Source organism: Nipponia nippon, unplaced genomic scaffold, assembly GCF_047370975.1.
Source record: "Nipponia nippon isolate SJK-2023a ecotype South Korea unplaced genomic scaffold, ASM4737097v1 scaffold_20, whole genome shotgun sequence".
Classification (NCBI taxonomy): domain Eukaryota; kingdom Metazoa; phylum Chordata; class Aves; order Pelecaniformes; family Threskiornithidae; genus Nipponia; species Nipponia nippon.
Genome location: NW_028262337.1, coordinates 1,147,174 through 1,288,179, shown reverse-complemented (window position 1 = coordinate 1,288,179; position 141,006 = coordinate 1,147,174). Strand labels below are relative to the sequence as shown.

General features: G+C 45.2%; 9 protein-coding genes across 17 annotated transcripts in view; 2 read left to right on the top strand and 7 right to left on the bottom strand.

Annotated features, from left to right (window-relative positions):
• Positions 1–787: 787 nt before the first annotated feature.
• LOC148055560 (E3 ubiquitin-protein ligase Topors-like) lies at positions 788–1,811 on the bottom strand. Its single transcript, XM_087759914.1, has one exon. The coding sequence runs from the start codon at positions 1,809–1,811 to the stop codon at positions 864–866; it is 948 nt and encodes a 315-aa protein (XP_087616040.1). The 3' UTR covers positions 788–863.
• Positions 1,812–7,617: 5,806 nt separating this feature from the next.
• Positions 7,618–8,641, bottom strand: LOC148055559 (E3 ubiquitin-protein ligase Topors-like). The gene has a single exon (XM_087759913.1). It carries the CDS (start codon positions 8,639–8,641, stop codon positions 7,694–7,696), a length of 948 nt encoding a protein of 315 aa, XP_087616039.1. The 3' UTR covers positions 7,618–7,693.
• A 5,806-nt stretch (positions 8,642–14,447) lies between these two features.
• On the bottom strand, positions 14,448–15,471 carry LOC148055558 (E3 ubiquitin-protein ligase Topors-like). The gene has a single exon (XM_087759915.1). It carries the CDS (start codon positions 15,469–15,471, stop codon positions 14,524–14,526), a length of 948 nt encoding a protein of 315 aa, XP_087616041.1. The 3' UTR covers positions 14,448–14,523.
• A 5,825-nt stretch (positions 15,472–21,296) lies between these two features.
• Positions 21,297–22,298, bottom strand: LOC148055557 (E3 ubiquitin-protein ligase Topors-like). Its single transcript, XM_087759698.1, has one exon. It carries the CDS (start codon positions 22,296–22,298, stop codon positions 21,351–21,353), a length of 948 nt encoding a protein of 315 aa, XP_087615824.1. The 3' UTR covers positions 21,297–21,350.
• Positions 22,299–28,123: 5,825 nt separating this feature from the next.
• Positions 28,124–29,125, bottom strand: LOC148055556 (E3 ubiquitin-protein ligase Topors-like). Its single transcript, XM_087759917.1, has one exon. It carries the CDS (start codon positions 29,123–29,125, stop codon positions 28,178–28,180), a length of 948 nt encoding a protein of 315 aa, XP_087616043.1. The 3' UTR covers positions 28,124–28,177.
• Positions 29,126–34,954: 5,829 nt separating this feature from the next.
• On the bottom strand, positions 34,955–35,956 carry LOC148055555 (E3 ubiquitin-protein ligase Topors-like). The gene has a single exon (XM_087759630.1). The coding sequence runs from the start codon at positions 35,954–35,956 to the stop codon at positions 35,009–35,011; it is 948 nt and encodes a 315-aa protein (XP_087615756.1). The 3' UTR covers positions 34,955–35,008.
• Positions 35,957–49,016: 13,060 nt separating this feature from the next.
• On the top strand, positions 49,017–74,460 carry PRKAA1 (protein kinase AMP-activated catalytic subunit alpha 1). 6 transcript variants are annotated; one of them, XR_015705234.1, is made up of 10 exons: positions 49,017–49,211; positions 55,555–55,696; positions 58,736–58,829; positions 60,506–60,650; positions 62,482–62,569; positions 63,469–63,693; positions 68,067–68,553; positions 68,935–69,061; positions 70,618–70,711; positions 71,394–71,528. XR_015705234.1 is itself a non-coding variant. In XM_087759736.1 (9 exons), the coding sequence occupies exons 1-9, from the start codon at positions 49,082–49,084 to the stop codon at positions 71,636–71,638; spliced, it is 1,683 nt and encodes a 560-aa protein (XP_087615862.1). In that variant the 5' UTR covers positions 49,019–49,081; the 3' UTR covers positions 71,639–74,460. The 6 variants fall into 6 exon arrangements, 5 of the variants coding, with proteins under 5 accessions (XP_087615862.1, XP_087615863.1, XP_087615864.1 ...); XM_087759736.1 differs by lacking the exon at positions 70,618–70,711 and having other exon boundaries at positions 49,019–49,211; positions 71,394–74,460; XM_087759737.1 differs by lacking the exons at positions 55,555–55,696; positions 70,618–70,711 and having other exon boundaries at positions 49,075–49,211; positions 71,394–74,460.
• Positions 74,461–75,287: 827 nt separating this feature from the next.
• Positions 75,288–124,585, top strand: TTC33 (tetratricopeptide repeat domain 33). Of its 3 annotated transcripts, XM_087759663.1 has the most exons (6): positions 75,387–75,734; positions 76,033–76,261; positions 102,595–102,676; positions 112,512–112,643; positions 121,746–121,997; positions 122,684–124,585. In XM_087759663.1, the coding sequence occupies exons 1-6, from the start codon at positions 75,680–75,682 to the stop codon at positions 122,705–122,707; spliced, it is 774 nt and encodes a 257-aa protein (XP_087615789.1). In that variant the 5' UTR covers positions 75,387–75,679; the 3' UTR covers positions 122,708–124,585. The 3 variants fall into 3 exon arrangements, with proteins under 3 accessions (XP_087615788.1, XP_087615789.1, XP_087615787.1); XM_087759662.1 differs by lacking the exon at positions 75,387–75,734 and adding an exon at positions 75,288–75,380 and having other exon boundaries at positions 121,746–124,585; XM_087759661.1 differs by having other exon boundaries at positions 121,746–124,585.
• Positions 124,586–129,649: 5,064 nt separating this feature from the next.
• The window catches only part of PTGER4 (prostaglandin E receptor 4), an 11,706-nt gene continuing 349 nt past the window's right edge, over positions 129,650–141,006 (bottom strand). Inside the window, exons 2-3 of one of the 2 annotated variants that reach the window (XM_087759869.1) lie at positions 139,991–140,837; positions 129,650–131,783 (exon numbers count right to left, since the gene is read on the bottom strand). In XM_087759869.1, coding sequence (XP_087615995.1) covers positions 131,190–131,783; positions 139,991–140,837 — 1,441 coding nt within the window. In that variant the 3' untranslated portion in view covers positions 129,650–131,189. Of the gene's footprint in view, positions 131,784–139,990 lie in introns of both variants that reach the window. The other variant, XM_087759868.1, reaches the window with a different exon arrangement.

Sequence of the window (141,006 nt, the reverse complement as noted above, 5' to 3'; positions counted from 1 at the left end):
TGAATTTGGGTTCTTTGTTTGGACAAGTGTGACGTTGGTTGCCTCAGCTCTTGTAGGTCGAACAATGCCTCTCCCCTCACACCAGCTCTGTTTTTTTTCTTTCTCTGAGCAACCTGATGTAGTTGAAGATGCCCCTGCTCATTGCAGGGGGGTTGGACAAGATGACCTTTAATGGTCATCTAATTTCTATGGGCTGACAGGCGTTAGGAATCCCTTGCTCTGTCCCTGAACCACAACGCTGGCTCTCTGTGCGCTGCAGAGGGCATCCACGCCGGGGCTCCACACAGACCTCCCTGAAGCACTTGTAACAGCCTCGGATCACACCAGGGCGGGGGTGTTCCCGCAGAACAAGAGCTCCGCTTAAACCAGAGCACCTCTGAGGCAACGGCTGGTGCAAGCTATTGCCACCCTTTGGCAGGGGAACCGAAGCAGAGAGGGCCTGAGCCTCGTCCCGTCTCCTGCCCCCGTTCCTCTGCCCTGCGGAGTAACAGGACCCACAGTGGGTGCACCCCGTCCCTTGAGTCCCGTAGCCCAGGAACATGGCACTGCCGGTGCTAGTACCGGACTGCAGGCTCCGTTCCCAGCTTGCAAGGCTTCGGGGTGGAGGAGGTAGGAGGGCTGAGTGGACCCATGAGGAAACGGTGGGCGAAGCACCAGGAAAGGGGAGAAAGCAGCACGGGTCGGGTAGCAACGCCACCTGCACAGTTAGTAATACTGAGACTCTTCCTGCAGTTTTCATGCCTTTATTTTCTTTTATTTCTTCATAATTCGGTGTAGGGGTCCGGGATCTCTTGGGGACCGGCCTGAGCCCCAGCTGCGGGCTCGGCCGTGGTTTGGCCAGCCCCTGAGGCAGCCTCCCAGTGTCACCGATGGTGGGGTGGCTTCTTGCGGGGCTGGGAGGGGTCCTCAGGGCGGCCGGCCCTCCTCTTGGGGGCTCGCCGGGCGCCCCCAGGGGAGCGTTGGCTGCCCCGGCTGGGAGTGGAGGGCCCGGGCACAGCCTCCTCTGGGTCCTCCCGCGGCACCTCTCGCTCCCCGTGGGTGGGAACGGGGGCACTGGGGGGGCTGCCGGGACCCCCCCGAAGGGCTGGGCTGGGGGCAGGAGACCCCCCTCGGGAGGCAGCGGGGCCGGCAGCAGCCTCGCGGCTGCCCTCCCGCCCCGCGGCAGCACGGGCGTCCTCGAGGCCCATCCGACGTCGGGCCTCCCCGCTGCACTGGCGCACGACGGTGTCAATGAGCTGGTGGACAAAGCTCCTCGTGCGCCTGCCCAGGGAGGCCCGCAGCAGCTGGATCAGAGCCTCCCCATCCAGGCCAAAGTAGTGCAGGCTGGATATGAGGAGGCTCTGCGCTGCTGCTGCTTCCTGGGCATCCTCAAAGAGCTGCCCCAGCTCCTGATGCAGCCAGGGCAGCACGGGGCGGAGGACAGCGGGGTAGAGGCGGAAGATGGACGCCCAGACGCAGGCATAGAAGCCGCCCACTGGAGCCATGGGCAGCGGCCCCGCGCCTGGGGGCCGGGCCGCTGCAGGCTGACGGAGGCTGTGGGCGGCTGGCTGTGCGGGAGCTCCTCCTCTCAGGTGGCCGACGACGGATGGTGCCGCAGGTGGTGGGATGACGTGCTCCTCAAAGTCGTCGTCCTCCCGCACCGAGTGCAAGATGGAGCTCACCCTCCTTTTGCAGAGGGGGCACTCGGGCTTGCTCTCAGCCCACCGCAGGATGCAAGGGTAACAGAACTGGTGGAGGCATGGCATCACGTAGCTGGCCTCCTCCCAGCTGTCCAGGCATATTGGACAGCGGTTCTCCAGCTCCGTGGCCATGCTCTCCACGTGCTGCGGTGGGCTGGGGGAGCTGGGGGTGTCGAGCCGCTCCCTCTGACGCTAGAAAAGGAGGAGAGGCCCCGGTCATTCGCTGGTCCAGGGAGGGGTGGAAGAAGTGCCCAGGCCCCTCAAGAAGGAAACCCTCCCAGCTCCCCAGGGTGAGGTTTCCCTGCACAGCTCACCTCTGCTGCTGCGAGCGCACCTCCTGGGTGCCCCGGCTGCCTGAACCAGGCAGGGCCGGGCAAAATCCTTCAATGGCTCTGGGGTCGGGCACTGAGAGTTGCAGTGAAGAACTCCCCGAGCACGACCTCAGCACCAGCAACAGCCTCGCTCAACACTCCAACCTCACGTACTCGCTCAGCTGGAGTGCGGGCACGAGCCAGCTGCGTGAGACTCGCCGCCCAGATATAAGCAGCGAGGGACGCGTGGTCACAATCCATCGCTCGAGGACATCATAGTGCATCGCCTGGAGACGTCGTATTCCATCCCTCGGCGATATCAGAACCCATCCCTCGCTGATGTCACTGTCCATCACGCGGGGAGATGAAAACGGGCCGTCCTCGCCTGCGGTGCTTGCGCACACGTCCGGCGTTACTGCAGTGCCACTGTCCGCTCCGTCTCCCCACCGCTTGTCTTGTGGCCAGCATCGGTGTTTCACGCCAGCCACCGAGGCCTCGGCCACGTCTTCCCAGAGCCCCGTCAGGTCGCTCTGGCCGCAGCTGTCTCCAGGCACAGGCGGCCAGAGGGTCCACTCGATAACACCTCGTGCCTCCCTTGGAGGCTGCAGGACAAAGTCCCACGGGCTCTCCCCACACCCCAGCACTGCTGGCCAGCCCTCTGGGCTCCCCTGCTTCCTCCTGCGGGGGTCACAGGCGGCACTTGGCTCGCTCTCAGAGATCTTGTCCTACCCGGAGGGGAATGAAAGGCGATGGCTGCCTCCAGCCCCAAGCCCTGGGCGTCCATTTGCCGAAGGTGGCTGCAGCGCACACAGCCCGTGGAGACCCCACAGGACGCGGTCACTTCTCCACAAGGGTTTTTTCTGCAGTTCCTGACGCCCCTTGGGCCGGGCTGGGGCTGGATGGGGCCCAGCCTCCCCCGCTCAGAGTCTGCAGGGCGATGGGGGGACACAGCACCAAACAGACCCGGCGTCTCTGCCTGCCGTGAGCCATCAGAGCAGGCTTTGGGAAGAAGGTGGAGCCTTTTCCCTGTCAAAGCTCAGCTTGGTCTGGGGGCTCGTGGGCGGCAACCGCTGGCAGTGCCGCCTTGGGACAGGAAAGAAGATGGCCGCCTCGCCCAGCTCCTCAGGTGGGGCTCGCCAGCCGGATGGGCAGGCGGCAGCCATGCCAGAACCATCCCTCCTCCCCACCCACAGCCGCTGCACCCAGGGCCTGGCCAGCCCTTTCCCTGGGGGCTCTCGGGGCCGGCACAAGCCCCACCGCGGCTGCTGCCATTCGGCGCGGCTACAGGGTGGTCTCCCCACCCGCGGCCGTCAGTGGCACCCAGACATTTCATGTCTCTCAAGGTCCTGCCATGCCTGGACAGGACCCAGCCAGGGCGGTGCCCTGAGAGGGACCCGCCTGTTCCCCGCTAGGCCGCGTCCTGCTCTCTCCCGATCACAGCGTGGCCCAGCGGGACATGGTGGGGGATGCGGCCGTGCCATCCTCCTGAACGCTTCTTTGGTGCACTTTGGGAGAGCGCTTGATCAAATGCAGGGCTTGGTGTCCCCACAGCCTGCAACAGGTGCTTCTCGAGCCTCGGGAGGCCCTGGGCCTGCAACGACAGACAGCATCAGCAGGCCCTTGTCCCTCCTCTCTTTTTCATGCTAGCCCTTCCTCCTGCTCTCTGCCGCTCTGCCCAGAGCCCGTCTGTGAGGGAGGTCTCTTCCTGGGAGAGTGGGGGAAAGCGGGCAGCCACGGATGGCCTGGCTCCGTCATCTCTGTCCTCTCCCATGCAGCAGCGACCGAGAGCCACGAGCTGCCGCTGCCCCGGAGAGAAAGCGAGGGCCTTGTGACTCTCGTTGGGTGCTCTGTGCCTCAGGTGCCCCCAGGTCTTGAGGTTAGCCATGGGAAGGAGCACGCAAAAGACACGGGCAGGACCCGAACTGCCTATGGCACCAGTGAATGCACCTGGAGAGACATTTACGTGGTGAAGGCTGAGCTGTGGAGACTCTTGGAGGCCGGCAACCAACCTGGCAGTGCTCTTTCCGGTGCCTGCCTCCCTGTCCTGCTCTCCAGTGCTCTGCCCACGGATGGAGATCTTTTCATTCTGGGAGGGTGGGGGTCGGCAGACAGCCTTGCAGGACGGTGCCTGTAGCTCTGGGAAAAAACCAAAGCAAGGCCAAAGCTCTGAGCAGGGAGAAAGTCAAATCACTGGAGGAGCTTCTGGGCCTGTGCGGCCTCCCCGCAGCCTGCTTTCATCTCCCCAGATGTGCGCTTTGCAGGCAAAGGAGGGGTTGATAGTCCTCAGCCAGCACTGGGGCTCTTCTCTCCTGGAGGCGTGTGCGAGGCGGGCTGGAGAAGGGGGTGCCACGGAGCCTGGAGACGGTGCGCTGCGAGCCCTGAGGAGCATCCACCAAGGTGATCTGCAGGGAGATGACAACAGAAGGCACCCTGTTAGCACCCCTGTTTAAGCAGGGCCCAGGCAGTCAGCCACACAGCTGATCCACAGCGCAAAGTCACTCATTCAAATCCCATCAGGAGAAGTCAGGCAAATCTCTGGACCAGTCTGGTGCTGCCAAGCGTATCTAGTGGGTAATCTGGGCAAGTGCAAATGAGCGGCTTTGAAACTCAAAAGGGACTTTGTGCTTTTGCACCTTTCTGGGTAAGAAAGAAAAGAGTCTTCTAATGTTTACAATGAAGTTTCTTACCTGGTAACTCCAGCGAAAGAGGGCTAAGAGCTGCTGGGGTTCATGGCCCCAGGTAAAAAGGTCATCAGCTTTCCCATCTTGCCAGTAATCTGCAGGAGCTGCACTGCCCTCTAACCGCTTAATTAACAAAAGAAACCCCGCACTTCAGTATCCCTGAAGAGGTACTGCCAGATGCCATTGCAGGTGGCTAATAGCAGTAGGCACTTTAGCAAAGCCTGTTAAGAATTGCTTCTGTCTTGTTCATTAATGTGTAACTTCATTTTGAACTTGGTCAAGAGATGATTTTCACTGTTTGTACTTGCAATAGCATGACGGTAGGCCCTAATGCCCAGCATGTGTCTTGTGGTTCTCAGTCACGCTAGTCCAAGAAAACGGTAACGCGTTGCAGGAACTGACCTGCATTAAGCTAACTGAAGAACAGACAAATGAGCAATAACGGGTCACACACACATGTACACCGTCATATTACAGAAGCGCTGGGCGACTAGCACAACGGAGCTGGAATCGCACGGTGCTTTATTAACGTCTCTGTCTTGCGCTCTTTTACGGGCTGTCTTGCTCCCGTTCCTCAGGAAAAGGCGGCTGCGAATGACTCCTTGGCAGGGTGTCGTGAGAAGCTGTGAAGAACACGGGACCCTTGCTTTCATGCCAAGGCAGTGCTGAATGCACTGTGAGTTCTCCTTTACTGTTTGGCTTTAAAGGCAGTCTTCCTGAGCTGTCCTGTTACGTACTTTTAGGTCCCTGCATTGCTCTTTGCATAACGATTTGTGTGGCGCTGGTATTAAACACCTGGCTGTGGTGGGTTGACCTTGGCTGGATGCCAGGTGCCCACATCCATCCGCTCCATCACTCCCCCTCCTCAGCTGGACAAGGGAGAGAAAAGAGACCGAAAGGCTCGTGGGTCGAGATAAGGAGAGGGAGATCACTCACCAGTTACCGTCATGAGCAAAACCAGACTCGACTCGGGGAAATCGGTTTAATTCATTGCCATTAAAATCAGAGCAGGGTAATGAGAAATAAAGCCAAATCTTAAAACACCTTCCCCCGACCCCTTGCTTCTTCCCAGGCTCAACTTCACTTCCGATTTCTCGACCTCCTCCCGTCGAGCGGTGCTGGGGGACTGGGCCTTTGCCAGTGGCGGGTCCGTCTTGGAGCCGGCTGGCATTGGCTCCGTCGGACACAGGGGAAGCTTCTAGCAGCCTCTCACAGAAGCCACTCCTGTAATCCCCCTGCTACCAAAGCCCTGCCACGCCAACCCAATAGGCTGGCAGAAAACTTGAGCAGCAAAGTCAGGTATAAAACTCTACACGTTGAAGCAATTCTACAACATCTCAGGGGGACAAAATGGTGTGCTGGACTAGTTCTGTTGCTCAATAGGGTCAGTAAACTCTGCGGTAGAGAGCTCTTGATGCGCGTGGACATGCCCATCCCTTTCCCTGGCCCTCAACATGATTACGGATATCCTGTCACCTCCGGCAGAGTCCTGAGCCATCTTTGTATCACTGTTCCAGCGGAGACAGCACAGGAATGGAAAAAGGACTGTGGATTGAATTGGCCGGGGAAATAAGCCATCGTGCTCTCATCGTCCCGCTAGTGCCTCCGAGCCTGGTGCTGCACCAAGGCAGTCTCCCTTAGGCGGAGCTTGGGAAGGGAGAAAAGCGAGAGCAGAACTGTCTTTCTCTCTGTTCGTGATCTGGAGAGACACAGGCGAGCGAAAAGACCCTAGGTCAAGACCCTAAAGCTTAGGAAAGCAAACTTTCAGTGGTTGAAGGAACTGGTGGACGGGACCCGCTGGGAAACTGCCCTCTGGGATAAAGGCGCAGAAAAGAGCTGGCAGCTATTTAAAGCTATTTTTCCTTAAAGCACCAGAACTCTCGATTTCCACGTGCAAGGAACTGGGCAAGGAAGGCAGGAGACCAGCATGGCTGAGCAAGGACCTCCTGGTCAAACTGAAACACAAGCAGAAAGTGCACAGGCAGCGGAAGCGCGGACACGCGTCCCGGGAAGAACACAGGGACGCTGCCTGGGAGTGTAGGGATGGGGTCAGGAAAGCTAGGGCACAGCTGGAGCTGAATTCGGTAAGGGATGGGAAGGGTAATAGAGAGAGCCTCCCACTTTGATTTTAGGAGTAGTGAAAGACGGCCTGGGGCACTGAATTTGGGTTCTTTGTTTGGACAAGTGTGACGTTGGTTGCCTCAGCTCTTGTAGGTTGAACAATGCCTCTCCCCTCACACCAGCTCTGCTTTTTTTCTTTCTCTGAGCAACCTGATGTAGTTGAAGATGCCCCTGCTCATTGCAGGGGGGTTGGACAAGATGACCTTTAATGGTCATCTAATTTCTATGGGCTGACAGGCGTTAGGAATCCCTTGCTCTGTCCCTGAACCACAACGCTGGCTCTCTGTGCGCTGCAGAGGGCATCCACGCCGGGGCTCCACACAGACCTCCCTGAAGCACTTGTAACAGCCTCGGATCACACCAGGGCGGGGGTGTTCCCGCAGAACAAGAGCTCCGCTTAAACCAGAGCACCTCTGAGGCAACGGCTGGTGCAAGCTATTGCCACCCTTTGGCAGGGGAACCGAAGCAGAGAGGGCCTGAGCCTCGTCCCGTCTCCTGCCCCCGTTCCTCTGCCCTGCGGAGTAACAGGACCCACAGTGGGTGCACCCCGTCCCTTGAGTCCCGTAGCCCAGGAACATGGCACTGCCGGTGCTAGTACCGGACTGCAGGCTCCGTTCCCAGCTTGCAAGGCTTCGGGGTGGAGGAGGTAGGAGGGCTGAGTGGACCCATGAGGAAACGGTGGGCGAAGCACCAGGAAAGGGGGAGAAAGCAGCACGGGTCGGGTAGCAACGCCACCTGCACAGTTAGTAATACTGAGACTCTTCCTGCAGTTTTCATGCCTTTATTTTCTTTTATTTCTTCATAATTCGGTGTAGGGGTCCGGGATCTCTTGGGGACCGGCCTGAGCCCCAGCTGCGGGCTCGGCCGTGGTTTGGCCAGCCCCTGAGGCAGCCTCCCAGTGTCACCGATGGTGGGGTGGCTTCTTGCGGGGCTGGGAGGGGTCCTCAGGGCGGCCGGCCCTCCTCTTGGGGGCTCGCCGGGCGCCCCCAGGGGAGCGTTGGCTGCCCCGGCTGGGAGTGGAGGGCCCGGGCACAGCCTCCTCTGGGTCCTCCCGCGGCACCTCTCGCTCCCCGTGGGTGGGAACGGGGGCACTGGGGGGGCTGCCGGGACCCCCCCGAAGGGCTGGGCTGGGGGCAGGAGACCCCCCTCGGGAGGCAGCGGGGCCGGCAGCAGCCTCGCGGCTGCCCTCCCGCCCCGCGGCAGCACGGGCGTCCTCGAGGCCCATCCGACGTCGGGCCTCCCCGCTGCACTGGCGCACGACGGTGTCAATGAGCTGGTGGACAAAGCTCCTCGTGCGCCTGCCCAGGGAGGCCCGCAGCAGCTGGATCAGAGCCTCCCCATCCAGGCCAAAGTAGTGCAGGCTGGATATGAGGAGGCTCTGCGCTGCTGCTGCTTCCTGGGCATCCTCAAAGAGCTGCCCCAGCTCCTGATGCAGCCAGGGCAGCACGGGGCGGAGGACAGCGGGGTAGAGGCGGAAGATGGACGCCCAGACGCAGGCATAGAAGCCGCCCACTGGAGCCATGGGCAGCGGCCCCGCGCCTGGGGGCCGGGCCGCTGAAGGCTGACGGAGGCTGTGGGCGGCTGGCTGTGCGGGAGCTCCTCCTCTCAGGTGGCCGACGACGGATGGTGCCGCAGGTGGTGGGATGACGTGCTCCTCAAAGTCGTCGTCCTCCCGCACCGAGTGCAAGATGGAGCTCACCCTCCTTTTGCAGAGGGGGCACTCGGGCTTGCTCTCAGCCCACCGCAGGATGCAAGGGTAACAGAACTGGTGGAGGCATGGCATCACGTAGCTGGCCTCCTCCCAGCTGTCCAGGCATATTGGACAGCGGTTCTCCAGCTCCGTGGCCATGCTCTCCACGTGCTGCGGTGGGCTGGGGGGAGCTGGGGGTGTCGAGCCGCTCCCTCTGACGCTAGAAAAGGAGGAGAGGCCCCGGTCATTCGCTGGTCCAGGGAGGGGTGGAAGAAGTGCCCAGGCCCCTCAAGAAGGAAACCCTCCCAGCTCCCCAGGGTGAGGTTTCCCTGCACAGCTCACCTCTGCTGCTGCGAGCGCACCTCCTGGGTGCCCCGGCTGCCTGAACCAGGCAGGGCCGGGCAAAATCCTTCAATGGCTCTGGGGTCGGGCACTGAGAGTTGCAGTGAAGAACTCCCCGAGCACGACCTCAGCACCAGCAACAGCCTCGCTCAACACTCCAACCTCACGTACTCGCTCAGCTGGAGTGCGGGCACGAGCCAGCTGCGTGAGACTCGCCGCCCAGATATAAGCAGCGAGGGACGCGTGGTCACAATCCATCGCTCGAGGACATCATAGTGCATCGCCTGGAGACGTCGTATTCCATCCCTCGGCGATATCAGAACCCATCCCTCGCTGATGTCACTGTCCATCACGCGGGGAGATGAAAACGGGCCGTCCTCGCCTGCGGTGCTTGCGCACACGTCCGGCGTTACTGCAGTGCCACTGTCCGCTCCGTCTCCCCACCGCTTGTCTTGTGGCCAGCATCGGTGTTTCACGCCAGCCACCGAGGCCTCGGCCACGTCTTCCCAGAGCCCCGTCAGGTCGCTCTGGCCGCAGCTGTCTCCAGGCACAGGCGGCCAGAGGGTCCACTCGATAACACCTCGTGCCTCCCTTGGAGGCTGCAGGACAAAGTCCCACGGGCTCTCCCCACACCCCAGCACTGCTGGCCAGCCCTCTGGGCTCCCCTGCTTCCTCCTGCGGGGGTCACAGGCGGCACTTGGCTCGCTCTCAGAGATCTTGTCCTACCCGGAGGGGAATGAAAGGCGATGGCTGCCTCCAGCCCCAAGCCCTGGGCGTCCATTTGCCGAAGGTGGCTGCAGCGCACACAGCCCGTGGAGACCCCACAGGACGCGGTCACTTCTCCACAAGGGTTTTTTCTGCAGTTCCTGACGCCCCTTGGGCCGGGCTGGGGCTGGATGGGGCCCAGCCTCCCCCGCTCAGAGTCTGCAGGGCGATGGGGGGACACAGCACCAAACAGACCCGGCGTCTCTGCCTGCCGTGAGCCATCAGAGCAGGCTTTGGGAAGAAGGTGGAGCCTTTTCCCTGTCAAAGCTCAGCTTGGTCTGGGGGCTCGTGGGCGGCAACCGCTGGCAGTGCCGCCTTGGGACAGGAAAGAAGATGGCCGCCTCGCCCAGCTCCTCAGGTGGGGCTCGCCAGCCGGATGGGCAGGCGGCAGCCATGCCAGAACCATCCCTCCTCCCCACCCACAGCCGCTGCACCCAGGGCCTGGCCAGCCCTTTCCCTGGGGGCTCTCGGGGCCGGCACAAGCCCCACCGCGGCTGCTGCCATTCGGCGCGGCTACAGGGTGGTCTCCCCACCCGCGGCCGTCAGTGGCACCCAGACATTTCATGTCTCTCAAGGTCCTGCCATGCCTGGACAGGACCCAGCCAGGGCGGTGCCCTGAGAGGGACCCGCCTGTTCCCCGCTAGGCCGCGTCCTGCTCTCTCCCGATCACAGCGTGGCCCAGCGGGACATGGTGGGGGATGCGGCCGTGCCATCCTCCTGAACGCTTCTTTGGTGCACTTTGGGAGAGCGCTTGATCAAATGCAGGGCTTGGTGTCCCCACAGCCTGCAACAGGTGCTTCTCGAGCCTCGGGAGGCCCTGGGCCTGCAACGACAGACAGCATCGGCAGGCCCTTGTCCCTCCTCTCTTTTTCATGCTAGCCCTTCCTCCTGCTCTCTGCCGCTCTGCCCAGAGCCCGTCTGTGAGGGAGGTCTCTTCCTGGGAGAGTGGGGGAAAGCGGGCAGCCACGGATGGCCTGGCTCCGTCATCTCTGTCCTCTCCCATGCAGCAGCGACCGAGAGCCACGAGCTGCCGCTGCCCCGGAGAGAAAGCGAGGGCCTTGTGACTCTCGTTGGGTGCTCTGTGCCCCAGGTGCCCCCAGGTCTTGAGGTTAGCCATGGGAAGGAGCACGCAAAAGACACGGGCAGGACCCGAACTGCCTATGGCACCAGTGAATGCACCTGGAGAGACATTTACGTGGTGAAGGCTGAGCTGTGGAGACTCTTGGAGGCCGGCAACCAACCTGGCAGTGCTCTTTCCGGTGCCTGCCTCCCTGTCCTGCTCTCCAGTGCTCTGCCCACGGATGGAGATCTTTTCATTCTGGGAGGGTGGGGGTCGGCAGACAGCCTTGCAGGACGGTGCCTGTAGCTCTGGGAAAAAACCAAAGCAAGGCCAAAGCTCTGAGCAGGGAGAAAGTCAAATCACTGGAGGAGCTTCTGGGCCTGTGCGGCCTCCCCGCAGCCTGCTTTCATCTCCCCAGATGTGCGCTTTGCAGGCAAAGGAGGGGTTGATAGTCCTCAGCCAGCACTGGGGCTCTTCTCTCCTGGAGGCGTGTGCGAGGCGGGCTGGAGAAGGGGGTGCCACGGAGCCTGGAGACGGTGCGCTGCGAGCCCTGAGGAGCATCCACCAAGGTGATCTGCAGGGAGATGACAACAGAAGGCACCCTGTTAGCACCCCTGTTTAAGCAGGGCCCAGGCAGTCAGCCACACAGCTGATCCACAGCGCAAAGTCACTCATTCAAATCCCATCAGGAGAAGTCAGGCAAATCTCTGGACCAGTCTGGTGCTGCCAAGCGTATCTAGTGGGTAATCTGGGCAAGTGCAAATGAGCGGCTTTGAAACTCAAAAGGGACTTTGTGCTTTTGCACCTTTCTGGGTAAGAAAGAAAAGAGTCTTCTAATGTTTACAATGAAGTTTCTTACCTGGTAACTCCAGCGAAAGAGGGCTAAGAGCTGCTGGGGTTCATGGCCCCAGGTAAAAGGTCATCAGCTTTCCCATCTTGCCAATAATCTGCAGGAGCTGCACTGCCCTCTAACCGCTTAATTAACAAAAGAAACCCCGCACTTCAGTATCCCTGAAGAGGTACTGCCAGATGCCATTGCAGGTGGCTAATAGCAGTAGGCACTTTAGCAAAGCCTGTTAAGAATTGCTTCTGTCTTGTTCATTAATGTGTAACTTCATTTTGAACTTGGTCAAGAGATGATTTTCACTGTTTGTACTTGCAATAACATGACGGTAGGCCCTAATGCCCAGCATGTGTCTTGTGGTTCTCAGTCACGCTAGTCCAAGAAAACGGTAACGCGTTGCAGGAACTGACCTGCATTAAGCTAACTGAAGAACAGACAAATGAGCAATAACGGGTCACACACACATGTACACCGTCATATTACAGAAGCGCTGGGCGACTAGCACAACGGAGCTGGAATCGCACGGTGCTTTATTAACGTCTCTGTCTTGCGCTCTTTTACGGGCTGTCTTGCTCCCGTTCCTCAGGAAAAGGCGGCTGCGAATGACTCCTTGGCAGGGTGTCGTGAGAAGCTGTGAAGAACACGGGACCCTTGCTTTCATGCCAAGGCAGTGCTGAATGCACTGTGAGTTCTCCTTTACTGTTTGGCTTTAAAGGCAGTCTTCCTGAGCTGTCCTGTTACGTACTTTTAGGTCCCTGCATTGCTCTTTGCATAACGATTTGTGTGGCGCTGGTATTAAACACCTGGCTGTGGTGGGTTGACCTTGGCTGGATGCCAGGTGCCCACATCCATCCGCTCCATCACTCCCCCTCCTCAGCTGGACAAGGGAGAGAAAAGAGACCGAAAGGCTCGTGGGTCGAGATAAGGAGAGGGAGATCACTCACCAGTTACCGTCATGAGCAAAACCAGACTCGACTCGGGGAAATCGGTTTAATTCATTGCCATTAAAATCAGAGCAGGGTAATGAGAAATAAAGCCAAATCTTAAAACACCTTCCCCCGACCCCTTGCTTCTTCCCAGGCTCAACTTCACTTCCGATTTCTCGACCTCCTCCCGTCGAGCGGTGCTGGGGGACTGGGCCTTTGCCAGTGGCGGGTCCGTCTTGGAGCCGGCTGGCATTGGCTCCGTCGGACACAGGGGAAGCTTCTAGCAGCCTCTCACAGAAGCCACTCCTGTAATCCCCCTGCTACCAAAGCCCTGCCACGCCAACCCAATAGGCTGGCAGAAAACTTGAGCAGCAAAGTCAGGTATAAAACTCTACACGTTGAAGCAATTCTACAACATCTCAGGGGGACAAAATGGTGTGCTGGACTAGTTCTGTTGCTCAATAGGGTCAGTAAACTCTGCGGTAGAGAGCTCTTGATGCGCGTGGACATGCCCATCCCTTTCCCTGGCCCTCAACATGATTACGGATATCCTGTCACCTCCGGCAGAGTCCTGAGCCATCTTTGTATCACTGTTCCAGCGGAGACAGCACAGGAATGGAAAAAGGACTGTGGATTGAATTGGCCGGGGAAATAAGCCATCGTGCTCTCATCGTCCCGCTAGTGCCTCCGAGCCTGGTGCTGCACCAAGGCAGTCTCCCTTAGGCGGAGCTTGGGAAGGGAGAAAAGCGAGAGCAGAACTGTCTTTCTCTCTGTTCGTGATCTGGAGAGACACAGGCGAGCGAAAAGACCCTAGGTCAAGACCCTAAAGCTTAGGAAAGCAAACTTTCAGTGGTTGAAGGAACTGGTGGACGGGACCCGCTGGGAAACTGCCCTCTGGGATAAAGGCGCAGAAAAGAGCTGGCAGCTATTTAAAGCTATTTTTCCTTAAAGCACCAGAACTCTCGATTTCCACGTGCAAGGAACTGGGCAAGGAAGGCAGGAGACCAGCATGGCTGAGCAAGGACCTCCTGGTCAAACTGAAACACAAGCAGAAAGTGCACAGGCAGCGGAAGCGCGGACACGCGTCCCGGGAAGAACACAGGGACGCTGCCTGGGAGTGTAGGGATGGGGTCAGGAAAGCTAGGGCACAGCTGGAGCTGAATTCGGTAAGGGATGGGAAGGGTAATAGAGAGAGCCTCCCACTTTGATTTTAGGAGTAGTGAAAGACGGCCTGGGGCACTGAATTTGGGTTCTTTGTTTGGACAAGTGTGACGTTGGTTGCCTCAGCTCTTGTAGGTCGAACAATGCCTCTCCCCTCACACCAGCTCTGTTTTTTTTCTTTCTCTGAGCAACCTGATGTAGTTGAAGATGCCCCTGCTCATTGCAGGGGGGTTGGACAAGATGACCTTTAATGGTCATCTAATTTCTATGGGCTGACAGGCGTTAGGAATCCCTTGCTCTGTCCCTGAACCACAACGCTGGCTCTCTGTGCGCTGCAGAGGGCATCCACGCCGGGGCTCCACACAGACCTCCCTGAAGCACTTGTAACAGCCTCGGATCACACCAGGGCGGGGGTGTTCCCGCAGAACAAGAGCTCCGCTTAAACCAGAGCACCTCTGAGGCAACGGCTGGTGCAAGCTATTGCCACCCTTTGGCAGGGGAACCGAAGCAGAGAGGGCCTGAGCCTCGTCCCGTCTCCTGCCCCCGTTCCTCTGCCCTGCGGAGTAACAGGACCCACAGTGGGTGCACCCCGTCCCTTGAGTCCCGTAGCCCAGGAACATGGCACTGCCGGTGCTAGTACCGGACTGCAGGCTCCGTTCCCAGCTTGCAAGGCTTCGGGGTGGAGGAGGTAGGAGGGCTGAGTGGACCCATGAGGAAACGGTGGGCGAAGCACCAGGAAAGGGGGAGAAAGCAGCACGGGTCGGGTAGCAACGCCACCTGCACAGTTAGTAATACTGAGACTCTTCCTGCAGTTTTCATGCCTTTATTTTCTTTTATTTCTTCATAATTCGGTGTAGGGGTCCGGGATCTCTTGGGGACCGGCCTGAGCCCCAGCTGCGGGCTCGGCCGTGGTTTGGCCAGCCCCTGAGGCAGCCTCCCAGTGTCACCGATGGTGGGGTGGCTTCTTGCGGGGCTGGGAGGGGTCCTCAGGGCGGCCGGCCCTCCTCTTGGGGGCTCGCCGGGCGCCCCCAGGGGAGCGTTGGCTGCCCCGGCTGGGAGTGGAGGGCCCGGGCACAGCCTCCTCTGGGTCCTCCCGCGGCACCTCTCGCTCCCCGTGGGTGGGAACGGGGGCACTGGGGGGGCTGCCGGGACCCCCCCGAAGGGCTGGGCTGGGGGCAGGAGACCCCCCTCGGGAGGCAGCGGGGCCGGCAGCAGCCTCGCGGCTGCCCTCCCGCCCCGCGGCAGCACGGGCGTCCTCGAGGCCCATCCGACGTCGGGCCTCCCCGCTGCACTGGCGCACGACGGTGTCAATGAGCTGGTGGACAAAGCTCCTCGTGCGCCTGCCCAGGGAGGCCCGCAGCAGCTGGATCAGAGCCTCCCCATCCAGGCCAAAGTAGTGCAGGCTGGATATGAGGAGGCTCTGCGCTGCTGCTGCTTCCTGGGCATCCTCAAAGAGCTGCCCCAGCTCCTGATGCAGCCAGGGCAGCACGGGGCGGAGGACAGCGGGGTAGAGGCGGAAGATGGACGCCCAGACGCAGGCATAGAAGCCGCCCACTGGAGCCATGGGCAGCGGCCCCGCGCCTGGGGGCCGGGCCGCTGCAGGCTGACGGAGGCTGTGGGCGGCTGGCTGTGCGGGAGCTCCTCCTCTCAGGTGGCCGACGACGGATGGTGCCGCAGGTGGTGGGATGACGTGCTCCTCAAAGTCGTCGTCCTCCCGCACCGAGTGCAAGATGGAGCTCACCCTCCTTTTGCAGAGGGGGCACTCGGGCTTGCTCTCAGCCCACCGCAGGATGCAAGGGTAACAGAACTGGTGGAGGCATGGCATCACGTAGCTGGCCTCCTCCCAGCTGTCCAGGCATATTGGACAGCGGTTCTCCAGCTCCGTGGCCATGCTCTCCACGTGCTGCGGTGGGCTGGGGGAGCTGGGGGTGTCGAGCCGCTCCCTCTGACGCTAGAAAAGGAGGAGAGGCCCCGGTCATTCGCTGGTCCAGGGAGGGGTGGAAGAAGTGCCCAGGCCCCTCAAGAAGGAAACCCTCCCAGCTCCCCAGGGTGAGGTTTCCCTGCACAGCTCACCTCTGCTGCTGCGAGCGCACCTCCTGGGTGCCCCGGCTGCCTGAACCAGGCAGGGCCGGGCAAAATCCTTCAATGGCTCTGGGGTCGGGCACTGAGAGTTGCAGTGAAGAACTCCCCGAGCACGACCTCAGCACCAGCAACAGCCTCGCTCAACACTCCAACCTCACGTACTCGCTCAGCTGGAGTGCGGGCACGAGCCAGCTGCGTGAGACTCGCCGCCCAGATATAAGCAGCGAGGGACGCGTGGTCACAATCCATCGCTCGAGGACATCATAGTGCATCGCCTGGAGACGTCGTATTCCATCCCTCGGCGATATCAGAACCCATCCCTCGCTGATGTCACTGTCCATCACGCGGGGAGATGAAAACGGGCCGTCCTCGCCTGCGGTGCTTGCGCACACGTCCGGCGTTACTGCAGTGCCACTGTCCGCTCCGTCTCCCCACCGCTTGTCTTGTGGCCAGCATCGGTGTTTCACGCCAGCCACCGAGGCCTCGGCCACGTCTTCCCAGAGCCCCGTCAGGTCGCTCTGGCCGCAGCTGTCTCCAGGCACAGGCGGCCAGAGGGTCCACTCGATAACACCTCGTGCCTCCCTTGGAGGCTGCAGGACAAAGTCCCACGGGCTCTCCCCACACCCCAGCACTGCTGGCCAGCCCTCTGGGCTCCCCTGCTTCCTCCTGCGGGGGTCACAGGCGGCACTTGGCTCGCTCTCAGAGATCTTGTCCTACCCGGAGGGGAATGAAAGGCGATGGCTGCCTCCAGCCCCAAGCCCTGGGCGTCCATTTGCCGAAGGTGGCTGCAGCGCACACAGCCCGTGGAGACCCCACAGGACGCGGTCACTTCTCCACAAGGGTTTTTTCTGCAGTTCCTGACGCCCCTTGGGCCGGGCTGGGGCTGGATGGGGCCCAGCCTCCCCCGCTCAGAGTCTGCAGGGCGATGGGGGGACACAGCACCAAACAGACCCGGCGTCTCTGCCTGCCGTGAGCCATCAGAGCAGGCTTTGGGAAGAAGGTGGAGCCTTTTCCCTGTCAAAGCTCAGCTTGGTCTGGGGGCTCGTGGGCGGCAACCGCTGGCAGTGCCGCCTTGGGACAGGAAAGAAGATGGCCGCCTCGCCCAGCTCCTCAGGTGGGGCTCGCCAGCCGGATGGGCAGGCGGCAGCCATGCCAGAACCATCCCTCCTCCCCACCCACAGCCGCTGCACCCAGGGCCTGGCCAGCCCTTTCCCTGGGGGCTCTCGGGGCCGGCACAAGCCCCACCGCGGCTGCTGCCATTCGGCGCGGCTACAGGGTGGTCTCCCCACCCGCGGCCGTCAGTGGCACCCAGACATTTCATGTCTCTCAAGGTCCTGCCATGCCTGGACAGGACCCAGCCAGGGCGGTGCCCTGAGAGGGACCTGCCTGTTCCCCGCTAGGCCGCGTCCTGCTCTCTCCCGATCACAGCGTGGCCCAGCGGGACATGGTGGGGGATGCGGCCGTGCCATCCTCCTGAACGCTTCTTTGGTGCACTTTGGGAGAGCGCTTGATCAAATGCAGGGCTTGGTGTCCCCACAGCCTGCAACAGGTGCTTCTCGAGCCTCGGGAGGCCCTGGGCCTGCAACGACAGACAGCATCGGCAGGCCCTTGTCCCTCCTCTCTTTTTCATGCTAGCCCTTCCTCCTGCTCTCTGCCGCTCTGCCCAGAGCCCGTCTGTGAGGGAGGTCTCTTCCTGGGAGAGTGGGGGAAAGCGGGCAGCCACGGATGGCCTGGCTCCGTCATCTCTGTCCTCTCCCATGCAGCAGCGACCGAGAGCCACGAGCTGCCGCTGCCCCGGAGAGAAAGCGAGGGCCTTGTGACTCTCGTTGGGTGCTCTGTGCCCCAGGTGCCCCCAGGTCTTGAGGTTAGCCATGGGAAGGAGCACGCAAAAGACACGGGCAGGACCCGAACTGCCTATGGCACCAGTGAATGCACCTGGAGAGACATTTACGTGGTGAAGGCTGAGCTGTGGAGACTCTTGGAGGCCGGCAACCAACCTGGCAGTGCTCTTTCCGGTGCCTGCCTCCCTGTCCTGCTCTCCAGTGCTCTGCCCACGGATGGAGATCTTTTCATTCTGGGAGGGTGGGGGTCGGCAGACAGCCTTGCAGGACGGTGCCTGTAGCTCTGGGAAAAAACCAAAGCAAGGCCAAAGCTCTGAGCAGGGAGAAAGTCAAATCACTGGAGGAGCTTCTGGGCCTGTGCGGCCTCCCCGCAGCCTGCTTTCATCTCCCCAGATGTGCGCTTTGCAGGCAAAGGAGGGGTTGATAGTCCTCAGCCAGCACTGGGGCTCTTCTCTCCTGGAGGCGTGTGCGAGGCGGGCTGGAGAAGGGGGTGCCACGGAGCCTGGAGACGGTGCGCTGCGAGCCCTGAGGAGCATCCACCAAGGTGATCTGCAGGGAGATGACAACAGAAGGCACCCTGTTAGCACCCCTGTTTAAGCAGGGCCCAGGCAGTCAGCCACACAGCTGATCCACAGCGCAAAGTCACTCATTCAAATCCCATCAGGAGAAGTCAGGCAAATCTCTGGACCAGTCTGGTGCTGCCAAGCGTATCTAGTGGGTAATCTGGGCAAGTGCAAATGAGCGGCTTTGAAACTCAAAAGGGACTTTGTGCTTTTGCACCTTTCTGGGTAAGAAAGAAAAGAGTCTTCTAATGTTTACAATGAAGTTTCTTACCTGGTAACTCCAGCGAAAGAGGGCTAAGAGCTGCTGGGGTTCATGGCCCCAGGTAAAAAGGTCATCAGCTTTCCCATCTTGCCAGTAATCTGCAGGAGCTGCACTGCCCTCTAACCGCTTAATTAACAAAAGAAACCCCGCACTTCAGTATCCCTGAAGAGGTACTGCCAGATGCCATTGCAGGTGGCTAATAGCAGTAGGCACTTTAGCAAAGCCTGTTAAGAATTGCTTCTGTCTTGTTCATTAATGTGTAACTTCATTTTGAACTTGGTCAAGAGATGATTTTCACTGTTTGTACTTGCAATAACATGACGGTAGGCCCTAATGCCCAGCATGTGTCTTGTGGTTCTCAGTCACGCTAGTCCAAGAAAACGGTAACGCGTTGCAGGAACTGACCTGCATTAAGCTAACTGAAGAACAGACAAATGAGCAATAACGGGTCACACACACATGTACACCGTCATATTACAGAAGCGCTGGGCGACTAGCACAACGGAGCTGGAATCGCACGGTGCTTTATTAACGTCTCTGTCTTGCGCTCTTTTACGGGCTGTCTTGCTCCCGTTCCTCAGGAAAAGGCGGCTGCGAATGACTCCTTGGCAGGGTGTCGTGAGAAGCTGTGAAGAACACGGGACCCTTGCTTTCATGCCAAGGCAGTGCTGAATGCACTGTGAGTTCTCCTTTACTGTTTGGCTTTAAAGGCAGTCTTCCTGAGCTGTCCTGTTACGTACTTTTAGGTCCCTGCATTGCTCTTTGCATAACGATTTGTGTGGCGCTGGTATTAAACACCTGGCTGTGGTGGGTTGACCTTGGCTGGATGCCAGGTGCCCACATCCATCCGCTCCATCACTCCCCCTCCTCAGCTGGACAAGGGAGAGAAAAGAGACCGAAAGGCTCGTGGGTCGAGATAAGGAGAGGGAGATCACTCACCAGTTACCGTCATGAGCAAAACCAGACTCGACTCGGGGAAATCGGTTTAATTCATTGCCATTAAAATCAGAGCAGGGTAATGAGAAATAAAGCCAAATCTTAAAACACCTTCCCCCGACCCCTTGCTTCTTCCCAGGCTCAACTTCACTTCCGATTTCTCGACCTCCTCCCGTCGAGCGGTGCTGGGGGACTGGGCCTTTGCCAGTGGCGGGTCCGTCTTGGAGCCGGCTGGCATTGGCTCCGTCGGACACAGGGGAAGCTTCTAGCAGCCTCTCACAGAAGCCACTCCTGTAATCCCCCTGCTACCAAAGCCCTGCCACGCCAACCCAATAGGCTGGCAGAAAACTTGAGCAGCAAAGTCAGGTATAAAACTCTACACGTTGAAGCAATTCTACAACATCTCAGGGGGACAAAATGGTGTGCTGGACTAGTTCTGTTGCTCAATAGGGTCAGTAAACTCTGCGGTAGAGAGCTCTTGATGCGCGTGGACATGCCCATCCCTTTCCCTGGCCCTCAACATGATTACGGATATCCTGTCACCTCCGGCAGAGTCCTGAGCCATCTTTGTATCACTGTTCCAGCGGAGACAGCACAGGAATGGAAAAAGGACTGTGGATTGAATTGGCCGGGGAAATAAGCCATCGTGCTCTCATCGTCCCGCTAGTGCCTCCGAGCCTGGTGCTGCACCAAGGCAGTCTCCCTTAGGCGGAGCTTGGGAAGGGAGAAAAGCGAGAGCAGAACTGTCTTTCTCTCTGTTCGTGATCTGGAGAGACACAGGCGAGCGAAAAGACCCTAGGTCAAGACCCTAAAGCTTAGGAAAGCAAACTTTCAGTGGTTGAAGGAACTGGTGGACGGGACCCGCTGGGAAACTGCCCTCTGGGATAAAGGCGCAGAAAAGAGCTGGCAGCTATTTAAAGCTATTTTTCCTTAAAGCACCAGAACTCTCGATTTCCACGTGCAAGGAACTGGGCAAGGAAGGCAGGAGACCAGCATGGCTGAGCAAGGACCTCCTGGTCAAACTGAAACACAAGCAGAAAGTGCACAGGCAGCGGAAGCGCGGACACGCGTCCCGGGAAGAACACAGGGACGCTGCCTGGGAGTGTAGGGATGGGGTCAGGAAAGCTAGGGCACAGCTGGAGCTGAATTCGGTAAGGGATGGGAAGGGTAATAGAGAGAGCCTCCCACTTTGATTTTAGGAGTAGTGAAAGACGGCCTGGGGCACTGAATTTGGGTTCTTTGTTTGGACAAGTGTGACGTTGGTTGCCTCAGCTCTTGTAGGTCGAACAATGCCTCTCCCCTCACACCAGCTCTGTTTTTTTCTTTCTCTGAGCAACCTGATGTAGTTGAAGATGCCCCTGCTCATTGCAGGGGTTGGACAAGATGACCTTTAATGGTCATCTAATTTCTATGGGCTGACAGGCGTTAGGAATCCCTTGCTCTGTCCCTGAACCACAACGCTGGCTCTCTGTGCGCTGCAGAGGGCATCCACGCCGGGGCTCCACACAGACCTCCCTGAAGCACTTGTAACAGCCTCGGATCACACCAGGGCGGGGGTGTTCCCGCAGAACAAGAGCTCCGCTTAAACCAGAGCACCTCTGAGGCAACGGCTGGTGCAAGCTATTGCCACCCTTTGGCAGGGGAACCGAAGCAGAGAGGGCCTGAGCCTCGTCCCGTCTCCTGCCCCCGTTCCTCTGCCCTGCGGAGTAACAGGACCCACAGTGGGTGCACCCCGTCCCTTGAGTCCCGTAGCCCAGGAACATGGCACTGCCGGTGCTAGTACCGGACTGCAGGCTCCGTTCCCAGCTTGCAAGGCTTCGGGGTGGAGGAGGTAGGAGGGCTGAGTGGACCCATGAGGAAACGGTGGGCGAAGCACCAGGAAAGGGGGAGAAAGCAGCACGGGTCGGGTAGCAACGCCACCTGCACAGTTAGTAATACTGAGACTTTTCCTGCAGTTTTCATGCCTTTATTTTCTTTTATTTCTTCATAATTCGGTGTAGGGGTCCGGGATCTCTTGGGGACCGGCCTGAGCCCCAGCTGCGGGCTCGGCCGTGGTTTGGCCAGCCCCTGAGGCAGCCTCCCAGTGTCACCGATGGTGGGGTGGCTTCTTGCGGGGCTGGGAGGGGTCCTCAGGGCGGCCGGCCCTCCTCTTGGGGGCTCGCCGGGCGCCCCCAGGGGAGCGTTGGCTGCCCCGGCTGGGAGTGGAGGGCCCGGGCACAGCCTCCTCTGGGTCCTCCCGCAGCACCTCTCGCTCCCCGTGGGTGGGAACGGGGGCACTGGGGGGGCTGCCGGGACCCCCCCGAAGGGCTGGGCTGGGGGCAGGAGACCCCCCTCGGGAGGCAGCGGGGCCGGCAGCAGCCTCGCGGCTGCCCTCCCGCCCCGCGGCAGCACGGGTGTCCTCGAGGCCCATCCGACGTCGGGCCTCCCCGCTGCACTGGCGCACGACGGTGTCAATGAGCTGGTGGACAAAGCTCCTCGTGCGCCTGCCCAGGGAGGCCCGCAGCAGCTGGATCAGAGCCTCCCCATCCAGGCCAAAGTAGTGCAGGCTGGATATGAGGAGGCTCTGCGCTGCTGCTGCTTCCTGGGCATCCTCAAAGAGCTGCCCCAGCTCCTGATGCAGCCAGGGCAGCACGGGGCGGAGGACAGCGGGGTAGAGGCGGAAGATGGACGCCCAGACGCAGGCATAGAAGCCGCCCACTGGAGCCATGGGCAGCGGCCCCGCGCCTGGGGGCCGGGCCGCTGCAGGCTGACGGAGGCTGTGGGCGGCTGGCTGTGCGGGAGCTCCTCCTCTCAGGTGGCCGACGACGGATGGTGCCGCAGGTGGTGGGATGACGTGCTCCTCAAAGTCGTCGTCCTCCCGCACCGAGTGCAAGATGGAGCTCACCCTCCTTTTGCAGAGGGGGCACTCGGGCTTGCTCTCAGCCCACCGCAGGATGCAAGGGTAACAGAACTGGTGGAGGCATGGCATCACGTAGCTGGCCTCCTCCCAGCTGTCCAGGCATATTGGACAGCGGTTCTCCAGCTCCGTGGCCATGCTCTCCACGTGCTGCGGTGGGCTGGGGGAGCTGGGGGTGTCGAGCCGCTCCCTCTGACGCTAGAAAAGGAGGAGAGGCCCCGGTCATTCGCTGGTCCAGGGAGGGGTGGAAGAAGTGCCCAGGCCCCTCAAGAAGGAAACCCTCCCAGCTCCCCAGGGTGAGGTTTCCCTGCACAGCTCACCTCTGCTGCTGCGAGCGCACCTCCTGGGTGCCCCGGCTGCCTGAACCAGGCAGGGCCGGGCAAAATCCTTCAATGGCTCTGGGGTCGGGCACTGAGAGTTGCAGTGAAGAACTCCCCGAGCACGACCTCAGCACCAGCAACAGCCTCGCTCAACACTCCAACCTCACGTACTCGCTCAGCTGGAGTGCGGGCACGAGCCAGCTGCGTGAGACTCGCCGCCCAGATATAAGCAGCGAGGGACGCGTGGTCACAATCCATCGCTCGAGGACATCATAGTGCATCGCCTGGAGACGTCGTATTCCATCCCTCGGCGATATCAGAACCCATCCCTCGCTGATGTCACTGTCCATCACGCGGGGAGATGAAAACGGGCCGTCCTCGCCTGCGGTGCTTGCGCACACGTCCGGCGTTACTGCAGTGCCACTGTCCGCTCCGTCTCCCCACCGCTTGTCTTGTGGCCAGCATCGGTGTTTCACGCCAGCCACCGAGGCCTCGGCCACGTCTTCCCAGAGCCCCGTCAGGTCGCTCTGGCCGCAGCTGTCTCCAGGCACAGGCGGCCAGAGGGTCCACTCGATAACACCTCGTGCCTCCCTTGGAGGCTGCAGGACAAAGTCCCACGGGCTCTCCCCACACCCCAGCACTGCTGGCCAGCCCTCTGGGCTCCCCTGCTTCCTCCTGCGGGGGTCACAGGCGGCACTTGGCTCGCTCTCAGAGATCTTGTCCTACCCGGAGGGGAATGAAAGGCGATGGCTGCCTCCAGCCCCAAGCCCTGGGCGTCCATTTGCCGAAGGTGGCTGCAGCGCACACAGCCCGTGGAGACCCCACAGGACGCGGTCACTTCTCCACAAGGGTTTTTTCTGCAGTTCCTGACGCCCCTTGGGCCGGGCTGGGGCTGGATGGGGCCCAGCCTCCCCCGCTCAGAGTCTGCAGGGCGATGGGGGGACACAGCACCAAACAGACCCGGCGTCTCTGCCTGCCGTGAGCCATCAGAGCAGGCTTTGGGAAGAAGGTGGAGCCTTTTCCCTGTCAAAGCTCAGCTTGGTCTGGGGGCTCGTGGGCGGCAACCGCTGGCAGTGCCGCCTTGGGACAGGAAAGAAGATGGCCGCCTCGCCCAGCTCCTCAGGTGGGGCTCGCCAGCCGGATGGGCAGGCGGCAGCCATGCCAGAACCATCCCTCCTCCCCACCCACAGCCGCTGCACCCAGGGCCTGGCCAGCCCTTTCCCTGGGGGCTCTCGGGGCCGGCACAAGCCCCACCGCGGCTGCTGCCATTCGGCGCGGCTACAGGGTGGTCTCCCCACCCGCGGCCGTCAGTGGCACCCAGACATTTCATGTCTCTCAAGTTCCTGCCATGCCTGGACAGGACCCAGCCAGGGCGGTGCCCTGAGAGGGACCCGCCTGTTCCCCGCTAGGCCGCGTCCTGCTCTCTCCCGATCACAGCGTGGCCCAGCGGGACATGGTGGGGGATGCGGCCGTGCCATCCTCCTGAACGCTTCTTTGGTGCACTTTGGGAGAGCGCTTGATCAAATGCAGGGCTTGGTGTCCCCACAGCCTGCAACAGGTGCTTCTCGAGCCTCGGGAGGCCCTGGGCCTGCAACGACAGACAGCATCGGCAGGCCCTTGTCCCTCCTCTCTTTTTCATGCTAGCCCTTCCTCCTGCTCTCTGCCGCTCTGCCCAGAGCCCGTCTGTGAGGGAGGTCTCTTCCTGGGAGAGTGGGGGAAAGCGGGCAGCCACGGATGGCCTGGCTCCGTCATCTCTGTCCTCTCCCATGCAGCAGCGACCGAGAGCCACGAGCTGCCGCTGCCCCGGAGAGAAAGCGAGGGCCTTGTGACTCTCGTTGGGTGCTCTGTGCCCCAGGTGCCCCCAGGTCTTGAGGTTAGCCATGGGAAGGAGCACGCAAAAGACACGGGCAGGACCCGAACTGCCTATGGCACCAGGGAATGCACCTGGAGAGACATTTACGTGGTGAAGGCTGAGCTGTGGAGACTCTTGGAGGCCGGCAACCAACCTGGCAGTGCTCTTTCCGGTGCCTGCCTCCCTGTCCTGCTCTCCAGTGCTCTGCCCACGGATGGAGATCTTTTCATTCTGGGAGGGTGGGGGTCGGCAGACAGCCTTGCAGGACGGTGCCTGTAGCTCTGGGAAAAAACCAAAGCAAGGCCAAAGCTCTGAGCAGGGAGAAAGTCAAATCACTGGAGGAGCTTCTGGGCCTGTGCGGCCTCCCCGCAGCCTGCTTTCATCTCCCCAGATGTGCGCTTTGCAGGCAAAGGAGGGGTTGATAGTCCTCAGCCAGCACTGGGGCTCTTCTCTCCTGGAGGCGTGTGCGAGGCGGGCTGGAGAAGGGGGTGCCACGGAGCCTGGAGACGGTGCGCTGCGAGCCCTGAGGAGCATCCACCAAGGTGATCTGCAGGGAGATGACAACAGAAGGCACCCTGTTAGCACCCCTGTTTAAGCAGGGCCCAGGCAGTCAGCCACACAGCTGATCCACAGCGCAAAGTCACTCATTCAAATCCCATCAGGAGAAGTCAGGCAAATCTCTGGACCAGTCTGGTGCTGCCAAGCGTATCTAGTGGGTAATCTGGGCAAGTGCAAATGAGCGGCTTTGAAACTCAAAAGGGACTTTGTGCTTTTGCACCTTTCTGGGTAAGAAAGAAAAGAGTCTTCTAATGTTTACAATGAAGTTTCTTACCTGGTAACTCCAGCGAAAGAGGGCTAAGAGCTGCTGGGGTTCATGGCCCCAGGTAAAAGGTCATCAGCTTTCCCATCTTGCCAATAATCTGCAGGAGCTGCACTGCCCTCTAACCGCTTAATTAACAAAAGAAACCCCGCACTTCAGTATCCCTGAAGAGGTACTGCCAGATGCCATTGCAGGTGGCTAATAGCAGTAGGCATTTTAGCAAAGCCTGTTAAGAATTGCTTCTGTCTTGTTCATTAATGTGTAACTTCATTTTGAACTTGGTCAAGAGATGATTTTCACTGTTTGTACTTGCAATAACATGACGGTAGGCCCTAATGCCCAGCATGTGTCTTGTGGTTCTCAGTCACGCTAGTCCAAGAAAACGGTAACGCGTTGCAGGAACTGACCTGCATTAAGCTAACTGAAGAACAGACAAATGAGCAATAACGGGTCACACACACATGTACACCGTCATATTACAGAAGCGCTGGGCGACTAGCACAACGGAGCTGGAATCGCACGGTGCTTTATTAACGTCTCTGTCTTGCGCTCTTTTACGGGCTGTCTTGCTCCCGTTCCTCAGGAAAAGGCGGCTGCGAATGACTCCTTGGCAGGGTGTCGTGAGAAGCTGTGAAGAACACGGGACCCTTGCTTTCATGCCAAGGCAGTGCTGAATGCACTGTGAGTTCTCCTTTACTGTTTGGCTTTAAAGGCAGTCTTCCTGAGCTGTCCTGTTACGTACTTTTAGGTCCCTGCATTGCTCTTTGCATAACGATTTGTGTGGCGCTGGTATTAAACACCTGGCTGTGGTGGGTTGACCTTGGCTGGATGCCAGGTGCCCACATCCATCCGCTCCATCACTCCCCCTCCTCAGCTGGACAAGGGAGAGAAAAGAGACCGAAAGGCTCGTGGGTCGAGATAAGGAGAGGGAGATCACTCACCAGTTACCGTCATGAGCAAAACCAGACTCGACTCGGGGAAATCGGTTTAATTCATTGCCATTAAAATCAGAGCAGGGTAATGAGAAATAAAGCCAGATCTTAAAACACCTTCCCCCGACCCCTTGCTTCTTCCCAGGCTCAACTTCACTTCCGATTTCTCGACCTCCTCCCGTCGAGCGGTGCTGGGGGACTGGGCCTTTGCCAGTGGCGGGTCCGTCTTGGAGCCGGCTGGCATTGGCTCCGTCGGACACAGGGGAAGCTTCTAGCAGCCTCTCACAGAAGCCACTCCTGTAATCCCCCTGCTACCAAAGCCCTGCCACGCCAACCCAATAGGCTGGCAGAAAACTTGAGCAGCAAAGTCAGGTATAAAACTCTACACGTTGAAGCAATTCTACAACATCTCAGGGGGACAAAATGGTGTGCTGGACTAGTTCTGTTGCTCAATAGGGTCAGTAAACTCTGCGGTAGAGAGCTCTTGATGCGCGTGGACATGCCCATCCCTTTCCCTGGCCCTCAACATGATTACGGATATCCTGTCACCTCCGGCAGAGTCCTGAGCCATCTTTGTATCACTGTTCCAGCGGAGACAGCACAGGAATGGAAAAAGGACTGTGGATTGAATTGGCCGGGGAAATAAGCCATCGTGCTCTCATCGTCCCGCTAGTGCCTCCGAGCCTGGTGCTGCACCAAGGCAGTCTCCCTTAGGCGGAGCTTGGGAAGGGAGAAAAGCGAGAGCAGAACTGTCTTTCTCTCTGTTCGTGATCTGGAGAGACACAGGCGAGCGAAAAGACCCTAGGTCAAGACCCTAAAGCTTAGGAAAGCAAACTTTCAGTGGTTGAAGGAACTGGTGGACGGGACCCGCTGGGAAACTGCCCTCTGGGATAAAGGCGCAGAAAAGAGCTGGCAGCTATTTAAAGCTATTTTTCCTTAAAGCACCAGAACTCTCGATTTCCACGTGCAAGGAACTGGGCAAGGAAGGCAGGAGACCAGCATGGCTGAGCAAGGACCTCCTGGTCAAACTGAAACACAAGCAGAAAGTGCACAGGCAGCGGAAGCGCGGACACGCGTCCCGGGAAGAACACAGGGACGCTGCCTGGGAGTGTAGGGATGGGGTCAGGAAAGCTAGGGCACAGCTGGAGCTGAATTCGGTAAGGGATGGGAAGGGTAATAGAGAGAGCCTCCCACTTTGATTTTAGGAGTAGTGAAAGACGGCCTGGGGCACTGAATTTGGGTTCTTTGTTTGGACAAGTGTGACGTTGGTTGCCTCAGCTCTTGTAGGTCGAACAATGCCTCTCCCCTCACACCAGCTCTGTTTTTTTTCTTTCTCTGAGCAACCTGATGTAGTTGAAGATGCCCCTGCTCATTGCAGGGGTTGGACAAGATGACCTTTAATGGTCATCTAATTTCTATGGGCTGACAGGCGTTAGGAATCCCTTGCTCTGTCCCTGAACCACAACGCTGGCTCTCTGTGCGCTGCAGAGGGCATCCACGCCGGGGCTCCACACAGACCTCCCTGAAGCACTTGTAACAGCCTCGGATCACACCAGGGCGGGGGTGTTCCCGCAGAACAAGAGCTCCGCTTAAACCAGAGCACCTCTGAGGCAACGGCTGGTGCAAGCTATTGCCACCCTTTGGCAGGGGAACCGAAGCAGAGAGGGCCTGAGCCTCGTCCCGTCTCCTGCCCCCGTTCCTCTGCCCTGCGGAGTAACAGGACCCACAGTGGGTGCACCCCGTCCCTTGAGTCCCGTAGCCCAGGAACATGGCACTGCCGGTGCTAGTACCGGACTGCAGGCTCCGTTCCCAGCTTGCAAGGCTTCGGGGTGGAGGAGGTAGGAGGGCTGAGTGGACCCATGAGGAAACGGTGGGCGAAGCACCAGGAAAGGGGGAGAAAGCAGCACGGGTCGGGTAGCAACGCCACCTGCACAGTTAGTAATACTGAGACTTTTCCTGCAGTTTTCATGCCTTTATTTTCTTTTATTTCTTCATAATTCGGTGTAGGGGTCCGGGATCTCTTGGGGACCGGCCTGAGCCCCAGCTGCGGGCTCGGCCGTGGTTTGGCCAGCCCCTGAGGCAGCCTCCCAGTGTCACCGATGGTGGGGTGGCTTCTTGCGGGGCTGGGAGGGGTCCTCAGGGCGGCCGGCCCTCCTCTTGGGGGCTCGCCGGGCGCCCCCAGGGGAGCGTTGGCTGCCCCGGCTGGGAGTGGAGGGCCCGGGCACAGCCTCCTCTGGGTCCTCCCGCAGCACCTCTCGCTCCCCGTGGGTGGGAACGGGGGCACTGGGGGGGCTGCCGGGACCCCCCCGAAGGGCTGGGCTGGGGGCAGGAGACCCCCCTCGGGAGGCAGCGGGGCCGGCAGCAGCCTCGCGGCTGCCCTCCCGCCCCGCGGCAGCACGGGCGTCCTCGAGGCCCATCCGACGTCGGGCCTCCCCGCTGCACTGGCGCACGATGGTGTCAATGAGCTGGTGGACAAAGCTCCTCGTGCGCCTGCCCAGGGAGGCCCGCAGCAGCTGGATCAGAGCCTCCCCATCCAGGCCAAAGTAGTGCAGGCTGGATATGAGGAGGCTCTGCGCTGCTGCTGCTTCCTGGGCATCCTCAAAGAGCTGCCCCAGCTCCTGATGCAGCCAGGGCAGCACGGGGCGGAGGACAGCGGGGTAGAGGCGGAAGATGGACGCCCAGACGCAGGCATAGAAGCCGCCCACTGGAGCCATGGGCAGCGGCCCCGCGCCTGGGGGCCGGGCCGCTGCAGGCTGACGGAGGCTGTGGGCGGCTGGCTGTGCGGGAGCTCCTCCTCTCAGGTGGCCGACGACGGATGGTGCCGCAGGTGGTGGGATGACGTGCTCCTCAAAGTCGTCGTCCTCCCGCACCGAGTGCAAGATGGAGCTCACCCTCCTTTTGCAGAGGGGGCACTCGGGCTTGCTCTCAGCCCACCGCAGGATGCAAGGGTAACAGAACTGGTGGAGGCATGGCATCACGTAGCTGGCCTCCTCCCAGCTGTCCAGGCATATTGGACAGCGGTTCTCCAGCTCCGTGGCCATGCTCTCCACGTGCTGCGGTGGGCTGGGGGGAGCTGGGGGTGTCGAGCCGCTCCCTCTGACGCTAGAAAAGGAGGAGAGGCCCCGGTCATTCGCTGGTCCAGGGAGGGGTGGAAGAAGTGCCCAGGCCCCTCAAGAAGGAAACCCTCCCAGCTCCCCAGGGTGAGGTTTCCCTGCACAGCTCACCTCTGCTGCTGCGAGCGCACCTCCTGGGTGCCCCGGCTGCCTGAACCAGGCAGGGCCGGGCAAAATCCTTCAATGGCTCTGGGGTCGGGCACTGAGAGTTGCAGTGAAGAACTCCCCGAGCACGACCTCAGCACCAGCAACAGCCTCGCTCAACACTCCAACCTCACGTACTCGCTCAGCTGGAGTGCGGGCACGAGCCAGCTGCGTGAGACTCGCCGCCCAGATATAAGCAGCGAGGGACGCGTGGTCACAATCCATCGCTCGAGGACATCATAGTGCATCGCCTGGAGACGTCGTATTCCATCCCTCGGCGATATCAGAACCCATCCCTCGCTGATGTCACTGTCCATCACGCGGGGAGATGAAAACGGGCCGTCCTCGCCTGCGGTGCTTGCGCACACGTCCGGCGTTACTGCAGTGCCACTGTCCGCTCCGTCTCCCCACCGCTTGTCTTGTGGCCAGCATCGGTGTTTCACGCCAGCCACCGAGGCCTCGGCCACGTCTTCCCAGAGCCCCGTCAGGTCGCTCTGGCCGCAGCTGTCTCCAGGCACAGGCGGCCAGAGGGTCCACTCGATAACACCTCGTGCCTCCCTTGGAGGCTGCAGGACAAAGTCCCACGGGCTCTCCCCACACCCCAGCACTGCTGGCCAGCCCTCTGGGCTCCCCTGCTTCCTCCTGCGGGGGTCACAGGCGGCACTTGGCTCGCTCTCAGAGATCTTGTCCTACCCGGAGGGGAATGAAAGGCGATGGCTGCCTCCAGCCCCAAGCCCTGGGCGTCCATTTGCCGAAGGTGGCTGCAGCGCACACAGCCCGTGGAGACCCCACAGGACGCGGTCACTTCTCCACAAGGGTTTTTTCTGCAGTTCCTGACGCCCCTTGGGCCGGGCTGGGGCTGGATGGGGCCCAGCCTCCCCCGCTCAGAGTCTGCAGGGCGATGGGGGGACACAGCACCAAACAGACCCGGCGTCTCTGCCTGCCGTGAGCCATCAGAGCAGGCTTTGGGAAGAAGGTGGAGCCTTTTCCCTGTCAAAGCTCAGCTTGGTCTGGGGGCTCGTGGGCGGCAACCGCTGGCAGTGCCGCCTTGGGACAGGAAAGAAGATGGCCGCCTCGCCCAGCTCCTCAGGTGGGGCTCGCCAGCCGGATGGGCAGGCGGCAGCCATGCCAGAACCATCCCTCCTCCCCACCCACAGCCGCTGCACCCAGGGCCTGGCCAGCCCTTTCCCTGGGGGCTCTCGGGGCCGGCACAAGCCCCACCGCGGCTGCTGCCATTCGGCGCGGCTACAGGGTGGTCTCCCCACCCGCGGCCGTCAGTGGCACCCAGACATTTCATGTCTCTCAAGTTCCTGCCATGCCTGGACAGGACCCAGCCAGGGCGGTGCCCTGAGAGGGACCCGACTGTTCCCCGCTAGGCCGCGTCCTGCTCTCTCCCGATCACAGCGTGGCCCAGCGGGACATGGTGGGGGATGCGGCCGTGCCATCCTCCTGAACGCTTCTTTGGTGCACTTTGGGAGAGCGCTTGATCAAATGCAGGGCTTGGTGTCCCCACAGCCTGCAACAGGTGCTTCTCGAGCCTCGGGAGGCCCTGGGCCTGCAACGACAGACAGCATCGGCAGGCCCTTGTCCCTCCTCTCTTTTTCATGCTAGCCCTTCCTCCTGCTCTCTGCCGCTCTGCCCAGAGCCCGTCTGTGAGGGAGGTCTCTTCCTGGGAGAGTGGGGGAAAGCGGGCAGCCACGGATGGCCTGGCTCCGTCATCTCTGTCCTCTCCCATGCAGCAGCGACCGAGAGCCACGAGCTGCCGCTGCCCCGGAGAGAAAGCGAGGGCCTTGTGACTCTCGTTGGGTGCTCTGTGCCCCAGGTGCCCCCAGGTCTTGAGGTTAGCCATGGGAAGGAGCACGCAAAAGACACGGGCAGGACCCGAACTGCCTATGGCACCAGTGAATGCACCTGGAGAGACATTTACGTGGTGAAGGCTGAGCTGTGGAGACTCTTGGAGGCCGGCAACCAACCTGGCAGTGCTCTTTCCGGTGCCTGCCTCCCTGTCCTGCTCTCCAGTGCTCTGCCCACGGATGGAGATCTTTTCATTCTGGGAGGGTGGGGGTCGGCAGACAGCCTTGCAGGACGGTGCCTGTAGCTCTGGGAAAAAACCAAAGCAAGGCCAAAGCTCTGAGCAGGGAGAAAGTCAAATCACTGGAGGAGCTTCTGGGCCTGTGCGGCCTCCCCGCAGCCTGCTTTCATCTCCCCAGATGTGCGCTTTGCAGGCAAAGGAGGGGTTGATAGTCCTCAGCCAGCACTGGGGCTCTTCTCTCCTGGAGGCGTGTGCGAGGCGGGCTGGAGAAGGGGGTGCCACGGAGCCTGGAGACGGTGCGCTGCGAGCCCTGAGGAGCATCCACCAAGGTGATCTGCAGGGAGATGACAACAGAAGGCACCCTGTTAGCACCCCTGTTTAAGCAGGGCCCAGGCAGTCAGCCACACAGCTGATCCACAGCGCAAAGTCACTCATTCAAATCCCATCAGGAGAAGTCAGGCAAATCTCTGGACCAGTCTGGTGCTGCCAAGCGTATCTAGTGGGTAATCTGGGCAAGTGCAAATGAGCGGCTTTGAAACTCAAAAGGGACTTTGTGCTTTTGCACCTTTCTGGGTAAGAAAGAAAAGAGTCTTCTAATGTTTACAATGAAGTTTCTTACCTGGTAACTCCAGCGAAAGAGGGCTAAGAGCTGCTGGGGTTCATGGCCCCAGGTAAAAAGGTCATCAGCTTTCCCATCTTGCCAGTAATCTGCAGGAGCTGCACTGCCCTCTAACCGCTTAATTAACAAAAGAAACCCCGCACTTCAGTATCCCTGAAGAGGTACTGCCAGATGCCATTGCAGGTGGCTAATAGCAGTAGGCACTTTAGCAAAGCCTGTTAAGAATTGCTTCTGTCTTGTTCATTAATGTGTAACTTCATTTTGAACTTGGTCAAGAGATGATTTTCACTGTTTGTACTTGCAATAACATGACGGTAGGCCCTAATGCCCAGCATGTGTCTTGTGGTTCTCAGTCACGCTAGTCCAAGAAAACGGTAACGCGTTGCAGGAACTGACCTGCATTAAGCTAACTGAAGAACAGACAAATGAGCAATAACGGGTCACACACACATGTACACCGTCATATTACAGAAGCGCTGGGCGACTAGCACAACGGAGCTGGAATCGCACGGTGCTTTATTAACGTCTCTGTCTTGCGCTCTTTTACGGGCTGTCTTGCTCCCGTTCCTCAGGAAAAGGCGGCTGCGAATGACTCCTTGGCAGGGTGTCGTGAGAAGCTGTGAAGAACACGGGACCCTTGCTTTCATGCCAAGGCAGTGCTGAATGCACTGTGAGTTCTCCTTTACTGTTTGGCTTTAAAGGCAGTCTTCCTGAGCTGTCCTGTTACGTACTTTTAGGTCCCTGCATTGCTCTTTGCATAACGATTTGTGTGGCGCTGGTATTAAACACCTGGCTGTGGTGGGTTGACCTTGGCTGGATGCCAGGTGCCCACATCCATCCGCTCCATCACTCCCCCTCCTCAGCTGGACAAGGGAGAGAAAAGAGACCGAAAGGCTCGTGGGTCGAGATAAGGAGAGGGAGATCACTCACCAGTTACCGTCATGAGCAAAACCAGACTCGACTCGGGGAAATCGGTTTAATTCATTGCCATTAAAATCAGAGCAGGGTAATGAGAAATAAAGCCAGATCTTAAAACACCTTCCCCCGACCCCTTGCTTCTTCCCAGGCTCAACTTCACTTCCGATTTCTCGACCTCCTCCCGTCGAGCGGTGCTGGGGGACTGGGCCTTTGCCAGTGGCGGGTCCGTCTTGGAGCCGGCTGGCATTGGCTCCGTCGGACACAGGGGAAGCTTCTAGCAGCCTCTCACAGAAGCCACTCCTGTAATCCCCCTGCTACCAAAGCCCTGCCACGCCAACCCAATAGGCTGGCAGAAAACTTGAGCAGCAAAGTCAGGTATAAAACTCTACACGTTGAAGCAATTCTACAACATCTCAGGGGGACAAAATGGTGTGCTGGACTAGTTCTGTTGCTCAATAGGGTCAGTAAACTCTGCGGTAGAGAGCTCTTGATGCGCGTGGACATGCCCATCCCTTTCCCTGGCCCTCAACATGATTACGGATATCCTGTCACCTCCGGCAGAGTCCTGAGCCATCTTTGTATCACTGTTCCAGCGGAGACAGCACAGGAATGGAAAAAGGACTGTGGATTGAATTGGCCGGGGAAATAAGCCATCGTGCTCTCATCGTCCCGCTAGTGCCTCCGAGCCTGGTGCTGCACCAAGGCAGTCTCCCTTAGGCGGAGCTTGGGAAGGGAGAAAAGCGAGAGCAGAACTGTCTTTCTCTCTGTTCGTGATCTGGAGAGACACAGGCGAGCGAAAAGACCCTAGGTCAAGACCCTAAAGCTTAGGAAAGCAAACTTTCAGTGGTTGAAGGAACTGGTGGACGGGACCCGCTGGGAAACTGCCCTCTGGGATAAAGGCGCAGAAAAGAGCTGGCAGCTATTTAAAGCTATTTTTCCTTAAAGCACCAGAACTCTCGATTTCCACGTGCAAGGAACTGGGCAAGGAAGGCAGGAGACCAGCATGGCTGAGCAAGGACCTCCTGGTCAAACTGAAACACAAGCAGAAAGTGCACAGGCAGCGGAAGCGCGGACACGCGTCCCGGGAAGAACACAGGGACGCTGCCTGGGAGTGTAGGGATGGGGTCAGGAAAGCTAGGGCACAGCTGGAGCTGAATTCGGTAAGGGATGGGAAGGGTAATAGAGAGAGCCTCCCACTTTGATTTTAGGAGTAGTGAAAGACGGCCTGGGGCACTGAATTTGGGTTCTTTGTTTGGACAAGTGTGACGTTGGTTGCCTCAGCTCTTGTAGGTCGAACAATGCTTCTCCCCTCACACCAGCTCTGTTTTTTTTCTTTCTCTGAGCAACCTGATGTAGTTGAAGATGCCCCTGCTCATTGCAGGGGGGTTGGACAAGATGACCTTTAATGGTCATCTAATTTCTATGGGCTGACAGGCGTTAGGAATCCCTTGCTCTGTCCCTGAACCACAACGCTGGCTCTCTGTGCGCTGCAGAGGGCATCCACGCCGGGGCTCCACACAGACCTCCCTGAAGCACTTGTAACAGCCTCGGATCACACCAGGGCGGGGGTGTTCCCGCAGAACAAGAGCTCCGCTTAAACCAGAGCACCTCTGAGGCAACGGCTGGTGCAAGCTATTGCCACCCTTTGGCAGGGGAACCGAAGCAGAGAGGGCCTGAGCCTCGTCCCGTCTCCTGCCCCCGTTCCTCTGCCCTGCGGAGTAACAGGACCCACAGTGGGTGCACCCCGTCCCTTGAGTCCCGTAGCCCAGGAACATGGCACTGCCGGTGCTAGTACCGGACTGCAGGCTCCGTTCCCAGCTTGCAAGGCTTCGGGGTGGAGGAGGTAGGAGGGCTGAGTGGACCCATGAGGAAACGGTGGGCGAAGCACCAGGAAAGGGGGAGAAAGCAGCACGGGTCGGGTAGCAACGCCACCTGCACAGTTAGTAATACTGAGACTTTTCCTGCAGTTTTCATGCCTTTATTTTCTTTTATTTCTTCATAATTCGGTGTAGGGGTCCGGGATCTCTTGGGGACCGGCCTGAGCCCCAGCTGCGGGCTCGGCCGTGGTTTGGCCAGCCCCTGAGGCAGCCTCCCAGTGTCACCGATGGTGGGGTGGCTTCTTGCGGGGCTGGGAGGGGTCCTCAGGGCGGCCGGCCCTCCTCTTGGGGGCTCGCCGGGCGCCCCCAGGGGAGCGTTGGCTGCCCCGGCTGGGAGTGGAGGGCCCGGGCACAGCCTCCTCTGGGTCCTCCCGCGGCACCTCTCGCTCCCCGTGGGTGGGAACGGGGGCACTGGGGGGGCTGCCGGGACCCCCCCGAAGGGCTGGGCTGGGGGCAGGAGACCCCCCTCGGGAGGCAGCGGGGCCGGCAGCAGCCTCGCGGCTGCCCTCCCGCCCCGCGGCAGCACGGGCGTCCTCGAGGCCCATCCGACGTCGGGCCTCCCCGCCGCACTGGCGCACGATGGTGTCAATGAGCTGGTGGACAAAGCTCCTCGTGCGCCTGCCCAGGGAGGCCCGCAGCAGCTGGATCAGAGCCTCCCCATCCAGGCCAAAGTAGTGCAGGCTGGATATGAGGAGGCTCTGCGCTGCTGCTGCTTCCTGGGCATCCTCAAAGAGCTGCCCCAGCTCCTGATGCAGCCAGGGCAGCACGGGGCGGAGGACAGCGGGGTAGAGGCGGAAGATGGACGCCCAGACGCAGGCATAGAAGCCGCCCACTGGAGCCATGGGCAGCGGCCCCGCGCCTGGGGGCCGGGCCGCTGAAGGCTGACGGAGGCTGTGGGCGGCTGGCTGTGCGGGAGCTCCTCCTCTCAGGTGGCCGACGACGGATGGTGCCGCAGGTGGTGGGATGACGTGCTCCTCAAAGTCGTCGTCCTCCCGCACCGAGTGCAAGATGGAGCTCACCCTCCTTTTGCAGAGGGGGCACTCGGGCTTGCTCTCAGCCCACCGCAGGATGCAAGGGTAACAGAACTGGTGGAGGCATGGCATCACGTAGCTGGCCTCCTCCCAGCTGTCCAGGCATATTGGACAGCGGTTCTCCAGCTCCGTGGCCATGCTCTCCACGTGCTGCGGTGGGCTGGGGGGAGCTGGGGGTGTCGAGCCGCTCCCTCTGACGCTAGAAAAGGAGGAGAGGCCCCGGTCATTCGCTGGTCCAGGGAGGGGTGGAAGAAGTGCCCAGGCCCCTCAAGAAGGAAACCCTCCCAGCTCCCCAGGGTGAGGTTTCCCTGCACAGCTCACCTCTGCTGCTGCGAGCGCACCTCCTGGGTGCCCCGGCTGCCTGAACCAGGCAGGGCCGGGCAAAATCCTTCAATGGCTCTGGGGTCGGGCACTGAGAGTTGCAGTGAAGAACTCCCCGAGCACGACCTCAGCACCAGCAACAGCCTCGCTCAACACTCCAACCTCACGTACTCGCTCAGCTGGAGTGCGGGCACGAGCCAGCTGCGTGAGACTCGCCGCCCAGATATAAGCAGCGAGGGACGCGTGGTCACAATCCATCGCTCGAGGACATCATAGTGCATCGCCTGGAGACGTCGTATTCCATCCCTCGGCGATATCAGAACCCACCCCTCGCTGATGTCACTGTCCATCACGCGGGGAGATGAAAACGGGCCGTCCTCGCCTGCGGTGCTTGCGCACACGTCCGGCGTTACTGCAGTGCCACTGTCCGCTCCGTCTCCCCACCGCTTGTCTTGTGGCCAGCATCGGTGTTTCACGCCAGCCACCGAGGCCTCGGCCACGTCTTCCCAGAGCCCCGTCAGGTCGCTCTGGCCGCAGCTGTCTCCAGGCACAGGCGGCCAGAGGGTCCACTCGATAACACCTCGTGCCTCCCTTGGAGGCTGCAGGACAAAGTCCCACGGGCTCTCCCCACACCCCAGCACTGCTGGCCAGCCCTCTGGGCTCCCCTGCTTCCTCCTGCGGGGGTCACAGGCGGCACTTGGCTCGCTCTCAGAGATCTTGTCCTACCCGGAGGGGAATGAAAGGCGATGGCTGCCTCCAGCCCCAAGCCCTGGGCGTCCATTTGCCGAAGGTGGCTGCAGCGCACACAGCCCGTGGAGACCCCACAGGACGCGGTCACTTCTCCACAAGGGTTTTTTCTGCAGTTCCTGACGCCCCTTGGGCCGGGCTGGGGCTGGATGGGGCCCAGCCTCCCCCGCTCAGAGTCTGCAGGGCGATGGGGGGACACAGCACCAAACAGACCCGGCGTCTCTGCCTGCCGTGAGCCATCAGAGCAGGCTTTGGGAAGAAGGTGGAGCCTTTTCCCTGTCAAAGCTCAGCTTGGTCTGGGGGCTCGTGGGCGGCAACCGCTGGCAGTGCCGCCTTGGGACAGGAAAGAAGATGGCCGCCTCGCCCAGCTCCTCAGGTGGGGCTCGCCAGCCGGATGGGCAGGCGGCAGCCATGCCAGAACCATCCCTCCTCCCCACCCACAGCCGCTGCACCCAGGGCCTGGCCAGCCCTTTCCCTGGGGGCTCTCGGGGCCGGCACAAGCCCCACCGCGGCTGCTGCCATTCGGCGCGGCTACAGGGTGGTCTCCCCACCCGCGGCCGTCAGTGGCACCCAGACATTTCATGTCTCTCAAGGTCCTGCCATGCCTGGACAGGACCCAGCCAGGGCGGTGCCCTGAGAGGGACCCGCCTGTTCCCCGCTAGGCCGCGTCCTGCTCTCTCCCGATCACAGCGTGGCCCAGCGGGACATGGTGGGGGATGCGGCCGTGCCATCCTCCTGAACGCTTCTTTGGTGCACTTTGGGAGAGCGCTTGATCAAATGCAGGGCTTGGTGTCCCCACAGCCTGCAACAGGTGCTTCTCGAGCCTCGGGAGGCCCTGGGCCTGCAACGACAGACAGCATCGGCAGGCCCTTGTCCCTCCTCTCTTTTTCATGCTAGCCCTTCCTCCTGCTCTCTGCCGCTCTGCCCAGAGCCCGTCTGTGAGGGAGGTCTCTTCCTGGGAGAGTGGGGGAAAGCGGGCAGCCACGGATGGCCTGGCTCCGTCATCTCTGTCCTCTCCCATGCAGCAGCGACCGAGAGCCACGAGCTGCCGCTGCCCCGGAGAGAAAGCCAGGGCCTTGTGACTCTCGTTGGGTGCTCTGTGCCCCAGGTGCCCCCAGGTCTTGAGGTTAGCCATGGGAAGGAGCACGCAAAAGACACGGGCAGGACCCGAACTGCCTATGGCACCAGGGAATGCACCTGGAGAGACATTTACGTGGTGAAGGCTGAGCTGTGGAGACTCTTGGAGGCCGGCAACCAACCTGGCAGTGCTCTTTCCGGTGCCTGCCTCCCTGTCCTGCTCTCCAGTGCTCTGCCCACGGATGGAGATCTTTTCATTCTGGGAGGGTGGGGGTCGGCAGACAGCCTTGCAGGACGGTGCCTGTAGCTCTGGGAAAAAACCAAAGCAAGGCCAAAGCTCTGAGCAGGGAGAAAGTCAAATCACTGGAGGAGCTTCTGGGCCTGTGCGGCCTCCCCGCAGCCTGCTTTCATCTCCCCAGATGTGCGCTTTGCAGGCAAAGGAGGGGTTGATAGTCCTCAGCCAGCACTGGGGCTCTTCTCTCCTGGAGGCGTGTGCGAGGCGGGCTGGAGAAGGGGGTGCCACGGAGCCTGGAGACGGTGCGCTGCGAGCCCTGAGGAGCATCCACCAAGGTGATCTGCAGGGAGATGACAACAGAAGGCACCCTGTTAGCATGCCTTTCATGGTGTGTAGGAGTTTGTGTGTATTTTTAAAAATGTACATCAAAACTGTATGCAATAGTACTGAAAGCTTCTACAGTGCTCTGTTATTTTCGTCTTTATTCAATGGCGTGGTTGTTCACATTATACCTGTCAGTACTGTTGAGAGATGATACAGTGCCCATTGTGCGACACATTGGCCCTGTTTTGAGCAGGAGGTTGTACCAGATGACCTCCAAAGGTTCCTTCCCACCTATATCATTTTATGATAATAATGATTGAGATTAATGATTGAGGTTGCTCTTCTTTTAATATCTGCTGAAATCAGATCTGGAAAGGAGGGGAAGCCCTTGCTTAAATCAACAAAGAATTTTTCCTTTTTTTCAGAAGTGTTTGTAAGGACTGAAGTCTTCATCATACTTATGCCTATTTTTAAATATTTTGTCTGTATTTGAAAAATGTAATAAGCAGTTTAGAAAAATATTTTAAATGCATGTTAAACTTATTAAATATTTTTTATATATATGGAAATATTTTTCGTTCATGGTATCTTACAGTGTTTTACAGCATGGCAGCTTCTGCTTTATCATTTTAATTTCTCATTTTATTAAAAGGACTTCCAGTAATTTCTACTAAGTTCCAGAGTAATTCTGTTATTTTCTGATTCCTTGTTCCACTCGTTTTTGGATGTTTTTAATGGAGCATTCTTGATTAATATTTGATATTTTATCAAATGCTGAATGTAAGAAGAGTTAGAGTTACAGCCTGACCATGAGTGGGGAGAGCTTTGGAGGCTGTGGCTGCAGTAGATGGTCTGAGGAGTGCCAGGGGGGGATTTTTTTTCTAAATAGATTTTGCTGATTTTTCTATGTATCCTTTGAAAAATTACGGTAGTCTTATATTTGAAGTCGCCTTATATTTGGGGCAGTATGGTAGTTCTGGCTAAATCCATGAGAACGGCCAGAGTCTATAAGGAAGAACCACAATGAGGTGGAGAAGAAAGCATTCAAAATTTGTTTTGGCAGAAATTGGTTAATTAAGTGTGTTTCACATTACACAAGACCTTAGCCTACCCATCTCACTATCTTTGTTAAATATGTGGCTTCCCAGGAGTAAATCTGGATGAAATGTCGTAGTAGTGTTTAACTTATTTTTTCAAAGGGAAAACACAAAAATCGTACAATTGAGTATATTAGACCAAAGAAATATATACGTTTGCATTTTCCCATGAAATTCTCTCTTCCAGAAAGAAGAAAACTTATGGATAGAGTTGTTGGTTTTAGGTCCCATATTGAGGGAAATGGCAGTATTTTATTTATGTTATGCCCCATCACTCCGAAGACTGGAACACAGATTCCAACAGCAAAGCTGGGTGTGATATATTAATCACAGTGTTTTAGGAATATTGATGTATCAGGAACAACAAGTCAAGACCCTCTTCAGTGTCTCAAACAGATGACCTGGGACAAATACCCCACACATTCTTCCTATCTTTAGCAGCTGTTCCTAGACCTAGGTTAGGTAACATCTTTTCAGGTATTAGTCAGATGATTGAAATAAATTTTTTGAGGTTCATGGCAGTATTTTCTGACTGTAGAAGAATCTTTCCTGGAGGAAAAGTATGATTCTGGGAAGCCAAATGGGCTAAAAATGTATATGGAAGACCTCAGAGATACAGGAGAATGGGCTCAGAGACATGCTAATTTTCTTCTCACCAGTATACTGCATAGCCTACCTTTAGCACACAGTAGACTTAAGTAGGTTCAAGGTCGATTCCTCTTCCCAAATACAGGAATAAATTAATGAAAATATAGAAGTAATTTACATTTAAAGGAAGTTAATGGTACAAGGGGAACTTAACAGCAATTTTCTGTCTCAAAATACAATTCTAGAGATAATTTACAAAAATAATTTAGCCGACTCTAAGTTAATTTTTTGTTCTTAAATTCTATCTGTTAAAAATAGAGCCACACTCAGTGTGTATAAATAAACTAGAAAAATCAGTTTTAAAGTAGTCTATGGGCTTTTCAAGGTGGAGAATGTAATGAAGAGGTTATCAGAAACTATGTCGTCATAAAAGACTCAAGGAGTAATTCCTCTGGTCTGTCTTGTTCCTATAACTGCCGAGAGGCCAAAGAGCTGTCCTTTATGTCAGCCATAGATTTTTGTGCTATAAAGGAAAGTCTTGGGCTGTCAAATTTTCAATTTCCAAGTCTGTGGCAGTCACGTGTTTTCTTCCTCTACACTCTTCATCTAATGGACAACTTTGGGCTGAGCATAGCATGTGAACACACGCATTACATTACTCTGAGTTGCACTATGGGTCAAAAAAGGCTCAATCTTTGAATATGATTCTTAAAAGCAAAAGATGAGGAAGGAAGCAGTGCTACTGATTAGTATTGTAAAGCTTCTATCATTACCTTTTACAGTGAGTAGAAGTTCAAGTAGCTGTGTAGATTCATACGTATTGTATGTATGCATCAAGTATCAATCCATTGTTATCTTACTATAAGGTTGACCAAAGTCTTGGCCTGGATATGCTTGATTTAACTCAGCTTGGGAGACTTTACATATTTTAAGTTCTATGTTTTGTTTTGCTTTTTTTTAATCAACTTAATGCTCAAGGTATTACAAAGAACTTTGAGTAAAACTGAATGCAATGATATAAGCATAGAAGTCCATATATAAATGAACAAACTATTCTGGTAATACTCACTCTTAGCTGCAAATGCAGAGGTAATGAATGGCTGCTATAGTCTATTTCCCATCTGCTTTTACCAGTCTGTTTCTTTTTAATTTTCCAAAATGCTCTGGTATCTAAGAGCTTATTTAGCAAGTTTTTACTTTGGTAATTAATGAAACACTATCATTTTCTAGTATACATCTCTGGGGCTTTTTGAATTGTCATTGTGTTGCCAAGCTTAGGACAACAGCTTGAGTTAAAGCCAAAGATAGCTTTGAATCATTTGGTATCAAGGTACTAATGAGCTCTGCAGACATTTCAAATACAATTTTTCCCTCTTCAGCCAAGTGTGGCTTAATCCACTCTGTTTTTACCATAGGCAGTATGATGTCCAATATATGTTTCTCCTTACTCTGCAAAGAAGGTTTTCAAAAGGTTAAAGTAATGCTTTTTGCAACACAGAAGAGACTTTGCCAATTCCCCTTTTCCTGATGTTAGATTACTATCCATTTCCACCCCGAAATTTGACGGCCTGACAATAAATATTTTTTCCTCAAAATCTCAGATCATGAACTATACTAGTTTGTATATTCTGTTTTGTGCATGTGTTTCCTACCCTTAAAAATTATTTATGAATGGAAGTAAAAAAGCTATTTCTACAGGGTTTATACTCGAGGATTATTTTTCAAAATTCTAGCTGCAACAATGCGAACAAATTACATTCAGATTCCAAGGAAAGAAATTAAGGATTTAATACTGTAGTAAAAGCATTCCAGTAATTACAAATGAATATATCAGGAATTCATTCATCTTGACTGATGTGCTAAGTGAAAGCATGTAGGACGTTAAAAGGATCTTGTATAAATCTTGATAGTATTTCCTGCTTCTTCTTAGAAAATGTGTACATGTTCTGCTATTGATTTGTTTGCAGCCACAAGTAAAATTTCTGGATAGTAAAATCAGTGTGTTCAGTGTGCCCTTTGTAGCCCATTCATTTTCTTTGGTTACAGGTTGTCTTCTCTAAGATGTCACTCAAACTCATGCTATGGCTTTATTTGCCATAGTGTGGCAGTGCTATGGCATTCATCATGGCAGTCACTCCAAGGGTGATGAAATTTGGGATTCAAATTTTCTCTTGGGGAACTCTCTAGGTTTTGCTTCAGATCAAACCTGTCGTCTTAGTATAAACACGTAATTCCACAAAGCACCTACATCTGCTAAAAATACCATGTTGAAGCAAACGACAACAAATCCTCTGATATACAGTGAAGAGGATAGCTGTCCCTTGGGTATTTCCCCAACCATGTTTCCTTTGGTATTGTCATTTGAAGGGTTAAATGTAGCAGAGAAGTTTCTTTCATGCCTTCCCTATCAGCCAAGGTGTCCATCCAAAATGACAAATGCTTTGTTAAAAGGATTGCATGTACAAGTCACTATCTTCAGGGTACTGAAAATTCTTCTTAAGTGCCTCCATATATCATGAAATATTGGTGTTTTTTAATAAACTACCTGTCTTGAATAAAAGGAATCCCCACCCAAGGAAAAATGACCTTACATCATGATTATTTTGTGTTACAGACATCACTCATATGTTCTTCCATAGAGACAAGGTTCATGTCTTCGAATTCAAGATGAGATTTTTTCTGTAGTTCTGGTTGCTATTGTCAGTGATAATCCCACTGATAACAGAATAGCGTACCCTTTCTTTGGGTGGGGAAACATATTTGTGTTTCACTAGAAATGTTTGTTTACCATAAGCACAAGAAACTAAACCAAAAAATCTCAAAAGGGAAGTTTACATGTATTTTTTATAGGACCGGATCTGTAATAAAATCAATGAAATCCAGTGTTTAAACTTTATAGAAATAATTTAATGACCAGCTGCAGCACTAAACACCCTTCCATTTTGATTGGGTTTTAACTCCTCCATCTAGTGATTAATTGCTCCATGAAAGACAAACACATTACATTATACTTTAAGTATAACATCCTGTTTTAAAGATTCCACTAGTGCAGTTTAAATGGTTTTCAACCTGTTCAGACTTTAAAAGGATACTTCAAAGATCCTCCGTTTATCATTACTTCTTGCATATATTCAGGAGCAAGACAATTACTGGCAAGTATTTCCTTTCTCATATTCAGCTTTGGCCTTGCTTGCATTTATACTCCTTTTAAATAAACAGTAATGTAATACTGTGGTGTCACAACTTGTTTTCATTGGAAACACCACGGAAAGTACAGGATTAAGATTGTCTTTTATTTAAATTTGGGGAAAAATTAGAACTTTATTAAAAAGTTCCATAGCTCGTTCCTATGCAGGATGCAGGATGGATTTTATGCATTATTATTAAAGCCATACTCATTGCAGATAACAGAACAGCCTCTAAGACAGTGATTTTAAAAATATTTTAGATATAAACTAGATTTTATCTGATGACTGACAAGTGATATAATTACATTAAACACCTCCATTTCATCCACTCCTCTTCTTACACAATTAGGCTTCCTGTCTTGAGGAAGGCTGAAAAAGAGACTGTGTGTGTCACCAGCATCAAGAAACCTGTGCCACAGTGCAGGATGTATCTATATGAGAAGTATGAACTTAATTTGTTTTTTTAATTCCATTTTATTTCAGTTCGTGTTGCAACCTCCATTTGAGAGTGTTACCTTGAGTTTCATTACAGAATCACAGAAGGGTTGAGGTTGGAAGGGAACTCTGATGAGCCCATCCAGAGAAACAATAGATTCCTGAATGGGAACAGGGGCAGAGGCAAGTGCAGGACCATTTCTTACTTTGAGTCATCTGTGGCTCTGAACACCATTGACAAAATGTGTCCATGGTAAATGCACATTCCTTTGCTAAGCTGGTAGTCTTTGTTCGCTTGCCATATTTTCCCACAGCCAGTGGAGAGCCCAAAGTGAGTGGCACGCGACAGAAATGGACTCAGAAAAATGCGGTACTAACATCAAGATCCAGAGCAGCTGGATGACAGCATCCTACTGGAAGGGAAAAGTGCCAACTGTAAGATCTCTAACAAAATCGCTCTACTCATTTCATGGTCTGAAAGGAAAGACTTGGTGGACCTAATTTAAATTGCAACTAAATGAAATCAAGCATGTTAAGGCTTGTGTAGTGTATAGTAAAGGTAATGTAAATGAAAATCAGATTCTTTATGCCTTGATGTACTAGGTTTTTAGAGACAGAAATGTAATATTAGGTTGAATAATTTTTATCATTGGACTTCAACGGTTATCATTGGACTTCAACAGTTGTATGGAGGTTCTAGTACTTCTCAAGGGAATAGCTGCCAGATATTTAGCTACTTCTTAAAAGTACAAATTCCTTGTTGTTAACAACTGTTCATTGGTTACAGTTACAAGTGCTATATTATTTGGGATTTTTGAAATAGAGGTGATAAGGACAGATTTTATTTCAAACTTTTTCTTTCCATTACTATATGATAGTCTGTAGGTATCTTTATTTATGCTTCTCTATTTTCCATAGTGATCAAAGCAGTTAAGCCAATCTAAAACTGTGTATGTCCAATCTCAACATGTTATGAACTTTATCATCTGAATCCATGTAGTTAAAGATCAGCAAGACAGTGGCACTCCATGTGTTGCTTCATTCTCGCACTGCCTTAATTAGCGCTTGGTGTTCTAGGTATGAAACAGTATGTCTGTGCAGATTGTATACCATTCAGAAAACAATTCACTGAGTTTTGATATACATTTGTATTACTACTTGCACAAATAGAATCATAGAATCGTTCAGGTTGCAAAAGACCTTTAAGATCATCAAGTCCAACCATTAACCCAGCACTGCCAGGTCCACCACTAAACCCTGTCCCTAAGCACCACATCTACATGGCTTTTAAATACCGCCAGGACAAGGAGGTATGCATACCTGCATGACCCTGCATACGCTGCTTTTCCTACAATGTTACAGATTAGCCTTTCCACAAATATATAGGTAGGATCTTATACAAAATTTAGGCATCTAGACACTTCAGATAAGTGCTGAAATTCTTAGGACATTAGACACAGTCTCTAACTTGGAGCCAGTACCCCTTGCCAAGTACTCTTACAGAGATACTTCAACTTTACCCTCCTTCTGTACTGGACTTAACCCAGCCAGCCGACAACAGCCTGGAGGAAAGCAACAGCAATCACTGACCCGTTGCTGGGGCCGGATCTCGCCTGAGTATTAGATCACCTTGTTTCGTAAATACAAGCATTTTACAAGAAGATGAAGGGAGAAAAAGAAAAGGGGGGAAAAAAAGGCAAACCTCAAACCTGGGTTCCCATCTGACTGCAGTAATGTACTTTCCCAAAAGACTGATAACTGAACAAAAAAATATTAGCCGCCTCAGCCTGTATGTTGTTTTTACTAACAATAAGCACCAACATGGGAAAAAGCCCTTGCAGCCTTTTGCATGCCTTGTCACATTTGTTACGGACTAGGGCCTATAAAGGTCTGACCTCTCTTTAGAATTCAAAACGTAGTTGATAACTGGAGTCCTGTCATCTGCTCAGGTACACTTAAAGGAACCTTTTTCAGCTATTTTATTGAATAGGTGCATTCTTACTATATACTCCCCACATATCGTAGAAATACTGGTAGACTATTTCAGGCTTTTTGCTGGCTCAAGTAGCTGCAGGTGGTCCCAGCTATCACTTGGTTCAAACACATCCTACTGAGCAGCATTAAACTCTTGGAACTGAACTTTTGGTTTTATTTACATGCTTGGTTTTGTATTTCTGTGACTTCTGCCAACTGTTCTTGTTTCTCTCTTTTGTGGTTTCTTCTATGGCACCACTGAAGGCTTCTCAGACGTGACTCTACTAACCAACCTTCTAGAGAAAACATTTCCAATAAAACAATGTCTGGCCCTCATGCTGATTATTTTTCTGCTGTGAGATATAGGAGGCAGAGCGTTGGCGGATAAAATATGCCACAAAGTAAAAAGTTGGTGAGTTTATGTTTGTCAATGCCAAATACTTTTTAATGTTAGCATTTTTAAAGCTAAGGCCTCATCTTATTTTAGAACTGAAATACAAGTCATTTAAAAGCCATGTTTGTGGAAGCTAATAGCTCTGAACTTGTTATGTTTTTCCTTAAAAATAGGGGAGGCCATTCGTATTTAAGCAGAACTGCAGGAAATCACATGGATACAGACAGGTACTAAGCCTGATGCTCGCTCGTCTCCCCTCCATGCTCTTTCTGTACATATGCTGGAGCTCTGCTAGGAACCGATGGGTCCGGCAGCAGAAGACAGGAAGCTCTCTTACAAAGAAACTGCCAGATTTCTGTACTCTCTATTCTTCTCCTCCAATTACAAGACCAAAAAAAATTGCACAACAACATGATTCACAAGCCTACTGATGCTGAGCATGAACTGTCATTCAAATTAGAATTTCTGCAGCAATACTTCTCTTTAGGTGATGTCCAGAAAGAGCATGATGAGCATAACTGAATTCAGGAGTCAGGAGGTGAAAAATCTGGCACCTTTACACATTAATGCAGGCTTACTGAGGAACATTACCACCTGCTTTTCCTGCATTATATACTATCTTTTAACGTTAATTTCTTAGGTTTATATTAAAGCTTTATATTGGTCAATTAGCGCAGGCTGAAAGCTTCTCACATTTTCTACTCAAAGATGATCCTCTTGAAAATGTTTGAAATTAAAATTCTAAGTTACTCGAATAAAAATTACATATTAGTTTTATATTTCTTGTTTTGACTGTTTTACCATTTTTAAATGTTATTTTTATCTCATGTCATGCAAATTTTAACAGGGTAAATATTATAAGTACTCCCTACATTGCTTACCAGCCTATGTTTTGGCACTGGCTGAAATTACTTGGTTTTATCCAATTTTTTAACAAAAGGATTCTTTATATTTCCTATGAAATCTTTCAGAATTTTTCTTCCATAGTAATGAACTTTATTTTAAGTTTTAATTTTTTACCCCATTAGGATAGAGGGATGTTTTAAAATATACAGGTTTCCCATGGACCAGAATTTCTATTTTCCAACTGTCTGTTAATGACTGTAAGATAAGTAATATTGAATGCTCTCTGAATCAGATTTAGGACTGTTAACAGAAAAAATTGTTTAACTTCCTGATGTCTGCACATTTAAAAATCTTTATATTCTTTCTATAATATATTTATCTATTTGCAAACACATTCAGGGGCTGTGCTTAGGGTAGGCAAGGGAAAGCATTTTAGCTGCTATCATTCACTTAGTCTGGAGAACTGGGTAAAGGAGCTGAAGGGACGGGAGTTGCCCATAACCTTCCTCGTCAGTCGATGGTCTCTCCATGCAAAAATACCCATCCAATTGTCACTCCTTCTCCAGGTTCATCTGTTTCTTTGAAGGCAGAGTTGAAAAGTGATTAAAAAATAATCCAGTTATAGTCAACAATAAAAGAATATAGTCCTTGGTATGTAGCAAACACACAATGCATGAATGGAAGGAAGGTTACTGGCCTAAATGCAACGTGAATGACTGGGTTGGCAAGACAAACTGGACGACAGGTTATCTGGTCAAGGTAGTAGGAGTTAAGAGGGTCCTACTTCTCTTCTTATTCCCGCAACAGGGTCTGGATTTGGACCAGGGAAGAGAAAGGGAGAAGGGGGAGGAGAACTAATAGATTTAATTTACAAGGTTGATTGGAACTAGATTTGAGAGGCCTATTTTTTGACGGTGGCTATGTTTTCTGTCACATGATCCCAACATGCATTTTTTAGTAGAATGGGTCTTCTGGCAGCTTACACTTGGGAATTACTGTTCTGAAGGATCAGACTGGTGTTTGCTTATGTCAGAGACAGGGAGGGAGGTGGAAACACGGATACATCAGCTTGCTTCATCTTGAACCGTCACAGACCTTTCCGCACCGCTGAGCATGGGTGGTTTGGAAACCCGGTATGGTCCCTTTGCCTGGACACCAGGCCTCACGGGGCATGGCAAGCTGGGTTTGCTGGCCGTCGGCCCCCTCGGCACGGCTGGCAGAGCCAAGAGTATCAGCAACTGCATCTTGAATGGACCCTGAAGCTGTGGCACACAACACACGGCGTCAGTAGCGCCTGAAGCCCTGCCTGCCTGCGGCCCTCAGCGGCCGCCCCAGCCAGAGCCGCGGCGGGCTCTCCACAGGCCGCCTCCAGCACCCCGCGGCGGCGGCACGGCGGCCTCATGGCGACAGCGCGGTTTCTCCGTTACAAGTACGCGTACGCTCCCGGCATGGCCCCGCTTCGGCGCCAGGAGGGACAACTCGCGCCGTGGGGAGCGCTCAGCCCCAGCTTCCCGCGGGGACAGCCGGCAACACGGGGGAGCCCCAGCTTGCAGGCAGTGTCTCTCCGGACCCGGTGCCGGTGCCGGTGCCGCCGCCGCCGCCGGCCGACCCTCGCACGGCGCCAGCGCGGAGGGGAACCGCCCGCCCCTCTGAAGCCCTCACTGCGCCCGCCTTCCCCCGCGGCCCCCAAACCCGGGTGAATCCCCTCTGCTCCTCGGGGGCGGGTGGGAAGGTGTGTGTGTGTGTGCAAACACGGGGCCCCGTCCCGGCCCCTCACTCCGCCCCGCAGGCTTCGGAGGCGGCTTCTCGCACCCTGGCACCTCGCCCCGCCGGCCGGGCACGCCGACTGGAGCCGCGACCCCCGGGGCGCCGCTGGGCCGACCCGGCCCTCCCCCCCCGAACCGCAATGGTTTGTCCCCGGGTCGGGCCGTAAGGCGGCAAGTGCGGCGTTCACTTCCGGGTTTCGGTGCGGGCGGGCGCTGTGTGGTTGCTCCTCCCCCGCCGCCGCTCCGGCCCGGCCCGGCGCGGGCGGGCACTATGCGCAGGCTCGGCCCTTGGCTCAAGATGGCGGCGGCGGATAAACAGAAGCACGAGCACGGGCGGGTGAAGATCGGGCACTACATCCTGGGCGACACGCTCGGCGTCGGCACCTTCGGCAAAGTCAAGGGTGAGCGGCGGGGAGCGCGGCCGCCGCCTGCCCCGCCGAGCGGCGCGGCCCGGCCGGGCTGCGGGAACCGGGGCGGGGGGGGGGGCGGGCAGCGCGCCGGGCGGAGCGGCGGGGTCTCTCCTGCCGCCGCCTGCGGTCACCTCACGGCGGCCGGTCCGCTGGGGCCGGGCGGGGGGGGCGTGGGGGGGCCCGGGCCGCCGCCGCCGCCCCAGCCCGTGGTTGCCGCCGCTCCGCCTCCCGCCAAGAGCGCTGCGGCGGGCTGAGCTTCGCCGGGGGCGACGCTGGGAAAGCTGAGCTGCTGGGCGCTGCCCGGCCATTCCCGCCGGGCCGGGTGAGTCACAGGGCTGCGGCGGGGCTGGCGGCGCGGCCCGACGGGGGCGGAGGGAGAGGGGCCGCGGGGAGCGGCTGCAGGCCGGCCGGGGCCGCCGCCGGAGGGAGTTTTGCGGGCCCTTAGCGGGAGGCTCGGCCGCCGCCGCGCTGCCCGCGGGGTGGGCGCCGCGGCCGAGCGTGGCGGTGCGGAAGCGGGCTCGGGAAGCGGAACGGTGTGCGGGACCGGCCGGGGCGGGACTCGCCGTCCCGCAGCGGGAAGTAGCGGCCGGGGGAGAAACTGCGTTCTCTTCTGTGTTGGCGGAAATAATTGCTGGAAGCTAATGATGCTGCATTTATTCCAAATAGCACCGGGTGTGTACTGAAAGCAGGGAGTCTTAATTCTTGAGCTGCCTGCCCTTGCATTTCGCCGCACAAGTACTAACACTTGATGTCTTCGTAAGGAAGGCAAGGTTTCTCGGTCTACAAAGAGAGAAGTAAGCATAAAAAAATGAGTGTGGGGTTATTGGATGAATTGGCAACACAAATGGCACACTGATCTGGAAAGACTTGTGCTAAATCTAGTTGACCAGTGGTTATCAAAGTTTTTTTTCAGCTTAGACTTTAAAAACTTTTCCCAGTAGGGGTGCAGATGCCATACTGTAAATCTGAAGCCTAGTAGAAATAAAATAGAAGTTAAACTTGCCCTTGATGCCGTCCACCACAGGTGGAAAAACTGTGCATTAGCTTACACTGTTCCTGCTGTGCTGTTTGTGAGAATAGTTCAAATATTGGGGGAGCGAAATTGAAAACATCCTTTCACAAATGATTTAGACTAGACTCAGGTTGTATTCTTCATAAGGTTTTTTTATGGTTAACCTAATGGATTGCTCATGATTATAACCCGTAAAAAAAACCACAGGTTATCCTGTTGTAGGGAATGTGCTAGCTGACTTTTAACGTGATACCTTTTTTCAGTGTTGCCAGTTTTAATATTGCTTTATTTCCATAATATCCCTCTGTCTGCCTTATTTGATTGATGTTAGGTGGTTGTTTTTGGCTGCTTTGTAACTATTGGTTGTGTGAAGTGTACACACGTGAATGTATGAACACATTTTTTGTTAAGGATAGGGAGAAATCACCTTGTGGTGAAATGCAGCATCATTCTGCATACTGAATACCTTCCTTAAAGGGCTTGGGAATTTATTTAGGATCTGGAAGCAAGTGTTAGTGTTCATGGACTAATGCTCTGTTTCTATATACAAGTTCTTTTAAGTTTTTTTTATCCCTAGGTGATCTACTGTGTTAGTTTTGTCTTGCTTCAGCTATACTTAATAAAGGACATATTTTATCTGTGATACGCTGTTTTTTCCTCCTGAGCACACATTTTCTTCATTTAATACCAGATCTGTGATTGTTTTCCTGTAATCCTCATTTTTCTTCTCTGGCAACTCTGATATGGTTTCATCAGTTGACAATAAAGTGGAAAACTGTAAGAAATGTGTTCATTTTTTTAATTCAGTTAGGGTTTTCCTTGAGCTCACGTGATGTAGGTGGTCAAGCATATGGCATTTTGAAAGTGGATCTTCAATTTTCAGTGGTGGCAGCCCAGAAAGATAGAACTGGAAAACCAGTGCTTTACTTAATAATTGTTAAAGGTTTCCTGCTGTCAAGGTAGCTGCCAGATGAATTCACCCTGCTGCTTACCCCTTTACCCTCACAGATAACTGTTACTGATATGATGTTTTTCCAGTTTAACTGTTCTTCTGGCTGTACTAGCCTGAATTAACTACTGACTGACTCAATTCACTTGACTCTGCCTCAGATGGACAATCATGGAGGAGACGGCTGTTTCTAACCAATATCTAGGCAAAGCTAAAAAGCCGCAGAAGTGAAAAGCTGTGGGGTAGAAGAGAGTACACCTAAATCAATTATGTGAGACACATTCCTATTTAAACTTTACCAGGATTCAGTTTAAAACGTCTATCCCTATTTTCATCAGTTATTTTATTTTTTTCCCTGCTGAAACCTAATGCAAATTTTTATTTCCAGATATTTTTGGAGATAAAGTTAGCTTTCATCAAAGGAAGAGTAATCAGGCTTCCAATGATTTGTACTGAGAAAATGAGGGATACTACTTAAGGTTGTAAATATTCAATAATTGTTCCAGTTTGTAGAACTAAGTTAAAAAACCCTGGTCTATGTAGGTTGCAAAACTGATGTAAATAGGTCTTCTTAGTCAAGGCAATGATAAGAGACCTGGAAATGGGCAGCGATGATCAGTTTGGTATCTAATGTTGTGCAGCAGTATGCCTTTGCACGGCATTAAATCAAGGGGTTTTTTTATGTTACTGAAAACATTTATTTAGCTCATACTTTTGAAGACTACTTTCTTCTGAGCCTCAGGCTGGCTTTTTGGCCTACTGCAGGAATGTTTCATTAAATACAACATCTGCTTGATCAGCTTTTTTTCTACAAACTTCATGACTGGTACCTGTAATTCATAAGAATGTTGTATTTACTCTGGATGGCCTCGTAGTTTTCTCTTCCAATTGAAGACCTGCTGAACTGAGTTTAGAGACTGTTGCTCCTGCCCTTCAGCAGTTAAAAGAAGTCACTGCTGCTTTGAGACTCTGTCACTGTCCAGGAAATCTTGGTGCTGTGCATAGCCATAGTGAAGCTTGAAGGCAATTGGTATCATCATCATCATTATTATTGGTATTATCATTATTATTATTTAGGACAAGAGGAAATGGCCTCAGGCTGTGCCAGGGGAGGTTTAGGTTGGATATTAGGAAAAACTTCTTCACTGAAAGGGTAGTCAGGCATTGGACCAGGCTGCCCAGGGAAGTGGTTGAGTCTCCATCCCTAGAGATATTTAAAGAACGGATAGATGTGGTGCTTAGGGACATGGTTTAGTGGTGGACTTGGCAGTGATAGGTTAACAGTTGGACTTGGTGATCTTAAGGGTCTTTTCCAGCCTAAATGATTCTACGATTCTATTAGAGAATAAAGAAATATAGGGAAATATTTAGGTCTCTAAAGTGAACTCATTTTTGATGTGATTCTTTTGAAGGACTGATAGCTGGTTGAGGATTAGGGTGACTAACATAAGTATATTTTGATTATTTCCAATTTTTCTAATACCCTTTTATAGGTAAAACTTCTGTCAAGAGGTAATACAAAGTAGCTTTTGGAAAGGTAACACTGGCTGCTTGCTTTTCTATGTGATGTTATCATGTGAGGTCTTGCTTTCAGTTCTGTTCTTTATGCTGAATTCAAAAGTAGTCAGCAGTCTGTTACCGGTTGGTGTCTGCTGTTTTACTGATAACAAATACCTTGAACCATATCCAAGAAAACAGTTTTATTTCATGCAGTAGGTGGTTATTGGAAACTCGTATCTTAAAAAGCTACATTTGTTGTAGTCTTAAATTGAGTTAAGAAAGGGGGGCAAAATTGCTGAAGAAAATAGTGATTCAATTTGAAATGTCTTAAGCAAGTGAACAGGCTTTTTGGGATCTTTTTGCACCTGCACAAAACCACAGTATGTTTTCATTACAGTAATTTACTTAAAGTTGGCAAACAGAGTTGAAGAAGCAGAAAATCTTGTTTTCTCCCAGTCAATGAATAAAATCAAGGCTTGAGGCACACAACCTTGAAGGCTGTGACAGTTAAAATTGGTTTCAGTCAACTGCAAATGTTACTGTTTAATTACTTTGAATGAAAAATGTGTTTTGAAAAATGTTTTCTAATGTGCCTTGCGTATTGAACATAGATTGTTGTAGCTAACAAGTTACTTTCTAATGTTTTTCTGAGTTCTAATGAAATTCCAGTTTTTGTCGAAGGTAGACTGACAAATCAGAAATCAAACAAGTTGATAAATGAGACTTTATAACACAGTGTATGTCAGAACTAAATATTTATATGCGAAACTGTAGAATTGCTCTGCTATATATGCTACTTACTAAATTAAACACCTTCTTAAATGTACTCTGTAAAGCAAAGGAAGATGCAAATTCATATGTCTGATTTTTGGTTAGTTTCTAAGACGCTGTTTCTTACTAACAAGTTTATGTTAAATTTTAACTTGCTGATTAAAGATTTTTTTCAAGTAGTTCAGGCTTACTTCAGTTCACATTATTGATAGGCAAAGAATTTGTAATTCAAATGGAATAGTTGCTTTTCTAATGTTTTATGTTAATGATTCATTACTCCTTAGGGTTTGAACATAGGTGATATAATATGTTGGGTTCCTTTAAAACTTCAGTCACGTTGGAACTGAAGAAAACAAAGGGGATGTGGTTGCTTTAATTGTAGTTATGGTCGAAAGCAAGTAATTCTCATAGGTGATGTGATTTCTACAGTTCCAGGCACTCACCTACCAATGCTTTGTGATCTGTCTGGAACTTGAGATGGATGTCGGCTTTGTCCTGCGTTCCTCAGCAGTGCGAATGTGCATGTCCAGTGTTTTGGTTATTGTGGCCATTTTTAGGTAATAGCTCCTCTGCATGAGGGGATGTGTTTTTTCACCTTGAAGTTGGAGCCTTTCTGTGTTTTCAGGTACAAAAGGCATCTCACCAGCGCATTGTGATGGTTCGGGGTCTTGGGTAATCCGCTACTTAGTTACTTCCCCACAGGAATTCAGACAAACTGCTTTATCTTATTCAGTGGCTACCTTTTTGATGTAAGAAAAATCATTCAGATGCTTATCATTATCTCTGTTTCTCTGCTAAGAATTTCTTCTCACTTGCTTTGGTGTTTAGCTCAATATAGAGGCAAAAGGCAGCAGGAAAGTCTTGTGTTGGGAATGAGATTTACAGATTGATAGGTGTTTGCTAATTCTATTCAAACTATCTGTTGAATGTAGAAAGATTTTCGTGGATCACTGCTATTTATCACAGCATCCCATGAATATATTTAAATAAAGCTTGAAGCCTGGGGCTTAATTAAATTCTCAAGTGAGGAGAGGCACCCAGATGAGTGAGTATGGTGTTCAGCACAGGTCTGTTAGCAATATCCGTTCAAGTGGACAAGGGTGAAGGTAGGAACCAGGGTGGTAAATGAAAGTGATGTAGTTATAATCACTGCATGCAGAAAACTATGCAGGTAGCGGAGTCTTCTAGTAGAAGAGACACCTACCTTCTGTGGTTTATCTGTGATCTGGTGTTGGGTTTAAGAAAAATATTCTTAGCAGCTTTGTTGTGGCTACTTCCATTAGCACCTGCAAAATTAAGGACTTTAAGAAGGGTAACTAGGAAATATTTTACACTTTTGAGTTCCTCTGTTGAAAGAAAAATGGAACTCTCCTAGAAGTAGGAAGGAAACTGAGGAATGTAGGAGGTTGCATGTTTGCATTGCTTCTTGTAGTTACTGTTGGATTTTATTTTGTGAGTTTCTTGTAGCTTTTGCCACTTATTTTATACAATAAAGCTCTGGTGTTTACTGCACAGACTGTGGAGCTTGTGTAGGGTCAGATTGCTCCAAGGACAGATGAATAATTATTTTTCAAGTAAACTGGTCAGATGCTCTTAGTGGTAATTCAGAGTAATTGGTGAAACAGGCTTCTTGAGGGAAGGATAGCAGTGATTTCTTCAGTAAGAGTGATCCTTGCAGATAAAGTAGAAGAGCTGCAGGAGAACGTGCCTGAGTGGGTTACCAGGTGAGCCAAAAGCTTGGAGTGACTTACCCAGGGATAGAAAATTATTTTCCTAATTAGCAAGGATGGCAGTGTTTTGGGGTATGCTTTGTTTGCTTGCAGTACTGAAAAAATGTAGTCATGCTGCAAGACATTTGAGGGTTAAGTTTAAGGTTTTTCTTGCATATCCCATTCATCTTCTAATGACAGAATTGTGGGAGAAATTGGAGTAGGGCAGAAGAAATGACATGCCATCTGGTTTTCAACCTTCCCAAAGATAATGGGGATATGTGGAATGCTAACATCTTAACTTGTATTTCTTGGCTACAGTCACAACAGGCAAAGGATTGTCTTTACGGAGCAATTGAAAACCCTGACTGAATACTTCCTTGTTCCTTGCAGTTGGCAAACATGAGTTAACTGGGCATAAAGTTGCAGTGAAGATCCTGAATCGACAGAAGATTCGCAGCCTTGATGTTGTAGGAAAAATCCGCAGGGAGATTCAGAACCTCAAACTCTTCAGGCATCCTCATATAATTAAGCTGTAAGTTTTGCTTGCTACAATCAAACATATTTAAGCAGTAATCTGTTTTTGCTCTCACTGACCTGAAACGTGTTTAAAGGGCAATGCTCCTAGCAGTATCTTGTCAGGAAAGTAACCAGCTTCCAAGTATGCAACTGTTTTCAGTGTCCTCTGTAATGCATTTTCACAAAACTGATCTTCTCTGCAGGCTGGAGAGCTTCCATTAGATCTTTGCTTACAAATTCTTTGGACAGGTATATAGAAAGGTAATGGCATGATAGATACTTCTAGTAGCATCCATCTCTGGTTCTAGCTGCTACTTAAGTTTTCTTATTCTTGTTATATTTGATCTTTTTTTCTGCTTAGAAAATGAGTTAAGAACGAGATTGTAAAGGGTGTTTGTATAGTAAGTTTACTGTGTTTTCCTACTTGAAATATGTTTTTAGTGATGTGCTGGTCAGTGATCTATGGTTTTCCAATGTAGATGGTGCTCTGTGAGGTTTTTCTGAATCCTAAGAATCTTAAGATATGCAGTTTGTTAAATGTTATTGATATTTTAGAATTCTTCAGTATAGCTGCTACCACTTGTCTAAATGTGGTATTTACAGTGTGCCTGTTTACGTCTGTTAGTTAATCAGTAGTTCATCAGTGGAGTTCAGAGTACAACTACATATGTCCCAGAGTAGACCCCTCATTTCTGGTCTGAGGAAATAAATTATAAATGCCATTGAGTTTTTTTCACTTTCATTTTCTGTAAAGTTAACCTGCACCTCTAGAGTGTGAGTGACTTTCACTGTCTTAATCATGGTGTTGGTGTTAGGTTTTTTTATTGGTAGAGTCTTGTCTTAAGACCCTGCTGCCACTGAAAGGTGCCATCCCTATACACTCCCTTTGATTTGACAACAGCTCTTACACTGAAGCTAAACTGAATTCTGTAAGATCAACTCACTGACTTCAGTGGGTTAGTTTTCAGGAGACCATTGAGCTGATTTGGCTGCAAAATTGCTAGTGCTGCCAGTTAAGAGTTCATGAACGAGTCCAAAGAACATACCTGTAGTCAAACAAAAATAGGAAGTGTCAGTGTACCAACTGAGATGTGGATGTGGAACAGGAATGTGTACTTGTGTTGCTAAACTGCTAAGTCAGCTTAACAGGTTTCAGATGGCAGTTTCTTTCTCAAGGAACTATGAGGAGAATTTTTTTCTCCTGCACGTGGAGTGAAAGGACAAGATGTAGGAGATGATGGAAAAATTGATGGATCCCCAACTTCCTGGTTGGTCAGCCTGCATGTCTAAAGCAGAAGGATTATTAGCCTATATGTAAATAGCATTTGAGACATAATTGATACTGTTGTGCAGGTAGACTTGCTATAACTTAGGATCATGCTGCTTGTACTAGTAGGAACTGGATTGGGGAACTGCTAGACAGCAGGTTAAGATATTTGGGATAAAGGTAAACAGATTTCTTCAGCTTAATGTTGCAAATTAGACAATGTCTAATTTGGAACATTGCTGTGCTTTATGGAAAATTTCATATACTGCTAAAGCCGTGTATACAATTGCAAGCCTGTTACAATAAGATTTTCTTTCTATACCATGCTTTAAATAAAAACCTTTGGATGACCATCTCTTGTGGTTTTTGACCTCTAGCAATAGAATGCATTTTGTTTTCCTACCTAAAATTGCCTCTTTTTGCATTCTGGTCATCTCTGCTGTGTGGTTCGATTAACCTTATTTATATTACAGCTGTTTAACTATTCTATGACCTCTTTTTTTCATAACCAGAAAAATGAGTTGACTATAGAGAAGCATGGCTGTAACTTTTGGATTATAATGATTAAAATACTATTTCTGTAGTAGTGTCTTAGCCATGGCTTCAGGATGTTGTTGATATTTACGTACATGAGAAAATCGGTAAAGGTAAAGCATCTGGGACTGTAAGATTTTAGGTAAAACTTTGAAGATCTCATGTTGATAACTGCCTCAGAACGGTATTGAAATGTTACACTATAATACTAAGCTGTTAAAATAGATACACATATATGTGCACACATATTCACCTGGGTAGTCTGAACTCATTGCTGTCTATGTAGTTCAAGAACAACTTGTCTCAGTAAGCTGAAGCATGTCTGTTTTCCCCTTTGTCTGGGAATCTGCATTTTGCAGAACGTTACAGTTCTGTAGTGTATGTGTGAATTCCGTTATTTATTACAATTCGGATATTTGCATGCTTAAGTGCAGTACCTTGAAACATTCATTTTAATCCAATTGCTGCCTCCTGTCTTCTCAATATAATATCTGAATTTTGGCTGGAGTGTTATCAGTGTTCATTTTCTTGTTCCATTAAAAATCGATCACTTCCGACTGCTGTAAGGGGGGAAAAAAATTAAACAACTTTTAGGTAAGGATATGTAGCAGAAAATCAAAATCTCTTAAACGGGGAGTTTGGCCTTAAACTAGTTATTTCAAAACATCAAAGGTTTGTGGGTTTTTTTTTTTTTGAAACTTAATTGAAGTAGACTGACAAAAATAGAATAACCAGAGTGTCGATACTCTTAAATACTAATGACAAATTTAGGTCACTTTTACAAAGATGATATTCATGATTATTAACAGCAATTTTTTTCCTAGTCTTGAAGTACACTTTTTATGTATGCCAAGTCAGGTTTTTTGCATGTTAAGGTTGAAAAGTGTATATTTTTGAGAGACTAGCAAAGTCCTTTTGAATTCCTTCCTCACTGCACCATGCTGTCTGCAAGGCAGCACTGTAAGTAGTTTCATAGAAATCATTTGGGCTAAGCTTAGTCCTCTGAAAGTACAAAGAGTGATATTTCTGGTGGGGAATACAAATTTCTTGCTAGTCTTAGCAATGATGGCATCACATAGAGAAAGGAGAGGAAATAGCTCCTGAAAAGTATTGTCATTCCAGTAGCTGTAAATTGGCTGATTAAATATTTTAAAGCATTCTTTTATCTGACTCTTTGCACAACTTTGGTTTTAACTAAATGTAACTAGCATCTTTTACTTAGTGTGTAGACTAACAGATACCTTCTTTTATCAGGTACCAGGTCATCAGTACACCAACAGACATTTTCATGGTGATGGAATATGTTTCAGGAGGAGAACTGTTTGATTATATCTGTAAAAATGGAAGGGTAAGAAGTAGTCCAATTCTACAAATCAATGACTTGCATTCTGTTGCTTTTGCAACATTCCTGTGTCACCTGACACTGAGGGGACAGACAGGTTCTTTTTGGGGATCCTTGGCAGAATGTTATAATTAAAGCTTTATTTTCTTAACAGAATATGATTAGTGTAGTGCAGAATTTATGATTAGAGTGGTACAGGATTTCTACAAGCAGAATCAATATAGTACAGTTTATAAGTAGCATAATACAGAATTTATAATACAACTTAACTTATGATTTCTAATCACCGAGACCCTCTGCAGATAGGGTCAAATCTTAATACATGGTTTGCTGTATCAATATAACAATCACAGTCTAGACTCAAAAATCATATGAAAGAATACGAGTCACTCAGTTCTTGGAGGAAGCAGAGGATGATGGAGGCATCTCTGGCAACCGGGGGTCATGGGTCGCACTGTCCAGCAGCAGTTCTGGTCAATGTTCCCCACTTGGGACTTGTAACTACTTGTTTTTATGGACAGTGCTCTGGGTGCTGTTGCACTTCCCTGTTCTGTGAGGGGGGTCATCACCACCACCTGGCTGGCTGGGTGCCTGGGACCTTCAAGGCTGGTAAGGATGGGGGTAATCAGCCTGGCACCCAGGAATCCTGAGGCTGGTAGGGAGGGGAAGAAGAAATCTGGTTTGTCTACTTGGTTCACAGGACCTTCAGGGCATGATAATCAGGGAAAGGGCATGAATATATCACTTGGTCACAGAGAATGGCTGCTTGCCTCATAAAACGACATCAGTTATGCTAACCACATGAACAGGGGGTACTGGTCACACCCTGTTAAATGAAGGTTTGTTTTTATGTATTCAGCATTATTTTTGCTGTTAGCAATTAAAATATACTTTATGTCTTGTTCTCAAAGTAAAAATCGTTATTTGTTAACACGTTTCAGATCTTTATGTATGACTTTGTCACAGAATTTTTCTTCTCTACTGATACATTAATTTACAACTACTGGGTAAAAACTGGCTGGATATGTATCCAGCTGGAGTAGGTGAAAACTATTTATTCAGTATAACCCATTATTGGAAAGCTACCATTGTGCCCTTATTACCCTCTTGTACTAGTAGAACAGTTTCTGCGAAAGTTTTAAAGTCACGTTTGACAAACCATCCAGACAGCCAGGATACTTTTAGTTAGTTGTTAGAACAAACTTTTGACATGGATTAGGGCATGTTCGTAAGAAATGCCCAGCTAAGTCTGCTGTTTGGTGCTAGCTGCTAATAGCATGAATAGCATCTAAAATTTATCACTTCTGTGTTGTGTGTCAGCAGCTTTTGTCAGTGCTGTGCTTAAATGTCAAAGTTCATTGATATTCCAATTAGACAAAGTTAATGTTTGGGTGCTAATGTTTCTAGTTACTGAGTATCTGCCTACCAATTGCAAGAGCGTGATTGAGAAATTTCAGTGACTTCCTGAGTTGGTGGGTATGTTTTGTTTTGGTCATTTTAGAGCTGCGGTACAAACAAAATTATGTAAGCTATGAAGCTTTCTGCTACAAGTTCTGATAATCTGCTGTATAAAGTACCAGATAATAATTGTAGGTGATGGGAAAATTTCCTTTAATTCATGTAAATGAAACACAAGTTACCTTCCACTGTCTCATAATCGTTTAAAACCTTTGTCTGTTTAGCTTGATGAGAAGGAAAGTAGACGTCTGTTCCAGCAAATCCTTTCTGGTGTGGATTACTGCCACAGGCATATGGTAGTACATAGAGATCTGAAGCCTGAAAATGTGCTCCTTGATGCGCACATGAATGCCAAGATAGCTGACTTTGGTAAGCATTGCTATTTTATATCTGATTGCATTTCTGTTTTTATTTAGATCCTGTTAATTACTATGGGAAATATTTAATAAAATGTGTATACTTGAATATCCTTGTGGGGACACAATACGAGAACCTCAAAAGTATGACTGTAAACCAAAACTATGTTCTTGCACATCTGTAGAATTTGTTTTCCTCTCAAGCTTTCTTTTCAGGTATTTTCTGTGACTGGGTGAAATTGTGAACTGATTTGTATGGTTTTGCTTAGTATTTTCTCTGAAATGCTAAACAGACTTAGTCCCTGTTCTTTCCACTTCAAAATTCACTCCTATTGCCTGTTACACCATCTATGAAATGTAGATGCTTAGCTCTCTTGGAAGTACAGTGCAAGGGCAGTTCACCATGTTTAAGAACCACATTGGTATAGTAAAATACACTAGTCCTCTTATTAAACTACTCTAAATTCACTTTAAAAACTCTAAAGATGTGATGGAAAAAATGTAATTGAAGCCTAAAAGGTAAAATAAAAACAGTTAATCTTGCAAACTCCTGTGCTTTTTTGCTATATATCTGCCTAACTCATCAGAAGGCGTAATTGTTTATACTAGCTATTTGGCACAGCTGCTGAGAAGACTGGCAGCTAGTTCTTGGAACTATCGGAATCGGGAAACCTCGCCATATGGGCACAGTGAGGTATCTATACTGCTCTATCATCATGATGTATCTCTTGTAGACCTAGTGGATAATACCTGCCCTTGTAAAGCACTTTGAGGTCTCTGATGAAAGGTGCTAGGTAATGCTGAGTATTCTAAGTATATTTTAAAAGTATAGTGTTCGAGCATGGTGGGCACTGGGAATCAGATTGATTTCTTGTATGTAGAAAATGCTTAGGGTGAAATGGCTTATGTGGTGAAGAAATGAAGTACAGTAACTCATAAAAATATCTTCCTGTAACTTAACTATCAGCAAAGCTGTAGCACTCAGTTAATTGTGACTAGTGTATTAAACAAGAGCTTAAAAGCTTTTGTGTATTAGAATATGACAGCTAGCCAAGCTGTACTCTTTCATCACTGTGCCCATCCTGCCCCCTCCCCCGCCCCCCCAAAGGGTGTAATTCCTCCTTGGAGACTGAGTTCTCTGGCTTATGGTAGTCTTGATCAGGCAGCCTCCACTGAGGAAACTAGAAGATACTTTCCACAGCTGTTCTAGAAGTGGTAATTCTTTACTGATATTAGACTGTACTGAGGGCTGGTCAACGAAGATGGCCTAGTTCTAAAGTACACTTTAATTACTAACAGAATATTTAAAATCAAACTACTGAACTGCAGTGATTCAGGAACCAGCGGAGCAGTGTAAATTGTCTAAATTGTGGTGAAGTCGTGTACTCCTCAGTTCCCTTATTCTATATGGCATCTTACAGAATTTTAGGCAATTCTGTGGTATCGTCTTCCACTTCGGCGTTTAGAAGCAAATGGGTTTTTTTAAGACTTTTTTGTTAATGACCAAAATCCTATCTTGCTATGCTGCTTCATCTCCTTTATAGCAACTTTGTTCTCGTCATGCCTGTGTCATCCAAATTGTACTGGTTTTTGTCTTGGAATTAATATGTTCTCAACTATTTCTAGGTTGTGTGCCGTAGTGGATTGATGTTACTCAAATTTCTAGTAAACTAAACGGAGGATTATGTGGCATGCTCATATAAAAATTTACTGAAATTCAAACAATGTTACTTCTTTACTGAGATAAATTTGTTAATTTTCTAATTTGAATTACTAGGTGGTATATGCAGTGTGAAATAATTTTGCTCTCTGAATTTTTAGTAGTTACTCTTATACACTTTCAGGTCTATCAAATATGATGTCAGATGGAGAATTTTTAAGAACAAGCTGTGGCTCCCCTAACTATGCTGCACCGGAAGTAATTTCAGGAAGGTAGTTTCTTTTATATTGGATACATGTGTGCATGTACTTCAGTCATTTTGCTGCTTGATTCTAAAGGCTACAAAAGTAGTTCAATTGACAAGCTTGATGCTGAGAAACCATGGGTTGAGCTTTTAACTGTCTTGATAATTTTTCATGAGTATTTAAGGCTTCTATAAACTAGCTTTGAATAGTTCCTGTAAGGTTCAGGGTGGTGTCTAATGCCCCAAATGCAGTACATAGAGCATGCTTGAATTGGTTTAAAAATCTCACTTACAGCTCAGATCTTGGAAGTAGAGGTACGGATAGAATTACAGGCAAAGTCTGCTGTGAAGTTGAGTAGCAGTGAAGTATTTGCTGCAGAGTAGTTACTCAGTCTGAAGGTAACTTCCCCTTTTTGGGACTCGATGATTGTCAAATCTGCTTTCAGCTACCCACCCTAACATTGCTTCTTACTGATTGGAGGCCAAATATCTGTTTTATTCATGCAGTAGCACAGATTACATGACAAGTTCTGCTATATGGACTGGTCTTAAATTTTTCAGCCTCCCAGATTTGGGGGATAAATGACTTTGCACAGACTCCACTAAAACAGTGACAGTAATGTATAACATGGGCTTTCTTAGTAGTAGGTGCAAATGTCTTTGCCACTGTCTTAAATTGCATTTGTGGATTATTGTTATACAATAGAGAGGAAATGTACATACTTGTGCCCTGTTGTATATTTGAAGGGGAAGGACACTGAAGTTGAAGGGAGGCATGGCATAGAACTGAAATGGTATAGTACTTGCAGATTAGTTGTCTTAAGTTCATACGCTTTTAATTACTGTGATACAATGTAAGAAAGTAGAGAAAAAAAAAACTATTTAAATGTATTAAACACAAATCACTAATAGTTAACTCTTTCCCAGATTATATGCAGGTCCAGAAGTAGATATTTGGAGCAGTGGGGTTATTCTCTATGCTTTGTTATGTGGAACACTTCCATTTGATGATGATCACGTGCCAACCCTTTTTAAGAAGATATGTGATGGTATCTTTTATACCCCTCAGTACCTGAATCCGTCTGTAATTAGTCTTTTGAAGCACATGCTGCAAGTGGATCCAATGAAGAGAGCAACAATCAGAGACATTAGGTAAAACACTAACTGATGTCTGATCACGGGGTGCTGGAATGATAATCTCAGTGCAAATATGCAGAACAAAGAAATCGTACAGCTTGTCTGTTGTTTATAGACTGAGATGAAAAATTCAGCTTCTGGTGGTTTGGCTTTAGCTCTGATGGTTCTTATCTGCAGTGGCCAATGAAGTGTCCACTGGAGGTCACAGTAAAACAAGCTATATACATACAGAAATTCTGAGAAACTCTCGGTTTAAGACTGCTATAGCAAAGCTGTTTGCCTGCAGAATGGTTTGCAAAAACTACACTGAATTGACTTCTCTGGGCAAAAAAATGTCTTTGCTGTTAAGAATGACTATTACGTACTATAAATGTCTGAGAGGAAGTTATGACTTTTAATCTGATAACTACCGCTTTTATTCATATTTCTTCAGACTCTGAAAAATCATCTGTTAAGACTGTGAATATTTCACATGCAAGATAGCACTTTCTAGCTTCAAAACCCTGGCATGAATTTGTGTATGAGTGATAATTACTGCATCAAATACTGATAAGTTAAAGCTTGTAGGTACAGATAGCCATCAGGGGCTCCAGATTCCAAGAGGAGATTGTGGAGAAGGTGACTGCTTTGACAAGTGTGCAGTGGGTCAAATAAAAAAAAAATTGGTAGGTGATAGAGCTGTACTTCATACAGAAGCTTAGTTCCATTTTCCTGTTTCCTTTTGTAAGAAGCTCTAAGGAGAGAGCTCTGATATACTACCTTAGTGAAAATGCTGCTTCTTTTAGGGTTGGAAATTAGGCAATGTTCATGTTCTTTCAGTAGAACAAAAAACATGCTGCACTCATCCCTTGCTACTTTATTACAATGGGAAGTACTTTCTTGCAGAAATCAAAGCTCTGTGAGAGCTGAGCATTGTGAAACATGAGAAGCGGTGTGAAAAAGATGTGGAAAAATGTTGGTTACAGAGCATGGACGGATTTTGAATCCTAAACAGTTCTGTCTCATTCACCATAAGACATGCCACCTCACAGTTTAAATTGAGTACCTTGGTTCTTCTAGCAGGGGGTGTGTGTGTGTAATGGGAGCGGCCCACTGCAATGAATAGTAATAAAATGTTCCTCTGTGTTCAGTCATACAGCTAGGGCTGTGCTTTGTAGAGGTATAGGAAAACCTTTTTCTGCTTCCGAATTAACCGGTTGCTTCTGATGAAAGTGTATTGTGCTCAATACACTTGTGCCGAGGCACGTTCTCAGGATCACACTGACTAGAGCTTCATCCATTGTACTGTTTTTTGCTGGGATAGAGTTAAATTTCTTCATAGTAGCTTGTATAGGGCTGTGTTTTGGATGTGTACCGAAAATAGTGTTCATAACACATGGATATTTTAGTTACTGCTGAATAGTGCTTACACAGTGTCAAGGCCTTTTCTGCTCCTCACATTGGCCTGCCAGTGAGCAGGTTGGAGGTGCACAAGAAGCTGGGAGGGGACACAGTTGGGACAGCTGACCCCAACTGACCAAAGAGATATTCCATACTATATGACGTCATGCTCAGCAATAAAACTGTGAGGGAGGTTGGCGGGGGTGGGCTGCTGCTTGGGAACTGGCTGGGCATCAGTCAGTTGGTGGTGAGCAATTGTTTTCATTTGCATTACTTGTCTTTCTTGGGTTTCATTTTCCTCTCTTTGTTTTTTTTTTCTTTTCCTTATAATCTTTTAAAAAATGTCTTTCTAATTATGAAACTGTTTTTATGTCAACCTACAAGTTTCTCACTTTTACTCTTCTGATTCTGTGCCTCATCCCACTGGTGAGGAGTGAGCAAGCAGCTTGCGTGGTCCTTAGCTGCCAGCTGGGGTTAAATGGCGACAGTCCTTTTTGGCACCCAATGTGGGTCTTGAAGCCTTTGAGATAATAGATTTGACCAGAGCATATTAGACAGAATTTGTAATTGCTATATCTGTTAACAGTTGCTGGTCATTATGTTGATTTATCTGTTCTCAATATTAGTTTATCTGATCTGTGCTGTGTTCCCTTTTTTGCTGTATATGTTAAAGACTGGTTTTGGCTTTTGCAGTTTGCTGTGCTCTGTAGTGCTTAGTGATGTTTTGCCTGGGAGATTTATTGTTAAAAACACTGGCCTTGAGCTTAATTTGATATTTGGGCTCTGTACTGAAGCTGTTACTATACTTTGGGTACCATCTCATGGAGACAATTAACAATTACACTTCTTTGGCTGAGAGGTTTTTTGTGGAGGAAATAAAAATGGCACCTTCACCACCTTCTGTGATGTTTTCTCTCTCGTTATAATAACTCTTCAATGTCTTGAACATCCTTGGGTAGTCAAAATTCTTCTACTGGTATTGCTTAGGAGCATTGTTTCAACTTTTTCTAAGGTTAACAAGCTATTTAGGAATATCACCCAGGCCCCATGGCAGTGTGGTTATGAGTGGCAAGGCATGTGGGAGCATATGGGCAGGCATCTAGAAAGCTTGTCACCTCTGATGGGCTGGGACTTCACTCCTGAACAAGTGCAGGATCCTGATGAATTGATAGTGTTTGGAAAAAAAAAAAAAAACGATGCTGTGGCTATTCCAAAGAGGCACAATTTATCGCACTGTGCTAGGGCCTGGCCTGCACCTACTGAACACTGCTCAATACTATGCAGCAGCCTTAAGGAGAAGAGAGGGTCTCTGGATCTGAAAACATACCAACAGACACTGTGGCTAAGCCAGAGACCCAGCCTTCAACTGTATCAGTTGCTCCTATAATTAAAAAGAAACAATTGAAGCAGAAATTGACTTGTTTAGTTAAGGGATGAAGAAGCATCTCCTAAGAGGGAGCAGGAGATAGAATCAGAAGCAGCAGCCTGTTCTGCAGCAGAGCAGTCACAAGAACAGGAGGAGGAAGGGACTGAAATGAGACAGAAACCACCTGATCCCTATCCCTAAGTGAGCTGTGAGATATGTGAAAAGACTTCAGCTGTCAACCAGGTGAGCAGATTCTCAGCTGGATACTCTGATGCTGGGATATTGGGGCCAATAGTCAGGAATTAGAAGGTAAGGAAGACTGGCAGCTGGGATCCCTTGCTAGGGATAAGGCTACTGACAAAGGGAGTGTAAAAGTGACAGGAGTCCTCAGTCTTTGGAGGCAACTCCTGTTGAGTATTCAAGGAACATCCTGCAAATTCCCTAACCAAATGGACCAACATTGAGGGAGGTATCCAGTATCTGAGGGAATTAGCTGTGGTGGAGGTGATCTATAGCAACCAAAGACCTGGATGAAATCTGGTGCGTGTGGTCCATGTGGCAAAAGTTCGTATGCCATGCACTGATGTCAAATGCCAACACCCTGGTGGTAATGAGCTAGACAGACACAGAGGCACCAACTGTGGATGGATTGGCCAGCTACCTCTGAGAATTCAGAGAATCTTGCTTCCTCCATACAGGCCTGTGTCTCAGCTGTGGAGAAACCCATAAGTTTCTTTCTCACTTTTACCCTTACGATTATCTCCCCTATCCCACCAGCGGGGAGTAAGCCAGTGCCTGTACTTAGTTGCTGTCTAGGGTTAAACCATGACATCCATATAACTGCTCTTAAATCTGTAGCAAGTGTTTATGTTAGAATACTTCCAAAATTAGTGTCATGCCATACCCTTTGGCTAGTTAAGCAGCTTACTCTAGGCACGCAAAACCATCTTATTTTTTCTGTATGATTGGGCAGTGTAGGTATTTGGTTCCTTCTGTATCTTTCCTTTTCCCTCTTACGAATACCAGCCCATGGGTACAGTAGTAAAGAGGTACAGATTGATGCTTCCATAGCTTCCCTCAACCCTTTTAAGTCTTGAAGAGACAGGTAGGGGTGTTCTGAATGAAAAAATGATAGGCAGCTTTTTTGGGGTGGGGAGCATGTGACTTCAATGTTCAAAAGTCCATGTCCAAACATCTACCAAAAAAATACTAACCATCAACATTTCTTAATTTTGTTATGTATTGTTACATGTGTACTTAGAAAGGGACAACTTAAATGGGTAGTGTAAGAATTTCAGTTGAAAATATCTCAAAACTAACAGTGGCAGTAAAAAATATGCCATTTATATGAAAAGCTGGTTGATGAGTTATACAAAGATATTTTTGGAGCTCAGGTAGTTGAAAAACTTACAGGAAAGATTTTTTTTTTTCAGTCTCCTGCAAAATGTCTAGCAAAATCTTGTGAAGGTGATTACTTTCCTTTATGTATAGTTTTATTGTCTGTGCTACACAGAAGGGGACTTGGACTAACAACTGATTCTTTTTGTACAGAGTAAAAAGAATTTGATTTTTTAAAGAATTTAATATTAAAAAGGTTTGCTTTATATACATATACTCAGACTTGTTTTATTTTTAAATCTAGGGAACATGAATGGTTTAAGCAGGACCTTCCGAAATACTTGTTTCCTGAAGACCCATCATATAGCTCTACCATGATTGATGACGAAGCCTTAAAAGAAGTGTGTGAGAAGTTTGAATGCACTGAAGAGGAAGTGCTAAGTTGTCTATACAGCCGAAATCATCAGGACCCTTTAGCGGTTGCTTATCACCTCATTATAGATAATAGAAGAATAATGAATGAGGCCAAAGACTTCTACTTGGCTACAAGCCCACCGGATTCTTTTCTTGATGACCACCATCTGTCTCGCCCTCATCCTGAAAGAGTGCCATTCTTAGTAGCTGAAGCACCACGTCCTCGCCATACTCTTGATGAGCTGAATCCACAGAAGTCAAAACACCAAGGTGTAAGAAGAGCTAAGTGGCACTTGGGAATACGGAGTCAGAGTCGACCAAATGATATCATGGCTGAAGTTTGTCGTGCAATTAAACAACTAGATTATGAATGGAAGGTAAAAGAATAAAGGACCTTTACAGCAGACAACAGTAAACTTTTGTTTGAGCTGTGTGGTTACATAGCCTAGAAGTCTGAAACTATGTTCTCCTGTGCTGGAAAATAATCTTATGTGCCTGTGCTGACTGCTTATGCTTGCTGTGCAGGAAGGGTTTTGGGGGAGGCTATTCATGCTGACAGGAAAAAAAAGTCTTGCTGACATGTCTGACTTTTGTATTGGGGCTGTAGGAATGTTTTTTCTGTTGGCTAAAAAAACCCCACAACTTCAACAGGTAATCCTGAAATCACTTGATAATACCAGTGAGTTGAAATGACAAAAACAATATGCGGCGCTTTTCAAGCAGTTCTGGTAACTTAACTCCAGTCTCTTTTGTACTAGGTTGTAAATCCGTACTATTTACGTGTTCGAAGGAAGAATCCGGTAACAAGTGCATATTCCAAAATGAGTCTACAGCTGTATCAGGTGGACAGCAGGACATACTTACTGGACTTCCGTAGCATTGATGGTATGTGAAGACTTGCATAAGTTAAGGGAGTTGTATGGGAAATCATTCTAAATGCAAACATGTCTTAATTTACTTGTTTACAAGCGAAGTAAGTGTTGCCCTTTAGTTTAAGCCAATCTAGATGTGTATTAGTGTTTCTTTATTCCTTCCTGGTCTAATGTTCCTGTGATCAGATGGTTAGCTGCTTCATCCCTTAAATAACAGCTTTTTAAGTGTATCAACTCCTGAACTGCTCCATTTTGTGTCTGCACCAGCATTAATACCACTAGTGCAGAAGGGGACAGGGCTGTGAGAGGTGAGATTTGGATCGATATAAACTGCCTTTGGAGCCTCACCCCCAAATTTAAACATTAATTTAGATCTGAAGTAAGCATGTGAATAACACTTCCTAGTGAAGATAAAGCTTGGCATCTAGGCATTTAAATTTGACTTGGACTGTACATTGCTGTACTGGGTCTGGCTGAGATGGAGTTCATTTTCTTCATAGCAGCCTATATGGTGCTGTGTTTTCAGTCTGTGATTAAAACAGTGTTGATAACACACCAGTGTTCTGACTGTTGCTGAGCAGTACTTGCATAGTATCTAGTCTGCCTTTTTTCCCCCACTCTGTTGCACCCAATGAGTGGTAGGTCAGGGATGGCAAGAAGCTGGGAGGGGATGCAACCTGGACAGCTGAGCCAGATTGAGAGAGATATTCCATGCCATATAATGTTATGCTTAGCAAAGAAACTGAGGGGATGGGGGTTCGGGGAAGGTAGCCTTAAGACTGGCTGGGCATCAGTCTGCTTTGGAGAGGTGGTGAGTGGTTGCCTTTGCATCACTTTTTTTTTTTTTCCCCATATTAAACTATGTTTATTTGTACCCCTGAGTTTTTTCTCACTTTTGTCCTTCCAATTTTCTTCCCCATTACACTGAGGTATTAGCTGCCAGGCAGAGTGAACCCAGCAATGCTAGTAGCAGACAAAATTTTAGATAGGAGTTGTATGCTTGCAGTAACTGAAGTCTTGAAAGCAGTTGGTCTAACCTGTAGAAAGATATATTTTATAGAGTGACAGTAACACAGCATACAAATCCCGGTTGATACCTTCCTGAAAATGAATGGAGGAGCTAATAGAGACTTGCCCACAATCCTTGTTTATGGGCATAGTAGACTAAAGCAGAATTGCCTGCAGCCAATGGTGTAGGCGACATGCCTAGGAAAACATGTGGCATGGAAAAAGGATTTACTGGAGTGTGGCTGTCTCATGACAGTTTGATCTGATCTGACTTGGCAGTGCAGTTCTTGCCTCGTTCCTTGCAACAATACAGGTGTTTGCTTAGATCCAGTGGTACATGATATAGGGGACTGATCACTTTCCTGTACTGACCTACTGCAGTGTAAGACAAATGCTATCCCTCTTGGAGGGGAGATGACTGCTTAGAGCTGTGCAGCTGGGGGAGGGCAGCCTGCTGCAGTCCTGGCTTCAGCTCCTGAGGAAGTACAACCCAAGGGCATGGATTTACCATCTCTCTTCCAACAGTGAAGCTGATTTGACTTTCCTTTCTCTCCACCACAGTTAACTGTTCTCTGTTCCTCTTACCGAACTGTAGTTTAAAGTAGCTTTGATGTGAAAAGGCAGTTTCTCCTGGAAATAACTTTTCTGGTGCCAGGTGAGAGTCCAAACTAATGTTCAGTATTTAAAGTAAGAACAGAGATACTTCAGCAGAACATTACTTCTAAGGTGGAAGTATTTCGTCCTCATACTGAAGGTAGACTTAAGCTGCTGCAGCCCAAACGTACAACGTACTATGGGGAAAAGCTTCCAAAAGTGAAGGATAAATTAATGTAGATGCTAGCAATTAATGTATCAATGAATTATAATAAAAATACAAATAACAAAGTATAAACAACCAAATATAAAGAAAACGAAAATAGAATAAAAATGAAGTAGATGCTAGAAAAAAGCATCTACAAAATGTTTGAACTGTTATTGGACTTAACCTTATGATGCTATCCATGTTTTTGTTTTAAATAACCTAAGTTGAACTATTAGCATCTGAAATTAGTTCATGAAAAGTATGGCAAGTGCTGGTCTAAACTAGATGTAAACAGTTCTGGAGCACCGTTCAGATTACAGGAATAATTAGCATAAGGACACTAGCTTCTGTGTTACTATATGTATAAGCTTTTATTTTGTTATCAGATATATACAGTTTGCAAAAGCTGTTTTATGTATTAATCAAGACTTTAAATAGCAAGATTTAAAGGAGTGAGAAGGGGAAGATGTTTGCTGTTCCTATAACTGGTTTGATACTGATACTTAATTTTCCTCCTCTCTCCCCTTGCCCCCAGATGAAATTACTGAAGCGAAGTCTGGGACTGCAACTCCACAGAGATCAGGTTCTGTGAGCAACTACAGATCCTGTCAAAAAGATTCAGATGCTGATGCACAAGGAAAATCTGCAGATACATCCCTTACCTCATCAGTGAGCTCTTCACTTGACTCTTCTACAGCTGACTTAACTCCAAGACCAGGGAGTCATACAATAGAATTTTTTGAGATGTGTGCAAATCTTATTAAAATACTTGCACAATAATTTTGAAGATGGGCTTATTTCTTTTATAGCAATAAGCATGCCTAAATCATAGTCAGATGCTTCCAATTATAATCAAGTTAAATTAACTAAGGCACTGAAAAAGCTAGCCACAGAATGCAATTTGCACAGGGATTGAAATGATTATGAGCAGTTAACATATATTATTTTGAAGCTGGAGTGAATTCTGGTTGTCTGCTGTCCAATAGTGTAATACAGGTACAGGAAATCACATGCCCTTGGGGCAGTGTTCATAACATTTTACACTGAGTGCACATTAGGCTGCATATAACATTTAAGTTAGACCTTCTTGTTTTTTCACGTAATACATACATCTGATGCACTGTAAGTAAATGTACACTTACTAGTTCAGTGACCGAAGTATGACTGGTTGGTCACCATCTACAGTTGTGCCTCAGTTGGTCAGAACTATCAGCATCTTCTAACAGTAATGTGTTAAAACTGCTGTGTTTCTTCCCCCTTATTTGACAGTAAATGATAAAGAATGAGACTTAGTGCTGAGAAGACTTGGCACCCCATGGGCTAAACCAAAATATTGCTCCGTGAAGGAGAACTGTCAGCAGGTTCCTGATCTGTGCAGGTTTGCTAGCTCATGCCTTAGTGTGGTAGCAGCACAGCAGCTCCCCACTGCTACTGCAGGCTGAGAATCCTTTTCCTTAGAAATGTGTGCATGTAGTCAAGAGCACAGCCTAAGGGCTGTTGCATGCTAGTGCAGAATCTGAAATTGACGGTTTTTTGAAAGACATGTTAATACTTTGATACAGCTGTTTATCACATGTTAACTTAGCATATACTATATAGAATTCACTTTGCAGTTGAAACTACATATATAGGTTAGGTTTTCCTAGGCCACCTTTGTAGCAAACTTTGCTATTTAAGTTAATTGTGAAATTAAATAGTCCAGCTTTCCAGTTGAACATTGAAAACTGATCATGACAACTTGAGTGCTAATATTGAAAAAGTTTTCAACAACAGTAGATTGCAATTACCAATAACATAAACCCCTTCTGCATTTATGGTTTTTGAAACGTTTCAGGAAGAAAATTGAACCTTATATGTTAAAATCACAGCTAGTACTTGCACAAAAACATTTAGTCTTTTGTAAATTGGATATAATTAGCCACAGTTCCATTTTCATCTGGCAGTAGTAGACATAAACAGTAAACTGTATGTCATAAAATGTTTAGTTTTGCATTCAAGAATTAATGTTCTCTTCAAAATAAACTTAATGACCTACTCAGTTTCAAAGGTTGCTCTCCCAGGGAGACACTGGAAATGAAGGCCTTACTATGAACAGTGAAACCTGGACTCTTAAAATGGATGGGGATTCTTGCCAATGACTGAGATTTCATCCATGGAAAACTGCTTGCTACAGATACAAGAACAGTTTAATCCATGCCAACTGGCTTCAGTCTAGAAATGCATCTGTTGCAAACATGCACAGAATCTGAAGAAACATAAAGCTGCTTTACGGCCCAGAACTGCTGTAACTGTGTTCTGAACTGGGCAATTGTGCGGTCTGTCTAGTATGTAGGTACAAGTAACAATTTCAGTTCTTTATCCTCAAGGGTCACACATGGTCCCTGTAATGCAAAGTTGTATTGCGGTGTCTTCAAGTGGAAGATTTTCCTTAGGGTAAAGCTTTGGGTTTAGAATCCTGAGATAGAGACGTCAACATGAGGGACCAGCTGCAAATCCTGCTTTTAAGTCCTGTTTTCAGTCTTGTAAGAATTGGTTCTGATGTACTGAATAAATCAGTGTGTTCATTTTTGTTACCCTTTTATTTTGAAATTGTTACATACTGCACTTGTACAAACACAACAAACGCACAAGTTTTTTAATTGTAGTAATTCCTCATCTGGGATTGGTTTGGGATCATTCTTGCATATGTTAAACTAAATATTTATAAATGGTATCTGCTCCTTGTAATGCTGACCACAAATGCAGGGTGTCAAGGTGCAAATAGCTTCTAATTTTTGTATACTTTTTTGGCCCTCTTGTGCATTAAGACAACCATGTTTTTTCCTTTGTCTTGGTATCCAGCGGTTAAAGCAAGTTTCTGGCAGAAGTGTACTGTATGTGTAGTTTTAAATAAAGTAAATCTTACTGGTATGATAAATCAGTTTTGATGGCCAAAAATTTTCTGATTGAATTGAGATTTTTGTAGGGGCTGGGGGAGGGAGAAGGGGGGACTGACAACTGAACCCAGAACAGTGGTCTGTTGAGTGACTTTCCTATGCTTTGTAGATCTTGCTGTTTAAACTGCTTTCTTCACATGTTCCTACTGATCTTGCAGACCTCTCCTTAGCATCGCACTAGTATCTGCCAATAGGCTGTGAAACAAAACTTCACTGAGAAAGCTGCCAGGGTTGTAAGGAGGCAGCTTATGCAAATACACAAATTGGTCATGTATGTTACCCTATATTCCCAAGCTTACTCCTGTTGGAGTACATTGAATTATCTTGCCTTTGTATTGTCATTTTTTTCAAAGACATGGATGAACCTGATTGTCCATGTGCAATATAACTCACTAGGTAATGGATAAAAATTCATCTTCGTGGTGCAATATTTAAAAAAAACTTTCATGTTTGTCTTGATAAAGTGTTTAATACAAACTTGGAAATACATTTTATTTTACCAGTTGATTACCATTGTAAGATATGAAGTCCTGTCCTTTAACAAAGATGTGCCTACTTCCTATGTTAATTTCTTTTGACAAAGCTGAATGGCAAAAATGCTTGTTTATAACTGTGTAACTTTTTAAACTTTCAAAACTGAAAACTAAGTAAACATGAAATACTGAACCTTCTTGTTTGAAACTGTGTGCGTGCTGTCTTCTAGCGTTATGTATGTTATAAATTTACAGACAAGGACCAATATACTTGTTTTGAAAACAACCACAATTAAGAATTCTGAATAAGCAGCACTGTGCCAACACCTGCTGCAGAGTTCCCAGCCAGGCGGGCTGGGCCACCAGCTGTGCCAGCCTGGCCCCTGGCTGACCGCCTTCCCCTAGATCCTGTAAACCCTCTTGCTGCAAAGAGGAATTTGAGGTGGGAGGAACACTGAATATTCAGTGTAGAAGTCCCCTTTTGCCTGCCCTTTTGCCTTACCTCCCATCTTCCATCCTGCTCTTTCGACTCGGTATTTCCCCCTGTAACTAGAGAGCAATTTTAAGTCCTGTAGCCTGTCATATATTTTTCTTCCTTTTGGGGGAAAACCCCCTCCTTTTCGGCCTCGGTCATTTTTCCTTGTGGTATTTCCCGCCCGGAGCCGCCCCGCCGTGGGGCGGTGAGGGCTGTCAGAAGGAGCAGCGGGTGGCAGGCGGGGGCCGCGCCCGCCTTCCTTCGCCTGTCCCCTGCGGTACCGGGGCACCTCGCAGCCGCCCCTTCGCCCGCCCGCACCTTCCGCCGTGCAGCCGGGAACAGGGCCCCAGAAACTCGGCCCCAGGCCGCTCCGTTACCGAGCTGCCGCTCCCCTGCGGTGCCCGGACGCCTCCGGGTCGGCTCACGGAGGCTGGATTTCACCGGCCCTTACACAAACCTCCCCGGGCCGGGGCCGCCGGGGCGGGAGCCCTTCCTGGCGGAACTACAGCTCCCGGCATACCCCGCGGGGGCGGTGCCCCGCCATGCCCGCCGCTGCCGCCCCGCCCTTCCGCTTCCTGCCGGCGAGGGGGGTCAAGGGTCGCGGGGGCCTGCGGGAGGTACTGGCAGCGGAGCGGCAGGTAACGCTCAACTGCCGCCGGCCGCGCCCGGGGCCCGGGCCGCGAACCACGGGGGATGCGGGGCGGTGCCGGGGCCGCCTCCGCCCTCCCGCAGCCCTGCCACCTCCCCGGCTCCTGCCGCCTCCCCGTCGGTGGTGCCGGGCCTCGCTCCTGGCCGGGGTGAGCGGCGGGCCCTGCCCCGCCGGAGGCACCCGCCCCGGAGCGGAGGCGGCCGGGCCGAAGGGGTTTACGGCCGGGCAGCGGGAGGCCTGCATGGCCGAGGCGGCTCATAGGTGTCCGGGGCAGTGGCTGTGCCTGCGATGCGTCACTCACCTTGCACCGAGTCGTTTCCTTTCTCCTTTTGTCTGGTTTCTGGTGTGTTGACTTTAACGTTTTAAGGCTTTTTGATGTGTCAGAGCTCTGGCTTCTTTTTTTTTTTTTTTTTTTTTATTTTCTTCCCCCCCCCCCTCCGCTAGAAAACATTTTCCAGCTGGGCTCAAAATTATAGTTGCCTGAGTGACACCTCGGGTGAAGCCGATGGGCAGAATTTGTGTGGGGGCGTGGCAGTCTGTTACCTATTACTGGTTTAGAATAGAGATGAGCAAGGTGTATTTTTTCTCCTATGTACTTAAGAGCTAAATTACCTAACTACTGCAAATATGGTTTTCTCTAGTTCTCCGAATGGCTTCTTTTGGGTGGAAGAGAAAGATTGGTGAGAAAGTTTCAAAAGCTACTTCTCAGCAATTTGAAGCAGAAGCTGCGGATGACAAGGATCTGGCTGATGAAGATGATGCTAACTGGGTGCATGCAACTAAGAGAAGAAAGGAAATTCTCTTAGAAGACTGTGTAAAGAAAAGTAAGCAGCTGAAGGATGAAGGTGCAAGTTTGGCTGAAAATAGGAGGTACTAATGTTATCTTACTCTCTTTCATTGGCTGGATAAGTGCTAAATGGCATTTTTATCACTTCTCTAAACACTTAAGTAATTTGCTAGCAGCTGCATACACATTTTTCATATTTGAAAAACTGATCATTTCTTTCATTTTACCTTTACTGTCTGGTACTATAGAAGTTTTTTCCTTTGGTGGTGTTGGCAGTTGTGAAATGCAGTCTATTCCATCTCATTTTTGTACGTTCACATAACAAAAAAATGATAGAAGGAGGGAGATGAGAAACTGATTGGATCTGGAAGTTAAAAGGGTAAATAAGATACAATGAGATAAGCCACACTGTAAGTAATGCTTTAGCTAGTCTGGTAGCTTTCTTCTCTCGTGTAAATGCGTCTTTTCTTTTATGACGAGTAAGCTTATTTGGATGTGTACAGTGCTTAAACAAATGCTGTAAAGCAGCTAATGCACTGTTAATCTGTCTGATGCTTTTGGAAAGTCAGGTTCATGTGGCTGCTCTGAACATCCGATCGCAGTACTGAGTCTTGAGACTTTGGCAATTTTGGAAGGATATTGCAAAGATGGCTCCATTGTCCTATTATGCTTCAAGCAGAAAGCACCTTTGGAGTAGGGGAGGGTTAGAGGAGGGAAGGAGGGACTATAAATGACACACGAATACATAATTTGGTTAAATCTTATCTGGGGAGGACAAAACAGTTGCAAGAATAGTCCCCTTAAAATCTTAAGAATGCTTGACATGTAAATCTGTATCCAGACTTTACTTATATGAGCATTTCTGTCTTATTGATCATCTCAGACCAGATATAACATTATTTTTCTGGTAGAAACAATTCCATAATACATCAGTGTGCACTCCTGTGCTGTTAAACTTTTTGGGTTAAGAAATTTCATCTTAAAAATGGTTTCCCTGGGCAATATGAAGGAGAGAACAACTTAGAAGTTTAAAGCAGGCAATTTCATATATGATAATAAACACACTGTGTGTGTGGTCTGGTCTGATTTAAAAAATAATGAATAAATAAAAAATGTCATTGAGAAAAGGCCTCTGTTCAAATATTTAAATAGTTTCCTCTTTTTACCGTTCACTTGGATGGTGGCGCTGTTCAGGGGGGCAGTGATTTACTTCTGTACATCCTTTTGTGTTCCTGAGTTCTGTCATTCCTGAATAAAATTTTGAAGCCTTTTAAAGGTGACTTTAAATTTAAACCAAATTAAACTAAATCAGTTTTAAGCCTCCTGCCATTGTATCGATACCTTTAATGCAGTAGCTGCGTAAGTCAGTTACATTAATACTAATAGCTGAAAACACAGAATACACAAATTAAGAGTCTGTTAACATTTTTGTTTTTAACACTGGAAATAAATGATACAGTGGTCTACAGAAAGGTAGGTCTGTTGTTTTCAAGATATAGAGATTGTGTTTTTAAGCTTAAGAAGACAAGTATTTCTAAATGTTTTCATTCTACATCTGGTAATCACTAATACTTACTGTGCTTACATATATTAAACAAAGATTAATTTTTATTTCTGTCTTATCTCCCATTCTACTTTTGCCGTCCTTGTATTTTGCTTTGGATGTTGTATATATTTTTCTCTGTGGATTTTGGTCGTCTTTTTTGATTTTTTTTGTTTTGTTTTGTATATTATGTAAAGTGCAATAAATCTCTTGAACAGCAGCAAACAATCTGTTGTATATGTGGTCTAGAGCAGGAAGATACAGACTGCGGCATATTTATTTTGAGGAGCAGGTAATTTTTGGTGCTTTTAATATCTTAAGTTGATCTTAGAGATTGAGTTTTTCTTTATCTCGCAGTTAGAAAACAATACAAAAGTTTAACCCATCCATAAGTAGCAACAAAAGGGGTTTTTGTGAATTTAGTGAGAACTGTATCTCACCAGAAGTGCTTATGAGAGGTACTGAGAATCACTGAATGGCTTATAGCAAGTATGAGAAACAAGTAGCAAGAAATTAAAATGCAGCTTTTGGGAGGCTTATGACACTCTTTTGTGTTAACACTCTTACATCTGAGGCTTAACAGAAGTTCGAACTTGAAATTGTAGTTTCCATCAGTTACTCTAGCACACTCTGTACAGTCTGGGCAATTATGGTGGTATGGTGCTGTCAGGGTACATAACTTTCAGGCAGATCTTTCTCTTAAAAAAAAAAAAAAGATTACACATAGATTAGAGGCTAAACTGCTAAACTCACAGTGGGAGGCTTTTATTACTTAAACAGGTGGAATAGTTGACATACCATTACTGGGAACATCAGGAAGTAGACTGAAAGGAATGTTTATTCTCTCTGGTGGAAAGTGGTTGCTGTAATTGTGTTTCAGACAAACATGGTCTATTTCTTGAATATACATTTGTACAGCATAAGCAGACTCACATAAATAATTAAATAACTAATGTAGATTGTTTCCTGAAATATCAAAGCATAATAACAGTTAAAGAAAGATTTGAGTTGGAGTGTGTAGCACTTAGGTAAAAGGATGGTATCTGTTCCATTGAAGAACTCAGAAGAAAAGCAAAGACTGAGCACTAGAGGTAACTAAAGTGGCGTCTTAGTTGCTGTTACTCGTGGAGTGGAGAGAAGAAGAGGGATCCTGAAAGAAAACAGACTTGGGAAGAAGCAAGAGGCTAAATAAAGGAAAGAATGGAAAGTGATAAATTCAACTTCACTTCTTATGGAAAAGAGACTCCGAGGTAATGTTCACGGCAAAATTAATATAGAATCCTTTAGGTTGGAAAAGACCTGTAAGATCAAGTCCAACCGTTAACCTAGCACTGCCAAGTCCACCACTAAACCAGTAGAGCAGGACAGAGTTCATCAGGAGACAAGGAAGAAATTTCATGCTCCAAGATCAACCTGCGCAAATTCCCCAAGGCCAAGGTGATGGGTGTGATGGGTGTCCTTGGACTCGTACCCACGACCAACTAACAGGGATGCAAAGCTGGTGATGAAAGACGGATTTTATAAGCAGATCCACTGTTACTTAGCTAGACTAGTGATTACCACCTTTATGCTTGGTTAGTCCATTAGCTTATTTTTCTGGTAAGGGAAGGCAGTGATGGTATTACACCTCCACTATGGTTTTGTTAGTCTCAGTGTATGCAGTAAGTCTGATTCTGCAGATGAGTGAGATCTGATTGACTTGTGCTGGTAAAGTGAGTCTCAGTGCTTCTTGGGGGGCAAAGGAATAATGAATGGGCTTCTTGGGGGTCAGAATTGATACAGACTGCTTTCTTTGCCCATTGACAAACTCAGGAGTGGCACGGGTGAATTGTTTTGGAAGTGGCAGCCCTCTATGGGCTTTTGTGGGAGCTGCCTGAGGAGTATTTGTACCTGCTGTTATGTGTGCGCATAAACCTGTTAAGCTGTGACTGAGACGCACACAGAAGAAAAATGGTGCTGAAGAGAACAGTTTCTGATCCATATTTTAGTCTTATTGTGGGATGGGGAGAAAGAAGGGGAGACTATCAGAAACAGGTGTTGAACTAGGTTGATGATCCCAGTGTGTCTGTTATGAACACATTCACAATAGGTCAGGAAATCCTGACCTATAGACTTGATCAATAGACAGTTACGAAGATGACAAACAGGTACAAACATACACACAGTCTTTCAGGAAACAGAATATTGTCTGTTGGTGGAAAGAAGAGAGTATTCCAGAGGAGAAATTGTTTTTGCTTATATGAAATTTACAATGCTGGCATTTTATCCAACTGGAGACACCAGTATGGATGTTCCCACACACACAAGCTTAAGAATGGGTTTAGGTGAGGCAATGGTGTTTAGGTAAACAATGAAGTATAATGTCATCAAACATATGGCATGTAGGCAGCTAACAGCATGGAGAAGAAAAACTTCTGTCAGACTAATATCTTCAATATAATTGAGGTTCATATTAATATAGACGGCTTTGCAACCTCCCTGTGCTGTTTTCAAACTACAGACATTTTGGTAGCTGGCCCAGTAGGTGGAGATAGAGTTCTTCTCCATGTACCCTGAAGATATGCAAAAAATGCTTATCTAAATACTTAATTTTCTTTTGCAAATAGACACTATTGGGTTTAAATTCCTACTGATGTGCATTTAATTTTTCAGTTTTGCTAAATAAAAGTTAATACTGCTCTCTGTTCTGATTATATTTATTATTCTGTGTTGCACTAAAAAAATCTCCATCTCTAAAGCTGATACTGGTTTGGGAAGATCATGTTTTCAACTGTAACACTTTTATGTTTTGGCTGAGCTTATAGAGATTCACCTATGTTAAAATAAATAGTTGTGTCACTTGGTCACTTGATGTGTAAATTAGATTGATGAATAAGGTTTTACTCTTTCTTTCTTTGAGCTTTTGCAGCAGCAAATTAAATAAGGATATGCCAAAGTACTACAAGCAGACCACATAATAGGTCAATTTTCATGAAACTGTTTACTTTTCTAGAAGAATTAATCTTTGAGAATTACTTAATTTTCTAATCTATTTTAAAAAATAAACTGAACTTCTGTGAAGTGCTAATTATTCCACATTTTAACAGGTGAGACTTTTTTCCCCTAGTGCTAATATGCCACATCACTTCAACATGTGTAGTTTGTGATTCCTTAGCTATATAAGCTGTAATTAAGTTTGTCTTTCTCAGTAGACGTTGTAAGATGTCAGTGTCAGCTGATGAGGCACACTCCTTTAAAAAGTGTGTTTACTGTAGTGGTAAGTTAAGCATTATCAAAAAAAAAAAATATGTATTTGGCAGATGGAGCAGAACAGTAACACCTATTTAAATAAAGTTGAAAAGCCTCTCTGTCATGTTCGTATAACATTTGTGTTTGTTCAATTTACCTGTGTCTTTCAAGTTTAGATTATGATAAGCACTTGATTACTAATGAGTTACGAAAGGGCTAAAGTAATAAAACTGCTTTCAGTTTATCTTGATAATTCATTTTGATGCAACTAACATGGCAAAGGGCAAAGATCAGTGTGTCGGAATTGCCTTTCAATTTTCAGTCAATAAAACTGACGTTACTTACATAATATAGTGTTGATAAAGAGGTTTCCCAGAAGATCCAACAGCTGTTTTTGGCAGAAACATTTCCGCAGTTTAATAGGCTGTGTTACATTATGGAGTAGTCTAGGAGAAGTGGGGTATGTTAGAGAGAAGAGGGGTCCAGGAGAAGTGGCTGCATTTTTTTCAAGTCATCTCCTCCAAGCTCAAGAATTGTTCATCCTGATGAGGAGGAAATAAAGAAAAGGTGATAGGAGTCCTGTGTGGATGTACAGGGAGCTCCTGACAAAATCCAAAAATACAGTGGAAATGTACAAAAGGTGAGAGCAGGGTCATGTGACCCAGGAATACCATAGAGACCTTGTCTGAGTATGCAGGGATGGGATTAGGAAAGTCAAAGCCCACCTGGAGTTGAATCTGGTGAGGGATCTGAAGGACAACAGGACGACCTTCTACAGGTCTATCGGCAGCAAAAGGAAGACTGGGGAAAAATGTGGATCCTCTGCTGAATGGGGTAGAGAATCTAGTGACAAAGGGTGCAAAACAGGCCGCAGTACTCAACGTTGTTTTTGTCTCGCTGTTCACTGATAAGACTTGCCTTCAGGAACCCCAGAACCATGAGACCAGAGGGAAAGCCTGGAGCAAGGAAGACTTACGCTTGGTGGAGGAGGATCAGACTATGAAATGTTTAGACAAACCTGACATGTACAGGTTCATGGGACCTAATGGGGTCCATCCATAAGTGCCGAGGCAGCTGGTTCATGTCATCGCAAAGACTCTTCAGCTGCATTTGAAAGGTTATGACAGCTGGGGGTGGTTCCTGAGGGCTGCTAGAAAGCAAATGTCACTTCTTATCTTCATGAAGGGTAAGGAGGAGGATTCAGGGGCTTCTGGGCCCATCAGCCTCAAATCTGTCCCTGGGAAGGTGATGGAGCAAATAATTCTGGAAACCATTTTGAAACACAGGAAGTGCAAGAAGGTTATTGGGAGTAGCTGGCATCGATTAGCAAAGGGGAAGTCATGCTTAGCCAACCTGATGGATGATAGACTGACCAGAGAATGGTGTGGACTTTCTATCCTTGTTGGATCCATCCATCTCAGAACCTGCCTGGACAATAACCTGAGCAACCTGCTTTAGCTGACCCTGCATTGAGCAGCGTGTTTGGACTAGATGATCTCCAGACGTTCCTTCCAGTCTTGGCCATTCTGTAATTATATCCCATTAAAACTACAGATGCATTTAGAATACAGATGGCAGTTCCTTGGGCTTGAATTTGACTGTACAGGTCATTGATATGGAACTTTTCTCAGTGGGTGGGAAACGTTTTTCTCTTTGTTTATTTTTCATTTTGTTTCACTAGTCCATATCTCTTTGGTGGAATGCTTTGGGTACAGAGAGGGATGGAAAAAAATGGGCAGTCTTTGCTCTGCCTTCTTACTGTCTCTGTCTGCTAACTGACCTCATTTAAAACAAAGGTATATTTTAAAAGTTATAAAATTAAAAAGATTGATTTGGTAGATAATCTGGGAGTCTAGAAATTTAGCTTTTATTTCTGACTCCTAGAATAAAGTCTAAAATTCTGTTAGGCTGCTGATATATTGCATCAGGAATGTTGACTCTTCCATAATAGTGATCTGAAAGCCTTACACAGTTGAATTTTGTAATTAAGTGTAGGGGAAATCACTAGAAAATGTTTATGATAGAACTAGGAGAATGTAGTAAGTACTCACTTCTTCTATTCCTTGTAGGCTGAAAATACCTCTTTGGTATCAGTCTTGGATGTAAACTGCTTGCCAGGTATAATTAGCTATTCCATATAGTGCTTACCTCTTTCAGAGTGAATGACCAATACCGGTGTTCTCCACATAAAATGAAAATTTTTAATCTCAGTAATTATTAGCTTTGATTAGGTTGAGTGTTTTCTAAGGTCAATCATGCAAAAATGCAGAGAAAATAGGTAGGCTTATCACTGTAAGTAAAATTGTATAGCATGAGTAGGGGTTTAATTAACATGGTCATGACTCCTAGTCAAAATACCTCATCACTTTTTAATGTTTTTTACTGTTTAGTGTTACTGTCTATTGTGTGTGTGTATATATATAACTTCCTTGCTGTTAGATTCCTTGAGAATGCCTTACACGTGATACGCTCACTCAAATGAGATTAAGGGTGTGTAAACTGTAATTCTTGAGTGAAGAACACATGAGCTGAAACAGAAAAGACTGAACAAGTATGGACTTCTTGCCTCAATTTTTGGGAAAATCACGTGTTGCAGCTTCTCTCTTACTAGTCAGAACACATGGTTTGTTTTGCAGGCCTCATAACCTTTCTACAGAATTAAAAAAAAAAAAGGTGCATAGAGCGTTTTACAGTGTTTAACACCCTCTTGTAAACTGCCGTGTGAAGTAACACATTAATTTTTGTCTTTAAGTTAATTTTTATTGCTAGCTTTATTGTTTTTCCTCAATTACTGATAAGAGTTCTTGCTTCCTGGCGATGCGTCTAGTTGTCCTCTCTCATTGAGGAGGAAGTTCTTTGCAGAATGTTTGTTTTAAGTAGTTCCTTTTGTTTAAATTGCATTTTATGTTTAATTTAGTTATTTTCCTTTTGTTCTGGCACATTATTTTCCAACAACTGGTTATTACTTGGCAAAGCAGAAGTTTAGTGTTGAAATTGTTACTAATTTAGTGCAGATTTTTCTGAGTGTGTGCGCAAGAAGAACTGTAGATTATTTAAACTGTACACAGAGTTTGAATAATTTTGAGAGTATCTTTTTGTAAGAATTATTGTTATTTGAGGATAGTGAATTGTGACATTGTAGTATCCATCTGTATTTGAATGTGTACATATTTATGTAGGCATGTATTTGTAAATAGAAGCAGAGATGAATAGTCATGGAACAACTGTAGACTGTGGAAGCATATATATATATATATTTGTATTTTCCTTAAGTAGAAAACATAATTTAATTGATGCCTGTATGTCATCCTATTTAACTTTAGGAATGTAGTGGAGTCAGCCAAGATACGAATCTCTGTTTGTTCAAGGTCTCTTCACAATGTAAAGAGAAAGAGGTATTGACATAATTCAGCTCACTTAAGAGCTTAAATTGCAATTTGGATGTTCCTGTTGCTCGCTGTTAACCCTATAGATGCCTTATACATGTACCAGGACTGTTCTGTGGTGCTTTTGCCTTCCTGAACAGGGTGGCCATGGACAACCTGTCTGGGAGAGTGCCGGCTGGCCGCAGCCATGCCAAGGACCACTCTGTAGAACTGAGAGTAACACTGCACGGGTGCCAGCGACCGGGAACGCACCCCGGCACTGTCAGCGTGCTGGTACAGATACAGCCTGTGAGGCTACAGGGTGACTGAAGTCTTTGTGCAAGTGCTTGAGGTTAGGTATCTAAACTTAGGTGGAATGAATCAGGCCTAACTACTAATACCTGTTTGGAGATAAAGGATAATTTGTGTGTTGTCTGTCTGGATTTAAGTTTAGAGGGTCTGTTCCTTCTATGCATGAAATACAATTTGCAGAACTTTATAGCTGAAAAGCTATAAAGTATTCACTGAACATGTGCTATGTAGTGTTTTTTTAAATGAACTCTTTGAAAATGTGTCTGTTTACTTGAAAAATCATTATATTTAAGTAAGTAGAGTATGTTACTGGAATTGAAGAAGCATGAAAAAAAATTGGTTCTTAAGTAAAAGTTTCATCAGTATATATTCATTTCTATGTATATATTAATATCTCTATATAGAGGAGTCATGCCTGACAATTACTTTCTTCTATCCTTCTGTTGCATGTGAAGTTACTGGAAAATAATGAATACTTGCCTCTGATTTTTAGATTTCATTAAAAAAAAAATTGGATTTTCTTAGTAATCATTAAGGCAGGAATTGATAGTTTCTGAATTTTTACAGTGCTAGCTGCTTCTGTTGCTTCTGTTTAAGTCCTAGCACTTTTTCCAGACAGCTTTTATTTATGACCAAATAGAATATTAGAATAGAATTTGCATCTAATCCCAGAATAACTCTGTAGTACTACTTAAGGACCTATAAGGAACTACATAACAAAATGGACTGTAAATAAATAATATAAAATATAAATATTGTTATTTTATTATTTTTATTTTTGTTACTTATGGCAATGTCCCCCTTGGGACAGGGACCATCTTTTAAAATAGTAGACGTGGTGGCAGCAAAACGAGCACTATTGCCATCCTGCAGAAACAGATTTCTGCTAGCAGGTCTGTACTGGTAGATGGCAGCTAGGGATTCATGTAAATACTTTAATGCAAAAGTTAAACTATCTAGCAAGTTCAAGACCATGTTTCTGCCTTGAGCTAAGAGATTTTGCCCATAACTTCAGTTAGACATTCTAATAATGCAGCTTTTAAATGTAGAGAATTCTATTATTTATATACATAGTATAATACAACTTAGCAAAATCTAGTAATTTACATTAATAATCTAAGCAGGTTTTACAGAGAAATCCAACTCGAGGCCTTTTCCACATCCTTTGCTTGACAGACACTGGCAAGAGTTGTTGTACTGAAGTACTGCTGTCACAGTGTCCAGGGTTCCCTATATTGATGACGTTATGTATTACAACTTTGATACTGTAAAATATGATTGTGTTTTATTCTTTAAAATTAGTTTTGTGGGTTTTTTTTATTGTCCAGATCTACTGTTAAATACACCTAGTTGCTTTTACTTGAGTAATAAAACCTTTGTATTTAGAAATTATTTTTTCATAATATTATTTCTGTTCATAGGCTGCAGGGAGAAAAATAAAGCCGTTTCCTAATTTAATACCTTTGTCCAGTTGCTCTTAAACAAAGACTAGTTATTGTTGCTGACAAAGATAATATTCCCCTCCACCCCATTTGTTTTAACAGTCTTTATGGTTTGTGGAGTTTAATTTTGAAACATTAATTCAGTATCCCTTGCATGATCCTCATTGAACATGATGTGCACCTGTTGCCCATATATCGTAAGATTAAAATGTACTGAATTTAAGGGATCATAATTGCCCTGCAACATTTGTTTCAGGAGTTTTCTAAAGAAGCAGGATATGGCAATGTGTTTTGTTACAGAGATCTTGGTTTCTATAGGTATGTCAGCTTCTTCTCTAGTTCCCTAAATGGTGTCCTCCACATCTTATGGCATATCATGAAAGTATCCTTAAACTGGAAAGGATGCTTGGCAGTAAAGGCTCAGAATAAAACCTCTTTCGGAACAACGTCTTGTTCAGTCAGGTCTTTTGAAGTGTTAGTTCAAATAGTGGGTGGGGAAAATCAAGAGCAGTATATTCTCTTTTCTTCGTGGAAATATTTGATGTTATAGGACTGCTAATTGTTTAAGAGTTAACTTCACAACATAATGTACTTCCACAAGAAAAAATTCTTGTAGGGTCACTAACATGTGGTCATAAAATAAATAAAAATCTAATTTATTGTGGATCTTGACTTTCTCTACTGCTTTTTGTCCTGTCCATGAGAGTTAACTGTTCATTTTGTAGACAATTGTTAAATTATATATATCAGGGCTGAGTTAATTGAAATCAAGGGCTGGGATACATGCTACCTGGCTTTGGTTGTTTACAAGTATCTAGTCAAAGGTTGCTGTTCTGTCACTGGTTAAGCTGATTTCAGTCAGGGTCAATGTGACCCAGCTCTGCTGCCCTCTCATTTCTACCCCTTTGCAATGGCCCCATTTTTTTGTTTTACCCTGAGGGAGCCAACTCAGAGTACCGGTTTGTCACTGGCCTGGAGAAGAGGCCTAGCTGAAAAATAGCCTCTTTCTGGTTGCTGGCTGTGATCTGGTTCACAAACGCTTTTGCCAAAATAGGCAGGAAAATGGGTATTAGAATAAGTGGCCAAACAACAAGGGAAGTGGAGACAAGTTCTTTCATTTATGCGGTATTGTTGTCTAGTGTTGCCTGAGTGTTATTGTTACTGTATTTCACTTATAATTTGAAATGGATGTCTGTGAATGTATTTTCACTTGCAGGCCAGACATTTCAGTTTTTATACTTTTTAAATGTTCATCTCCTTCAGAGTGGGTCTAATTCTTTAACTTTGTCACTGGACCTTGAACAAATTACTCTTACTTAGCTTGTAAAGGACTGTGCTAATGAGTTATATGCAGAGCAGTTATTTTCTCTAATTTTAGCAGTACATAACTGAAGTATGCTTTTTTACGGGAGGTAGGTGCAGAGAGAGTCATAACAAGAGAAGAATCATGGTATTTATAATATCATGCTCAATTTTCTAATATGGTGTTTAAATACCATAAGTCAAGGTTTTAAACAAAGGACCGTATCTCTCTACCTCTGAATGGTGCCTGGTGCACTAATACCATATACTGACAGAGATAATGTATCCCTCCCCTCTTACTTACTTTCTGAAAAACAGTTGTAGAAATTTTGTTTTCATGAAGAACTGAAGTTTGCTATTTTGAAGCCAGTTCAAACTGATAATTTTTACAGGCTGCCATTCTTAGTGTGTATTGGACATGTTTTCTTGCCAGCCTCTGGAGTTTTGCTGGCTCTAGCAACTAAATGGCAAATCTTAAAAACCATTGTTTGTTTTGGCTGTGACCTGTCAGCTGGTAATAGAAATCTAATGTAGTAGGCCGTGGCTTAAGCTTTTTGTCTTCTGCAAAAATTAAGAAATGACAGTTAAGACAAAATGCAGTTCATAGCTGTAGATTTTTTTTTAAACTAGGTTCTTTGGATAAGAGGTGTTGTTGATGAATAATGGCTTGTATTCAGCTGGCTCCACAATCCTGTTTTACTGTTAAAAATGGAAGGCACCTGTTAAATATGTTAAATAGCATAAACTTGCTGAAAGGAGTTCTGCAGCCTAGGCTTCTCTGTAGGAAGCTGTATTTGTCTGGAAGCTTTAATACAAGCTTTTTTCTTCCTGGCAATTGGCTCTTGTGATGATGATAAATTCACCCTCAGTGGATCTGGATGTTGACATAGATGTTTTTGATTGTTTTTAATCTGGTCTGTCAATGAAACTCTTCTGTTTGTCAGAAGGTTAACTTTCCCTGGTATTGCTCACACATAACTTATTTTCCTGGACATGTTATTTGAAGTATTGCATGTTCTGAAATAGAATTGTAGCTCAGTGAAGTATTTCAACTTTCAGTCTTCAAAGAGCATTACTGATCTGAATTTGATTAATATTTATTGAGACTTTAAAAAGGACTTTAACAGGGGCTTAATAAAGAAAAGGTTTGTATAAAGCATTCTGGGCGTCAGGATTACATGTTGAGATTGAAAAAAAAAAAATTTCCAGTATAGAAAATGAATTTTGTTTTAGTCAGCCCTTGCTAGACCATCTTTCTCTCACTGCCAAATTGAAAAATCTGTTTGTAGAGCTCTCAATATGAAGGTGGTAGGGAGCTATTTGCTAAAGATGCCATTTTTTATAATGCATTCAGTTTCATGACTATCACAACATTTGTCTCATTTAGTAAAGTAAGGACTGTGAACTTCTCCAACATCCAAACGTATACTTGAGATGTTAAAGTTTAGCTATCATGCAAAACCATTACGATATAGTGATGTCATGGCTGCCTAAGTAAAGATACCTTCTTTGTGTTCATGTAGCCGAATGGAGAATTCCACTGGGGAGCTGCTTGGTGTTTTAAAACAAATGTTTGGACAGGTCATAACCTGGATTAGACTGTTGACTTGGTTTAAGAAGCAAAAGCTTTTATAGTGGTGCAAAGCAGGGGCAAGAAATTAGATTGAGATGAGGAGAGTGCAGAACAACCTTTGAAAACTCACTTAGAATGACTCTGCAACTTTATATTAAGACATTTTTATCTGCCTTTAAAAAACAACTTTATATAAAGACATTTCTATTTGCCTTTCAGAAATGTGGCAGAATTCCAATACTTCTGTGTTGTGGGTGCAATTGAATGAATGAGGTTTCAGAAATTATTTATTTTATTAGCTGATTTCTTTTGTGGGATTCAAAGTGAGAAAGGTATTCCAAGCAATACTGGAAAAAATTTTAGAAGTGTTGTTGACATACAGAATGAAAGAAATGAATACTAAAATTAGAATAATAAATATTAAAATGTCCTAATTAATTTACAGAATAAATTGCTGTCATAAAACCTAAGGAATTTTAATGTAGATTACTAGTATAAACAACTATTACATGGAGCATTGCATAAGTATGGGAAAAATCTTTAACTTGGCTTTTTTTTTTCCTGGGTAATTTATAGTTTTTCAATATAATTTAACTGATTGTGAGAATGCCCAAGTTATTTAGTTTTGGTCATCACATTCAGATAATAAATTGGGATTGAGAGAGAGAAATTGTAAAGATTGAGCAAAGCTGGAAAAAACCCACCAAGGTGAGTATATTTCTCAGTGTAAAGAAAATTCATTGATGCTCTTAGAGTTTGTGGATGGTAGCTTTCGTTACACCAAGAAAAGGATTTGTAGAGAAATAATAAGGCTTTTGCAAGTCAGACTTAACTATGTTTAGCTAATCAGTAGGATCAACCTGATGTTTAAAGAGAGAAGGTTGTAAGGAATATACGTTAAAGGGTGTATTTTTATACTTAATTGAGACACGGATCCTTTCTCCAGATGCAACACGGAAGCTGTCAAGCTTTGATTGCTTCCTTTTTTTTTCTCCAGAAGAAGGGATCTTCTAGTTCACAGATGCATTGCAGCTGTGTGCGTTATTGCAACAAACTAGTGTCTGTTGTCCTGTTTACTTTTCTGAAAGTGTGTTGTAAATCTATGGGTAGTTTAATGGAAAGGGAGTCCTTCCAGAACTCAAAATATTCTTTGTAGATGGTCCCTGCTAGGTAGAGCATAGGATTTGAGTCATAAAATAAGAGGAAGAGGAACAATTAATTTTAGAAGTTGGGATTCAGAAGCATACGATATTGTGGACTAAATGGCTTAAGTATTCCTTTCTAGTAATTAATGTAGATAAGACCATCTGAAATATTAATCTTCTGTTGAATCTTTAATGTTTTATTTTGCATCTCATGCTGTGCTATGGGAAAAATTGAAGGAGATAGTTTAAACAGTTCTTGCTGTTACTCTCTTTCAATAGGCACTATTATGTGTATGCAAAATTACACTGCCAATAAAAATCATCAGTCTGAATCTATTGGTTCTTGTAAAGTTGCTTATTAGTAGAAACATAACAGCGTTGTAAGTGACTAACTAGCTCTGTCATGGAAATTGGAGCACAAACTTGAGCTTGCCTCATCTGTCCCTTTACAGAACATTTTTGCCTAGTGACACTGAGGCTTACCACACCTCGTCTCTGCAGTGCTGGTAGTGAAAGTTCCCACTCTTCTTGCCACTTTTAAGTGTATGATTTGCATGTTAGTCATCTTGGGATTTAGAAATGTCTGATACATTCCTTTAGGTCTGGATGGTGACATCCAGTCTCTATACAATCTGTATATGTGTATATTATGTCCTTGTAGGTAGATAATACTGTTTATTACGTGTCTGTATTTCACTTATTTCAGGAGACTTGATGGTTTTTGCTGACTAGTATTTGTATTGGTACTTTATAGTTGTTTTACATCAATGCTTTCTAATAGTTTCAGCTATGTGGGGAGGATTGTAGGGCACCTGCCTACTCAACTTATTGGCACTTGCGTGAAAAATGAATTAAAATTGCCCTTTAAGTCTCAAAATGCCATAGAGAATTACATGTTTCCTCTGTCTTTATCTCTTTCTCTCAGTTGTTGTATATAACTTCTGTCATTGTTACTCTGTGATGTCGACATCAGCAAACATTGCAAAGAGGCCAAAAGTAATAGAGAGAAAGAAAATGAAGGGGAATCACGTTATTTAGTACAGATAACAAGAGCATGTCAACTAGATGAAATGGAACTGCTCAGAACAGAATGTGAGCAGACTGTTGCTTTTTGTGTATAATCTCTCCCAAAATGTTTTGCCCTGTTAATACCCTACCCTTGAGCGTCATATTTTGGCAATAAGTCATTTTGAGAAAGATGGAGAAATGCTGGTATCTAATCCCAGAAATTTTTTTTGGTGCTGTTGACAGCTTTTGACTTCTCGCCCTAGTTTCTATGACTGACTTCTGAGAACCAGTAGGATCATAACATGAAGTAAGAGAGACAAAGCTGTCAGCCATCTCTGGACAAATAATTAGAAGGTTAAAAGGATTAAATGCCTACTCAACTAAGAAGAAAACAGATGGTACCCATCGTTCTAGCTGTACTACTATGTTTCTAAAGGCTATCTGAACAAATAATTCTCAAGACCGGAATATGACCTCAAAATTGCTTCAAATGCAGCATAAAAATTATTCTTCTACATTTTTTTGTCCTGCTGCTTTCAGAGGAACTACTCTTTGAAACTATTTTGAGGAACTAAAGCTTTGTATTTAAAACATCATTTCAGCAATAAAAATACATTATTTCTCTGTGGAGACTAAACTACTATAACTATTGCAATATCTGATACTTGATTTATATTAATTTGCAGATTTTGTTTAGGATACTAAAATAGTGAATTGATTTTTCTCTTTTGAAGCTTGTAAGGTTACTACAGTCTGTTCTTACTGCTTAAATAATGAAATGGCATGTTCAGAAGTAATAAAACTTGTATTCCTATTCTTGATTTGGATTCCATGTGTAAACCTCAGTTCTGCTCCTATTTGTCACTGCTTATTTTGGCTTCCTACAGAGCTCTCACCCATAAAATGACAGTTAGTACCCAATTTTAATTATGTTATGTTAAATTACAAGGCTGGGATTTAACAAAGTACTCCACGTGTTTCTAGACAAATGCAAAGTAGCTTCTAGACCCTGTAGAGAATTCCTTAGGTGTTTTCTTTTTTACCAGTTGTCATCTTATCTGACACTAATGTTGAACATGAAAGCATTTGAAAATGGAATTCTTTTTTTAGTTATATGTATATAATTCATATTTGTTCTTTTTAATGCTCTTAAATGAACACAGTAGTTGTATGACATAGTAAATGTTCTCCTGCCTGAGAGTATTTCTCAGTGGTGTGGAAGGTCCTGACAATTTCTGTTCTTAAGCACTCTAATATGGCTTACAGCATATGTGAATATAACTGTTATTTCCTCTGTATCAACAATTCTGTTGTTAGCACTGCCTTTTTAAATAGAAAAATGATTCTTCTACTATGTGTTTAAGACAAACAGGTATGTTACCTAACTCACAACTATAGATACTGGAGAAATACAGGTAAAAGGTTTGCCTGTCTGTAAAGAAGTTCTCAAATATTGTGCACTGGTGAATTAAGATCTTTCACGGTGTATTTTTACACAGCTCTTTATGTTCCGTTTTGCAATTACTTGACAGTTTCATGTTAATAGAATACAGGTAGAAATAGCTTATTTCTTTTGACTCCTCCTTAAGGTCAAACATTTGTGCATACTGTACTTTTTAACTTTTACATGGTAAAAATCTAAATATTTCTCACTGCAGTCTCTCTGTTAATATTTCTATAGTTAATCTGGTATGTAGTCAGAGACAGCAGGGTCTTGTGGTTTTCATGACAAAACTAAACCAGCAAAACCACCACTTAATTGAAGGAAGCATAATATATTCTTCCAATTCTGTTCCTCCACTCTGAATAATACCCTGGTGTCTAAGTTAACAGCTTGTAGAGAGAACTTGTGCTATTAACGATTCCCACTTAAACATTATACTACAAAGTTCTCAATGCTATGACAAATAATTAAAATTAACCTGAACTTGTAAAAAAAATTGCAGTTATTTTGACTCTTTTGAGTGTTTTTGTAGGATCGTTTGCAAAGATAAGGAAATCTTTGTGATTAGCAGTGTATTTCTTTGAGCTTCTGACAGTCTTCATGATGTAATCTTATTGCAGGTAAGTAAATTCCTCTGTTATATAAGTTTTATATCACATCCATATTTTCAGGGAAATAATATGAAGTAGCAATGCCAGGTCCATTCTACAGTAAAGCCAGAAACAAAACTGTAGAGCATCCAGTTTCTAGAATTTTGCATGTCATTGGCATGTTTAACTAAGGTTTTGTTTAGTAGTATGCAAGTTGTTGGGGTTTTTCCTGAATATAAAGATTTTTTTTAAAAGATAAATATGTCCTTTGGTCTTGCTTCAGCCAGTGCTTGTCAAACTACTGTATAATTCTATATTAGTCAGAGCTGAAGTAATTATTTCATGGTTGAAGAATAAACACAAGCATATGCACATACACACTTTCCAAAGCCCTCCTTGAGGATAAAGCCCTGAAATCTCACACACTGATAGTACGAGTGTACAAGGCACAGGAATGAAAGGGGTCTTTCAGTTAGCAGCAAGAGAATTGATCAGCAGCCAGAGGTGTTGCATTTGTTTACAGATGTTCTTGTCTCCTTCCAGATAAGTGCAGTATCTGAGTGGGGTGGACCATGAATCAGTGATTGACCAGATTGTAAAGAAGGGTATAAAAATAAGTCAAAGGCAGCAGGGCCCTCAGCTTACAATTCAATATAAAATCTATTTGTGAAAGACATCTTATGGCAGACTGTCAAGTGTAGGCACTGTTCACTCCCTATTGTTATCTAGTACTCTGTTGCATTAACTCCTCTGTCATTTGTCGTTAAAATTATTTACTGCAGTATATTCCATTCCTGGGTCTCAGTGAAATCATTGTGTAGTAGTAGTGAGTGATTTTTTTTTTTATTCAATTACTTTTTCATATTGTATGTGAGGAAATTAAATGTTATTCCCACATGAGAGAGGATGTCACTGTAAGAGACAGTACCAGAATCCTGATTTTGTCGCTTTCACTTCTGGGTATTAGTTACGAGATCATCTTTCTCCAATGTTGGATTTCATTCTTTTTCTTTGGCAAAGGTAGTTTCAAAACTGTATTTGCCTAATAGTTGCAATGCTAAAAGGTGTCCATATTTACATGTGTGGCTGAAATAAAAATTAGGAAAATGGCAAGTCGAACTTATGTTAAGAACTTGATCTTGTAGTTTAGCACGGTAATCACTTTTGGCATGTGATGAAATGGTATTTCGCATCTGTTCCTCTGTGTTCTTAAGTGAGATAAGTATCTTTGAAGTATTTGTGTAGCTATTTAATTTTGTGGTATATTCAACTGATTTACTTGTAACAGAACTTTGTATTTGCTGCATGGTGAAAACTAGTCAGATTTACACAGCAGAATCTTTTCCTATGTGCACTACTAGTGTCCAGGTGTCAACGACCTGATACTGAGGGGTCTAATATGTGTAAGAATAGTAACTCTGAATAAGTGTGCTTTGAAATTATGTGCATTAGCTACATGCATGCTCTTTTACCCCATGGTAAATTCAGTATAGTTTACCTACTTGAAGGGCAGTTACAGCAACTTGGTGTTTATCTCCCCTTTACTGTGGGGCAAGAACACATACATGGTCAGGTGCCGTTGAAGAATTGTCAGGCACCTCTTTACCTGTGGTCATTAGTGTGGTCATACCTAAATCACCCTGTTAAATTAAAATGTTTTATTGGAAGTTTTAGTAGATAGTAAAGCAGTTGGTTTTAACTTTCTCCCTCCATAATCAGAAGTAATGTATGACACTTTATTTACCATAAATAGCTATGTTTTTGAGCTGCAGTAATGATGATTCATCAATAGTGTCAGAATTGTCTGCAATAAAAAAAAAATAAAAATTTTAGATTTGCTAACACTTCAAAAGAAAATTTACTATTGTACTTCATGTGTTTAAAGACCTACCAATCTTGTGAAGGTTACCAGTGAGGTTAAACGTGCTGTATGGCACTAACTATGCAGAAGGATTTTCTGCGCACACTTACACAGACAATTTCCTTTCACCTGTTCTGCACGCTGTTCTTCTCTAGATGCTTTTATAAAGTGCCACACACCTCCCTCCTCACCCTCAGCAGAGGAAGTATTTTACTGTAAAAACGTAGCTGGGTTGCAAGACTCTGAAGTTGTTAGACACAAAAAAGCCATGTGACGTTCATTCTCCTTTATTCTTTTTAGTTTTCTCCTTCACCTGTTCTTTGCATCTTTTCTCCCACAGTGCAGCTCTGCATCGTGTCCCAGCTTAAAAAGGGAAGTCTATTTCTGTAATGAACTTCTGCTTTTCTTTTCATTTCTCTTTTCTTTTTATGTACTCTGTGTAATTACTGTCTAGTGTTCTTTTTCTTTAGCTTCCACCAAAGTCTGAATTTGATCCTACACTGCATTAAAATTGTTCTAGCTGGTGTTCCTGGTGGCCACAGACAATTTACATTCATCCTATATGATATAAGTATTTGATATTTAGCCCCATTCTTTTAAAATGTTGTTTTCCTCTTCCCTTCCTTAGCTCCGTCTAACCATGTTTTTCCTCGTCCTCCTGTAACATCAGATTGTAGGAGTCCAAGTCCCTAAGAATTCCCAGGAGTTACATTGCCTCATCCCTTCTGACACTGTACTCCTGTAATCTGCCTCTCTCCTGCAGGCCTGTGTCAATTTTGTCTTAATTTGATACCATCTCATCTCTTCAGTATATCTTCAGATATTTTCAGTGTCACTCTGAGCATGCCCTGTCTCAATCTGTTCCTGAAGCATCAACTGTGGCCAGCCTGTTGGAGTGAAGCTTCAGGACTCCAGATCCTGCATGATCTGCAGTGATGGTTTTTAGCATTATATATACACGTATGATTCAAAAACTTATCTCTCTAACTTAAACAGGGTTTGTTTTTGGTTTGGTTTGGTTTGGTTTTTTATCCAAAAGCCACCAATTAAATATTTTTTATGGAAATATGAATTTATTTTAATTATTTTATTTAAGAGTTCAAGAGATCCTGTTTTCCCAGAAGTGGTCTTGAAAAAGTGAAGTGTAAGCATGAGATGTTTGTTTCAAAAGTTTAGCAAGCTGTAGTAAAACGTGCCAAGTCTGTATAGCTCCCAGATGGTCAATAGCACGTCTGAAGAGAGCAGTTTTAGTACTTCAAGGGAGCTACGGGATTTCATATGCTGTTAAATAAAAATTGGCAAGATCCATCAAATCTTCTACACTGAAGCCATCCCAGATGTATCCAGTTCTCAATAATTTATTCCTTTTTATGGCATGGCAATAAAGAAGAGAAAATGATAATTAAGTTCTGGTTACAATTGTATAATTTTTTATAGTGAGGTGTACTATTTTACTGAAATCACTGTGGGTAGATAAAATTAAATATACTGTGTCTCTATACTCAGATAAATAGTAATTCAGTACTTTAGAATATGATAATCTTTTCTTAAAAATGCTTTATATTTCTGGAGTTTAGATGCTTAGTTACAATGTATATACAGATTAGGGTTTTACTTTTGCTGGGAATATTAATTTGATATTCTATAAAGTCAAGATATGCCTACTATGAATATTCTGTGACTTCTTCACTGCTACATTAGATAAGATTTTACAGTAATCCCAGACATATAAAAATTAATGGGTCTATTTGTTGTAAGATTGTATTTTGCTTAAAATTTGTTTTCATTTAGCCAAGAGATAACCATATTTCATCTTAAATCATGTATCACTTGAGGTTGCTGATGTCTTAGTATAATATAATCCTTAAGGACCCCTAGGAGATTTTCTACTCCAACTCCTGGTCAAAGCAAGGTCAACTAGAGGAAGTTGCTCAGGACATTGTCCAGTTGGGTTTTGGATATCTCCAGCGATGGAGATAACGTTTAAAGAGAATTTCCTGTGCTTCAGTTTGTGCCTATGGCTTCTTGTCCTGTCACTGGGCATGACTGAGAAGAGTCTGGTTCCATCTCCTTTACTTCTTGCCCCCCTTCCAAATTGGGTATTTTTACACTTCGATAAGATCCCCCTTGAGCCTTCCCTTCTCCATGCTGCATAGTCCCATCTCTCTCAGCCTCTCCTTATATGACAGATGCTCCAGGCCCTTAATCTTCTTTGTGGCCCATTGCTGGACTCACTCCAGTATATCCATGTCTCTGTCATACTGGGCAGCCCAGAACTGGACCCAGCACTCCAGATGTGTTCTCACCAGAGCTGAGGTAGATCACCTCTCTGTCTGCTGGTGATGCTAAGGCAGCCTAAGATGCTGTTGGGCTTCTTTGCTGCAAGGGCACATTGCTGGCTCGTACTCAAGTTCTTGTCTCCCTGGACCCCCAGGTCTTTTATCTGCAAAGCTGCTTTCCAGTCAGTAGGCCCCCAGCCAACTGTTGCTTGGGATTAATCTCCAATTTAATAAATGTCAGAGGTTTCTGAAGAAGGTTTATAGCATCACCAGTGGATGGATCTGCAATTTTTGAGTCTTGTCCTGGTTTCGGCTGGGATAGCGTCACTTTTCTTCCTAGTAGTTGGTATAGTGCTATGTTTTGGACTTAGGATGAGAATAATGTTGATAATACACTGATGTTGTAGTTGTTGCTAAGTAGTGCTTACACTAAGTCAAGGACTTTTCCGCTTCCCATGCCCTGCCAGGTGCACAAGAAGCTGGGAGGGGGCACAGCCAGGACAGCTGACCCAGGCTGGCCAAAGGGCTGTTCCATACCGTATGAGGTCATGCTCAGTATATAAACAGGGGGGAGTTGGCTGGAGGGTGGTGACTGCTGCTCAGAGACGAGTTGGACATAGGTCATCAGGTGGTGAGCAGTTGCATCACTTGTTTTTCCTGCATTTTGTTCCTCTCTTTTTTTTTGTTGTTGTTCTTTTCACTACAACTTACTATTATTCTTATTGCCATTATTATATTATAATTATTATTATAATATTATCATATTATTATATTATAATTATGCAGGGAACTACAGGCCAGTCAACCTCACCTCTGTCCCCGGCAAGATCATGGAGCAGGTTCTCCTGGGAACTATGCTAAGGCACATGGAAAATAAGGATGTGATTGGTGACAGCCAACATGGCTTTACAAAGGGCAAATAATGCCTGACAGATTTGGTGGCCTACTACGATGGGGTTACAGCGTTAGTGGATAAGGGAAGAGCAACAGATGTCATCTACCTGGACTTGTGCAAAGCGTTTGACACTGTCCCACACAATATCCTTGTCTCTAAATTGGAGAGACGTGGATTTGATGGATGGACCACTCAGTGGGTAAGGAATTGGGTGGATGGTCGCACTCAGAGAGTTGCGGTCAATGGCTTGGTGTCCAAGTGGAGATAAGTGACAAGTGGCGTTCCTCAGGGGTCAGTACTGGGACCGGCACTGTTTAACATCTTTGTTGGCGACATGGACAGTGGGATTGGGTGCACCCTCAGCGAGTTTGCTGACGACACCAAGCTGTGTGGTGTGGTTGACATGCTGGAGGGTAGGGATGCTATCCAGAGGGACCTTGACAAGTTGGAGAGGTGGGCTCATGCGAACCTCATGACATTCAACAAGGCCAAGTGCAAGGTCCTGCACATCGGTTGGGGCAATCCCGAGCACAAATATAGGCTGAGCAGAGAATGGATTGAGAGCAGCACTGAGGAGAAGGACTTGGGGGTGTTGGTTGATGAGAAGTTAAACGTGAGCCGGCAATGTGCGCTTGCAGACCAGAAAGCCAACCGTACCCTGGGCTGCATCAAAAGCAGTGTGGCCAGCAGGTCGAGGGAGGTGATTCTGCCCCTCTACGCTGCCCTCATGAGACCCCACCTGGAGTACTGCGTCCAGCTCTGGGGCCCCCAACATAAGAAGGACATGGACCTGTTGGAGCGAGTCCCAGGGGAAGGCCATGAAGATGGTCAGTGGGCTGGAGCACCTCTCCTATGAGGACAGGCTGAGCGAGTTGGGGTTGTTCAGCCTGGAGAAGGGAAGGCTCCAAGGAGACCTTGTAGCAGCCTTTCAGTACCTGAAGGGGGCCTACAAGAAAGCTGGAGAGGGACTTTTTACAAGGGCATGTAGTGATAGAAAAAGGGGTAATGGCTTTAAACTGGAAGAGAGCAGATTTAGATTAGATATAAGGAAGAAATTCTTCAGTATGAGGGTGGTGAGGCACTGGAACAGGTTGCCCAGAGAAGTTGTGGATGCCTCATCCCTGGAAGTGCTCAAGGTCAGGCTGGATGGGGCTTTGAGCAACCTGGTCTAGTGGAAGGTGTCCGTGCCCATGGCAGGGGGGTTGGAACCAGATGATCTTTAAGGTCCCTTTCAATCCAAACCATTCTATGATTCTGTGATTATTTTATTTCAATTATTAAACTTCTTACCTCAACCACAAATTTTCTTACTTTTGCCCTTCCAACTCTCATCCATCCCATTGTGGGGGGAGTCTGAGCAAGTGGCTGTGTGGTGCTTAGTTGCCGGCTGGGGTTAAACCATAGCAAGTCTCATTCTTGTTTGAGATGTTATTTTTGATACAAGTTATTTTAATCTTTGAAGTGGTAGGTTTCATATCCCTTTTTTCTGAAGGGATATAAGATTCAAATGCATGTTACTGTGCATCAACTGTGCCATGGTGCGTGTTCTGAACATATGCGCTCTCTTTCCACATCAGGCATATAGGAAGAAGTTCAGGCAGACCTCTGTGGGACAGTATTAAGCTAAAATTTGTTACTTCAGTTTTGCCAGCTATATCGTGGTGGTTTTTGCAGCTCAGCTTATGCATATGTGCTTGCTACCGGCTAGTCACTCAGCTGTGTGTGAGCTTATTTACTTGTTAAGGAAAGAAATGGGAATAGCGAATGAAATGCTCATTAAATTTGTGTTCATTAAACCCAAAGCAGGTATCATATTTATATTGGAAGTTTTCCTTTTCAAAATTACTTCTTCCTCCTTATAATAATAAAGGTCCTGTACAGGTCAGCTCAAAAAGATACTGAGAGACAGTAAAATGATCTATTTTTTAATAATTTATTCTACAACACTACCCCTGTGTTAGCTCACTTCTTATTTCAGCCAAGGTTTATGGTTTTCATAAAACATTTACTGGAACACTGACTTTACAACTGTATCTTATATCCCCAGGCTACTTTTTCAGTAGGTCATTTGATATTTAATACCATATATACTCTTTTCCTTCAAAGGAATGAGGTAGAAAATTCTTTGAATAAAAGACTGTCTTTATAGAAAGGAATTTTTTCTTAAGTTTGCATTATTAGAGCAAGTAACACGGCTCAGTTTCTTTTAATAAGAACAGCGTCCTTAGTTTTTCCTGGAACAACAATGGAAACATCTTTTTTACTGAGAATTTCTAAAAGAATGGAACAGTCGTGTTTTATCAGATTTTCTTCTTAAGGAAATATATGCACTGCAAAGATCGATGTTTCACAGCAGTGTGGATATGTCCACACTGTAAACTAGCAGTCAGCTAGCAGTCTTTTGAGCAGGCGGTTCAGCACATGCCTGCAGACAAATCTTCCTTCTCCAGCCCTCTTCTGTTGTGTTCTCAGTCCTGGGAAGCGATTCCAGCATTCTGTCATCACTTCTCTTTGATCACACTTTCTGAGGGTTGCAGGTGGAGTTGAGTAACTTACTGTTTGTACACAGAACACACACAGTACAGCATTTCTGTGAATGGACAACCTGTTTTTCTTTGGCCATCTTTATTCTGTTGGCAGACTGTTGACAAATTGGCAGCAAAACTCAACAGGATTTGGGGGAATATTTGCCCATATTTGGTTCTCCCTTCAGAGGTAGTGTGTTCTTGCTATGAGTTTTTATCCCATTCAGATTGACACTTTGAGCAGTGATGTTCCATCCACAGAATGGAGGCTCTTGAAATGCAACTTTTATCTTGCATCTATTTCCAGAATGCCACTGTTGTTCCTTCCTTTGTGGTTACTGATGTCGTTACTGTGTTTGCTCTGTTCTCCAAAATCATCTGTTTCTAAACTTTTTTGCTACACTCACAATATTGAGTGTCACTGCATGGCCAGAACACCACCTAACTGAGCTGAGGACTTCCCTTACTCGTATGGGTTTTTATTGTGCTAGGTCTTGAACAAAGCTATAATCTTCTACTCAAAAAGTAGTTCTTGCTAACTAAATGACAGCTTACGGCTTCTACTGACATATGTAGAAAATGTGGTGATGTTTCCTTTAATGTGAACACCTGCCCCTGGGGAATGAACTGGCATGACAAATGCACAGCTGGTGGCTAAACTTTGAGGAAATGTGAAAATTTATTGAAACATCCTTTGATGTTTAATTTGAGTGCTAAACATACTTATCAGCGTCATTTACAAACTAATATACCTGAATCACAATGAGAGTTTTACTTCAGTTGCATTGCTTTTCCAATCTATTCTTCTATTCCCAATTGGTTCAGAACTTTCTGAAGTCTTCATGTGACTGCTCTGGAAAACCTGGAGGCATAATACAAGCTGGAGGACTGAAAAATGGGGAAGGGAAAGAGAAGGAGGAATGAGGAATAGGGGAAGATAAAAACTGTTCCCATATGAAGTGCATGTGAAAATTACTTTAGTTTTATCTATACTATATTAAAATTGCAGTGTGTGTCTCTATCAAGAGTAACTGTTTTCATTCCTTTGCAGTGAAACTAATATAAATATTGGAGTTCCTATGCGATTCCATAACAAAGGTGGATTTTGAAACATATTCAGAGAACTTGTGGCATCCCACAGACTCATTAATCTGAGGCCATCTTTAGGGTTGAAAGACTGCACCCCTGTAACTGCATCTTATTATGCTGTTACTGTTCTTCGATATGGTCCCAAACCCTAGTATGCATTTGTTCAAGTTTTACCTCTTTGTTCAAGACAAAGACCTACTTTTTATTGATTTTGGTCAACTCTTCTGTTTTCTTCAGTTTTCCAGGGAAGGGCGACATATTATGAAGCTACTGTATGCCTTCCCAAAGTTGAGTGATTTCAGTATCGCTGTTTACTTTCAACTTCCTTCTTATATTTATATACCAAAGTTACTCAGATATCTTTCATATCTTACAGTACAGAAATGCAGGAGGGCAACTCCTATGTTTCAGCCTTTTTAGGCTGAAAAGAAATTTTAAATGATGACTGTAGCAAGGCATGTTGGGTTCAGATTATATTTCTTTATGCCTGACTAAGGCTGATTTTGACAATAACGGGAATTGGAGTCAGTTCAAGATTTCTAGTTTTAAGTCATTGCTTTGTCATAGTTTTCCTGTGTTGAATTGTAAATTCACTTGAGGCCAGTTGCACTGTAGAACTTAGCATCCATTTGGTCAGAAGAACAAATAGCCAGTTCCTGAAAACAGTTCAGCGTGTCTTACAGGGAAGTGGTTGGAAAAATCATTTAATATTAATGACATGCCATGGAACTTTATTTGGGACAATGTCAGGATATAAATAGCAATATCTAATATCTTTTAAATATAGTGAGACTGTAATATTGTTTTAACTACAGGTATCGAGAGGCTATTCACAAGTGGGATGAAGCACTTCAGTTAACTCCAGAGGATGCTACGCTTTATGAGATGAAATCGCAGGTAAAGCATGACAATTCTTTATCATTTCAGAAATTAAAAAATAAAACATTGTGCTTGTGAACAGATACTGTGCAACATTGTATAGTTGTGTGCATAAACTACAGCACAACTTAGATTCTTCTTTTTTCCCAACACAACAGGGTATCTTTTAACAGGAATTAAAATAATGCTGTTATCCCAGCCAATCATAATAAACAACATCTTTGTTAGGACATGAATTAGGATGTTACAATGTGGAAAAAGCAACTGAAATACTTAAAAATTGTATTGGGAGAAGCAAGGAGAGCCTTAGTGTGATAGATTAACAAATTTCACTGTTAAAAGGAAGCTTGCTATATTGTTTAGTTTTAAAGTATTTGTTGTTATTGTAATTCTTTTCTTGTATAAAAAACAAAACACCCAAAAAACCCCAACAAAAATATCAAACCCCAAAAAACCCCCAACAAAACCCAAGAAGCAAAGCTGGCTATTTTCCAAGGTGTGGTGACTGCTCTTTTTTTTCTTTTTTCCTGGATGCTGTCACATCTCCTCCTCCTGTCTGTGAAGTGAAGAAAGTTTGATTCTGCAAAATAATTAATTGAATAATCATAAGCTCATTTCAATACAGTAATACTGAAGGAGGCTTTCATTTTATATAGTTGCAGAAGGTTTAGGTCTTACTTGGTTTTGTATTTGGTTTGAGAAATACTTTATGGTCTTAAACGGTTTTTCTTCCTGAATTATTTTAGGAGAAGTGTATTGTTGGATCGCTTTGTCAACATATCATACATATATAAGGGATCCAGATAGACTGTGTTAGGAAATACTTGGGGAGGGCTGTGTATGAAGGGTTGATTTCTGACTTGGTTCATTAATTTGAATGGTGTTGGTAGTAAGATGCAGTAATTGTTTTTACTTTAAATCGCTGAGTTTTTCTGGTGCAGTTGTCTCATTCTATATCCTACATGATGCTGAAAAGTGGGCATTTGTTCTTCCTACTTTCTCACCAGGCTAGATTTGTAGTTAATTACTTCTTCATAACTTCTAAAACAGGAGGCATCTCTCTCAAAAAAAAAATTAAAAATGTCTCCATGTTATTCAAACCTTACAGAAGTTCTGCAGTGGTACTTTGTTTTAACTTGGGCACACTTAGGATCAGATCTATGTGCTATTTAGATAGTATATTAGCATTTACAAATCTCCTATATGATTTAGGTGCTTGACTCCTACATACTTCTATGTTCTATGGTAACAAAACATCTTAAACATGTAAACCTCCATTGAATATTTACTTGTATTTGGATGCCTTTACATCAATGCTAGCTTAAATGAAAGATCTGTCTAGCCTAGTATCCTGACAACTTCTAACAGGAGGTGGCTGGGAAAGAGCCATACAAATGATACAAGCATGTAGCAGTACTTCCCCCATGATACTTGCCCAGGCTCCAGCAAGCTTTGGCCCTGGGACTTCTCTGTGTTTAGAAATTCTTGGAAGATTTTTCTTCAACAAATTTGTGTCATTGCTTTCTGCTCTTGTGTAAACTTTTTAGCATTTGCAGAGCTATGTGCTAAGGAGTTCTGAATCTTAATTATGCATTATTGGAAGAGACAGAATAATACAATTCTGCTTTAATTAGCAGCTTTCCATGTTGCTGTAAAGGTTGTTAACTTCTGTAGCTTTTCATTTGTGCATTTAATTTTTAACTCCACTAGTAAAGAAATTCTGTTAAGATGTGAAAATGGTATCAGTCCTATAATTTTTTTTACTATAGTTTAAAGATTTAACTCTGTTTTGAGTAAAACAGACCACCTAGTAGAATTTCTTCTAGGTTGGAAAGAAGTGGTTCATGTGCTGTGATGCTCAGTGGGACAAATTAGTGAATAGCTCTCTTTTAACAGTTCTTTATTATGGTTTTATGTAAATGCAGGAATTCAAGTAGCTCTCCAAAAGTACTCTATTTGATTGAAATGATACTAAAAATAAATATTTTCACAGTGGAAATAACAGGAGAACAGGGAATTATGTTAGCTTACCAGGATCTGAATGATGATGCAGTGACTTATGCAAACGGATGCTTACTACAACATCCTTCAATTGGTGCTCCAGCTGCAATACCTGATACTGAGGGGTGGTTGCTCACTTGGCACCCTAGTCCCTGCATTTCAGCTAAATTGCAAAGGTGAGTTTGAGCAATAAGGTACACAGTGTTCCTGCTGACCAGGAGGAGCTGAGAAACCAGCTGTGTGACTCTGATTTGTCTTGTAAAATGTCTTTGTCTAATGAAACCATTGGAGAGTAATGAAAGCTGACAGAATAAAGGAACCCAGGCCTCTGCTTCCACCATGCCTTTTCTTCCTTTCCTGAAGAGGAGAGACCAGTGCTGGGCAGTTGCACTGTTTCTCTTTGGTTTCACTTTCTGATATTGCATAACACTTCCGTTATACTGTGAATGAGAACACCAGAAAAGTTTATGTACAAAATATGCATTTATAAAGTTATTTATTTAATCTTTTTAATAAAACCTCGTATCTTTAAATTGGTAACATCTCTTTAGTACACACAAATAATTATTACAGATTTTTTTCGCGGTTTGACTTAGCTTACTGGAAGTTGATTAATATAATGTGTAATTTGATACCTTTCTACCTTTAAAGGCACTAATGTGAGCTGTAAAAATCCATGTTTGCCAAAATAGGAATATGTAATTCATTCCAAAAATATTGTGGTTAATATTTAAATGATACTGTCTTAGAGCTGACTATGTTATTCCAATCCAGCATACCAGCACAAATACTGCAGCTATTATTGTGTAGCTAAATCAGAAAGTTTTGGTAGCTCCAGATTTGGAAGAACTTTACACCAGCTTCAGTAAGGGCTTGACCAGCACTGGGCCTATGAAAATCTGCCTGTCTTGGTATGTGAGTCACATACTAGAGGAGGTGATTCATGTTAAGGATGACTTTGTGCAATATGCAAAGATTCTTTATGGTCTATACCAATTTTCTTTCAGTGGGGAAAAGTCTTCTCGTGAAGTAATTTCTTTTGAGAATTAACAATGGATGGAGTGTTTTGCATGGGCTTGAATATCTGAGTATCCTTTTACATTTATTTATTAAGATAATCATATGTTGGGTTATATAGCAGCTTCCCAGTTCATTAGTTTTTCCTTCCTCAGCAGCAAACTTAACATTTTAAATAAATTTGAATTAATAAATCAGATAAATATGCTAATGACACAGTAGGAATCTGTAAATATAAATGGTAAGTTCTTAAAGATCTGTGTTTTAACGTAACAGATGTAGGACAAATGTCTTTCAGTATTTCTGAATGGTGGAAATAGTGTTTAACGTTCCCAGTTGTCAATGTCACTTGCAGTAAGTGTGTTTCCAGAAAATCATACGGGAATTGTGGAATTGCTCAACTGCTTCAAAAAATCATAAAAGTTGATGAGATTTTTTTTCCATTGCTCTCACCTACTTTTTGATCCATTTAAAAGCAGATTATTATGGTGTGTAGAGAGGTTAGTGGTGCACTTAAATCTTGCATGCAAGTAACAGTTTTTCAGTGTATTTACTTGATATTCCGTTAACAGCCTAAACTGCTCCCCTGTTGCAAGAACAATGAGTGACAAGTACATGTGCAAGCAGTTAATTTCTATATTGTTTAAAAAAATCTTTAAAACCCCCCAAAATAACAGCCTAGTGTTGATTCTAGTATTAGATGAGTAGTATGCTAAGTATATTCAAAGGAGTGTATGAAGACTACCTATATTAATGCAGTCACTAAGACTGCTTGAAATTCATGTGGGCTAAGTTTCTTAAACATTGACTGAATTATTTTATTGCTGCTTTGAATTACAAAGATGGAGGAACAAGCTTTGAGAAATTCTTCGAATTTGGGTCTGAACATTTGTATGCTGGACTACGTGGAACTCTTGTCTTGGGTGAAGAGACACATCAAAAGACTTATTACATTATGATATATATAACAAACTCTCTCGGGAATCAGGCACTCTGCTATTCTGCACCACTCCTGAGAATTTACCTGGTTCATGCTGCTCATCCAGTAATACTTCCACCTCAGATCTCAGATAACATTGTCAAACACACTGCAACTATGACAGGATTCCTAAAGTGTACAATACAGTTGTTTGTAGACATGTACAGAAACAAGTAAATACAAATGTAAACAAACAGTCAGGTTTATCTCCATTTAATAAGCTCTTTGGATGTTTGTCATCAGCTGTCTGAGGATCTAGTTTCTGTACAACCCTGTATCCTCAATTTGCATTCATTGAACAGGACCAGGATTTCAGATTTTTTTTTTATAGGCTAAACCCATTATAGTCATATTGAAATCATTCCATTTCCTCTCTTCTAAAGGTTTTCTTAATCTTGAACTCAGTGAGGAAATAATATCAACTTCCACTCATCCCTCTTCCTGCTTAAGAAGTGATAAGGTTCCTAAGTCATGACCAGACTCACAATCCCAAATTTAGGTTATAACAAATCAACTAATAATTGATTTTTTTTTTTTTCTTAACTGGGATGTAGCAAGAAGAGTTTACCATCAAAACATTGATGTAAACTCCAGAAAGCTACATAGCAAAAAAGCATTGCTGTGTGGTGCAATGGTGATTGCTTTACAGCACGGATAAATGTAAACTGCTTATGGATAGGAAGAATTTTATTCATCAGTGTTTTGAAATGGATTTCTGGATGGAAGAAGGAATTCGGTCAGTTTCACTGGATTTGGAATGTATCTATATATAGTGATTCAGCTTCAAGCCAGTGAGCTCATCTAAAACCAGGACTTACTCAGATTCATAACACTTCCAAAATTTTGTGGGTAGGACAGGATGGGTCATTCTACTGCCTGGATTTTTAATACTTGGTCAGTCTCCCAGTCGCAGTTGCTATGTTTTATTGGTTTTTTGCTACTGAGTTCTTCTCATTCTTCTAATCTGTCTCATTTTTTTTTTTTTAAAGCTAGATCTATTAAACTAACTCATTGTAGTGACGTGGATTTTCTTTGTTTTAATGCATGTGATAAAGATAAGTCTATGTTGGAATAAAGTAACTGCTGAAAATCCACCTACCGAACATCTTTAGAAGACATTTCCCTCTAGTCATTTTTAATATATGCATGCATGAGAGTCTTGAGATGTTTTTTCTGTTTTGTGAGATATTTTTCTAATTGATTAGTTTTAAGAATGTTTTCTAATGAACTGTTATCACTATAATTGGAAAATAAATCAAATATGCAATGAGATTACTTAACTGTGAAACTTGAGTGCCATGCTGCTAATGAAGTTTGCAAAAGAAAATTCATCTGAGAAATTAATTTGAGAGCAACAGGAAAGGAATAGAATCTTAGTGTGTCAGCTCTTAAAAGGGTGTTCGTAAGCAAACACACATGTCCTCGTCTTTACCTTAGGTGATTCTGGCAAAGTAGCTCTTTTCTGTCACAGCTTGCTTCAAAATAGATTAAAGACCCATTTTGCTGGTAGGATTGTCTCTTACGAAGATTTTCCCCAGCATAATTTTGAAATGCAAAAGCTTAATATCTTTATACTCTCTTAATATAAGCTTATATTTTAGCATTTTTCTGAATGCATGGCCATCTAAAGACTCTTAAGTTAATGCTAGAACATTGAGGAAGAGGGATTTAAATAGAGTTTTCAGTGATACATAGTTCCTCTGTGAAGCATCATGTAGACCATTTGTCTGATTGTTGAAAAACACCCTAATGCAACTGAATTAGTTTCTCTAAAAAGTAAACATCTGTTTAAAAAAGAGATGTTATGTCTGAATACTCTATTTATAATGGTTTGTGACCTTTTTAGAATAATGCTTGCTTGTTCCTGTTTTTACTAGTAATCTGAATGTTTTGCAGGAAATAACTAGCAGAGGGCGACAATTATCTCTGCTGTCAAAAAACCCCCACCAAAACCACATTGAAATCGGTGTGAATGTAACTTGAATCAAAAGAGATTGCACAAAGTTACTGATGAACTAATGTAATTGTATGCAGGTCTGGATCAATGCTGATGGTGGCTTGCAGTTTAGAGTCAATTGTACTGAAGTAGTCCATAAAGGATTAAAAGAGAGTCAGGAGTTTGTTGAATTAAGTACAATAGAGCTCCCAACAAGAAACACTCCCCACAGAAGACTTCACTTTACTCTTTTGAAATAAAGTCAGCCAAATCAAAGAACATGCTTATTTTGGAGGGAGGCCTTGGGGGTGTGTTCCATTTATTCTATTTTCTACGGAATAACTATTTCAAAACAGTTACTGAAGTTAAAAATCTAAGTGTAAACAAACTTATCAAGAAAGTAAATAACTGTGAGAATGAGATAAAATTGAGCAAATATAAGAGTAGCAGCAAGCATTCTGCTCAAATTGGGTGTAGGGACTGCTACTCGCTTCCAGATTCATGTTTCAGTCACACATTTGAATGAACAGATAATAGTTTTCTGATCAGCTCAAGTATTTCAAACATATGGGCTGAAATGAAAGAAGATCTGGAGGCATCTTTGTAAGAAGCAGAAAAATAGACCATTATGTTAATGCGATATTGGAGCAAATAAAATAAGCATAACTTATTAAAAAAGAGGTAAATTAAAGTAAGCAAATAATATAGATTCTTAAAACAAGAGGAGAAAATCAAGTAGTATACAGTAGAAAGTGGGAGCAAGACTTTGAACAAGACATTCATTCAGTGTCTAATTTTTTATTAAGTCAAATGGACTTTGGTCCATTATGGTGTGATATGTAGGGATCAAGGAAACCAACAATAAAGGGAGCATAATCAAGACTATGAAAAGAGTTTTGCAGATAGCAAAATAACTTTGTGTTATACAAAGCATAAATGTAGACTAAATTTATGTGAAGGAAGAGAAAATTAAAAATTATATTGTCATGGTAATGACAGAACTGCAGATACAAGAAAGTAAGATGATTTGGGAAGGATGCAAGGAGTTCAGTTCTAGGTATGTTTAGACTAGTGATGAGTTATGCAAGAAGATTTGAAATGCAATGGAAGTAGTATTTCAGAGTAGCTCCATCCTTGAAAGTAAGCCTTACATCTTGTATTGTCATGCAGAACTCAAGATTATTATGTTATATTATTCAAGTATGTATAAATACTGAAGTATATGTTGTGCATGAAATGCTGTCCCGTAATTAGAAGTATGATTGTGGGCTTTTGTTAGACTGGTACGTTAAGCTAGTTCAGGATGAGAAACCTACATTTTGACGAAGGCCACCAGTATAATTCCCATGATCTACTACCTGACTTCCCCCCTTTTGCACACCCCCTAAGGGGCACATGTGTAAGGAGTGACAATAACCCTTTAGGCACTTACCATATTAGCGAAATGGAGACCATGCTAGACTGTGTGTTATTGCGGGATGATGTATATATACATAGATTTGGTGCTTGACATGGCTGCATGTTGAGCATGTGAAAGGCACACTGTATGACAGTGGGGGCTACAGCACACACAGTTCCTGTCTGGCTTTGTTGTGTCCATGTGGCCTGTCCCAGTGAAAGGACTGAGCACCTCTTGTCAAATCTGTGCAGAAGAAAACTTTATGCCAGTGAGTTTTTTTATTCCTTTTTCAGCATTATTTTCCAGATGTAGAATAACTGAGTGTTTGCTGGTTCAGTTTTCAAGTAGCAGTGGTATCTAGCATGTACAGGTATTTTATTAAAGTAATAATAATATCACATGTAGAGTAACTGAAGGCAAGGCTGCACACGTTCAGGTCTGTCATTGTATGTTCATTGTGATGATCTCTTCACCTGAAAACAAAAGTGTAGGAAAATGGTGTGCATTAGTAAGTTTATTGTTTTATAATGACTGACAAGTATAGCTAAGTCATTTTATTAATAACTGAAGAAAACACCTGTGCTGGACAAAATGCATATATGTTCAAATTTGTATTTGTTTGAATGTACCTTGAGAAACTGATGTCATAGTTACTAGTAATTACCACCGTGATCTGGAAGAGCATTTTTAAAGCGGCTGTCTAGTACACACAACAGCCATAAATAGATGAAAGTGGATTGTTAGTGAGGTCACAATTCAGTAAGCAAAGCAGTAAAATTCATCAAAAACTGCAAAAGATTTACTTAAGTAGATGTTTTGGAATTGTGTTGCAGTAGAAAGTACTGGTAGGAAATACTGAATACTCAGGATGCATAAAAATGTTCAGGTGAGTGTGTATTTGGATTTGTTTTCTCTTATGAGAACAAACATATTAAGAGATTAATGTAAAAGCTAGCTGATGGATGCAGAATCACTTAATCTTGGTAGGATGTACACCTATCCAATAGTAACAGTTTGATTCAGTTCACAGATCTGCTGCAAGTAGGAGAAACTGCACACAAAAATGCAGTTGAACTGAAAGTTTTGGACAAATACATAGGATTCATTACAAACTTTGCTTACAAAGCACAGTCATTGAGAACTGTTGAAGAAAAAAGGGAAAATGACATGACATACAGCTGTGGGTTGTATTTTAAAAGATTTTTAGGTACTTCTAAATTCCAGTGTACAGCCTATTAAATGGAATTAAAGAGAAGCCATAGGGCTAGTCTTTAAACAAATTTAGTCTTATTAAAACAGCAGGAGTATAGATCCAAAGGGTTTATTGGAAGATATGCTTCCTGTGTTTCTGGGGTACAGGATTACTTTCTGTAGTAAAGTTATTTTTTTTACTGTATTCACCCCAGTGCTGTGCAAGTACTTTATGTTAATTAAAGTAAATACTCAAGATTATTGCATTTGAATCCTCCTCGACTCCACACTCATATTTGTCTACTTAATATATCGTAGAACAGTAAGGTTAAATAAATGCTTTTTGCACTTCAGCAACAGTCCTAATATGTTCTAATATTATTCATCATGCTTGCAGGTCAGTTGGGATGAAAGCGGTTGCCCACACATGAGTCTTACTCTTGTGGTTGACATTCTCATCATACTGTAGGAATGCGGTTGTCATTTGTTTCTTATACTGGTATCTATTACCATAGCATGTGGGTGTCTGAAATCATGATCTCAGAGTGATGCAGGTCTTCAGGTAATGTGCCAATCTCATGGTGGTCTTGGAAAAATACGACAAGCTTTGAGCCATGTTATGTATGGTTAACTATGATTTATAGGCTTAGTTATGGAGATTCAATGCAAGGAGTAGAATACTATGGTAACAGGCTGACACTAACCTGTACTGCTGAGTAAAAGACTTCCACATTCGGAAACCACTTCTTTTTTTTTAATGTAGGTGACTTCATGTCTAAGTTAGGCTTTGCTGTTGCAGAATGCTTACTCTCCAAGTACAACAGTCATTGTTAAGGACTGTTTCCATGCTGAATTACAGGGATTTTTTCTATAATTATATCATGTGCACTGCAACTGTATTTAGTAGATTCCAGTCTTCTATTAAAAAGAAAAAAATACAACCCAGGAGTTTTTCAATACTTGCTTATTTATTTTGTTTAATTCTCAGTGTGTTTGTCCTTCAGTGTATTCTGTTATGCTTTTACAAAGTGTGGGGTTTGTAGGGAGGAAGGCAGAGGAAGGGGTGCCTTCAGAAGCAATTAATCTACTTCTAATAGAGTTGCTTAAATAGTTCAGATGAATCATCCTCTAGCATGCCTGTTTCTCTCCACGGTCTATGGAATGAGTCCGAGTGACTATCTGAGACAACTAACTTTAAAACTAGAAAAAGATAGGTGAGATGAACCTGTCCTTAGGTATTGAAACAATGGTGGTTGCATGGGTAATCCCAGAAAATTTAAACCTCTTTTCAATTTTGCTTATTTTTATTCCTCTTATTTTTCTGTCATAGGTCCTGATGTCTTTACATGAAATGTTCCCAGCAGTGCATGCAGCAGAAATGGCTGTCCAGAGAAACCCACGTTCCTGGGATGCCTGGCAGACTTTGGGACGTGCCCAGCTTGGGTTAGGAGAGATAGCACTGGTAGGAAAATGGACAACATTAATATTCTAAACTTGGAAACCACATTGTCTGAATTGTGTGTGAGAGAATGGAAGTACAGAAATACCAAGGTAGCTGAATATCCTTATGTAACCTGAAAGTAGGCAAGGAAAAAGGTTGTTGTTAATTATCTCCAGTATTCCCTCTACTTTGTTGTTTTTCACAAATGCTTCCTGTGTGGTTTTGTTGCTGGGCTTGTGGAAGACCTGCCTAGCTCAAAGCCTTTCGTGTTATATACTATATTTATGTGGTAGCTTTATGCAATAGATTAATTATGTTGACATAACTGCACGTACTACATTCTGGGTACTGTATTGCTACAGCGCAGCTCACCATAGTTTAAAGATGAAGGTACTCTGAAGTCCCAGTTGATATTCAGGCTCAGGTTTATACATGCCTGCTAATAAAATTCTAATATCTTGTTTTCGCTGTCTCCTACTCTCCTGTGTCAGGTGCAGCAAATTATATGTGCTCATTCATGCTTTCGTCTGGCTCCTTGACCCCAAATGGTGGCTGAAGTTGGTTCTTTCCGTAATAAGACAGCAAAAAGGCTGGGATGCTCTGCAGTAGGTGGAGTGCACCTTTTCTCTAGCTGCAGCTGTATGCCATGGTGCTGTCTTGGCTGCATGATGGGACGCAAAGGGAGACTTCCCCCATGTCAGGTCACCCTCTGCCTCCAGGCTATACACCTATAAATGATGTAACATACCGTTTTCAGCTAGTTAGTGTGGAAACATAGTGAGTGAACTTCTTAATTCAGACACGATCACAAAAGTCCATTAGAAAAATAATTCATCATGAGCTCTCAGATAAAAAAAGATACTGTTTTTATTTTATTTCTAATAGAGGTAGCTGTGTGCTGGTTTGATACAAATACTTTTGTAATTAATTTAGAGGTTTTTTGCAAAGTTACAATGTTTGGATGGAAAATTTTCAAGAATAAAAATAATTATTTTTTGGAGGGAGGCTAACAGATCATGCAAAACCAGTTTCTTTTTAAAATGTAGTAAGGAGCAGTATTAAAAAAGAAAACCAAAACCCCAAAAAACCCAAATGATGAGACTAACATAAGACAAAAGCTGTGTGTTGCAGATGTGTAGTGTTCTACCATATGTTGTTGCAGTATCATAATATATCAAATATATATAATTATACCACCAGGTCTGCTGACTAGATCCTATAAGCTTCATCTGCATTAGCAAGTCACATCACACCAATAGGAGTGGATGTCTTGAGTTAATAGTGCTGGGGTCCCAGTGTCCACATTATATTCATTTTGTTTTACTTCAGAGTAGCTCTGTTGTTTGGAGCACTTCAGGTGCTCTCTTGGAGTGCATTTTTGAGCTTAATCGGAAAGGAATCCAGTTTATGTAGTCTGAGACTATTCCATGATGCAAACCAAAGCATTTTAAGTGGGAACAATCAGAGATTTGCATCAAAGCACATTATTAATCTGAAACAAAACACTACTATAGGTGCTCCTGTAATTGTTATATTGGCCTTACTGTCTGTGAAGAGAGAGGGGGGAGGAGTTATCACCGGGTAGTTTGCCCTCTGAATATTTTTGTCTGTCTCTGTTTGCATAGGGAGCCCAGAGGTGGGTAAGCTCCTGTTGGTGTCTCCAGTGCTTTAGTGGAGTGTTTTTACTGGGTGTTTTTACTTTTTTGCCCTTCTGTCTTTAAGGCATATTGAATTGCCTTCTGGTGAATATGTTCTCGTGTACAAAGAATAACTTGGGGAGTTATTCTAAAATGTAGATAATGTTCACTATTTATTTTTGAACCAAGCAATTTTTAAGGAATCTTAAAAGGTTAAGACTGAAAGAGTCTTAAAAGGTTAAGTGATTTCATAATTATTGAACCTGTGGAGGCTGCTTGACCAGGTGATCTAAGTCATAATTACATTGTTCCCATTAGCCTTTCATTACCATGATCTTCTAATTTTTCACTGCATTATATTTTTACAGAGAAAAGTTAATAAAGCATAAATGTCAGGGCTTTTTAGTACTGTTTGAGATTTAGGAATTACTACCCTTCTCAAGAGCAGCTTCTTCTGTTTCTTTGTTTCATTTCTTCCCCACCGATGTCTGTCTTCACTACCCATATCCTGCCAAATGGTCTCTTGTAAATATTTTTATTGCTTCACAATGAACGATGCACTTTTCCTTAGAAAAATCAACTTACTGTATTTTAATTTCAAGTTTCCCAGGTTTAAAGTACAGCTTCCAAACAAATCTAATTTTATTATGAGCTGCATAATATATTCATTTCTTGCAAACAAAGAAAGATTTGGTTTGGTTTGGTTTGGTTTTGTCAAACTTGTGACAGAAAGAGTGAGATAAATTAGCCCCTTTTTATTTAGCTTTTACAAAAGCTGTTTGCTCTTTTTTCTAAATTTACTAAATAGGGTAATTCAACAGTAATACTTAAATGTGAGCAGGCAGAACTTTATTTCTGTAAAGGTAGAAATTCCTTAAATTCTATAGATCAATTTGCAAGACCACATCCAAGTAAACTTTGCAACGTGAATGTAGAAACTGTAGAAATGTAGTCAGGCTTGCAAAATTTCTCTCATTTAATTGTAAATGATTGTTTTTATAAATTATATTTACTGTATTGGGGATGACAACTTAAGCAGTAACAATTTCACACTGATATCTTCATTAGAACAGTTCTTCCCATGAGACAGAGTGAGTCCCACACTTTCATTAAACAAGCAAACAAAAAACCAAAACAAAAGCAACATTGGGGGGGGGGGGGGAGACCAACTGAAAATGACTGAGTCTCCCACTTTGGAGAAATTCATAAACCATTTGGACGTGGTCATGGGCAACCAGCTTCAGGTGGCCCTGCTTGAGCAGGGGGTTGGCCCAGATGACTGTGGAAGGTCCCGACCAACCTCAACCATTCTGTGATCACCCCGTTGTGGGCTGGGGCCTCCGTGTCAAACCTGGAGTACTGAAGATTACACAGTTAACTGGGCAGATGTGTAAATATGAACCAATTGTGCATGCTTTTTGTTTGATGATTTGAAGGATGTGGTTTGCTGTATTGTTACTAAGTAGTTAGTGGTTTAGCAGTCTTAAAGTGTGATACTACATTTTGTAAAAGGAATCAAGCCTTGACAATATGAATCCTCAGATCAGCCCTTTTATTTCTCTTGAAAGAAGTAGTTTTAGGTCTTTTACATAATGATGGGAGCAATGTACTAGCAAAGAGAGGAATTACTGCATTTTATTGAAATCCAGCTAATTAACATAACTAATTCTGAATTTGAGAGAATTTTTCAACATGTTACTAATGTAAATGTGTAGAAACATAAAGATTTTGGTAATAAAAAGGAAACTGATGGTTGGCGTTCCATTGAGAAGCAATCAAATCTGTGCTTCAGATTGTGTTTCTGTCAACTTGAGGGGATAAATAACTCAGATTTTATTTTTATAGATTTATGTGGGATTAAAATATTAAATTACACTGCTGTGGTAATCTTCCTTCTAAGCACAACAAAATGTGTGGATTATTTTATAGTGATGGAATATTTAACTTTATTATTATATTAATATAGTCGATACCTATTTTTCTTATATGCATAAATAAAAAGGAAAAGAGGCAATGCAATTTTTAAAATTGCTATTTGTTTTATAGTTTTGGCCTGGAATTTCTTGTTATTCCATTTACAGTTTTTGTGTCACACTTTAAGTGTTACTGCTTTTGTTATCAGGATTTGATAAAGGATAATTCTTTTGAAAATAAAACATGTGACAGGGCATATTTCTGTCCTGTCAACTCCATCTTGAACTATACTCCAGCCACATACACATTCTAGCACATAGTATTTGGGAAATATTAAGTTAGAGAGAAAATAAAATGCTTTGTCAGTTAAAGTGGGGTTCTGCTAAATTCCTTTCAACAGCTTTAAACAGTCCTACCCAATTATAGGTAATACCCAGTAATACTAGCTTCCCCAGAGGTCCTGTGTTAGTGCTGCAGTCTCCAGCTACTATAGTGTAATCCTTTTTTTTTTAAATTGTTTTTACCACTGTTGGAAGTCATAAATATATTTTGATAATCCACCTAATGATTTTTTTTAATGCATGAAAATATCTTCTACTCAGTGGTGATTTTTATTTTCAGTCAAGAAAGCAGAAGGGCAAGCAAGTCTCCGAAAGTTTAAATGCCCTCTCTGCTACATTTCTATCAGGGGTACTCAGTTCTCGCAAGCGTTCCCTACTGACTTAGCTGGCACCTCATGATAGTTACTCTTCTCAGATGCTGAGAACTTATGAGGCTTTAACCATGATGATGAAGTCCATCTTCTCAACATTTAAACCTTGTAATTACAAGTGTTAGCTAAAACAGATGCAGAGTGTCTGACAAACTGGAATTGGGGAGAAAGTTGTTTTACCATTATTGTAAAATTCCTTGTAATAATTTTAGCAGTAGAATTTGGTAGCAGAGAGGTAAATGTTTTCAATCCTTCTGGATTTTCCTGATTTACAAGTTAAGAGCACTTATATCACTTCAGGCTTTATTTTGTTGGTCTAAATATGTCAGTTTCTAGGATGGGATAGAGTTTTCTGTTCCCTCAATCGTCCTGGATTATGTCCGTGCATGTAGTAGAGCATAGCGTACAGATCTCTATGGTAGAAGCAGCCTGAAGCAGTGACTTCTGCAGAGCATGCTGAAGTGTCTTGCAGGGATGCTCATGGAGGTGTAAAGGCAGACAGGCAGTGAGTGTTGTGAGGACAGAGGGCTGGGAAGAAGTGAGTTGGTGCAAAAGGAGATCTGGGAAATGGGAGTACATCACCAAAGCAAAAGAAAGTGCAAGACAAAGATAGAAACATCTTCAAAAGAAGAGGAAGAAGGAAGCTGTGGAAGTGAGGAAGCGGCACCCTGAAGAGAAACTTGAAGTGGACACACTGGCTGACAGAAATTTTCTGAAACTCTAGCCTATACAGATATGTGTGCCTGGGACCAAAGAAACTGGGGAGATCTTTTTCTATCAGTTGCTGCAGGCCATTACGTTCCTATCCTCTTCTCATGCCTCCAGGCTCAGGCATGTCCTCTGGCCTCTGGTGCCAGCCAGGCACTGCACCCCAGGGAGGACGTGTGCTGAGTCACCACTGGGGCTGATGCATCTTCATCTGTGCTGCATATATTCTCTGCAGTGGAGAACCTCCAGCACAGCAGAATTAAGCTAGCATTGTCTCACAGACGTCTACCAAATGGAAACAAAGACTTCTGTGGGTTTATTACCTGACCAAATTCCAATGGCTGTAAGGCAGAAATAAGTCTTTCACATCTGGAAGATTGCCTACTATGTTTCAGGCCTTTTCTCCAAAACATGAGAGCACCAGAACCTTTGAATAAAATGGTTTTGTAAATGTAAGAACTGCAAAATGTTAAGTGTTCACCTCATTTTTGAAGACAGAATTATTTTTCCTGAAAAGAAATTTCCAGAGAGAAAATTTTTATTGAAAAGAAGAAATAATCTGAACAGAAAAGTTGCATAGAAAAGTTCAGCCTGACAGTTTGAAGTTAAAATAGGTAAGATGTTTACCATTCAGATTATATCATATAAACCATTAACTAGAGTGAAAATATCTGAAATAATTGGATTTTTTTTGTTGTTGTTTAAAGAAGAGAAAGGTAATGGGGAGTCTTTAAATATACTAAAATTTCCTTAGTGTCACTATGGTAAAGGTTTCCATAAAAATTAGTTAGTTGTGTTCATGGTGAGTAGTACAAGCAGTAAGACTTAAATGCCAATAGAATATTACCATAGAATCATAGAATGGTTTCGGAGGGAAGGGACCTTTAAAGGCCATCTAGTCCAACCCCCATGCAATGGGCAGGGACATCTTCAACTAGATGAGAGCTCTGTCCAACCTGGCCTTGAATATTTCTAGGGATGAGGCATCTACCACCTCTCTGGGCAACCTCTGCCAGTGTTTCACCACCCTCATTGTGAAAAATTTATCCCTCATATCTAGTCTGAATCTACCCTCTTTTCCTTTAAAACCATTACCCCTTGTCCTATTGCTACAGGCCCTGCTAAAAAGTCTATCCCTATCTTTCTTATAAGTCCCCTTCAAGTACTGAAAGGCTGCTCTCCTTGGAGCCTTCTCTTCTCCAGGCTGAACAACCCCAGCTGTCTCAGCCTGTCCTCACAGGGGAGATGCTCCACCCCTCTGACCATTTTTGTGGCCTCCTCTGGCCCCGCTCCAACAGGTCCATGTCCTTCCTGTGCTGAGGACCCCAGAGCTGGACGCAGTACTCCAGGTGGGGTCTCATGAGGGCAGAGCAGAGGGGCAGAATCACCTCCCTCGACCTGCTGGCCACGCTGCTTTTGATGCAGCCCAGGATACGGTTGGCTTTCTGGGCTGCGAGCGCACATTTCTGGCTCATGTCCAGTTTTTCATCCACCAGTACCCCCAAGTATTATGCTGGATGCTGTAAAAAAACCCCATATTTAAGGATCCTTAAACACAGAAAAAGGTTACTTGTAGATATATACCTATCTTCACTAATGGACATCCTTTGAAATGGGTGAGATGGTGTCTGTCAGATGGAACATAAAGGCCTAATGCAAGCCTTCAGGGTAGATGTGAACCTCTGCATAACTTCTTAAAATGCTCCTTTACCTTTTTTAGGAAGTCACTGCATACTGACAATTACTAGGTCCATGTGTTACAAAAACATGTCATAAAAAGTGTAGTCTGATCAAAACTGCTCTTCACATTTGAAAACTGGGCAAACCAGTAGAAGAGATTCTGCTCATGGGAAAAATGAAAGATTGTTTGCTATGGAATACCCTATAGTGAGATGAAATGTAAAATATTTTGAAAATACGAATTCTTCAAATATTGTAATTCAGCAAGCAGGAACATCTTGCAGTAGATTTTATAGTACTCTTCCCTACAGAAGCAAAAGCAGATATGTGAATACGTATCTATTTAAAATCCCATAGTCCTTACATGCAGGGTCTCTAAGACCACAGCTGCCCTGAGGCTAGAAGTATGAAGTTTATCTAGTGCCACCACATTTTCCTGTAATGCCAGACAGGCAGTTGGAGAGGATCACTTACATCTCTATCAGTGGGAGATTTAAAAGTAGTACTGTTATTTTCTTTTCTTCTGTGTTAATAGAAATTAATGGCTGTGGAAGTAGTGGCAACATAAAATTTTATGTGGATGACAATTCTGTGTTTTTCAGCGTTACATTGCTATTTTAAAATTAATCCCTCTGATCTTCTGCAGCACTTGAAATTTACTTTCTTTTTTAATTTTTATTATTTATTTATAAAAATGTCACACACAAAGTCTTTCTTCTAGTAGATTTACAAAGGTGATTGTTTCGTGCTGTATTGTATGAATCATCCAGGCATCTTCTAAGCTTATTAAATGTTACCTTATATTTGATTACTGTGTTTAATATTGTTTAATGTGCATGAACGTAACTATATAGACAGGTTTTAATTAGGGGTTCTCTTTCATGGAAAGCTTAAACTAGATGGTGTTTGTTTATATTTTGTTTTCAACAGAAATACAAAAAAAGAGCATTTAGTGTGTACTTGTAGCTCATCTACCCCTGGAAATTAAAAGCTAGCAAAGTTGAATAAAATGACACTGTTTTGCAAGGATTAAACTGCACTCCTCCTTCTGTTTAAAGTTCAGCATGCTCCTACACTTCAGAGCTGGCTGTGGACCAATAATAAAGTTTTTTTTTTTTTTTCCTGGAACTGAAAGGCTGCCTATTACAATAGCAGTAATACTGATAGCATAATCAGCATTTCTTAAATCTGATTTGTATCTCTTGTCTGCTGAGTTCACGTCATACGGAAATTATATATTAATCTGTGCCAGCAGAAGGATGAATTGGCGGTTTCCGTCAATGCAGATGAAAAGTTGTGATTTTTCAAATTAATTTGCATGCTTTAAGTATTTCTAAATTGCAACAGAATATGGAATTCGATGGTTGCTCATATATCTTTAAAGTCTTTATATGCAAGTTGCTAGAACTTCTCCCAAATATAATCCAAATCCATATCATCACTGTTTTCCGACCCTACAGGAAGGCTTCTGTACATCGTCATCTAATAGTTTGGTCACCCAGCTGGCCATTTCCATAACTGACCATACAGTTGTAAATGTAAAATACACACATGCCTGTGTGTATATACGCATAAGTCTGAGTAGATAAGGTTAGTCTTGACCTTTTCACTGTTAATATAACTATAAACCCTACACAGTTGTAATTCTTGGTCTAGCATTTCTCCAGTATTGTAGCAATCTCTTCTTATTGCCAAATATCACATCAACTGGATTAGACGGTCACATTTTTTTATGTTTAACAACAATGGTGTTGAGTATTTGTACTTGTGGAACTTTTCCCAGTTGGGCTGAAAGACAGGAGAAACAGTATCAACCATACCTAATTGTGTTAATATTACATGGTTTATAAGATTATAGTTCTTTCTTAGAGCAACTCTCCAAGTTGGGAGTTTATTTGTCTACTTTTGCCTGTTTAGGTAAATGTGTTTGCAACCACAAACCTATTACAGAAACTGTTTATCATGGGGATAGGGTTACTGTAGTATTAGGTCTGTATGTGAAATGACTACATGCTAATTTAAAAGCAGCAGTATTTGTGATGCCTCAAATCCCAGTCATCCCTTTTCTGTATTTCCTTAAACCATATCTGCTTTTGCTTTCCCATGCATCTGATAATAGGAGAAAAGTGGGATAGAAAACCGTCAAAACAAAAATTATTTTTGCTTTTACCTTTTTAATTACAATATTATTTTTCACATGTGAACTCTTATTTCCGCCCTGGTTGCCACGTACCTGATTTGTTCATGCTTTCTTGGTACTTACAGACGTTTGTATGCATAGTTGTTTGGGGGTAGTGCTGCTATTGAACTTAGAGCTGAGGAAGGATTGTTCCGCTGAAGACAGACTGGAGTAAAATCACTTTTGTCTTTGCTTGAATGATGTACATAATTTTTTTCTATTGTTAATTTCTATGATGAAATACGTAGGCTTTAAAGTTTCCAATCCTTGGTTTTTCCCTATTCTGTTTATAGGCAATCCGAAGTTTCCAGGTATCCTTACACATCTTTCCAATGAACCCTGAAGTATGGAAGGAGGACCTTTCCTGGGCAAGAAAACTACATGAACAGCAGAAGGCAACAAAGACTGAGGCGGTGCAAGCACTGGCAAAAGAAAAAGAGCTCGCACAAGAATCAATCCCAGACTATGACTTTGAAAGTGATGAAATTGTGGCAGTCTGTGCTGCCATCGCAGAGAAGGAGAAAGCTCTTTCGGCAGCTAAAACGGTAGTGATTGTGTCTGCTTCAGGCACAGTAGAGACTGTTACTGAGAAGGAGAGTTGTCCTGCAACTCCTGATGAAACCCTTTTCATCAGAGCCCGATAGGGCTGCCTTATGGGTTGCCAGTACTGTTTTAAGAGCTAGTGTTATTTATTGTATTGGGCTTGCTTTGTTTTTGTTTTTTAAGCAGTGGGAAAGCCTACAAAAGTTAAAGAAGTGAAGTTATTTTTCTTTTGGAAATTGAAAAAGCAATGACCTGAGTTATTGTTCCATCCGTATTTTTGGAGAAGAAAGCCAAGAGTTGATTCTAAAAATCTTATCAACAAGTGTAATGCTAAAATGCTTAACTACATTCTAACAACTGCTCTCATCTTTCTGTATTTCATAATTTTACAAGTTAATGTCTACATTTTCCCAGTAATTAATAAGCTTTTATTTAAACTGTAAAAGAAAAAGGGATTTTTTAAAAATCTATTTCAATCCTTATTCATTAACATTATTTATCTTCCAGTTAAAGTGTGAACTGTTCTCTGTTACTAGAAGTCTTTATTTTCATTAAGATTACTTTTTGTATGAGGAAGCTTCCTATGAAGCAGAGATGTATTGTTATTTTGCTTGTGTGTGTGTGATAGATCTGGCATCTGATTTGTAGTCAAATGAAATCAGTAGAAACCTTTATATTGCTTTCATAGGTGAATGGGTTAAATACTTTCTGATGAGATGAAAGGAGATGCTATATCAAACAAACCCCTGAATACTTAGTAATTACTAAATGTTTCACCAGAAGAAAGAACATTCAGACTGAAACTGGCTTTTCTTTATCTTGAGTGCTGTGCTACAGACATCACCAGAAGTAAAATGGTGGGAGTTGGAAATAGGTATGTCTGAAGTGTATTACATTTAGCCTTTTCTTTCCTAGTGAGGCTAATCTGACAAAGGGAGTCAATTTGCTTTTCCTCATTCTTACAACCTGCCATTTAAAGTATGTTCTTAGTGAACCAGTTCTTTAGGACAGAATTGCCTCAGTCTCCCTTGTTGTCCTTTTTGGATTTTGGATGCTGTGGTGGGTATTCACATTGTGTTAACTTAGAGGCATAATGTAGGAGATTTGTTTAATGTTCACCTTTCTTTAGGGGAAGGTGGCCGTTGGTTCCTTACACGTGCAGTTCAGAGAAACAAAGTCAGGCTGTTTCTTTGATGTGCTCTGTGCTGAGACTGCTCTCTTTTCATTTTCTTGGAGACATGGTAGAGATGGTCGCCTCCTAACTGGCCTGAAAAAAATGGGTCATCTGAGAAGTTCCCGGAGAACCCAGGATTGGGAACGTCATTTCTACTTGATTTTGATAACATTTTGCATGATAAAAACATTTGCATAATAGTTTTGTAGACAAGGGAAACCTTTTGAAATGAGTCATCTTTGCATTTTTCATATCTGATTTCTATTTTTCAAAATAACACATTTTTAAAGGAAATAATGTTGCTCGAGAAGCATAGTGATTTTTGCAATAGAAAGGGTATTGTAGAAAAATTATTTATCTCATCATACTTTTAGTTGAATATCTTTATTTAAGTTAGAGACTTACAGTCTTTGCAGAAATGAATTATCCCTTTCGAAAACTTGATTGCCATGTTGTACTTACTAAGTTTTCATTAATTTTTGTTAGATTCTTCCTGAATATATTTTTGTATATATGTGAATTTTTAGCTCTGTGCCTGCACGCGGACACACAAAAAATTTACACTTTTTAACATCTCCTGAGTATTCAAACTAATTATAATTACAGCAACTAAAATATATTAAGAAATGTAAAACATCACCATGCTGCATTTTTATTTGTTCATTCAGTTCAGAAATAGATCTTAAATGCTTACTGAATAGGCATTTGATTAAGGTATTGTTCGATAGATGGTTTAAATTGTCCCTGTTGAAGAATTTCTTAATCTTATTTTTCCTAACACCTTAAATAATACAGTCTGTTCAGCCATAGGAAGAGTTAGTATGAGAAGGATTTCAACAGATTTCTTCAAAGAGGGGACATTCTCTGTCTAGGAAAGGAAATGTGGGAGAAGCTGTAAGGTACGTTTTCATTTTGAAGGAGCTCAGCTATAATCCAACACATCTTTTCTTTCTTTGCGCTTTACACTTGCGTCAGTGTTATGTATTTACTCATACAGGATGGACTGCCTCCCTCCTTTCAGAAGTCCATGTTATCACAGAATCTGTTTCCATTGAAATGATTCACAAAATTCTTATTGACTTCAGCACTGCCGGGCCAAACTAAAGGAGAGGTGTACATCTATACCATCAGGCAGAACGGCCATGCTGGGTTTACGAGGTGGTTGTTTCTACCCTTTGTACTAAATGTGTTTTCTTTCTGATTAGATTAGGTTATGAATTCTAGGTATTGTCAGGACCATAGTGTCTTGTAGAGCACTGTAGAGCAGATAAGTTCTTCTGACACTGTTATTCTCAAACTGGGAAGAAGTTCAAAAATTGATGATTTCAACATTGTTTTTTGTACAACATGCCATGTTTTGCATGTATGGGATTTTTTGGATCTATTTGAATAAAATACTGACTTCTCTGCTGCTTAGTGATGCCTGTTTATTCTTTTGGTTGTAACAAGAAAAAGGGTTAGCATTGACCATTTTAGAATATTACTCATTTAATCAGTTGACTTCTTCTTGTCTCTGCTGAACATGTTAATGTGTTATAGTAAAAAAGAAAAAAGGACATCTCAGGAAAAATGTTTAATAAAAGGTAGTGCTCAGTGCTTTTAAACCTCTCAGGGGTATCCAAATGAGAGGGACTCAAAGGAGAAAGCCTTTGTTATCAAAAATAGGTTATCTGTGAAGCACACTCCCACTTTGTCAGCAGGAATTTATTTTTATTGTTCTTCATCATCACTAGTGGTAATGGCTGCAGTAGCTTCCATGTCTTTGCCTTCCCTATGAATCATATATTGAAATGCTGAAGTGTTGCAACATCGTTAAAGAGGAAATCTCAACAATAGTAGGTTAGGTGGATTAATTTTGCTTAATTTAAAATCTACAATTAAACATTTAAATATAATTTTTTCCTTTGAATATCTTTATATCCAGTGGAAAGAAATACACAGCCTCAGAGGGCCATTCATATGCCTTGTGTTAGATAAGTATCTTAGAAGGAGTTGAATCAGCCTCCCAAGGTGCCTAATTATTTCCATTGACTACAAAGGAAACTGAAGGTGACTGACTGACTGACAGTTAACTTCAAATGCTGAAACAGGGCAGATGAATTCCACCCTTACACACAGAGATAAGTATCTTTAAAAAACTAAACTGGATTACACTGAGAGAGAATAAATCCCTTCTGACAATACTAGAGGGCAAAAAAAGTATGGATCAGATAACACAACAATGGTTCTAATTTGTTAATACCATAATAGATAGGATTTTAAAAGTAGTTATGGAGGGGAAAAAAAGCAAATATAACAGTTTCCTCTACTCTTCTGGTTACTGAAAGTTGTCTTTGAATATCTGTGGTGTTGGGGGATCAAGATGAGAGAGGTAGCATTGGAAATTTACTTGGCTGTACAAGGTAAGTGTCCCCCAGATCCTAAAACCAAGGGGAAGGAGGTAAAAACTAATGTTCGGGGCAGGTGCTCTCTTAATTTATTTTGAGGTCATTTAATAGCTATAAGACTACAATAAGCGTAGTTAGAACTGGGACACAGGAAAGCAGAAGCATGTGGGCTTGGTTTATTGGCAGGTTGCAGACACCATGTGTTTATTGTAGGTTGGTATCATGTTAACATCATGTTCTTGAACGGATTGGAGTCCTTGGCCTGTGGTATCTCTAGAGAGGGCTAGTTTAGAATCGGGAGGAGCTTATGAGCATGGATGATTGCTGGATCCTGCCAGATGTGCTGGCGTGGTTTTGAGGGCTGATTTTCTAAGAGCTGCAACTTCAGGAGCTCTAAGGGTAGTGGAGGGTAAATAATCAAGGGAGAGATTAGAGGCGGGGAATGAGTTGACTATTTGGGTTCAGAAAGCAGGTGGTTTAGACTCCTGTTGGTTTCCAGATCCAATAAAGCTGGCAGGTCTAGAACAAGGCCTAGGAGTAGAAAGGTCTGGTGTTATTTAGTAGCTGTAATAGTAAATCTGCCTTAAGTAGAATAGATTTGCAGTTGTGTCTAGGAGCAGAACTAAAAACTTTGTAGAAAGCTTCTTGGTTAGGATGATGGCTTGTGCCATTTGAAGATAGCGGATTACATTGATTTTGTTAGTGCTTTGGCATTGCACCTATAGCACCAATTTGGGTTAGGCAGCACTAGTGTTGCAGAGAGCAGAGATGTATAAGCTTGATTTAAAGCAGGATCCTACAGCCCACCCTTATAGTCCAAGCCCTCTATCAGTATAGCCTACACCCTAAACCTGGGCCCAATTGTAATGCTAACTTACTGAACAGAGATTCAAATTAATGTACAAATTTTCATAGAAACCACTGTCTCCTACAGATACTGGCTGACATCCTACCTGTGGTGGGTAGATTCTCTAATCCATGCCAGAGGACAGGGGCTTAAATTGAGTTAGGGCTGGGGTTTGGGGCATGGTAATGGAGTACGAGGTCTAGTGGTACCTCTGAATGGAAAGAGTTCTGGGAAGCGGTGGTCTGGGACGTGTGGGCAGGACAGATGGCTGGAACTCGGTCCCCTGGTCAGCTGGAGAGGTCCCAGATGACTGGAAGTTAGCAAATGTGACACCCCTCTATAAGAAGGGTCGGAAGGAGGATCCAGGGAACTACAGGCCTGTCAGCCTGACCTCGGTGCTGGGAAAGGTCATGGAGCAGATCATCTTGAGTGCCATTACGCGACACGTGTGGGACAACCAGGGCATCAGGCCCAGCCAGCATGGGTTTATGAAAGGGAGGTCCTGCTTGACTAACCTGATCTCCTTCTATGACAAGGTGACCCGCTTAGTGGATGAGTGGAAGGCTGTGGATGTTGTGTACTTGGACTTCAGTAAGGCCTTTGGCACCGTTTTCCCACGGCATTCTCCTGGAGAAACTGGCTGCTCATGGCTTGGACAAATGCAGTCTGCTCTGGCTTAAAAATTGGCTGGACGGCCGAGCCCAGAGAGTGGTGGTGAATGGAGTCAAATCCAGTTGGCGGCCAGTCATGAGTGGTGTTCCCCAGGGCTCAGTACTGGGGCCAGTTCTGTTCAATATCTTCATTGATGGTCTGGATGAGGGGATCGAGTGCACCCTCAGTAAGCTTGCAGACGACACCAAGCTGGGTGGAAATGTCAATCTGCTGGAGGGTAGGAAGGGCCAACAGAGGGACCTGAACAGGCTGGATCATTGGACCGGGACCAACTGTATGAGATTCAACAAGGCCAAGTGCCGGGTCCTGCACTTGGGTCACAACAACCCCATGCAACACTACAGGCTAGGGGAGGAGTGGCTGGAGAGCTGCCTGGCGGAAAAGGACCTGGGGGTGTTGGTTGACAGCCGCCTGAACATGAGCCAGCAGTGTGCCCAGGTGGCCAAGAGGGCGAACAGCATCCTGGCTTGTATCAGGAAAAGCGTGGCCAGCAGGACCAGGGAAGTGATTGGGCCCCTCCCTACAAGAAGGACATTGAGGTGCTGGAGGGTGTCCAAAGAAGGGCAACGAAGCTGGTGAAGGGTCTGGAGCACAAGTCTTACGAGGAGCGGCTGAGGGAGCTGGGGTTGTTTAGTTTGGAGAAAAGGAGGCTGAGAGGAGACCTTATTGCTCTCTACAACTGCCTGAAAGGAGGGTGTAGCGAGGTGGGGGTCGGTCTCTTCTCCCTAGTAACAAGCGATAGGACAAGAGGAAACAGCCTCAAGCGGCGCCAGGGGAGGTTTAGGTTGGATATTAGGAAAAACTTCTTCACCAAAAGGGTGGTCAGGCACTGGACCAGGCTGCGTAGGGAAGTGGTTGAGTCCCCATCCCTGGAGGTATTTAAAAGATGGGTAGACGTGGTGCTTAAGGACATGGTTTAGTGGTGGACTTGGCAGTGCTAGGTTAACAGTTGGACTTGATGATCTTAAGGGTCTTTTGCAACCTAAACAATTCTATGATTGTGTAAGTGAGGGAGCAGGGCTGCCAGTCACAGGACTAGCAGGATGGAGTCAGGGAGACACAATTTTGGTATAAGAAATTTTTGAATGGCAAATTAGTGCCTTTTCTGTGAACACAGAGGACTGGAGAAGGTGGATGCAGTGTTGAAGACAGGCTGTTTCGGGGGTATATCATCTCTGGGGGCTGGGAGTGGAAGGGAGCTATGATGTGTGAGAAGGGAAGCCCTTTTGAATGTGTAGAAACTACTCATAATACCTAGCAGGAAAATAACCTTTTAACTTCCATGTGGCAAATTAATCTCTGCAAACCTGTAGCTCTATTTTATGAGGCTTGTTATGCTCAGGGAGGTTGAGGAAGATAATTCAGTAACATGTTTGTGGTCAGCATGGAGGAAGGTGCCGAAGCTGAGCGGGACTGTCAGGCAGGTGAGGGAGGCATAACAGTCTGTCACCCTAAACATAGGCACACTTGCCTTTTAGCCAGGCTACTTCTGAATGCCCATCTGTGTTTGCAACTAGGCAGTAGAGGTTCTCCCATTTTGTCTTTGTGCACTGCCATTGAGTTGTGGCAGCCAGTTCCAGTATTGCTCAGGAGACTTTGTAATCTGTGGGCTGGTTGGGAATCCTTGAGTTCATTACTGAGGGAATTAGTGTTGATGATGTTGTGTGCTGTGAGTCCAGTCCACTACTGACACACCAGCAATGCTGTGGGAAGGAGGAACACCTCAGGCTTATTGTACGTGTTTGCTAAGGGAAGCTAGAAGGTCACCTACTTAAGATGGTCTATTCTTGCCTAAAGCTCTTCCAGACCACATGAATTTCTTATCAGTAACAATGAGAAATAAGACTAATAAAATAATTTTAATAAAATAATAAAATTATTAAAAATAATAAGCCCTTGCTTATTTAAATACTTATTATACACTGTAGATGTTTAATTCTGTCATTGCATACGGTACCAGTAACACTGGTGTGCTGCCTTGGGCCAGCTGCAAAGGTGTGGCCCAGTCCTGGTATAGGTGGTGTGTCTGCCGGTGGCTGTCCCACCTTCCCGCTCCACCAGGTACTATTTCCTGTTTTGGGAAGTACGATGAGTGTATTCTATTTGTTGATCACTACTAAGCAACAGACCATAGTTAAGTGGTTTAATTGCAAATAATTCAGGCAGATCTTCATCTGTAGCTGCAGTAGGAACTTGAGTAATACTGTTCTACAGCTTAACTGGTGGAAAAGTGGCTACTGCTGCAAATATTTGTGTAGAGATTTAACTTCACTTTCTACACGTTCAACTGCTCCCCTGTGAAAGGAAAATAATGGAGCAGGCCTGAGGTTTAATTGAGTGCAGTGTTTATTTTTGTTTGTTCACATGAAGAATTTTCATGGCTCTATGTCAGTGCTCTTGAGGACATTTTTAAAGATGGCTGCCTCTTGCTGATGGTGATCATTCTGTGGTGTTTTGGAAACTTATAGAACAAAGCATGTTTTGACAGCAGTGGAACGCAAAGCATTCCAAGACGGGAGGCTTGTTAAGGTGAGGAGTTGGCACTGAACAGCAGACTCATATAAACTTCTGAGATCAAGCAGAACATTTCCATTTAATTGTGATCTCCAAAATTACTTCGGTCAATACAACTGCTTAAACATATCAACATAAGGCTCAAGATTACAATAAAGCATTTCACATGAAAACACTTTAAGCAGCATAACATGCTTAGTATTTGACAAAACATCCTCCAAATATCTGTACAGAATTATTCTAATAAACAGTGTTTCTGGAACAAGATCGAACCCTTACAACACAAAACACAAAACTCCTTTTTGTCAGTGATTAACAGCTGGTTTTGGCGATGTGTTTGCCATCAAAACTCTAGGAACAAATGATTTTCAAGGGCTGCAAGACCAGGATATGTTTCTATATAACCTATACTTCTAAATGAAGATTCTGCTTCCATGGTTTTGTACGTTTATTTGATGGAGTATCAGATTACACAGTCATAAAATTCTATTTACTATTTAAAGTAAAATGATAAATGTTATGAAAAAATACCTTTATTACATCAGTGATGCTTTAACTAAAGTGAATATTAAGACTATTAACCAGGGGTTGAAAGTTTCAGGCCCTGATACTTCTATATGTTCTTAACTTCACACGTAAGGAGTCTCCCTGGCAGCAGAGGGACTACTCTGATGGGCAATGTTAAGTGTGTGCCTAAGTGTGTGCAGAATGTGGGCCAAAGTACTCGGAGAGGCGCAGATGTGTTATACAGAGAAACGTTCTCAGCGCATAAATAAAATCTGGCTTTTTAGTATGTACATATACTGAAACAAAATATTCTTAACTGAAAGGATATGTTTTATTTTTTTCTCTTAATAGCGCATATATTCCCATTTCACTCAGAAAGTGCTTATGTATTCTCAGCTAGAGAATTATCTCATCAGCTGTGAATCTAGCATGGACAGTATATCTAAACTAAGAATGTCTTATCAGCAGGAAATACTGGGGGAAGAGAAGGCTGGCAATCTTACCTTGTATTAAAAAAAAACCTTCTCATAGAGAAGAATAGACTTTTAAATATTTTCAATCCTGATATATATACAACAGTAAAAATTCACATTTTCATGCTTTAGTGAGACACTTTAAAACCCTGCCCCAGGTAGCTCTCAGAGTAGCTGTATCCAGTTCCTAGCAGCTGCCTCACATTCAGCTCTAGTACCAGAAGCTTAAACTCTTGATAGCTGAGCAACCATGGGGACAGAAAACACAGTTCTACCAGATTTGGAAAGGGAAAGAAAGAAAAAAGTAAGTAATGGGTCATTCTATTTCCAGAGGCCCAGTAGCTCTCCTGTGTCCCAGAACAAGAAAAGGCAGTTCATGTTTCCAGTCCCATTAGACCTGCCTTGTACCTTTTCTGATGTCAGGGCCCAAGTGCAGTGTTTGTTCCACACAGTCCTCAGTAGTCTGAAAGAAATGTACCCATCACACGGCAAGAGAAAAATAGCCCTTTGGAGCACAGCTGAACCCCTCTCCCCTCGAATAGGCAGAACACCTATCTATTGCACCAGTTTTTTCCAATGTATCAGGAAGTATCCCCAGGGTTGATGCCTTTCACGGCTATCTATATAGACTTTTCTGATAAATTCAATGTCTCTGTGGGAAAGGTGACCTGCAGAGGGCTGCCCTTGGAGGTAGAGCTGGCCCTGCCACCAGACCTGATTTCATTCACTAGGAAGACGCTCTCGGAGTCCTGCCCCTGTGAAGAGTCTGAGGTCTCCGAGCTACGCAGTGTCCTTACTGACGTGGTGTCAGACTGGGCCAAGCTGGCAGTGGGACCTGGAAGTAGCACGCGACCCCCGAGACTGCTTTCGCTTAACTCTGGAGGGTAGAGCAGCGTTTGAGAGGTGCTGCTGATCTCCCTGAGCTCACGGGAGATGAAGGAGGGCGACTGACTTGACATGGCAGAGGAGGTTCTGCGGCCATCCACACAGTTGAAATTGCCTGCCGAGTGCTGCCTCCGAGCCCCTCCAATGCGGCAGAAGAGGCATTTGATCTTCTCAATGGCTTTCCTGAGCACAGTCTTGCGGAGGAGGATGTAGACCCACGGGTCCAAAATGGGGTTCACCGAGGCAATGCGGATGGCTTGCAGATCAGGGTTTTGACTCACATCCTTCACTGAATCTGGCTGGTACAGCTGGTTCACAAAGACACGGACCTACCCAAGGAGAAGGGGGAAGAGAACGACACAATTATAAAATTACATCAGGAACTCAAACTTTACATTTCAAAGCAGAGATCTTGATTTGCTACTGCAAGCTATGACAAGAGAAGAGGCTGGCAAAGCCAGGCATCTCAAATTGGCAGCTGTGAGTTTATTTTTGGAAATAGCAAAAAAATCAGAGACATGAATCTGCTTTAAACTGCCCTTCTTTGTTACAAGTAGGAAAGGAATGGCTCTTTCTCTCTCCTTCCCCTCATTATTAATCCTTGAATCTCCACCTTTTGGCTGATGTTTTTAAAAATTTCTTTTTCCTGGCAGAACTTGGGAGCAAAGATGTAGACCTGTATCCTACTTCCTTGGTGTACCTTGAGTCTTATGCTACCTGCAAAGACACATCTGACTGAGGAGACCTGGACAATCAGTTCCTCTAGCAAATGTCTTAATAATTGTTTGTTTAGAAACAAACTGAAACACAGATTATAATCCAAGTACACTAGACTCTGGAAACAAGTCCAGAGCTGTCGATTCCCAAGTTTAGAAACGCATTTTGCTGGCACCTGCCCTTACTGAAATTGTTTGCATACCCTCAACTGTTTGCTTGCTGCGGCATGGTTTGGAAACAAGAAATGGCAGGGGGGAGGAAAGGTCCCCCAGCTAGGAAATTTTTAACAGGTCAAGATGATGACATGATTGCAGCACTGGACTGGAGTGCTCCGCTCACCTACATAAGCCAGCATTTTGGTTCTACTTACAAAAGCACAAAAATACTGATGAAGTGGTCAAGAATTTAAGATGCTGAATCACAGAATCATAGAATTGTTTAGGTTGCAAAAGACCCTTAAGATCATCAAGTCCAACTGTTAACCTAGCACTGCCAAGTCCACCACTAAACCATGTCCTTAAGCACCACATCTACATGACTTTTAAATACCTCCAGGGATGGAGACTCAACCACTTCCCTACGCAGCCTGGTCCAGTGCCTGAATACCCTTTCAGTGAAGAAGTTTTTCCTAATATCCAATCTAAACCTCCCCTGGCGCAGCTTGAGGCCATTTCCTCTTGTCCTATCACTTGTTACTTTGGAGAAGAGCCTGACCCCTACCTCGCTACAGCCTCCTTTCAGGTAGTTGTAGAGAGCAATAAGGTCTCCCCTCAGCCTCCTCTTCTCCAGGCTGAACAAGCCCAGCTCCCTCAGCCGCTCCTTGTAAGACTTGTGCTCTAGACCAGCTGCTACATGAAGTGACTATTTAATTAGCAATTTTAGTTTATCATGCACAGAATTTAAGACTAAAGGATTCTGTCTTCTACACAGAAAGGTTTTCTTCAGCTTCTTGCTTTGAATCCACAAAAAAACCCTAGTCCCTCTCCTGGTTTAGAAGCCACTTCTGTAAATGCTACTGTGAGTAAGGCACAGTCCAATTTTTCATATCAATTGTTATCTTTCCAGTGTCACTAAGGAGGATGGCATCATATGAGTTTGTTATGTTGATCAATCTCAAATAGCTGTTCTCCATTTTAGCAAGACCTACGCAGTGTCCAATTATAGGAAGGCCTAGGAAAGCCACTAAAAAGAATTGATAATGGACGACGCTGTTCTCTTCATATTCCTTAAGGTAAGCCAAAATAAATCCCTTCATTATCTTCTTATCTGATACAGTAAAAATCTAGTAGCAAAATTATGAGGTTTTTAAAATATCATCCTTGACTCCTGAAATGCATCAAGTCTTGCCTAGCTAGGTGGTTACACACAAGGAAGCAGACAAGCATTTAAATAAACGAGCCAAACTAGAACAGCCCTCTTAAGTAATTTTTATTAGAAGTTCCGCATGTGAAGCTGTCCAAGTCTGGTGAAAAATTTCACAATTCTGTTTGGAGAAATATTCCTGCAGCAGGGCAATGTTGTGGCATTCGGCTTGTCAGAATTCAGAGATTGAGTGTGCTCCAAAGCTATCAATTAAGTATGTTTAAAATAACAGTCTCTCTCAAACAGACTGCCAAATCAATGATTGCCTACATTTTCTTTCTCAATACTTTTCTCTAGGTTTATGGGTAGCAAAACCTGCCCACAGAAGTAAAAATTTGGGAAAATCTTGAATTTATACAGCAATATAATGGTGAGAGTTTTATTCTCAGTTACTTTCCTAATGATTTCTAACACTGCAGATGTCTTCTTGGTAACTAATTTATTGACCTTATTTTTCTGTTAAGCCAAACATGCAATTCAAGTACTTCAAAGAGTGTTCCTATGCATATCGAACTTATTTTTATGGGTTTTTCTTTAATTAAGCTTTACTCGCTTTAAATCTTTTCATCATTTGTTTTATATGAGCCTCCTATCCGATACCCACCACGACATGATTCCATGCGTCACCAGCTGAGAGAAGACCAGCCCCGCCAGAGGCCAAAATTTTGGAATACCTGCCGTTCGGCTGGTACCGACGATTCCTTAAAACCGGCCTTAATTAAGCTCTCCTGCCATTTGCCGGCGGGGCGGGGGGGGCGCAGGGAAGTCCCCGGGACACCCTTCCCGCGCGCCGCTAGGTGGCACGGGTGGCCCACGGCCACGGCCACGCAGCAGCCACCGGCCACCACCGCGGCGGCGGCTCTGCCACCTGCCCGGCGCCGAGGGGCGGCCGCTGCAGCCCGGGGGGAGGCTGGCGGGTGGAAACGGGCGGCCGCCGGTTCACTCCGCAGGCGGGGAGAGGTCTTGTGGCTCCCGTTTGTCAGCCTGGGCAAGTAAAGCTGCTGGCGGCGACAGCGGCATGCCGAACCCGAAACTCGGCAGTTGGGATTGCCGAACCTGGAAGGCTGAAAAATAAGTTGACGCGGCGTTGTCTGGCACCGGCTAAAACCTGTTCTTGAAATACCGACTTGACCATTTGTGTGACACTTTTTTCCCCTCCAAAATGATAAGACGTCAAATGTATAAATATACAAAGGCCAGGTTTCCCCAGGGGATTTAACCTGTGCCATAACATTTCTTTCCAAATGCTCCTTTTCTTTTTCTGTACTGAGATCTCGTTATGCAGGGGAATACACCCTGAAAGGCTGCAAATGCTGGCCTATGTATTTGAGCAGCGGACCATCGGACAGGTGCGTGCCCTGAGAGCCAGGAGTTCAAAGGACTGAGGGAGTGGAGGCCTTCTAGCAGCTTATACGTCTAAATGCAGTCATTACCAGGAAGACCACAGGTGTGACAGGGAGGGGTATTTGCTGATAAATTCATCCAGATCGCAGAACCAGAAGGCACACTTTGAAGATAGCTGAAGAAGTACACAGTCCAGCTTTGGAGACCTTTTTTTTTTTTTTCTGCTTTAAACTTGGAGCTATAGTTACACGTCAGTGATTTAATAGTGGGATTGTTCCTTTGATAAGCAGCATATGAAATGTCACCTTTCTCCATCTACCTGGCAGACTTTATGGAAAGACAAAAAAGTCTTTCAGTGCTGACTCTGTGGCTGAAAAAGACAATTGCTAATTGCACAGCACAGCTTGCTTTATGTTATCTCTGTATGCCTTATTTCCTTTTGACAGAAATGCGGCACGTTTAGGTTAAAGATTCATAAAATGGACCTTTTTAGTGAAAACTTTGGACTGTACAAAACTGTTTCTGCTTCCCAGAAAGGTCTCATGTCTTTTATTAGAAGCCCCCCAGAATGCCAAATGCATTTATCAATTCAGACCTATTGCTGGGATTACATCTTAATCACAATAAGGTAAAAATTAATCTGCGTTGGAAAGTCAGTTTTATAATTACATACTGGTGAAACAGCATTTACTAATATATCATCTACAAGAACAGCAAGAAAGACATCCTGTCTTGGCCAGAAGTCTTCTGCTGCAGGACATAGCATGATAAAGGGTATTGCCTTGCATCTTCTAAGTAAGTGCCGAGTAAGTGGAATCCACTACTAAATTAGCTAATCTGATGACTGAATTTGTGCGATCTGAAATCCTAATTAAAGAAAGAAGCAAACTACCACAATTCAAATCTCAAAAAAAAAGAGTTTTGTATGTTAGATTTGTAGCTGTAAAATTCAGGCAGCATCTCTTAAAAGTACTAGTGGTTTGTTTGCAATTGTGTTAAAAAGTGCATAGCTCCAAGGAATGTTGAGTTTAAACTCAAGTGATAGGTACTTGTAGGATCAGAGTCCTCTGTGCTGTTTGCTGCTTTTCCTTTTCACTAACTACAGATGCAAATCATGATTTCTAATCCTATGAAGTACTATAAAGTCAACTGTATAGTTACAGTCACACTGGTAATTGTCTTCATAGCTTCTACCTGCCCTCAAAATCTCCCCACATACCGATAGGATAAATTTAAAAACTGTACAGTAGTAAGCAGGAACAAGTTTTTCAGCTCTACAAGCCAATAACCTTTGCCCTTCAAGGGCTTGGTGTCTGCTTGGTATCTACTCCATTGCTCAAAAATCACGTCTGCCACCTTGCTGTTGGCTGTGGACAGTCCCTGACATTTAAAAAGTCGAAACCAAGCAAGCCAAAAGAAAATTCAAACTTCTAGATCAATTAAACATTAAGTCAGAAACTCTTGATTATATCATGCAATCCACCAGATGTACACCCTGAAATATTATATTTTATTTTCCACTCCACCATAATTTAACAACAGTGCTCAGTGGTCAGAATCAGAAAAAGATCATGCACTTGAAAATCTTAAGAGCATCTGAGAGACTGCTGGAGTGAATTACAGACTTTGAGTAGTGTGTGCCTAATTACTCCTGAAATAGTTTGTTTTTTTTTAAAGGCCGGATAATAATTTCTACTCTATTCTTGACAAAATTCCTCCTAAAATAACATTCCCTACTTTTAACTCTATCCCATTCTATTTTCTAAAAACTCACACTAATTGAAAAGATGAGACAACCAGTGTGAAGTGCAGACAAGAGTCAGCACATGATTTATGTATTTTCCTTATTTCACTTTTAAACTATTGTCAGATTCTTCTTCATGCCCTTCACATCAGTTTCTGCACATTGAGAACACATGAGGTTATATCAAAAGTTTCCTTTCACTAATGTTTTTCGTTCAACTTTTGTTTCCTTGATAAATTTGATCAGCCTTCAGTTCTGTCAAGTTTGTTCAGCGTGTTGCACAAACCCCATAATTTTGTTATAGCACTTGTTGTCACTGTAAAATTTTACTGATTTTATGAATAAATCATTATGACACTAAACAACCCTACTTGTAAACTGAGTGCTGGAACATCTCATTATTAAAAACCGCTGTTCTCTGTGACTCAGCTTGCTGTTCTTTAACCACTTTTTAAATCAAGACAAGCCTTTGCTTATTATTTCAGGGCTATTTAATATTTGAAGGCTTGAAATTTTTTTGTCAAACCCTAATAAATGTCACCTGCTGGACTGCCTCTGTCTGCTATTTTATTATGTTGTGAAGGTGTTCATTCTAAAATGTTAGAGGTTTATCTCTCTCAGAAGTTGCTTTGCTTTGACTTAAGTGATGGTTTATTCAGCTGAAATCATCAGTAGGAAGTCAGCTCATCAGAAAACTTCAGTCACAAAGCACCCTCTGAGCTTGCTTTCTGTGTCTGAATCATGCCACCACCACCACCACCACCACCTTACCACTCGCATGTTCTTGATGACTGCCAGGCTGTCCTGTTATAGATGAGCCTCTCGCTCGGTAAGAGGTCCCTAAAACTCCCCCGAGTCATGAAAAGATACGTCTATATTAGTGAGTTACCTATCTCTGCTAGTGGCTTTTTCTAGGGATTTACAGCATAAAGGTGTCAATTCTCTGAGTTTATACCTGAATTCTTAACCTCAGTTTATATGCAACCAAAAGGCTTAATACAGCGGCATACGCTGCAGTACATCATGGCACAAAGAAGCATGTATGGCTATAGCTTATTCCCGCAGGGGGAGGCAAATGACTTATAAAAGCTACTTAACAACGAAGAAATTTAACCATACTGGACACTGTGATGATGTGTATATATGTGGTTGGGTTTTTTTTTGGGGGGGGAAGAAAGCTTCCTTTTTTTCTTAGTCATCCATCTAAGTGAAATGACAGTCTCTTACGTCATACTAGATATAGATGTGCTGCAGGGAAAAGCTAACTTATGTGAACACTCCCAAGGTAACACTGTGCGTTTATAAGTAGTGAAATCAAGGTCTGAGACAGCTACACAACTTCATCACCTGCACCTTCACATACCTTCTGCTATATACAAATTTTTCACTAGCTACTGTTTAAATAATAAACCTTTTGCCCCACCCAGGTTCATTAATTTTAACTGTCAACAATCCAGTTCCCTTTCTGTAACCCCTCCCTCTTGATTTTTCCATTTTTTTGGTTTTTAATATTCTGTAAAAGACTCCAAATGGATATGAACAATTTCATTTTGCATTTTACGCTCAGACTTCTCAGCCTTCCTCTAGCTGCTCCTCCACAGGATAAGGTTTGCCTTTTTTCTGAAACAGCTGAAGTCCACCAGCTGATACCCTGTATCACATTACGACGCTATATTTAATTCCCAGAACCCATTCTCTGCATTTACCAGCATCTCTTTTGAAAACGCAATATCGTTCTTTTGTGAAGCAGCTGTCATAATACTAGATTAATCAAATTAAGTACTGTCAACCCACGGTACTGTCGGGGTTTTGGCCACTCCATGACCTGATGCCTCCTGATGCAGCGAGTCGGCTTGCCCCTGCAGTTTCTGGAGCTGGACGGCAGGGCAGGTCGCGCGCGGTTCCTGCACCCAACACGCGCGCGCCTCCCGGAGACACCCTGCATGCGGCTCAGCCAGCACCTCTCGACTTCCCTCAGACACCAAGCAACAAACGCGCGGCACCGTGCTCGGTCACGCCATGGCGCAACGCAAAGTGACAACGCCGAAGCACGGGAGACAGCCTTCGGCGACAGCTGGGGCGCCGGTGCTCCAGCACAGCCACACTTCACTGGCTCCTGTTTATGTTAGTAATGTGGCAAAACTGGCCAGACCCTTGCGATTACAGCTCCTCTGAGGCAGGGGGATGGACTCGCTGACCTCTCGAGAGTCCTGTTCACATGTACTTCTCTAAACCTCCTACCGTGGTATACGCTATTTGTTTCACATCCTCAGCTGGCCAGCTGTATTTCACACACATCATAGCCCCTCTGCGACAGAGGGATCACCCGACTGACAATAAACCCCCTTAAAACAATCCTTCTAAAAACACTTTCTGTCTGACAACCACTGCTTGGCTCCCTACGCTGTGTTTTGGAAGGTGGCGAATAAGGCAAGCCAGCTATTTGTTTAATGTCTCTGAGCCAGAAGAGGAGAAGTTTGCCAAGTTTAATTATGGTGGGTGGCAAGCAAGAACTGAGCCTCCAGCTGGTGTTTTGGTTTTTTTTTTGTCTTCCTTGGAGATAAGGTGGAGGAATAGAAATAAGTGGATTCTGCATATTCAGTTCAATGACAATAATTGTATCGTCTGTTTCAGAAAATTAGCAAACGGTTAGTGGCAATGTTGTCTGACATTTCGGGATGATCTTTAGGTTTATGTGGGCGAGATTCCTCCAACTCTTATTTAACTGAGAATTACACTGATGGGTCGTTCCACTGAGTTTACTCCTCCCACAGTGGGGAAACTGCTGGAGGTATGTAGAAGTGTGGGATCTACCCAGAGATGGTGGGTGAATCCCTCAGGAGGGGAAGCTCGACTCAGGTTTTGGGTGTGAAGCACTCTTTGTGTTGCTGGTGCCAAGTGAACGGAGCTCTCTCCTCCTTCCGCATGCACATCAAGGACTGCTGTACCCTTCAGCAACAGTGTGCGCATTTTTAAAACACAATAAACATCCAGAAATGCAGGCCAGACCCAAACCTCACTCATCACAAATTAATTTTGGAAGTGAACTTTAAAGTGCCTTTAGCTCTCAGTAAGATTTTTGCTGTGTGGATTCCAGTTAAACAGTGGAAAAATTATTGAGAATTTTTGGCGCTGTATTGTAACCAATCAAAGGAGCCTGGGACTTGGGATAAGCGTGTTTCTTTTCTTGTAAATATAAATCAACAAAACTTTCTTTCACCATGCATGTATGCTAACAGCCTTTAAGTTATTATAACAGTCTGCAGCACCAGCTAAATAGGAGTCTGTCCTACAAGCACAGACTAGGAGGAGAAAAGACTCAGCAGTGTGGGTGATGGAAAAGAAGAAGGGTTGCGAAACGTTACTCACCACCAGAGGAATGGAGCAGATGACCACCACCAGGGAAGTGGCAATGAGCAGAATAACCATCTGGATCTCTGCTCCAGCCATCCGACGGAAGCTCCGGCGTCTGCGAAAGTCAGATAAACGGCTGGAGGTGGTGTCTGTCCCCAAGGACATGCGTCGCATGAACTGGCGGTGCATGCGAATGAGGGCCACACACACCAGGATGTTGCAGATCACAGTGACCATGATTAGGAAGGAGCTGAAGCCAGCGTACATGTAGGAATATGCCGCATGGGTGGCCTCCTTTGCGTGCCAGTCTATGAAACACCAAGTGTGAGGGTACTGCAACGTAGATTTGCCGAGTCCCATGCTGGGGAGGGCGCAGAACAGCACGTTGGAAGCATAGATGGCAAAGAGCGTGAGCCCTGCCAGCTTCTTGTCTACATAATGGTTGTAGAAATAGGCATGGTTGATGGCCAGGTACCTCTCTATAGACATGGCACAGATAATGCTGAGGCCAGAAAGTCCAAAGAAGAGGAGGATGAAGGAGCTGTACTCACACAGCGCTGGTCCTCCCGGCCAGCGGTTCTGCAGGTACGTGGCGATAGTGACCGGACTCACCAGGCAGGTCCCCAAGAGATCGGTGACCGCCAGCCCGCAGACCAGCGTGTAGAAAGTGGTCTCCTTCTGCTCCTTCCTGGACTTGCAGAGCACCACGATGGCGATGAGGTTGCCCACCACGCCAAAGATGAACATGACGGTGGGGATGGTGGGTGGCTTCCCGCCCTCGGCCCCACTGGCGGTCCCGTTGGCGGAGCCATTCGCAGGTGGCATGATGGTGGGGTTGAACGACATGATGCGCACGCTGCTGCTGGGGGGTCGAGCGAAGGCAAAAGTGAGATCGAAGAGGTAAGGCAGAGCAAGGCAGGGAGTAGTCTAGCGTGGAAATAAAAATTCAAATAAGCGAGAAGGGGGGAGGGAAAAAAAGTGGTGTATTGTCGTTAAAAAAAGAAAAAAAAGTCCTAAAAAGGAGCCGAAGC

What these genes read in the sequence shown, in the direction of transcription:
- LOC148055560 (XM_087759914.1), bottom strand. Translation starts at nt 1,811, where the DNA reads ATGGCCACGGAGCTGGAGAACCGCTGTCCAATATGCCTGGACAGCTGG.
- LOC148055559 (XM_087759913.1), bottom strand. Translation starts at nt 8,641, where the DNA reads ATGGCCACGGAGCTGGAGAACCGCTGTCCAATATGCCTGGACAGCTGG.
- LOC148055558 (XM_087759915.1), bottom strand. Translation starts at nt 15,471, where the DNA reads ATGGCCACGGAGCTGGAGAACCGCTGTCCAATATGCCTGGACAGCTGG.
- LOC148055557 (XM_087759698.1), bottom strand. Translation starts at nt 22,298, where the DNA reads ATGGCCACGGAGCTGGAGAACCGCTGTCCAATATGCCTGGACAGCTGG.
- LOC148055556 (XM_087759917.1), bottom strand. Translation starts at nt 29,125, where the DNA reads ATGGCCACGGAGCTGGAGAACCGCTGTCCAATATGCCTGGACAGCTGG.
- LOC148055555 (XM_087759630.1), bottom strand. Translation starts at nt 35,956, where the DNA reads ATGGCCACGGAGCTGGAGAACCGCTGTCCAATATGCCTGGACAGCTGG.
- PRKAA1 (XM_087759736.1), top strand. Translation starts at nt 49,082, where the DNA reads ATGCGCAGGCTCGGCCCTTGGCTCAAGATGGCGGCGGCGGATAAACAG. An exon ending in CACCTTCGGCAAAGTCAAGG is followed by an intron (nt 49,212 to 55,554) that starts GTGAGCGGCGGG and finishes TGTTCCTTGCAG; the next exon opens with TTGGCAAACATGAGTTAACT. An exon ending in GCAACAATCAGAGACATTAG is followed by an intron (nt 63,694 to 68,066) that starts GTAAAACACTAA and finishes TTTTAAATCTAG; the next exon opens with GGAACATGAATGGTTTAAGC.
- TTC33 (XM_087759661.1), top strand. Translation starts at nt 75,680, where the DNA reads ATGCGTCACTCACCTTGCACCGAGTCGTTTCCTTTCTCCTTTTGTCTG. An exon ending in CTCCTTTTGTCTGGTTTCTG is followed by an intron (nt 75,735 to 76,032) that starts GTGTGTTGACTT and finishes GGTTTTCTCTAG; the next exon opens with TTCTCCGAATGGCTTCTTTT. An exon ending in TTTATGAGATGAAATCGCAG is followed by an intron (nt 102,677 to 112,511) that starts GTAAAGCATGAC and finishes TTTCTGTCATAG; the next exon opens with GTCCTGATGTCTTTACATGA.